Source organism: Haliotis rubra, unplaced genomic scaffold, assembly GCF_003918875.1.
Source record: "Haliotis rubra isolate DU_JTF1 unplaced genomic scaffold, ASM391887v1 Scf1202, whole genome shotgun sequence".
Classification (NCBI taxonomy): Eukaryota; Metazoa; Mollusca; class Gastropoda; order Lepetellida; family Haliotidae; genus Haliotis; species Haliotis rubra.
In genome coordinates this window covers 125618-260350 of record NW_025765118.1, presented here as the reverse complement: position 1 = coordinate 260350, position 134733 = coordinate 125618, and the positions used below count along the sequence as shown (strand labels likewise).

General features: G+C 39.7%; 4 protein-coding genes and 1 long non-coding RNA gene across 5 annotated transcripts; 2 read left to right on the top strand and 3 right to left on the bottom strand.

Annotated features, from left to right (window-relative positions):
- Positions 1–39126: 39126 nt before the first annotated feature.
- On the bottom strand, positions 39127–58155 carry LOC124264048. Its single transcript, XR_006895034.1, has 3 exons — positions 58144–58155; positions 46702–46707; positions 39127–39203 (listed from the first exon to the last, which is right to left on the bottom strand). It is a non-coding gene; the product is annotated as an uncharacterized LOC124264048 (long non-coding RNA).
- A 14364-nt stretch (positions 58156–72519) lies between these two features.
- On the top strand, positions 72520–90243 carry LOC124264074 (cysteine-rich venom protein Mr30-like). The gene is made up of 12 exons (XM_046698799.1): positions 72520–72561; positions 77084–77254; positions 77813–77897; positions 78939–79099; positions 80143–80237; positions 80828–80907; positions 81417–81515; positions 82185–82295; positions 85455–85616; positions 86730–86873; positions 88793–88894; positions 90125–90243. Exons 1-12 carry the CDS (start codon positions 72520–72522, stop codon positions 90241–90243), a joined length of 1371 nt encoding a protein of 456 aa, XP_046554755.1.
- A 20546-nt stretch (positions 90244–110789) lies between these two features.
- Positions 110790–111374, top strand: LOC124264065 (ras-like protein 1). The gene has a single exon (XM_046698788.1). It carries the CDS (start codon positions 110790–110792, stop codon positions 111372–111374), a length of 585 nt encoding a protein of 194 aa, XP_046554744.1.
- A 1380-nt stretch (positions 111375–112754) lies between these two features.
- On the bottom strand, positions 112755–120651 carry LOC124264016 (arylsulfatase B-like). Its single transcript, XM_046698740.1, has 14 exons — positions 120530–120651; positions 120270–120381; positions 119847–119898; positions 119289–119392; positions 118895–119001; positions 117071–117135; positions 116863–116964; positions 116536–116599; positions 116082–116179; positions 114737–114873; positions 114389–114447; positions 114111–114234; positions 113798–113940; positions 112755–112970 (listed from the first exon to the last, which is right to left on the bottom strand). The coding sequence occupies exons 1-14, from the start codon at positions 120624–120626 to the stop codon at positions 112798–112800; spliced, it is 1437 nt and encodes a 478-aa protein (XP_046554696.1). The 5' UTR covers positions 120627–120651; the 3' UTR covers positions 112755–112797.
- Positions 120652–126489: 5838 nt separating this feature from the next.
- LOC124264005 (arylsulfatase B-like) lies at positions 126490–133755 on the bottom strand. Its single transcript, XM_046698731.1, is given in 15 exon segments — positions 126490–126753; positions 127101–127243; positions 127551–127636; positions 127638–127675; positions 128488–128546; positions 129349–129485; positions 129874–129971; positions 130327–130390; positions 130780–130881; positions 131036–131100; positions 131209–131315; positions 132596–132699; positions 133039–133090; positions 133305–133416; positions 133569–133755. Coding segments are annotated over 15 exon segments (1437 nt in total). The 5' UTR covers positions 133666–133755; the 3' UTR covers positions 126490–126580.
- Positions 133756–134733: the final 978 nt, after the last annotated feature.

Genomic DNA, 134733 nt, shown 5'->3' with positions numbered 1-134733 from the left:
AAACAAATGGAGTCTTCGTATGTGCACACACACCATTTTAAATTAGGCGGCACATTTAAGCAAAACAAAACTCATGGTATGCATAAACATCAAGTCAGTACAAAGAGATTCTCGTTATCGTTGGATGAAGCTCAATGTTTACCTGTTTCAGACGATCTATCGTCGCAGTTCGTGACTCTGCTGTAGACCAGACCCGTTACGTAGCATGAGGACCACGGACATGTTGTTCAGTGCATACCTCACACACTCACGTGCTACACAACACGTCTTTCCGCCGTTAGCATCCTAGCGATGAGTGACGCTGAGTGTGGGCATGAGGTGAGACGTTGAAATTCACGTCCACAGGTGTTACATATCTAAATCGTGACGAGCATCACCATGTTTCTCGAGGTTCATATTGTTCGTTTATATCACAATGTCTCTGTAAAGTAACACGGTTTAATGCACAATCATACCGATGTTGACATATATGAGTATAGAGTCGCAATGACTATCGACGGTTGATGAGATCATGCAGAGTGCATTATGGGTTTCCCAATCAATTTATCTCATGTAAGTAATGGTGTTCATTTGTCTTGACTCAGACTTATCAACATATTGAGTTTTGTAGACCTCGCCCACTTCATCGAAGTGACCGTTATTGGCGACCTTTCGAGACCGTACCATCCAGCATCTTAATGAGGGATGACCCCACTAGTTACCCATGTTGCCTCAGTTTTTCTTATCCAAGACGAGCTGGCGGGCCCTTCGAGCTAACGCTGCTCGGGGTCCGGTAAGATCTTCATTGATAGAAGACTCTACGGGCTCCAGGGTTTTCACATATTTAAAAGTTTTGATCTCGACTTGAGGACAGGCACGTTTCGAGGCGTTGCTAACGGAATCGAACAATGATAGGTCGATTGTCCAGTGGGGTGGCTGGTCGTCTGGGAGGAACACGATGAATTAACATCGATGTCACCAGGGATTGAGATTACGCCAACTGAGCTTGGCCACGTCTAAAGAACCAACTTCAGAAGTCCGGTGTCCTCATTCTCGGACTCAGACAACCCTGAGATTCTAATGTTATTCCTTCTCGAGGTACTGTTCACTTCTGTCCTATGCTTTATTGGTGAGAGTCTCTATTGCCTGTTCTTGCTCGGTAAGTTTGGATGACATGAGTGACACTTTCTCCTCAAAATTTTGTTTTGAGGAGATGATCTGTTCCATTTCTGACGAAACATAGGCCTTATCGCCTCAGCGACTTTAGTGCTTATTGCTGTGAGAACTTCCAGTGTTTTTCAGAGCGTTTACCACTTCAGAGATAAAGAGAATCAGAGGTAGGGCTATTACCAGACACATCTAAACTTTCGGCACTCATCATGATAGGAATTGTTAGAAATATCCAGATTTGGACTATTAGGACACTGACGTTTCAAGTCAAAGTCAATCTCCGAATCGGGTGATATGAACACTTCGTCTCTGTTACGTTTTGTGGTGAGAGGCGTACTTGAGATAGATTTCTCCATGCGCCATGTGTCAACATGCACATCACAAGGCGCGAGAAGGCAAGGAGTTAGCAGCTCATACACGTGTTGATGGCTAGAGCCACGATTTCCACAGATCCTTTACATTCAGTCAATCCAACATTTATCGTCCAAACCACAAATCATCTTCTTCCAATTTTATCATATAATGTACTTGGAACCATATGGATATATATATATGAATTATGGAATGCAATCGATCTCTTTATGAAAACTAACCAGTTTCCATCCAAGGAGGCGTGGAACAAAACTATACGGGCCAAGATAACAGAGCATGAAACTGCTCATTGGCCTGCAAGATCGCCCTGAATTGGACAGATTTTATAGAATCCACAGTAAACTGGTTCCACATAGACTTTGGAATATGTGTATACTATACAATATCCCAACCAGACCTGTGTATGCACTTGTGAAACTAGGAATGCTACCAATAACACCTGGTCAGTGTCTAATGTGTAATGAAGAGTGCAATGATATAATAAAACACCAACTGGTATATTGTACAGCTTTAGCTGATGCAAGAAACATTCTTTATGAGCATCTGTTTGACACATTAAGCCTGGAACAGTACATGTGTATCGAAGACTGTGCAGATGACGAAGTCAGAATTGTAACATTCCTAGGGTGGAATAACCTCTATTATAGAGAATATGAGCCTTGACACCTGGGCTGAATTCATAGGTTCTGTATCACGTGACATAAGCTCCTGGAGCCTGCGATCACTGCTTTATCTATAGACAGCGATCTATAGACAATGACTTAATTCTCACCAGAATCATGTAAATATTTGGCTTTGTGAAACTTCATGTTTCTCTTTATCATATTTCTGTAAGTATGTTGTGTTTAAAGAACATCCAACGTTTGTCACTCTCCGAAGCTACTGGAGGAAATAAAGATCATTCATTCATTCATTCATTCATTCATTCATTCATTCATTCATTCATTCATTCATGCACACAAGGCGCGAGAAGGCAAGAAGTTAGCAACTCATACACGTGTTGATGGCTAGAGCCACGATTTCCACGGATCCTTTACATTCAGTCAATCCAACATTTATCGTCCAAACCACAAATCATCTTCTTCCAATTTTCACATATAATGTACTTGGAACCATTTGAATGTGTAGTTTGAAGATTTAGTCGTAAAGGTTCATTCCTACACCATAAAAGCGCAGTTGAGCAGTGAGCTGTCCGTACCACGTCCGACCACCATCGTGACGTCACTAAATATTGTATATCAGATATGTAACTGTAACTGAAAGTGAATATGTTGTGTTACACATTTTAAAGTTTTTAAATTTTATGTTATTATATTGCTGTGAATGTTTCCTTAGAGGGTTGATAAAACTAAGAAATACCCACGATTTTTCATTCATGGGAAATGTTAGGTTTTGTATGCTTTTCTCAGTTGAGTTGGTCATTTCAATTTGAAATGAATAAGATCACATATATAATCAGGTGTTACATTCAGTGTTTAAACATGATTCGTATCTACTTAAAATATGTATGTACCGTTTTACCTATGCTTAGATTTCAATTGGCGATTTGGTAGTAGATGTTACCTTGAATATGAGTACAGTAACAGTAATAAATATTACCACAATTTGCTTCAGAATACTGGGTTGGCTACTATTTTCTGGTACCAATCAAATCAATCAAATAATTAACATGTCCAATGGAAGATACAATATACATGTATACTACAGATCTTTCCTTTGTGATTGTGAAAAAATCTTTTGGTTACATCTACAAATTAGTCGTTCTAATTTTATAATTTCATTGTGATCAGACGTACCACTGTGCATGTTTTTGAATATGTATACATGTGTTACTTTGGCTGTTTTTGTAGTTTTACTAAGCATTGTATGTATTGTATTTGCAGGATGATGAAGAGTCTGTGTTGGCCGATGAGGATGGCAACGATGTTGTGCCAGACATCAACCAGGACTCTTCATATTCACCCACAGATCTTAAGTAGAGCATACACCATCTGTTTGCGGTTGTAGACTGGTTCAAGCCTTGTTGTAATCAACTTGGTTATATTTCCTCTTTCTCTGTGTGGCAAAACTAATGCCTGCTCAGTATGAGTGCAACAGAAGCTTCATGATTGTCAGCAAGTTGCCAAGTCTTTACTATGTGAGATTGTTAGTGTGTATATGTTAAGATACATTGAGGCAGCTTCAAATGTACACTTCATGTATATGGGCCCATGATCTTTCATACAATAAACATTTGAACTTGAATTCGAAATCTGTTTAATAAATACCACAGCAAGTATGTTATGCCTGCACTAGTAGACCTCATTTCATAATATGCATAAAATGTTGTAGGGTTTTGACATATTTGTATTTGCATATTCATACAGAAGTTGTGTTCTCCAATGCTGAAGATTCCCTCTTGATGTGGCTTCTCTACATACATACATACATACATACATACATACATACATACATACATACATACATACATACATACATACATACATACATACATACATACATACATACATACATACATACATACATACACATACACATACATACATACATACATACATACATACATACACATACATACATACATACATACATACATACATACATACATACATACATACATACATACATACATACATACATACATACATACATACATACATACATACATACATACATACATACATACATACATACATACATACATTACATACATACATTGTTGAGTTCTGTTGAAATGTGTAATAAATGGTACATTCACAAGTTCACAAGTCGTAAATCTAAATTTGTAAATGTGTACATGAAATAAAAACAAACTTATATACTGACCTGTCTTCGAAGGACAGAAAAAATAACTAGTCTATCACAAATGAACACTAAAAACTGGCATGTAACCATAAACACTTTAACGGTACAGTATAAAAATGATTGCCAACACCTTCGGGTTGATCAACATACTAGGGACTACGGGAACGTACAGTACTTTTGCTTCCTGCATGGACCCTAGCTGGATTCTGTATATAGAAATTATCTTACAAATGTAACAGTAAGTAAATATAGTCCCCCGAATTGAACAGCACAAAGCTAAGCCATTTCATCTGAGCTGAAACCAACAGAAACCTAGCGGAAACCTACATTACCCAGTATCCAATAGGTTTCCGCAACAGCGGAAACTAAGTCATTTTGCTATGAATGTTTCAGCGAACTGAAACTAAATGGAAACGCATAATGGTAGTTTCAGTTGTAGAAACTTGACGGAAACCTAGATTAGTTAGTTTCAGTTTTGTAAACTATGCGGAAACTCGCAATGAATACATGACGGTAAATGATAAAAATCTGTCAACGAAGGACAGTAAACCCAACTAGAATGTGTGTAGTAAAGTAAAACTAGCATCTCTTTGTAAAATTGGATTTCAAATTAGGACAAAACAGTATAAAATGGGCTATGGATGCCCACCAACTGAAGGTAGATCACCATACTAGGAACCATGGGGACTTACAGTGCCTTCACCCACCACAGATGGCACTAAGGTGATGTACAGAAGGTGATGCACTATGAAATAGTGATGTTGCCAGGTGTTCGCGGAAGGTGAGCGTATCCCTGCCCCACCGGTGGCACCCGTCATATTATTCTAAGTCTCTGGTCATTTGTTCACCTGAAATAATTCGGGAACGTGTGGTATAAGTCAAAATAGGGAATTGCATCGGACATCATTTTTTATGTCAAGCCTCGCTCTCCCGGACACTTGCCTCGTCTCAAATTTCTGTCCATTCAAATGACTATCCAGCTATTCTAATCTCGACAGTAACGTTTTTCAGATTTTTCGACAGATTTTTCAGAAGCCACATTATACCTTCTATGATATCAATGGATTATTCGAGTATTTGGCGAAGACAAAAATCAACATCGAGTGAGTGCGTAAATGCTGCTTTAAGCTGCATCAACAATACTTCACGTACTCGATGCAAGAAGATAAATAATTATTTAGGACCTAATATGTAATAAATGTGATGACGAAGATCATCACTTCAGTCCATTGTCACAGTAAACAGTACAAAAACGGACATTCAATTTCAAAGTCTACATCTTTTATGTTCTTATGCTATGATGAAATTAAATGATTAGAAACGATATTCAAAAGTTCAGCAAGTGTATGAATAGTATAATAATGAATAGAAATAAGCGAAAACTATCCACTCTTGACTTTCATAGAACCGCAACAAGAAATATGCCGTGGGGGTCCTCTCCCTTCAATAAACATGAGTGGGCAGTATCCTTCAGATCACCAATTCATCTCGTCAGTTAAGGTCAGTAAGGGCTGATGGTATGAAGCGTGTAAGATACTTGCTTGTTTAATCTTTGCTGCCACGTATTTGTGACGTTTTCCTAAAAGCAGTTCTTAGGTTCTTGCATGAAAATGTGCTGCTTGACATTGACTTCTCACGATTCAGCTGCAGAATCTGCCTTTGACTTTCCTCTAGCCAGCAACACAGGAGGTCGATGTCAGCCACAAACAAATTTAAATGCCATTTTAAACTTTTACAAAGAACGGATGATCGATTTTGCGGATTTAAATTGCCTGAAGGCAGAATATACTATATTGAAATATTATGAATCTGCTTTCCGTGAAACGTTTACTAAGTTGCAATGACAAAAGGATGGCCTTAGCTCCTACCATAAATATGAAACTTGCAACAGTGTTATAAGGTAAACATGCATCCCTGAAGTATTAAGAGAATTACATCCGATTCTGTATTCGGTTTGCAGTCTGACTCAGGACTGATAACCTTTGGCTCATGACTAATAACGGTTAAACACAGAATTGAGACAGAAAGTCGGGAAAAAGAGAAAGATAAACATTTAGATGTGAACTTGGCTAAAGCTTTCGCGAGGCAAGGACACGACAAGGTCGTCAGAGGAAAATTACGAATTACATGAGTTAAAGAGCGGATAAAAAAGTAACAAATCACGGAAAAGGGGAGTCACTGATCGGTGCTGTCTGAAACCCCTCCAATTAAAGTACACATGAGTGAAAGATCAGGTACAGTTATTAAGAAATCAAAACGATATGTTGAAATATGTGATCAAGATCAGGTCAGGCTCGTCTCATTTAAAAGACATGTTTGGGCGCTAAGAGCTCAGAGTACGGAGAGTACTAGCTCAACATTTCGGAAGCCAATCCACTTCACTCAGTTCCCCGTGTGTTCCCCTGCCCTGTCTTGTGTTGAAGTTACACTTAGAGAGAGATGGACTGAGACAGAGAAATCTATGTGAGTATAGAACTTGGTGTTGCGTTTATCCTTGAATATATGTGTGCCAGTACATGAATGTAATATATACGTAGTTAGTTAGGGGATAAGGTCGCCCGAAACCTCACTCTGGTGACTGTGGTAGGGTTTACAGAAGCCAAAACGCCAGTTACGACATCAGTTAATCACAATAATTACAGTACTCATTAATAATGGTTGCAGCTCCATTTTTCTATCCACCAGTGTATATATGTGTATAACCAGATTATGACTAGTAAAGCTTGTTAATATGACAAAAGTATTTGCCTTTTTCAATTTGGTTAACTTCAAGCAGTATTGACTACTACGCAGTTTAAAGGTTTACGCTATTGCAGACAGAATTAAATTTGCATTTGTACTTAATTGAATGCAGACTCCACGTTTAACAGTTAAGTTGGGCTGATTGTAATGCCAGGTCTAATAAGGGGGATTAAAAACGACGTCAAAGACAGGATTGGATATATTGGAATGACATTCAGTCATACTCCAGTTCCCGTTTTGTCCGTCTTTTCTCAAGACAAGGCAAATTAGAGACTTTGAAAGGTATTTCAAAGTGATACACATAAAGGCAAGAATTTAATGGATGTCAACTTCTTTATTGTGATGGACACGACGTTTCGGAGTATACTCACCTGGTGAAGGAGTAAGAATATACTCCGAAACGTCGTGTCCATCACAATAAACAAGGAAGTGGACATCCATAAAGTTCTTGACTTTAAGGCAAATTAGTTTCAACATGCAGACTTTAAACAGTGGAGTTTCTAAATGCACTCGGAAAATTTAAGATCCTGATAGTTAATGATGTCAAGCTCTTGCATACCTAATGTGAGTGTCTGTATCTGTGAACATAAAAAGTAGGACCCAACGGGTTTCCGATTAAGGGGAAACGCTGTTTGTCAAACTTCCTCATTCTGATCTTTCAACTGTGTTGTAGAGGTTCTGACTTTACCTCATGCTGCTCTTGGTACTCGTCGAAGCAGCTTGATCTGATATGCATCTACATTCTTGACCAATGCTACATGTGTCACTTTGAAATTAACTACTTTCCTCTAACATTTGTCGATGTGACAGCTTCAGTTTTAATTGATTCCCTTCCCGCAGACGTTAAATGGACTTTATGGCGTATATCCGTACATGACAGAATATCTGCATGACACAGATGTCTTCATGAAAAGCTCCATGCAAGTTTTGACATTGATAATTGAATAAGCAGAAACATCTCAGTTTATTAAAATTGTATTGTGAGGGAATATATTCCTATTTCCTACCGTAAATAATAATATAATTCATCTCTTCATCCAAATAGTGTATTAAACACACAAACATTACGATTATGCTATATTTTACTGTCATTTCTACACATACCAACACAAACTAGTTTTGTATGAAGGCAGGTATACAGACCTCTTTAACTATATTGCTTTTCTATATTTCCTGTATATCAAAATATTCCAATACACAATGTCCTCTGACATTGCGGCAGCTGCAAATTATCAAGTTCATCGCATGGTGTACAGGATGAAATTGCGTATCTGTGAGTGAGTGAGTTCATATTGATCGTCACATCGGCAATATTTCAATCATATGGTGACGAGAATAATCCATGTTCATACTAAAGATCAATAAAACTATCAATTTAAAAAGCTGTTGACGATGAATAGTTAAAATACTAGAGTATCACAGATAAGGTCAAACTAGCATGCAATCATAAACGATATTATTAAAGAGAACAATACAATATGAAAAACGGGGTATGGATCGCCAGTAACTGAAGGTAGATCACCATTTAGGAACCATGGGGACTTACAGTGTCTTTGCTACGTTCATGGACCCGAGCTGGAGATATATCGTCTCTTCAACCGCTGGCGATTGTAGGCAAATATAGCCTTAATTTTAAATGACAAAAATATGACGTTATACAAATCTGGTAAGTTTAAATTGACTTTGAATGTTACGGGACTTCAATATAGTAATGTCAAAACCAGATGCAATTGAAGCGGTATGTCAGTGCACAATTTGTTATTACATACATGTATATAATCCTTGGGTAAAGATACACGAAACATTCTATTGCCTGACTCAAACCTCGAGAAGATTGATGTTAAAATCGACGTTTGGTATTTTTATTAAACCTATAAATTCCAAAACATTCACGTACATGTGTAAATTCAAAAATAAATAAATAAATTTATTTGAACAAAGTGCATCTGCACATAAAATATTTTAAGATCAACATTTTTAGTTATTGGTTAGGTCAAAGGGAGACTACCCTGGTTTTCTCCAGCAGATGAATATATTTTCGCCAGTTTTGCGAACTTGATGTTGAAATATTGAAATTAATGTTTCTCATATATTTTCAAAATGTTGCCAACAGTTTTAAAGGACCTCATGCATTTCCACCCATATTGTGCATCTATGGGTAAAGCTCGGAAAGTTTGCATTACTTACTTTCTGATAGGAATTCTGATTATCAACCCGCAGATATATGACTAGGTTCCTTATTACTTAAAGGTAAGGGCTTAGGTCTGTTAAGCGAGTGAGTGAGTGAGTTTAATTTACGTCAGTAATTCGGCCATATTGTGACTTGATCATGTTACATAGTTTTAAACAATACATTTCAACCTAAAACCTGGCAAGAAAAGACAATAAAATGACAAGATGACCACAGATATAGGTCTAAAACTAGTAAGTAAGGAACATCTTTAGAATTCAGCACCATAACTTCTCCTGAGGACGGTCTCTGTCGTAGGCCACGTGTAACTAAAACAAGCAACCAGTTTTGTGAGACTCCGTCGGGCGGGAACTCGCCACCTTGAGTTACGTCCACAATGTTACATTAAGTGCAAATTTAGTCATTCCAGAGATGTTACGGAAATAAACGGAAAGCGTCGAATAGGTCACGGACAATTACGAAGATTACGGGTAGACTTGGTATCTCATGATTTCAATCTATGGACAATTGCCGAATGGCTCCGGCGCTGTTTGTCAGACTCGTCCCATTCAATAATATACAAGATACCACCGGGTGGCGCGAACTAAAGCCGGTTGTTGACGTAAGGCGTCAGACGTCGAATTCATGGTATGCATGAATGACGTGCTTTTAAAAATATCATCGGGTGATTTTCCGGCAGTTAAGGTGTTGTAGGAAAGGGTAGTCCCGTAAGTTCGACCTTTGGGTCGAGGTATAAATCCTTTCATGTTTGATGTTGTGACAACAGTGTTGTTTTAAGGGATTAAGACATTGGCATTCTACAAATTGTAAAATGTGTTCTCTCAGAAAACGAAATATGGCATGTGTACCAGAGAGTGAGGGAATCTCGCTCAATGACTTAGATTATGTTGCTTCCTGGTGAGTTAATCAATTTCTGATATAAACTTGCATGCTCTAAGAAAGTTGGAAATGACAGTTGTCATCACCATTTCCGCAACTTCAGTTATGGCAAATGCACAATTAGACTACAAGTTTTTTCCTACTTCCTTAACATAATGTGGATCGTAGTAAGGAATGAGAGAGACATGAGCTTGTCTGACCAGTGTCGGCACGAGGGCGAGGTAACGTTCGAATCATTACTGAACAAATGTAGTGTGTGGAACTGGCTTAGTGTAAGTTCCAGGCCAGTTTCCATTATCCCAAAGTTTCTTCATCAAACCATTTCATCGTGTTTTACGGCGTTTTCGTGTGAATAAAGTATCTATAATGCGAAAATAACCAATGGTACACATGCATTACACCGGACATCTACCTACTTTATTGGATTAGGACCCTAACCTTGACGTGTCCATGCAAACTTACCCCTTTAAAAATTAAAAAATAATATTAAACTCCATTCTGTGTAATGATACAAAATTACTCAATGATAATATTAATAGCTCCCATTTAGTCATAAATATTATGTTGAAACAAAATATACAACATATTTTAAAATATAAATGCTTTCATAAACTGGAACTTGCTATAAAGTGCGCTCACTCAATGACAATGTGCATAAAGACGACAGAACACCGAGCGGAGCTTAGGCACCCTCGATAACCCAGCAGCAGTGACTGACGTCACTGAGCATTGTTTACGTGAGTAGTTATTATATTTGATGGAGGCGATATTTGATTTTGATATTAAAATATTTTTCGAACCGAAGCGAGGGAAGTACGTTGACAAACTTTGCTCCCTATGCTCGCATATAGACAGACTGGTCCTATTTCCCGCCATATTTGCTACAGTTTGCCTGTGGTTTGAGGGAGTATCGGGGTGGGGGTGTGTTTGATTCTCAGAAGGGAGTCATTTCATCCTAGAAATATTTTCATTTCAGCATGTATCAGTTCAAGGATTAGGTCACTTTAGAAGTTATTGTCCCCCGCCGCAACGCAGAACGGGGTACTATGTATTCGGCAGTGTTCGTACGCACGACAGTATGTAAGTAAGTACGTCCCGGTTCTTGTTAGCGCGATATCACATGCACTGTTGTACCCAGTGTCTTCGAATTTGGTGGCATCCTACATTGGGGGATTACCTTATTTTCAAGGCCACCATCACACATTGACTACTTTTCAATCTTATGTACACGTGATATCTCATAAAAGCTGCACCCAGTTTTAACCTCCAAGCTGAAGAATATATTGCCATTTCTTACAAATTTGATGTCAGGAATTAACATAGCATGTATCAGGGTAGGGTAGGGTAATAGGGGGTTGAGTACCCGGGTAGAAAATATGTAGCCGTCCCAGCCCTAATACACACTGATACTGACTGTGGATACGTGCACATGCATCTATACGTTCAAATCTACTATATTCCTGAAAATATCTTCAGTTAGGAGAAGATGACTAAAAATACGTCACACAAAAGGTAATAATCTCCTATGTCATCAAAAAATAGAAACTAGTTTATATGTTATATTTTGTTTTCTTTTAGGGCGGGGGACATTGTCATGTTAGTGGCAAACACTTGTTCTATCCTCGGCGGGATCACTCATGATCAAGTTTAGTGGTAGCAAATTCATCATGTCAAGCTGGTCATGCTTGGAACTGTCAGGACCATACCCGTACTTGTCTCACGTTAGCCAATTTCGGGTTAAACTCTCTGAAATACCGTCAGCCCATTATTTAAATTTGTATTCTGTATAGGGCTTGTGCGTGCGTGTGGATATTATAAGTTGTTCACTGGTCACGAGGGTGACATGAGCTGATGTACCCTCGATGTTTGTTTATGTTCCATGAGCCCGAAGGGCGAGGATACATAAAGAAACATCGAGCGTACATAAACCTATGGGCCCCGAGGGACCAGTGAACAGCGTATTTATCTTACCGAAAACCTCAATTGTAATTCTGAACTGTTTGAAGCACGTGTATCATGGTATGGAGTACCAGACGACATACCAAGAAAAACAAGTTTAGAGTTATCTCCCTTCTATCGACCTTGCATTCGCAAAACATCGGATATTTTCGTACATCATTTATTATATATTTATTATTATTATAGGATATAAAGCGCACGTATCCACGCAACTAGTGCAAGCTCAAGGCGCTGTTATTTTCCCCTCGGTCATTGGATGTCAATCTCATCGGGACATCGTATTATCAATCTCAACTCCCTGGGGAGTATACAACTCTTGCTGCCACTAGGCGCACCGAGTTATTGTGGCTTTCTCATCCTAACGAGGTACCCATTCACAGCCGGGTGGACTGGGACACATAGTCACAGTACTTTGTCCATGTTCACTGCACGTTGCTGTACCCGCAACTAGGTGTTTGCACGTATTCATGTGGCCACCATCTGGTCATATACCAACGGATTCGTGGGTTCTTTTAAGTGCACAGGGTTGTGTACTGTACACTATGGGTTGTGACAACACTGAAAGAGTCTGCACACAAAGTTGACTCGAAGGGTTTTACACCCGGTCACAGGTGGGCTCGATCCCGGCGCCTCAACCTCGCTGGATCACTAGCCTGGCGCCTTAGCCAGCTCGCCCACCGCGCCCCATCATACGTCATTCAATGTTATTCGAGATGAAGAATTACTACTACGAAGTACTAAATGATTTCGGCATTCCGAGCGGGGTACACAGAAAATGTTACTCGCTGGTTAGCCGGATAAATTGAAAATAATAGAAGAGCGCTCAGCCAATCAGAAAACTACCAATTTATCTGTGAGGCAAGATAATATAAACTGTTAACTGGTCTCGAGAGGGACATGGGTTGATGTACCCTCTGTTTTTGTTGATAAACATAAACAAACATAGATGATACATCAACCCATGGGTCCAGTGGGACCAGTTAACAACGTATTTATCTTACCGAACACCTCAATGTTAATTTTGAACCATTTGAAACACGGATATTAGATCATAATAAGGAGTACCGGAGTTAGGAAACAGTTCAAACACTACTAACACGAAGTACTTAACGAATTCCCACAGATCGGCATTTCCAGTGGGTAACATAGAAAATGTTACTCGCTTGTAAGCGGGGTACATTGATTGTCTCTGCCGATCAGAAAACGACATTTATGTGTGAGTTAAGATAAATGTGTATGTTAGCGTACATGTTTTTATTATATTTGTATGAGTGGACGTCAGGTTGATCAAACATATTTTTTGCATCAAAAAACCAAGTACATTTTTGAATACCACAGAAATAGCCAATCAAATGACTTGACCTATCATACTTGTATTTTAGATACGAATGACAGGGCAGAATACACTTTCACAAACGCTGTTTACCATCATCATTTTATTCTCATTCATAGATACACATACATGATGTAATATGTACTCAAATAAATATGATGTAATATTTACTCAAATATATACCTAAGGAAGGAATCTATGGAGACTTCGTCAGCTTCAAATATTACAATAACATATTTTGTATAAGCAATGTCAATACCGTTCCCGTTCTGTCCATGAGTGACTATTTTTATTAAGAGTTCACGGTTCCAGGTTATCCTTTGCCATACAACGAAAAAACAAACAATAAGAACTCTCGAACCCTTGATATGCCACCAACGCTTCCTGGAATATCAGGGTTGTCAAATGATTGTCCAGGATTATTTGGACATACACACCCGACAACTCCAATATGGCCATTGCTTCCGCAAGTCGCACATTTCGTCGACTTAAAAGACTGGGCCAAGCTGCTTTAATCCACATATTACACAAGGAAGACGAGTTGCAAGTACAGGTTACTGATCATATGTAAAGTCCATTTACCAAAACATTGGTTGTAATCCTTCACATGAAGTCAGGCCAAGCCTCACGCGTGATTCGAGACTCCGAGAGACAAGGAAGATGTGATAAATATTTGTAAACATAATGGATAAATATAAATCTCTATTTAATTATTGTCTATACTATTCCTGGGAGCACTCCCATGCGCCGTTTGGTCTGCGTCCATAGGGAGCATGGATGGGTAACATGGGCTGATGAGTAAGTACATATGTCTTTTTGCAGCTTTTAACAACAGTCCAGCCATATCACGCAGTGGGACACCAGAGATGGGCTTCACTCATAGTACCCATGAGGGGAATCGAACCCGGGCCTTCGGCGTGACGACTGACCGTTTTAACCACTAGACAACCCATTCCTGATCCGTTGACAAGCCTTACAAACCTCCTGACTGTGCCAGGAGTACCCTACCTCGCTATGCTGGATTTCATCTTTATCTGTAAAATGTGTACACTGTCTTGTAGAACATTATGTATAACGATGTGGATAAGAGTGTGTGAAGGTGCTATGTATAATGATGCCCTGCATTGAGATGTCGTGTATAATAATGTTATGCTGAATAGTAATGTTTTGTGGTATCACGTGTATGAAAATGATATGTGGAATACTATTGTGTATAATAATAAGTTCTATAATGATGTATAACGATGTTATGTGTAATAAGGTGTATATAAAAATGATATGTGCAATAACACTGTGCATTATATACTGAACCTCAAAAGAAATGTCGCACCGATAGCGGTTTCTTAAAGCACACACTTTAATTCACTCTAAGTAACAATCATAACGGAGGATTGACCGTTATGGTGAACAAATAATCGGGAATCACATTTAGAGTTCACACAAGTAAAATCACCAGAAATGGTACCATTTGGATACCTCAAAGTCAGTATCGTGTGTGGCTTCCTTGGGCATCGATGGAAGCGTTGCATTGTCTGTACATGAAATGAATTAGCCGGTTGATGAAGGCCACGGCCTCTTGGGTCCATACTGTGCGAAATGCCTGATCGAGTCCAGCCGCAGTTGTCGGCCTTGGTTGCAGGTCATTCAGTTTTATTTGAGTCTCGTTCCTAAGGTGTTCTATTGAACGTAAATCCGAACTGGGTGCAGGATATTGTAGGGTTTGGATACCATGTTGTATTAGGAAGGCCAATGTTACCCTGGCAGTGTGGGCACATGCATTGTCTTGCTGGAAGATGTGATTTCTGTAATGTCCAAATCGTGGTACAACGTTGGGAGTTATGACTTGGTCGATATAGCGAGCAGCTGTCACGTCATTTCCTCATCCTGGACCAAGATTCTGGAAACCACGGTGTCAACTAACTGGTTCAGACTGATTGCACCCCACGCCATAATGCTTGGACCACCCCACGAGTCTTTTTCAACAATACACTCGTTGGAAAACAGTTCCCCATGCCTTCACCATACTTTCACTCTGCCATCGACTGTCGAAACACAATATCGGCTTTCGTGGGATAAAAGTACACTTCTCCAGTGTCGATTACGCCAGTCCGATGCTGAGTTGCCCATTGCAGTCGGTTTTGGCGGTGATGAGCCGTGAGGACAAGACTACGATATGGTCTGTGACAGTAGACGTTTCTTCCGCGCAAACGTCGACTCTCTGTATCGGCACTGATGGGTCTGTTGTCCCGATGGTCTGACGTGCTGTTTCCGTCGCTTTAGAGAAGCGATCCTGCAGATGGTTGCGCACAATCTGTCGGTCTTGACGTTGTGATGTTACTGAAGGTCGCCTACTGGGTGGATGGTCTTGGATGCTGTTAGTGACCTGATACCACTCCTTCAGTCGGTAGATTGTCCTTACACAAAGGTTAAAATAATTGGCTACCTTCCGTGCTGTTTGGACAACTTACAATCGTCCAAAGACTTGGTTCCTCTGATCTCTCGTACGTCGTGGCATGGTGGTTGTGTCAAAACAACAATGATTTCAGGCAAGTTTGGAACTCCCTTTCATTGGTAGGGTTGTCACGTCATGCACGTGCATTTTCATTTCATGAATATCATACGGAACCTTATACCATGTCTGACTTTTAGGTACGTTAGGTCGATATGCCTATTCATCAGAAAACACACTGATGTTGGTAATAGCTGTCAGTTTGGATTGAAAAACATGTTAACAAAACGGTACAGTCATAATAAAAACACCACCTTGTAAGAACAAAATGTTGCATTTGGTTTTGAAAGACGACGTTTCTTTTGTGGTTCAGTATATATCACGGAAGCTGACATTCAAGCATCTCTGTGTTTAATTACATTCCCAAGAACAATCCAATGAATGGTATAACCTTTCCTCTAACGGAAGCTATTCTTAAGTTAACATCTCCTCGATCGATGACGCTTAAAACCAGTCACTCTTTATTGATTGTATAATATTTGAGAGGTGGTAAAAGTCGGTTTGTAGTGAGTGAGTGTCTTTAGTTTTACGCCGCTTTTAGCAATATTCCAGCAGTGTCACGACGAGGGACACCAGAAATGTACCTATGTGGGGGATTGAACCCGGGTGTTCGGCGTGACGAGCGAACGCTTTAATCACTAGGCTACCCCACCGCCCTTAAGTCGGTTTGTTACACCAGAGAACAAATATATACAGTCGACGATTGATGCTTCAATATCTACAGCAAATTCACTAATGTCTTCATATGAGCTTTCACTCATTTCCGACTGACAAATTATTAAGTTATTGTTTCACTGAAATTGAAATGTTCCATACATGGAGGCAACTACTGACATGTATGTTAGCCCTGTTCATAATCTGAAACGGCTTCAATATGTATCCAATGATTTGGTCATCAATGTTACCCTTATAGACCAGGCTGATTCGGGACCTCAGCTTTAAGTTAATGTTGGTAAAGAACAGTGTGGTTTTCTTTATAATTGCTGACTGGGAATACGTGAAACGGAGAGATAATGGTAACATTTTCACGCAGCTGTTTAATATTTATCTATTCTAGACTCAATCAGTTTTCGAAGTGATGAATCGTTTGTTTTCTCAGCCAACATTTGTAATCTTTGGAAAAACAAATCCTTGGCATACTGGTAAAGCATAACGTCAAACCTGTTTAAATGAAGTATTTTGTCATGATTTATATTCGACAGATTTGACTTGCCACTCCTCGTTTCATTGGTTGGAACATCCTCAAATTTTGTTACGAAATTCAAGTTGAAGGTGTGCTCAAACAAAACCTGAGATAATACTTGATAAGCCGTCAAACCAAAAAAGGCCATGCTCCGTAAGTTGTCTTTGGCACTTGCCAGCATGCGATAGTGTCTTTCTTCGTACGTGAGACCGGAAGCGGAAGTATTGTAACAACCAACAAGGCTCAGGTCGGCTAACATCCGGGTTTGTCTGTTTATTCCCAGATTTGTGAAACAGCCGATGAAGTCTTCAAATGTTACGTTTTTCCAGTTTCCCTTAAAGCATCGAGGAAGCTCTGTACTTGTTGCAGCATGACCATTGCAAATATACTTAACTCTTAGCCATGTTGCTCCTCTTCTTACATGCTGCCACTCGCTGACGAACCTTCGAAGAGGGTCTCTCACCATTGTCATGTACAAATGCCTGAAACACGATCATTCAATGACAAGTAGGTAGCAACAGTACTGTACGTCCCCATGGTCCCTAGTATGGTGATCAACCTTCAGTTGCTGGTCATCTATAGCCTGTTTTTATGTTGTAATGTCCTAAATAGTATTTAATTTGCATGCTAGTTTTAAATCTCTAGCTGTGATATACTAGCTGTTTTACAGTCCTTTGGCGACAGATTTCGTATTATAGTATTATAAAGTAGTTATGTATGAACTACGTGCTATTTGCTAACATTTGTAATGAAGATGGCAGTCCACACAGCCTCAATCACATTTTTTCATATTTTTCTTCTATTATCGATTTCAATCTTGGAATCGATTTTCGTCTCATCGGTTTATGATGACATTCATGTTGGCCTCCACCTCACTTATCAGCCCTCTCCTGTCACAGTGGAAGACCCAATTTACATATTACTATGTAATCTTTATTACTTGAATGCGTTTCAGCACAAGTCAGTACCTCTGTATTCTCATTTTGTTCACACGGACATTACCATGTAAGATAATACAAGCACATTATAATGAGAGTGAAGTCCCAAAACTTTCAAAACTAAATTTAAACTTACTAGGTTTTTAAAACGTAGTATTTGTGTTCTTTTAAAGTTGGCTAAATATTTCCTACAATCGCCAGCGGCTGAAGGGATGGTGTAAATCCAAATAGGGTCCATGCAGGTAGTAAAGGTACTGTAAGTCCCCATGGTCCCTAGTATGGTGATCTACCTTCAGTTGTTGGCGATCTGTAGCCTTTTGTTATATTGTATCGTCCTCTATAGTTAAAGTATTTTAGATTTAATTACTAGTTTTAAATATACATCTGTGATAGTCTAGTTTGTTTTACTGTCCTTTGTCAACAGATATTTTAAATTGATTACATTGTTTTCAAATACACAATGCCATTTTAGAAAGTGGTCAAATGTAACATATGTTATATTTGGGATTACACATTCGCCTGTGTGCTGCCGATTAGGTGCCTGACTCTGAGGGTGTGGGTTCGAATCCCGGATGGGACCCAAAAAGTACTAGAATCCGTACTTTACTAAGAAAGTGTAATCCCAAATATAACATATGTTACCTTGTTTTCAGCACTATATGGCTGTAATATTGCCGATGCGATGTAACTTTTTAACTCACTCGCTAAAATGAGATTGTGAAACATGTGTTGTGTCTGAATCAATTTTATGCCAGCAACAACATGGCGACACATGGCACATACACTTGCTTTTAGTCAACAGGAGTCAACACTATCATCCCAAGTATCCAACCCAATAATCCCCCTTTAAATTAAACATGGAAGTTGTGATTTATGTCAATTTGTGACTGAAACTTCAGGCTCCATGAGTAGACAGGCTTTACGTTCACATGGTGTCTAAAAGAGGCATTTGTCTTAAAGTATGAACACATAACTACGGAAGGGACATTTTCGCATTGTGATCCTTACACAAACAAGAAATCAAACTGCTTCAACAGATGCATATTTTGAACAGATTCACTTGCCCAGAGAGAAACTACGTGTGTCGTTTGTGCTCAAGTATCAGACAAAGGGCATTAAAACAACACGAATATCGCAATTTAAAATATTAAAACAAGCATTTAGCTTAGAAAGAATTTGCCGATTTGGGACAATACAATATAAAACACAGGCTATAGATCGCCAATAACTAAAGGTAGATCATCATAACAGGGACCATGCGGACGTAATTTCAAGTAAAAGAACACATAAAACGTATGTGTTAGAACCACTCGAACAAAATTTTACTAAGCAGCATAACTATCTCTGCGCATGCGTACTTCAATTCACTAACTACACATGTGCACAATTCATTGAAAAGTGTGACAATGCAGCTACATATTCAATGTTTGTGTGTAGATTGACGAAATATTATTCAAAGTGCAACAAGGCGTCAAATGACCAATATGTCTTGTTAGGGCGGTAATGTCCCTACTGGAATTCAATACGTAACTGTGCAAAGTTCTTTTATTATTGAGAGAGAGAGAGAGAGAGAGAGAGAGAGAGAGAGAGAGAGAGAGAGAGAGAGAGAGAGAGAGAGAGAGTGTGTGTTTGTTTGTTTACATAAACATGTTGAGAACATAAAGACACACATAATCTCTCTCACGGCAAACAAACGTTACCTAATGTTCAAGCATAGCAACATAATTTCTATGTATTTGTAATAAAGCATACGTTTATTGTTTCACTGGCCAAGATTTGTTTTCAATACAATTAATATATCAGAAAATTTTCGTCATCAGAAAAAGAGATAACGACTTGTACCTTTGCTTGATTGTCCTGCCGTGACGCTTGTTTATTTCCTCCTCTGCACATTCATGAAGATAGGTCCAGTCTGCATGCACTTTGCAAGGCCACTCATTTGGGCTCCTTTCGAAGAGAACATTGAATTTCCATTTCCGAAAACAAACACACCTATTGGATACGAGGTTCTTACAATCACACCAAGGTGAGACATTGACGTCTTTGTCCATATGTCTCGCAAATGTAGTACTTCCAGTTTTCTGTATGCGCAAAAATAGAATAACATCACTTCCATTTCCACTGACACTGAAGTTTCGGATCAAATCCTCGTCAAGGAAGTAATGCCATGTACGCTTTCTTAACATGTACGCTTTATAATCATCCAAGGGCGAGATGTAGTGTCTGTAGACATGCGTCGGTACAGAAAACGAATACGTCACTGGAAAATGCACGTCCAAATATTTAAGCATCGAACATAGGACTATGATAGTCGTCGTCAAAGTTAACACAACAGCTAGAGACCTCGAACGTCGTAAGTTCATCTTCACCATAAGCATCCTGTTACATATACAGCGTGTGACTAAATGTTCTATCGCAAGATGATTTGGATATGAATTTGTCGTGAAACCTATCCAGGCACTGTCAGCTGGCGTGTGTTAGCATGAAAGGCATCATGACCGGCTGGTTTGTTATCAATTTGCGTCCAACAGGTGGGATCAAATTGAGCGGTGAGCCAAGGCTGACTAGCGTAATGCTACAAAACGTAATAAATTACCACTATGGCCACACTAAGAAAAGGACATTATATTTTGTGTCATGAGAATCTGGTAACTATTATGCTGATCATATTCATTACGGTTCAACTTCCTGAAAAGCAAACGTTACCCTATATTTTTGTGGAAAGATCATATCTCTAACATTTACAGAACACACTTACTTAAGTATAATAATTAACAAAAGGCTGAGATAAAAGTTCCAAATGTCAGTTCACATAGGGCTGTTAGTGAGTGAGTGAGTTTAGTTTTACACCGCACTCAGCAATAGTCCAGCTATATGGTGGCGGTCTGTAAATAATCGAGTCTGGACCAGATAACCCAGTGATCAACAGGATGAGCATCGATCTGCGCAATTGGAAACCGATGGCATGTGTCAACCAAGTCAGCGAGCCTGACCACCCGGTCCCGTTAGTCGCCTCTTACGACAAGCATTGGTTACTGAAGATCAATATTCTAACCCGGACCTTCACGGGTAATAGGGCTGTTAGAGTGGAGTACATATAGAGAAACTGAGAAAGTACATATACAAGTACTTTGAAGAAAAGTCATCACTCCAAGCTTCAGTATCCAGGTCTCAGAGGGGATGTTAATACATCTGACTGTTTACAACGGATACAGAGCCTGCACACATAAAATTCATGATTGAACGATTAATGTAAATAACTTGATAATATAATGATTGCCAAATGTGAGTATTGATTAAGTAAGCGAAATTCACCTCTGGTCGCAGAGAGACGCACCGAAAATACGCTCTTCAAAAAAGAAAGGCATAGGTAATTTTGATAATATTGGACTCATGTAGCTGCGGCAAAAGCAATACAGATATACTGTTTCTTTCTGATTGTAAACAGCTTTTGCGCCAAATTGGGGCGGTGGGATAGCCTAGCGGTTAACGCGTTCGCTCGCCACGCTGAAGACCCGGGTTCGATTCCCCACATGGGTAAAATGTGTGAAGCCCATTTCTGGTGTCCGGCGCCGTAATATTACTGGAATATTGCTAAAAACGGCTTATGACGATGGGTCTGCAGTTGCGAACTCTTTGTCTATAGACGTGTGAGTTGTCACCTTTGTACCATTGAAATTACATGACATAATTGTGTTCTTAAACTGAGGGACCGTTCATAAAGTGTGGCCATGGGAGATGATGAAAATGATTATGGAGAAGCATGTACAATGGAACCACCCCCACACACACACACACACTCCGGTACAATTTATGTACAAAGTAAGTGACCCCCTGCATGTCATGTACAAAATCAATTACCACCCCTAAACCCCATCAATTTGTAAACATAATGTATTATTTATATGAACAAAATTGCTTCTTCCTTCATGAACATGCATGTAACAAGACACACAAAAAGACAAATACGAGAGCTTGAGGTTACCTACAGGCAGTCTGTGACGATGAATGACAACTGGGGCCGTCGTTTGGTTTGCAACTGCAGAACGCCTCAGTTTTACGCACTGACATGATGGCAATACAATCTCACACCAGTGTGCCACCAGTGAGTCTTTCATCTGGTTGCTATTTTCTTGTGTTAAGTATCGACACATTGACGGATCCCCCTTTCTCCTGAAGGTTTATTAAATGACCATGGAAACTGAACTGAAAACGGGTGAAAATTAACTGTCCACCCCCATCCCCTTTCCGCCCCTGCGACAGTTTACATTCAGTATCCTGTCCGTGGTTAAGCGTTTCATAGTTCGTGTAACTATGGGGATTGTCCTTTTCCAAGCATCCGTGATCTACCTTCATTTGTTGGCGATCGTAACTTATATAATTTTCATTTGATGGTAACATGCCAGTTTTAATTTTTAATCTGTGATAGTCTAGTTATTTTACTGTCCTTTATCCGACAGATATGTATATGGTTTTTTGTGTGTTTTTTTTTACATATATATAACTCTCCGCGATATGGTTGAAATATTGCCTATGTGATTCACTTACTTATTCATCCATTCAAGCAGCGGGTGTAAGACGCGTGGAGTTATAATTATATGAACATCAGAATCAGAACAGTGAGAAGAGAAACAAGAATTGAGAGTATGTATCTTCGGAAATGGTAAGCTTTATCATCCTGCTTTCTTTCAAACCGAAGCTTAACAACAAACACCACCATATGTAATTGAAGATGATTTTCACTCTCCACTGATTTAAGGGCAAAATATCTACCGCCATAATTATTACCATGGATATCCTAATACGTGTGAGTTTAATTAGATTGATGAATACTAATAATGCAAGTAATATTATCAAACTTTGTATGTACTGTATGTACACCATGCTTTTGTACATATAAACATCAGCAAACATTATGATTGTATACCATTGTATGCCTGTGTACTATAGTCCTCTTCAGTATTGGAATATAAAAATATTTAATGAATTCGTAACTAGGATGTCCAAACTGAAAATCATACAATATCTTTGAGTGATAAATTTGTCTGACGCTAAGTGAAGACATCTATGCTTGTTTTCCAATTTTAGCCTTGCGTGGTAGGTATTCCCTTCATTGTTATATTTCTGGGTCTCTTGGCAGACAGGTACTTTGGGGTCATCAGGTACTTCGTGAATAAATGTAAATAACGTTTTCCACGCAAAGCCTATTTCTAAAGCATCTAATATGCCCGCGAATGTCAACATTAACGTGTATGATTGTTTTGAAAAGTTCATAGCGATTACATGTAACTTGATGACAGATAAGTATGCTATTTAGTTTCAATGCTACTGTAAGATTCATCTTATGCAGAGACCAGCTGTTATCGATGTCACAGATTGTGTTCATTTTCTATCATGAAATTTAAGCACTGGGGTTTATCTACAATGAAACACTTCTATTCCATCTGCATCACACTGACCCATGTTTGTCCATGTTTGTCGCAAGAGGGGACTGGAAGGATTGGGTAGTTAAACTCTCTGACGTGATTGATTCAATGGGCAATGCTCAAGGTGCCAATCAACGGATTGTCGTTTCCCGGCTGGATTATTTACAGACCGCCGTCATAGAATACAGCTGTAGATAGAACACGAAGGCTGAACCCACACATATGTCGTTATAAGATATGACAAGACATATGCTATAGTTGCAACACTACCAAACCAGGGCTTCCTTTCACAATGAACTCAGGTGATCGTAAGTCACTAAGGTGACCTTAGTGCAATGGTAAAGAATGGGAGTTAAGGTTAACCTTAGCAAAGGTTGCTTCGTGAAAGGAGCCCCTGGACGTGATCACACCGATCCCTCAAATTATCCACCCATTTCATTGATCAGCTGCGTTTGCGCATTGAACGCATGGTCAACAACAGACTGACATGATGGTATATAAAATCCAATGATTTAATTACAAATATCCAGCGTGGACATCGGTTCCCAATTACGCAGATCGATGCTCATGCTGTTAATCACTGGATTGTCTGGTCCAGACTCGATTATTTACAGACCGCCGCCATATAGCTGGAATATTGCTGAGTGCGTGTAAAACTCACTCACTCACTCACTCCAGTGTGGATTCCGGAATCATCTTACCTTTCTACCTCACATTAGATATATAAAGAACCATTGTTTGAAGGCCCTTGATTAATTAAAAGTTATCTCAAACTGAAAGTGGGGAGGGGATCAGAAAACCCTCCTGCAACTTTATAGACCACCGATCCGCTCCAAATGGATCATACCTAAGTTGTTTCTGGTTGAGCCTGTAAAAGTAATTTATAATTAATTACTGGACACAATCCATCATCACGGTCTGAGGCTTTGTCATGGGGCATGCAGAACGTCTCCCATTGATAGTGTGTCTGTGGAAGCTGATAAGCCCTCACTAAAACAAAGATACAATACATCATTATACTTTCTTTCTAATCCATCAAATCCAGCTTTCGGCTGAGTCTTTATCTCCCTCTATGAGGATCTCTAGTATAAGAACAAAATAACTTGTTCAACGTTTTTGACTGATAATAAAACCTGACATTTATGTTGCTAAAATTAACTTAAAGAACATTTGTCCTAAGCAATTACTGTTATCTTCTCATAGCAAATGGTAAAGGATTGAGTGGATCTCTTGGGAGGCAAAGTAAAGAAATCAGACACAAATGAACATAAGTGTCAGCAAGATCATTGCAATGCTTACAAATCATGACACAGATGGATCCAAAGATGGTGGCGCAGTCGCTAGTGCTACTGTCATTAGATCCAGAATCATATAATCCAGGTTATCAAATGACAGTTCATATTCACAGCGGAATTAGAGGATATATTAACAGCTCTTAAATACTTTAACGCTCAGTCTAAACATAAACAATTCAGTGTGTTTTCTGATGATTCCTTCTCTTGTCTTCAAGCCATTGGCATTTTGTTCCTGCAAACATCCACTTTTAATCGAAATACTTGAATTATATAATGATCTAGCTACTGATCAATACGACATCGTATTTTGTTGGTTATCTCGTTGAATTACTGATAACACAATCGCTGATGCTGCTGCGAAAGCAGCTATCAACAACTGTGACACATCACCTTATCCCATATAGTCATTATTAGCTTGTTGTGAGATGTCAGATCCGTGATCTGATGCAAAAACAGTGGGATACACAGGTGGGTGTACAAAGGTTACATGAAATGAAACAAGCTATCGGTTACACGTACTTGTGTTGTCAGTCTAGATTTGAAGAGGTCGTCATGCGCCGATGCCGTACTGGCCTCTCGAGATACACACACGAGTATTTACTGAAATGGGAGGATCCTCATTTTGTATCTTGAGTTACAATCAAGCACGTCACACGGAATAAATATTTCAAAGTGAAAACACTAAAGGATGTTTTAGAAATGTTGGTTATCCTGTGACATTATCCTTTTGTGTATAGCTTTTATACATTTGAGATTTCAGTGGTTGTGCCCTTGATGGTGGTTGAAGCACTGTAGAAGTAGTGTACCCCAATGGGAGGATATATAATACCATGTCTTATGTGTTAATATTTTACCTGAAGTGTAAATGTTGAATAATTATTTAGTTTTAATGTCAGTCTAAACCTTCGACAACCGCCAGTAACTAGCACAGCAAAAAAAACTTCGTTTCCGGACCCCGGAAACCTAACTGAAACAAAATTGAAAGTTAAGTTTCAATTAGGTTTCCGGACCGTTTCTGTACATTTCCTTAAAGTTTCCGGGAAATGGAAACTTACAAATTACCCACAATCCGGTAAGGCTCCAGTGCGTTTCCCTTACCCAGACTCCCGCTAGGCTCCAGTTCGTTTCCGTTACCCAGATTCCTGTAAGGCTCCAGTGCGTTTCCGTTACCCAGATTCCCGTAAGTTTCAAGTGAGTTTCAGTTACCCAGATTCCTAAGAGTTGTCATTGGGTTTCTGTTATCCTCTATTTTCAGTTCCTCTACTTTCAGTTGGTTTCAGTTATTTACTTAATTCAATTAGGTTTCCCTTTGATTTCCGTTTCTATCACATTAACCATATTCCATAATTATTAGTAAATCAGAATCTGTATGGCTCCATTTGGTTCCAGTTATTAGTAGATTACCAAATGTTCACATTAAATGATGATTGAATAAATTACATGACATAACATATTCAAATACATTTCCAACCTGTGGACAAAAGCCTCCTGGGACAAAAAATACAGGACAAAAAACCCTAGCCTTGGGACAAAAAAAAAACACCATGTAGGACAAAACCCCCATCACAATTTGGGCACTAACCATCAACACAACATGCTGTTATGTCCCACACCGATCAGAAAGTCTTCAATGGAGATCTTAGCATCTCTTCGATTGGATTACCTCCATGCTAGAATGCTACTGCCTGCTTAGTTTATGGAGCATATATTTATACCAGTTGTAATATGATAGTGAGTTGAAATACTTAATAATGTGTACATATCTAAATATTAAGATAATTAATGAAGCCTGTTAATCCCTATCAGGGATAATCTCTTTTACTGATTCAATCAAAACATGTCACTTAAGTCAATCACTCAGTAGTTAAAACAGTAGTAGAAGTAATGACAGTCCTGGACCAAGTCCAACAATAGCCTCTGCAAAGCTTTATTTCACAAATAAAGCTTTTGTCAGGCCCTTAGATCTCGCACCAGTATATCTAATACTTTTCAGCCCCCAGTTAATTTCCCGCCCACACGTGGCACTACTGTGCCGCACATGGCACTACTGTGCCGCTGTGCCACGTTGGCAGGAGGTAACATTGTGCCATACGGTACGATCAATAATTCCTCTCTAACGAAGCCTCTACCTGGGCCATTCCTCAAGTAGTACAAGTTCGGCTCGTCGGCTTTGATGTCCACTTTATCTATGTTGTAAGTTTTGACTGACCATATCGGATCGGTGGCTCGCTTTCGGCTATCACCCTCGTGTTCCCCCGGCTGGTATAGATACCTCACTAGGGCCCTATCTGGTATCTGTTTCTCCTTCCCACGCAATGGTGCAGCCGACTCTGCCACTATTGATTTTAGCTTTATAGCGTCGGACGGCTTCTTGCCGGTGAGCTGGGTGATTTCATGGTTGATGGCAGACACCACCAGAGGTAGCCGCGCTACCCATTCAGTCGATCGTTTGCCCGGTTGGCCATCTCTCTCGCACACTGGTGCCCGAATAAGCGCTCAGCCAAAGTCCTATTGAATCTCTCAACTATGGCTTGGCTGCGATGGACTCCGGCCGTGCCACGCCTGACCTTGGTATCGTGTTTGTCCAGCAGGTGTGACACGGCACCCATGAATTCCCGCCCGGGGTCAACGTGCAGTTCTGTGGGCCACGTCAGCGGACTGCGTTTGTATATACGTTCGGCTCGGCTAGGGTTTCGGCTTCCTTGTAGTGACTGGCCACGTCCAATACACGTTAAGGCATACTTGTGCCTCTTATCATGGGGTAGGAACAGGAGGTCGGCCTGGTGAACGCTATTGGGTATGTTAATACCGAACTTCCTTCTAGGCACGTAGCTGGTGCCGGTAAATAGATCTGCCACAGGGCTTGTTTTACAAGCCATGCTTTGGCCTCCTCCGGGATACTCGCGCCATTTTAGCAAGCTTATGTACAGCGCTAGCTCCTTTCCAGTACCCACGCGGGCTGTAGTAAATAGCCTCAAACTTTCTCTGGTTCCGTGACATCGGCGTCGCCCCGACAGGGTATCGTGTTTATGTACACCTATGTTCTTGGTTCAATTTTCTCATGTCCGTACGCGTACGTGTTGATCCCATCAACAGCTATCCAATGTTTAGTATCCATCGGCGACAGGGACGTCTTATTTATAGTCAGTCCATTTAGCCTATGCCCATCACTTCTAAGCATGTTTATTTTATGTCTGAAGGTTCGGGTCTTGAACAGGGCTTCCTTGAATCTGGCGTGTTTGATGTGTTGTTTCACCACGTACTTCTTAACACCCTTCACCTTCCGGATCTCACCATTGTCAGCCTTCAGGATGGAGTACATCTTAGGCCTCAAACCTATGTACTCGGCTATGGGCGTGCCAGCACACTCGTCCTTTATCTTACCTAGGACCTTTTTATTGCTGTGTATGGCATGGTCCTTGGGGTAGTCGCTGGTGTCATACAAATCAGGGCTTTTTTTCATGTCCTCGGTTCGAATCTCCATCAGCAGGGAATCAGTGTCACTGTACAGCACTTCACACCTGTCGTCGTACTGTTTCTTCAGCTCGTTGTAGTAAAAGTCGTACATGAGGTGTTTGGATAAATCGAGGATGCTCATCCCCACGTAAACAGGCCGGTTGAATTTGATGTGACTTTTCTTCATGTGTAGGGCAACCAGGTCGTCGGTGAATATTTTGCTACGGTTGAATGCCGGGCTGGCTATCAGTCTCCTGAGCTTGTCTTTTCATTCGACCGAACCAGCTTCACGGTCACGCGTTTCCTAAGGTTCTCCATAGTCTTACCAAACACCGAGTTGTTCATGAGTTTGAAGAGGTTTTTCTCAAAGTCACTGGTGGCCTGCTTTTGGAGGTCTGTGTTCATTCTGATGTATGGCTCCATCCAGGGGCGCTGGTTGAACACGAGCACCCTGTGTATTTTGGCTAGCCTCATACCCAACGACAAGTACAGCTGTAGGTTGCGATAGTGAACGATGTACTTGGTCTTATTCATTAAGTTGGGCACGAGTTTTTCAACGTCTGCCACCCGCCCACCTTACAAGTTATGTGGGTACTCAGACATCCAGTCTGGGTTAACCCTCATACGTTCGGGGGCCAGGGGGTAGCTGTTGTGTGATGTGTGTAATGCCTTGGGGTATTCCAGTCCACCTCGAGGATAAAACCTTTGTTCGAATCTGGTGCGATGCTCATAACATCAACCTCGTGCGATGCCCATTCGAACCCCCCCTGTGGGTAGATACTGGCTCATGGCCCAGCCGTACAGGTTGCAAGCAGTCAGGACCGAACTCAGCGGTGAAGGTGATATACCCCAATGTGTTAAAGAAATGTTGAACAGCGTCGAAAAACTGTTGAGCGCGTTCTGGAACAAGCCTTTGCCTGTTTCGAATTTCCCCTGAGGGAACTGTAGGTCTAGACGAAGCCTTGAAACATGTACGCGGAGAACTCGTGAACAACATGGGGAAACTGAACGAAGTCGACGAGCACATCGCTCACGAGAAAATAAAACTCACCAAAGCGGACGGTGATATGAAACGCCGCATCGAGGAGAGAATAAAAAACTTGGAAGACGAGAGAAGGACTCGGTTGGAATCCGCTTCCTCTAACCGGGAAGCCCTCCAGTCACAAATCAGTCGAGTACGGGAAACCATCGATCGAGTCCTAAATGAGGACACCACGCTAGCTGACAGGATCCGAATACTCTTTCGAGACCAAGGCATCACCATCGCCAGCATTCTGACTGCATTGGGCTTCATCATATCAACCTTGGTGGTGTCATTGACGCCTGCCGGCGGCAGTGGTACACCAATACTAACACCCACAGGTGGCATCAGAGACTGGATAAAAAAACTCAGGGAGGCCCTGGCTAAAGTGGCTGGGAAGGCCGCCGAAGCCCTGCCCGGCATCCTGGGTAGCATCGTCTCGTGGCTGCTGAGCGCTCTGGCTAAAACTGCCACGTGGCTTAGTCAAAACCTGTGGGCAGCCATCATCGCCGTGGCGGGTTAGGTGTACGTAGCGGCTAAGGAATTTTTAACCAAATAAGTCCCACCGCGATCCCGCCAACCACCAGGGCTGTTTTACGGTCGATGTGCTGCTGCAGGTGTGCAGGTGTGTGTGCCCACACAGGGTGTGTCTGTTGAACTCTAGGCTCGAGGGGTGGCGCCGCTATACCCGTTTCACCAGTCGTGGGTGGTGGGACGTGGGGGGTGTTAACATCGGGGTTGACGCCCAACTTTTGATCCGCCGTGGCTATGACTATTTCGTTGTTGTAGCCCACCACTTTTTTTACTCTCAATTGCATATCGCTCGGGGCCATGTACAGTCCCACGTCGAAGACGTAGTCGACTTTCGACCTGGTGTATTCCAACACGTCTTGGTAGCGTTTGATGGCACTCGGGAGATCAACTGGAGAATTGATAGCATCCTCAACGTTAACAACGAACTGTTTCATGAGCGTCGTAAGCAGTCCCCTTACCGAGGATATTGGAACGCGTTTGCGTCTGTGCACCCAACAGCGCCCACACGTACGTTCAAATCGAGTCGTTCAACCTGATTACACTGGCACGAGTGAATCCTTACGATGTGTCCAACATGAACTTTTTCCAGGTATCCGCTGCCCCCTGCTCGAACCTCCAGACTCGGTAATCCTTGCTGTTGTCAAAAGCCATGTAACGGTCATCCCACTCGTTCGTTGCGAGGTGATGATACGACTTGTACCCCCATTCTTTCATCTTCTCACTGGCATCCACGAGGGGCATGTTGTGAACGATGGGGATACCCAACCCGTGGTTCGGCCCCGGCAAACGCCAATCCGTCTTCGAGTTTAGTTCGAATTCGTTGTAAATACGTTCGTATGCCCGTCTATAGTACTGGTTGTTTACTGCATCCCACGCCTTGTCCTGTGGGAGCGGGGCGCTGATCTCATTGAGGATACGCCTGATCTGGTACTACACATGGAACGTGAACACAGACTGACTCAGCAGTCCATGCCGAGTGTCAGTTAATGCCACACCACACCCCATTGTAGCGCACCACACGGCGAAGTTGAGTTGATTCTGCCAGAACTGCATCGGGTTGTTGAACCAAGCGTGAACTACCTTACCGGTAGTCACCGAAAACCTATACCGGTCGAACACATCTATGAACTGGGCGTTGAAATACAACCCATCAGCGACCACGATCTTGTGTGGGAAATCTATGTTCAGTTTAGGGTAAAACACTCCCGGGGAGTACATTTTAAAACTATTATGTAATGAGCATATATACTCTAACATGTACATAACACTTCCAGGAATAACGAGCGGCAAGGCCATTCAGCTGATGCACGCGATCGAGTCAACTCGAAGTCGCACTCTGCGATATCACCTACCTACCGCGATGGACTAACATCAACGCCAGCAACAACAAGATGTTCGTCAGTGACGCCCGCAACCAGATAACTGACGGCTACTACAGCGTGTGCTCGCTAAGCGACGAGGTCTTCAAGCCCCTGGGAGGCACCCATGAAGGGCCACCTCCTCGTGGTGGGTGCTGGGTAACGCTAAGCGCCCTTCAAACCCACGTTGTTGACCCGGGGGGATATTAGGTCCACCAACCTGTTTGCCGTGGGTTGCGCCCCTGTGTCGGTGGAGGACGGGATTCTGGTGGTTGAGGGCAAGGGCTCCAGGAACAGTGTTCCTTTGCCCAATACACCACTTCGACCCTTACTTCACCTAGACGGGTGGTAGAACTGGCCTGGTTCTATCAATCAGCTGGTCACGCCAAGCCCTGTGCATTGTATTTTGTCTTGCACACCTTATATCTAATTATTCATTCATTACTTTGTGGACTTGGTAAAATTGTACTTGTACTATTCACTTGCTTAATTTAAACAAATACAAAATTACTTGCCTAGAGTCTAACATGCCAGAAGGCGGTGGCTCATGGGCCAATCTGGTAGAAAAATTGTTTTTTAATGTTTCTACTTGAGTATATCCCCCTGGTATCCCTGGTGCCGCCTGTTGGAGACCCACGGGCATGAGGCATCGTCCTTGTTGACACTCCATGGTGGGTGGGGAACCAGGAGGATGAACCACAATCACTACAACCATGGAACCCCCGATGAAAAAACGCTCGTATGAGTCAAATGATTTCTGTGATGCAGATAGGCCGAGAACGCCTTCTGTGACTTTTGAAAACTGGCCCAGATTCTTGGTTATCTCAACTCAGGATGGCACTCCACTCAAGTTGAATCCTTTTGCCATTGAGAAGGCTATTCAGGGCATTGCTGGCGATGTTGAAGATGCCAAATTATTACGCAGTGGTTGTCTACTTATTAAATGTAGACGACAGAAACAGGCTGTCAATCTTCTTTCCACCAAGACCCTCACAACTGTTCAAGTTGTGGTTTCCCCACACCGATCCTTGAACAGCTGTAAGGGGATAGTGCGAGATAGTGGTCGTTTACTTGCTGACATGACTGAGGATGACATTTTGGAAGAACTAAAGAGCCAACATGTTATCTCTGTAAAACGTTTCTCTTCCAAACGACATGGTGCGATCATTAAGACCAACACGTATCTGTTTACCTTTGGTCTTTCCAAAATACCTAACTCAATTAAAGCCGGATATTGTAATATCAAAGTGGATCTGTACATCCCTAATCCTCTAAGATGCTACAAATGCCAACATTATGGACATGGATCTAGAACGTGCAATAAAGACGCTGCTTGCAATCGTTGTGGCGGTAACTGTGATGACAGTACTGAATGTAACAAAGATCCTTCATGTGTCAACTGTGGCGGTAATCACGTTTCCTCTTCCAAAGATTGCCCCATATGGAAACGCGAATCCAAGATCATGAAAATCAAACATGAAAGGAATGTATCTTTTCAAGATGTGAAGAAGATTGTTCTGGGCGAAGAACAGTCCATACACAGTTCCTATTCTGCAGCCGTTACTCGACCAATTTCACAGTCTGTTCCGCAACATGTTCCATGGTTGTCGGACCGATTATACATGGACTGAAACCGAAGCTCCTAAGTTAATTTCAGTCTCTATCACTGCAGCAACAGTTCCTGTTGTGGAATCGGCCAGTTCACAAACACCTCCCCACGATCTACCATCATCTCAGTCGTCTAGGATCACACAGTTAGAAACAAATGTAAAACAAGTGGTAAAAAACATAAACAAACCAATCCCGGAATCAAAACAGCCCCAAAGTGGCAGGAGATCTAAAGGATCTGAAAACAAGATCCAGTTGTTCAACAAATACGGTTCACTTGAAGATATGGATGTGTCTGACATCAGTAGTCAGAGAACACATAGCCCGTCACCCTCCAGGAAAGGGCGGGGCAGATCGCCGATTAATCCTCCTAAAAGGTAATGTCTTCACATATTCTACAGCGGAACTGTAGAGGTCTCAGGAACAATTATAATGATTTACAGCTTTTAATCCATGATTTCAGACCATCAGCACAATGTTTACAAGAAACATACCTGAAATCTACAGATAAATTTGATTTAAGGAATTATGATTCCTACCATCGTTTTTCTCCAGCTGGTGATAAGGCCACTGGGGGATCTTCTATTCTGGTGAGTCGGGACACGATTCATAGCGCTATTCCACTTAATACCCCTCTTCAAGCCGTTGCTGTCCGCGTGACACTACATGTTGTACTTACTTTGTGTTCACTATATATACCACCATCATCCTCTATACAGCAATGTGATCTTCAGATGCTCTATGATCAGCTCCCAAAACCTTGCATTATAATGGGAGATTAAAAATGGTCATAACCCACTTTGGGGTAGTAACACGACCAATGCAAAAGGGAAGATACTCGAGGATTTCTTCTCAAATAATGATTTATGCATTTTCAATGATGGCTCTGACACATATCTTCATCCTGCAACTGTTTCGTACTCCTCTCTGGATCTATCCGTTGTGGACTCTAATTTATATAACGAATTTGACTGGTCGGTCCATGATGACCCTTGTGGAAGTGACCATTTTCCCACTATTCTTTCAGCCATAAACCCCAGTGATGCTGCACCATTGTCCAGGTGGAACTTTAACAAGGCAGATTGGTCTATGTTCGAGACCTTATGCCATACCAGATTAAAACCCGAATTCTTTCTAACTGTGTCTGATCCTATTCAGATGTTTTCTGAAATATGATTGCTAATGATTGTATTCCCAAGTCCTCTATGGTCCCACACATCCGTAAGCCATGGTTTACTATTGACTGCAAACAAGCTAGAAAGGCTAGGAAAAAAGGCAGAAAAATATTTCCATCGGCACCCAACAGTCCATAACTTAAACCAATTTAAAATTTAAAACGCCAAGGCTCGTCGTACATTTAAACAAAGTAAACGACAGTCATGGCGAAATTATGTTTCTAAAATTAACTCACGTACACTTATTTCTAAGGTATGGAATATGGTGAAGAAGATAAAAGGTAAAGGTTCCAAATGTAGTGTGCACCATTTTAAGGAGGTTGTCTCTTTTTTAACAGAAAAATCTGATATTGCTAACACATTAGGTGAAACTTTAGCCAAACATTCCTCCTCATCCAATCATTCACCAACTTTTCAGAAATTTAAAAACCAGCAAGAAAAAAAGAAAATTAATTTTAATTCAGATAATGGGGAGGATTATAATGAAATCTTTTCCATTCATGAGCTCCATACTGCCCTTGGGCAAGCTCATGACACTGCTTCAGGTCCCGATAATATTCATTATCAGCTTCTTAAACATCTCCCTGAATCATGTTTAGAAACATTATTAAATATCTTTGACAGTATATGGACTTCTGGTAATTTCCCACCATCATGGCGCAATGCCATAATCATTCCTATTCCTAAACCTGGCCGGGATCATACAGATCCGTCTAATTACAGACCAATTTCTTTAACTAGCTGTGTTTGCAAGACAATGGAACGTATGGTTAATAATCGTCTAGTTTGGTACCTGGAAACCAACAACCTCATCACTGACATTCAATGTGGTTTCCGGAAAAATCGTAGTACCATCGATCATTTGGTGCGATTGGAGTCTTTCATAAAAAATTCCATGCTAAATAAACAACATGCTGTGTCGATTTTTTTCGATCTTGAAAAGGCATATGATACGACATGGAAATATGGAATTTTGAAAGATCTCCATGATTTTGGTTTGAGGGGTCGTTTACCCCTTTTTATATCACAGTTTTTAGAAGACAGACAATTTCAAGTCCGAGTGGGGACTACCGTGTCTGATCATTACAGTCAGGATCAGGGTGTCCCTTAAGGCAGTATTTTGTCTGTCACTTTGTTTAGTGTTAAGATCAACAGTTTATTAAAGGTTTTAAACGATTCAATTGATGGATCTCTTTTTGTGGATGATTTTAATATTTCTTGTCGTGGGAAAAATATGCATACTATTGAAAGGCAAATGCAGCTGTGTTTAGATGAAATAAATAAATGGTGTCTTGACAACGGCTATAAATTTTCTAAATCAAAAACTAATTGTATACATTTTTGTAGAAAATATAAACCGCATAAAGACCCGGTACTGTTTCTCAATGGCACTCCCATCAAAGTTGTAAAGGAGGCCAAATTCTTGGGTTTAATATTTGATTCTCATTTAACGTTTCTGCCGCATATTAAATCACTTAAAACTAAATGCCTGAAGGCCCTTGAATTATTGAAAGTCGTTTCAAATTCTAAGTTGGGAGGGGATCAAGCCACTCTCCTACATCTATATCGATCATTGGTCCGCTAGAAACTTGATTATGGCTCCATCGTATATGGTGGAGCCTGCAAAAGCAACCTTCAACTTTTAGATTCTGTCCACCACCAAGGCCTGAGACTTTGTCTTGGGTCCTTTCGAACTTCTCCTACTGACAGTCTCTATGTCGAGGCCTATGAGCCTTCTCTTCAACAACGGCGTATCAAATTATCCTTACAGTACATAACCAAACTATATTCTAACGAGTCTAATCCTGCATTTAACAGTGTTTTCAATCCTCTTTATGAGGATTTGTACAACAAAAAGACTTCTCTTGTTCCGCCTCTTGGGCTCAGAATTAAACCATTCATTTCTGCTGCTGGCATTGATCTTGAAACTATATCTCCTGCCCATCTTCTTTCTTCTCCGCCTTGGCAATTGGTTAGGCCACAAGTTGACCTAACATTAACTACATTTAAAAAATCAGAAACAAATGAATTACAGTATTAACAAGAATTTAGTCAATTACGAAATAAATATAATACACATAAATCCTTCTTTACAGATGGGTCCAAGGATGGTGGCGCGGTTGCTTGTGCCACTGTCATTGGGTCCAAAACAATCTCTTCCAGATTACCCAATGACAGTTCAATTTTCGCAGCAGAAGCAAACGCAATACTAACAGCTCTTAAATATATTAATAAACACCGTAAATATAAACAATATATCATCTTTTCCGATTCTCTTTCGTGTCTTGAGGCTATTACAAATCTTTCTTGCAAACATCCACTTTTATTAGAAATTATTGAATTGTACAATGAACTTGCTACTGGCCAATGCGACATCGTCTTTTGTTGGTTACCTAGCCACGTTGGCATTTCTGGGAACACGGTGGCTGACCTTGCTGCCAAGGCAGCACTCAGCAAGTCTGTGACACCACTTCTTATCCCATACTCTGATTATAAAGCCAGCATTAGAACATACATCCGCGATCTAATGCAAAAGAAGTGGGACACCTAAGTAGGTATTAATAAATTACATGCAATAAAACCCTACATTGGTTACACCTACTTGGGTTGTCAGTCCAGATTTGAAGAGGTCATTATGCGCCGATGTCGCATTGGCCACACTAGATATACTCACGAATATTTACTGAAAGGCGAAGATCCTCCGTTTTGCATCCCTTGTGATGAAAGAATCACAGTCAAGCATGTCCTGCTTGACTGTGTTGAATATTCCATCACAAGAGATAAGTATTTTAATGTCAAAACATTGAAGGATCTTTTTTATAATGTTAATTATCATTTAATTATTGAATTTTTAAAAGAATTAGATTTGTTGACTGATCTGTAAATAGCTAAATATTTTATTGTTGGTAGTTTATATTAGTAACTGAGATTGTTTGTGGCTGTACCCTCAAAGGGCATTGACGTAGCGTAAAATTGTTGTCCTCCTGAGAGGGTACGTAAGTCCCAAAACTTTCAAAGTCATTTTAAACTTGCCAGGATTTTTAGACGTAGCATTCTTGTCTTTTTAATTGTAGCTAACATTTCTTACAATCGCCAGCAGCTGAAGGGATGATGTAAATCCAACTAGGGTCCATGCAGGTAGCCACGGTACTGTAAGTCCCCATGGTACCTAGTTTGGTGATCTACCTTCTGGTGTTGGCGATCAATAGCTTGTTTTTATATTGTATTGTCCAAATAGTGCTATCAGTTTTACCTCTCCATACTAGTTTTAGTTGTAATTGTGATATTCTAGTTGTTTTACTGTCCTTCGTCGGCAGGTTTTTATAATATACATATGTTTCATTTCAAAATCAAATATGTTCTCGTCACGATATGGCTGAAATATTGCTGATGTGACGTTAAATAATAACTCACTTACTCACTCACTCAAGCCCCTTGGAGCCGAACTCAAGATGAACGACTCAAACGGCACAGTGGTGTTAATCAACAACGGAAGAAACCCATTGAGGCTCGGCCGACCATTGGCGAGGACACTTGGTATGTCACTGGACGAGATAAAACCAACAACTACCGTCATAGGCACGAAGTTACCCGACCTAGTACCGTACCGAAAGCTGTGCATTCATCTCAGTCAGGTGAGCACAACGGACAACATTCAAGGGGGTCACCCTTCCACAATACTGAGAGCCGTACCGGTGAAAACGGAAAAATACAACAACGGCAGAACCGAGTCGTTTTCGCCGCGGCAGTATAAGAGGTTAACCCAGGGCAACATCCCTGAGCTGATAATATCGGTGTTAGACATAAATCATAATCCCGTGAATATAGGATACCTCAGCATAACGCTGCACATAAAATGACCATTGCACAAGGCGCCGGGATGAGGGTGAAAAAATGCGTCAATACGGGGATCTCCGACCTCGGGGACATACGCGGATTCGACGACCCCGGAGAAGATGGTAAATTGTACGCCTTGCAACTGAAAAACAAGATTTACAAACGCGTTGAAGTCCCCTCCAGTGGAACCCTAGGTGATATAGTAGATACCTCAAGAGCAGTCGTCAACACTCGGTACGCCCTAGTTAGCACCGGTGATGATAAATGGATAGTATACCCATCGTTCGGGGGCAAACTGTTTGACTTAGAAGATGTTGAGAGTACTACCGTCGCCCGAAACAAGACATATACGCTTGTCTTCACCGACGACGACAAGTGGGTGTTTTTGCCGCTAAAGTCGACTGGTTTCTTAATATTAGGCTCAGCTCCCCCTGCGTGTTCACGGAGAACAAAGACAACTACCTAAACAAAGTCGTGAATAACGGAACCCTGCTCGTGGCTTACGTCCCGGCTCAGAGCCGTAGCGTAGTCATCAGCCCAGCCGCCAGTATGGCAGCCCACATACTATCGAGTAAACCGGAGTGCAAAACGTGACATTGCAGTTGGTGTCTGAATTCGAAGGCGTAGTCAACATCCTGGAGAGTCTACTGGATAACGCCACCCTGATCATCAAAGTCTACATAGGGGAACCATCACAGGATGAAGTCGAAATCGTGAAGGGGGTCAAACTTGGGTGGGTGAAACGGCACCAGTATCAGGTTTGCACTGTTTACGTGCGGTTGAATGCCGACTCCCACACCAGTCTGCAGGGGGTCACCGTGACCGTGGAAGACACGATATCACTCACCAAGATCTTCCTACGCGACAACATACACTTCATGGGGTTGAAGTGCGCCCCCGAGAAATTATCAGAAAAACAATTGGAAACTATCTCGTAATAGTATTATAATAATGACTAGTCATCGCCCCAACATCATGCTTAACGATCTAGGGGACATAGAGGGGTTTCATCAGCCTGGTGAGGAAGGTGGCTCATACGTCCTACACTTGATATTAACATATTTTTCGAACCGAAGCGAGGGAAGTACGTTGACAAACTTTGCTCCCTATGCTCGCATATAGACAAACTGGTCCTAATTCTCTGCTACAGTTTGCCTGTGGTTTGAGAGTATCGGGGGTGGAGGGAGAGTTTTGATTCTCAGAAGGGAGTCATTTCATCCTAGAATATTGTCATTCCAGCGTATATCAGTTCAAAGATTAGGTCACTTTATTGTCCCCCGCCGCAACGTCGAACGGCGTACTATGTATTCGGCAGCGTTCGTATGCACGACAGTACGTAAGTAAGTACGTCCCTATTCTTGTTAGCGAGATATTTCATGCACTGTTGTACCCAGTGTCTTCAAATTTGGTGGCATCCTACGTTGGGGGATTACCTTATTTTCAAGGCCACCATTACACATTGACTACTTTTCAAACTTATGTACACTTGATATCTCATAAAAGGCTGTACCCAGTTTTAGCCTCCAAGCTGAAGAATATATTGCCATTTCTTACAAATTTGATGTCAGGAATTAACATAGCCTGTATCAGGGGAAGGGTAGGGTAGAGTAATAGGGGATTGAGTACCCGGGTAGAAAATATGTAGCTGTCCCACCCCTAATACACACTGATGCTGACAGTGGATACGTGCACCTGCATCTCTACATTCAAATCTACTATATTCCTGAAAATATCTTCAGTTAGGAGAAGATGACTAAAACTACATCACACAAAAGGTAATAATATCCTATGTCACCAAAAGATAGAAACTTTGTTATAAATCTGTTTGTAAATCTGTTATATTTTGTTTTCTTTCAGGGCGGGGGACATTGTCATGTTAGTGGCAAAAACTTGTTCTATCCTCGGACAGGATCACTCATGAATGAAGTTTAGTGGTAGCAATTTCATCATGTCAAGCTGGTCATTCTTGGAACTGTCAGGACCATACCCGTACTTGTCTCACGTTAGACAATTTCGGATTAAACTCTCTGAAATACCGTCAGTCCATTATTTAAATTTGTATTCTGTATAGGGCTTGTGCGTGCGTGTGGATATTATAAGTTGTTCACTGGTCTCGAGGGGGACATGGGCTGATGTACCCTCGATGTTTGTTTATGTTCCCTGAGCCCGAAGGGAGAGGATACATAAAGAAACATCGAGTGTACATCACCCCATGGGCCCCGAGGGACCAGTGAAAAACGTATTTATCTTACCGAAAACCTCAATTGTAATTCTGAACTGTTTGAAGCACGTGTATCATAGTATGGAGTACCAGACGACATAACAAGAAAAACAAGTTTAGAGTTATCTCTCTTCTATCGAATTTGCATTCGCAAAACATCGGTAATTTCCGTACATCATACGTGATTCAATTCGAGATAACGAATTACTACTACGAAGTACTAAATGATTTCGGCATTCCAAGCGGGGTACACAGAAATTGTTACTCGCTTGTTAGCATTGAAAATAACAGCGCTCAGGCAATCAGAAAACGAAATCTGTGAGGCAAGATAACATAAATTGTTAACTGGTCTCTAGGGGGACATGGGTTGATGTACCCTCTGTTTTTGTTCATAAAAATAAGCAAACATAGATGGTACATCAACCCATGAGTCCCGTGTGACCAGTTAACAACATATGTATCTTACCGAACACCTCAATGTTAATTTGGAACTGTTTGAAGCACGGATTTTGGATCGTAATAAGGACTACCGGAGTTAGGAAACAGTTCAAACACTACTAGCACGAAGTACTGAACGAATTCCCACAGGTCGGCATTTCCAGCGGGTAACATAGAAAATGTTACTCGCTTGTAAGCGGGGTACATTGATTGTCTCCGCCGATCAGAAAACGACATCTATGTGTGAGAAAATGTGTATGTGCGCGTACATGTTTTTATAATATTTGTATGAGTGGACGTCAGGTAGATCAAAGATATTTTTGGCATCATAAACCGAGTACATTTTTGAATACCACAGAAATAGCCAATCAAATGACTTGACCTATCATACTTGTTTTTCAGATATGAATGACAGGGCAGAATACACTTTCACACACGCTGTTTACCATCATCATTTTATTCTCATTCATAGATACACATATATGATGTAATATTTACTCAAATATATACCAAAGGAAGGAATCTGTGGAGACTATCTTCGTCAGCTATATACTGAACCGCAAAAGAAATGTCACACTGATAGCGGTTTCTTAAAGCACACGCTTTAATTCACTCTATGTAACAATCAAAACGGAGGATTGAAAGTTATGGTTAACAAATAATCGGGAATCACATTTAGAGTTCACACAAACAAAATCACCAGAAATGGTACCATGGAGTCAGTATCGTGTGTGGCTTCCATGGGCATCGATGGAAACGTTGCATTGTCTGTACATGAAATGAATTAGCCGGTTGATTAAGGCCACGGGCACTTGGGTTCATACTGTGCGAAATGCCTGATCGAGTCCGGCCGACAACTGGTTGGAGGTCATTCAGTTTTCTTTGAGTCTCCTTCCAAAGATGTTCTATTGAACGTAAATCCAAACTGGGTGCAGGATATTGTAGGGTTTGGATACCATGTTGTCTTAGGAAGGCCAATGTTACCCTGGCAGTGTGGGCACGAGCGTTGTCTTGCTGGAAGATGTGATTTCTGTAACGTCCAAATCGTGGTACAACGTTGGGAGTTATGACTTGGTCAATATAGCGAGCAGCTCTCACGTCATTTCCTTATCCTGGACCAAGATTCTGGAACACCACAGTATCAACTAACTGGTTCAGACTGATTACAACCCACACCATAATGCTTGGACCACCCCACGAGTCTTTTTCAACAATACACTCGTTGGAAAACAGTTCCCCATGCCTTCACCATACTTTCACTCTGCCATCGACTGTCGAAACACAATATCGGTCTGTTGTCCCAATGGTCTGACGTGCTGTTTCCGTCGCTCTATGGAAGCGATCCTGCAGATGGTTGCGCACAATCTGTCGGTCTTGACGTTGTGATGTTACTGAAGGTCGCCTACTGGGTGGATGGTCTTGGATGCTGTTAGTGACCTGAACCACTCCTGCAGTCTGTAGATTGTCCTTACATGAACGTTAAGATGATTGGCTACCCTCCGAGCTGTCTGGACAACTTGCAACCGTCCACAGACTTAGTTCCTCTGATCTCTCGTAAGTCGTGGCATGGTGATTGTGTCAAAACAACAATGATTTCAGGCAAGTGTGGAACTCCCTTTCATTGGTAGGGTTGTCACGACATGCACGTGCATTTTCATGAATATCATACGGAACCTTATACCATGTCTGCCTTTTAGGTACGTTTGGTCGATGTGCCTATTCATCAGAAAACACAGTGTTGTTTGTAATAGCTGTCAATTTGGATTGAAAAACCTGTTTACAAAACGGTACAATCATAATAAAAACACCACCTTTTAAGACCAAAATGTTGCATTTGGTTTTGAAAGACGACGTTTCTTTTGTGGTTCAGTATATATCACGACAGCTGACATTCAAGAATCTCTGTGTTTAATTACATTCCCAAAAACAATCCAATGAATGTCATAACCTTTCCTCTAACGGAAGCAATTCTTAAGTTAACAACTCCTGAATTCCCACAGCACAATACTGCTCAACCATCAATGACGCTTGAAACCAGCCACACTTTATTTGTAACACCAGAGAACAAATATATACAGTTGACGATATCTGGTGCAAATTCGGTATTGTCTTCATATGAGCTTTCACCCATTTCCGACTGACAAATAATTAAGTTATTGTTTCACTGAAATTGAAATGTTCCATACATGGAGGCAACTACTTACATGTATGTTAGCCCTGTTCATAATCTGAAACGGCTTCAATATGTATCCAATGATTTGGTCATCAATGTTACCCTTATAGACCAGGTTGATTCGGGACCTCAGCTTAAGTTAATGTTGGTAAAGAACAGTGTGGTTTTCTTTATAATTGCTGACTGGGAATACGTGAAACGGAGAGATAATGGTAACATTTTCACGCAGCTGTTTAATATTTATCTATTCTAGACTCAATCAGTTTTCGAAGTGATGAATCGTTTGTTTTCTCAGCCAACATTTGTAATCTTTGGAAAAACAAATCCTTGGCATACTGGTAAAGCATAACGTCAAACCTGTTTAAGTGAAGTATTCTGTCACGATTTATATTCGACAGATTTGACTTGCCACTCCGCGTTTCATTGGTTGGAACATTCTCAAATTTTGTTACGAAATTCAAGTTGAAGGTGTGCTCAAACAACACCTGAGATAATTCTTGATAAGCCGTCAAACCAAAAAAAGGCCATGCTCCGTAAGTTGTCTTTGGCACTTGCCAGCATGCGATAGTGTCTTTCTTCGTACGTGAGACCGGAAGCGGAAGTATTGTAACAACCAACCAGGCTCAGGTCGGTTAACATCCGGGTTTGTCTATTTATTCCCAGATTTGTGAAACAGCCGATGAAGTCTTCAAATGTTACGTTTTTCCAGTTTTCCTTAAAGCATCGAGGAAGCTCTGTACTTGTTGCAGCATGACCATTGCAAATATACCTATTACTTAGCCATGTTGCTCCTCTTCTTACATGCTGCCACTCGCTGACGAACCTTCGAAGAGGGTCTCTCACCATTGTCATGTACAAATGCCTGAAACACGATCATTCAATGACAAGCAGGTAGCAAAAGTACTGTACGTCCCCATGGTCCCTAGTATGGTGATCAACCTTCAGTTGCTGGTGATCTATAGCCTGTTTTTTATGTTGTAATGTCCGAAATACTATTTAATTTGCATGTTAGTTTTAAATCTCTAGCTGTGATATACTAGCTGTTTTACAGTTCTTTGGCGACAGATTTCGTATTATAATATTATAAAGTAGTTATGTGTGAACTGCGTGCTATTTGCTAACATTTGTAATGAAGATGTCAGTCCACACAGCCTCAATCACATTGCTTCATATGTTTCTTCTATTATCGATTTCAATCTTGGAATCGATTCTCGTCTTATCTGTTTATGATGACATTCATGTTGGCCTCCACCTCACTTATCAGCCCTCTCCTGTCACAGTGGCAGACCCAATTTACATATTACTATGTAATCTTTATTACTTGAATGCGTTTCAGCACAAGTCAGTACCTCTGTATTCTCATTTTGTTCACACGGACATTACCATGTAAGATAATACAAGCACATTGTAATGAGAGTGAAGTCCCAAAACTTTCAAAACTAAATTTAAACTTACTAGTTTTTTAAAACGTAGTATTTGTTCTCTTTTAAAGTTGGCTGAAACTTTCCTACAATCGCCAGCGGCTGAAGGGATGGTGTAAACCCAACTAGTGTCCATGCAGGTAGTAAAGGTACTGTCCCCATGGTCCCTAGTATGGTGATCTACCTTCAGTTGTTGGCGATCTGTAGCCTTTTGTTATATTGTATCGTCCTCTATAGTTAAAGTATTTTAGATTTCATTACTAGTTTTAAATATACATTTGTGATAGTCTAGTTTGTTTTACTGTCCTTTGTCGACAGATATTTTAAATTGATTACCTTGTTTTCAAATACACAATGCCATTTTAGAAAGTGGTCAAATGTAACATATGTTATATTTGGGATTACACATTCACCTGTGTGCTGGCGATTAGGTGCCTGACTCTGAGGGTGTGGGTTCGAATCCCGGATGGGACCCAAAAGGTACTAGAATCTGTACTTTACTAAGAAAGTGTAATCCCAAATATAACATGGTACCTTGTTTTCATCGCTATATGGCTGTAATATTGCCGATGCGATGTAAATTTTTAACTCACTCGCTAAAATGAGATTGTGAAACAGGTGCTGTGTCTGAACCAATTTTATGCCAGCAACAACATGGTGACACATGGCAACAACATGGCAATGTACCTAATGAGTAGTCTACACTTGCTTTTAGTCAACAGGAGTCAACAGTATCACCCCAAGTATCCAACCCAATAATTCCCCTTTAAATTAAACATGGAAGTTGTGATTTATGTCAATTTGTGACTGAAACTTCAGGCTCTATGAGAAGACAGGCTTTACGTTCACATGGTGTCTAAAAGAGGCATTGGTGTTAAAGTATGAACACATAACTACGGAAGGGACATTGTCGCATTGTGATCCTCACACAAACAAGAAATCAAACTGCCTCAACAGATGCAGATTTTGAGCAGATGCACTTGCCCAGAGAGAAACTACGTGTGTCGTTTGTGCTCAAGTATCGGACAAAGGACATTAAAACAACACGAATATCGCAATTGGAAATATTAAAACAAGCATTTAGCTTAGAAAGTATTTGCCTATTTGGGACAATACAATATATAACACAGGCTATAGATCGCCAATAACTAAAGGTTCATCATTATACTAGGGACCTTGCGGACGTAATTTCAAGTAAAAGAACACACAAAACGTATGTGTTAGAACCACTAGAACAAAATTTTAAAAAAGCAGCATAACTATTTCTGCGCATGCGTACTTCAATTCACTCACTACACATGCGCAGAATTCATTGAAAAGTGTGACAATGCAGCTACATATTCAATGTTTGTGTGTAGATTGACGAAATATTATTCAAAGTGCAACAAGGCGTCAAATGACCAATATGTCTTGTTAGGGCGGCAATGTCCCTACTGGGATTCAATACGTAACTGTGCAAAGTTCTTTGCGTGCTTACATAAACATGTTGGGAACATAGAGACACACATAATAATGTTCAACCATAGCAACATAATTGCTATGTATTTGTAATAAAGCATACGTTTATTGTTTCACTGCCCAAGATTTGTTTTCATTACAATTGATATATCAGAAAAGTTTCGTCGTCAGAAAAAGAGATAACGACTTGTACCTTTGCTTGATTGTCCTGCCGTGACGCTTGTTTATTTCCTCCTCTGCACATTCATGAAGATAGGTCCAGTCCGCATGCATTTTGCAAGGCCAGTCATTTAGGCGCCTTTGGAAGAGAACATTGAATTTCCATTTCAGAAAACAATCACACCTATTGGATACGAGGTTCTTACAATCACACCAAGGTGGGACATTGAAGTCTTTGTCCATATGTCTCGAAAATGTAGTACTTCCAGTTCTCTGTATGCGCAAAAATAGAATAACATCACTTCCATTTGCACTGACATTGAAGTTTCGGATCAAATCCTCGTCAAGGAAGTAATGCCATGTACGCTTTCCTAACATGTACGCTTTATAATCATCCAAGAGCGAGATGTAATGTGTGTAGACATGCGTCGGTACAGAAAACGTATACGTCACTGGAAAATGCAGGTCCAAATATTTAAGCATCGAACATAGGACTATGATAGTCGTCGTCAAAGTTAACACAACAGCTAGACACCTCGAACGCCGTAAGTTCATCTTCACCATAAGCATCCTGTTGCATATACAGCGTGTGGCAAAATGTTCTATCGCAAGATGATTTGGATATGAATTTGACGTGAAACCTATCCAGGCACTGTCAGCTGGCGTGTGTAAGCATGAAAGTCGTCATGACCGGCTGGTTTGTTATCAATTTGCGTCCAACAGGTGGGATCAAATTGAGCAGTGAGCCAAGGCTGACTAGCGTAATGCTACCAATCGTAACAAAAGGCTGAGTTCCAAATGTCAGTTCACATAGGGCTGTTAGTGAGTGAGTGAGTGAGTTTAGTTTTACGCCGCACTCAGCAATATTCCAGCTTTATGGCGACGGTCTGTAAATAATCGAGTCTGGACCAGTGATCAACCCAGTGATCAACAGGATGAGCATCGATCTGCGCAATTGGAAACCGATGACATGTGTCAACCAAGTCAGCGAGCCTGACCACCCGGTCCCGTTAGTCGCCTCTTTACGACAAGCATTGGTTACTGAAGATCAATATTCTAACCCGGACCTTCACGGGTAATAGGGCTGTTAGAGTGGAGTACATATAGAGAAAGTGAGAAAGTACATATACAAGTACTTTGAAGAAAAGTCATCCCTCTAAGCTTCAGTATCCAGGTCTCAGAGGGGATGTTAATACATCAGACTGTTTACAACGGATACAGAGTCTGCACACATAAAATTCATGATTGAACGATTGATGTAAATAACTTGATAATATAATGATTGCCGAATGTGAGTATTGATTAAGTAAACGAAATTCACCTCTGGTCGCAGAGAGAAGCACCGAAAATACACTCTTCAAAAAAGAAACGCATAGGTAATTTTGATAATATTGGACTAATGTAGCTGCGGCAAAAGCAATACAAATATACTGTTTCTTTCTGATTGTAAACAGCCTTTGTGCCAAATTGGGGCAGTGGGGTAGCCTAGCGGTTAAAGCGTTCGCTCGCCACGCTAAAGACCCGGGTTCGATTCCCCACATGGGTAAAATGCGTGAAGACCATTTCTCGTGTCCGGCGCCGTAATATTATTGGAATATTGCTAAAAGCGGCTTATGACGATGGGTCTGCAGTTGTGAACTCTTTGTCTTTAGACGTGTGAGTTTTCACCTTTGTACCATTGAAATTACATGACATAATTGTTCTTAAACTGAGGGACCGTTCATAATGTGTGGCCATGGGAGATGATGAAAATGATTATGCAGAAGCATGTACAATGACACCCCCATCCCCACCCCAAAACCTCCGGTACAATTTATGCACAAAGTAAGTGACCCCCCTGCATGTCATACACAAAATCAATTACCACCCCTAAACCCCATCAATTTTTAAACATAATGTATTATTTATATGTACAAAGTTGCTTCTTCCTTCATGAACATGCATGTAACAAGACACACAAAAAGACAAATACGAGAGCTTGACGTTACCTACAAGCAGTCTGTGACGATGAATGACAACTGGGGCCGTCGTTTGGTTTGCTACTGCAGAACGCCTCAGTTTTACGCACTGACATGATGGCAATACAAACTCACACCAGTGTGCCACCAGTGAGTCTTTCATCTGGCTGCTATATTCTTGTGTTAAGTATCGACACATTGGCGGATCCCCCTTTCTCCTGAAGATTTATTAAATGACCATGGAAACTGACATGAAAACGGGTGAAAATTAACTGTCCACCCCCATCCCGCCCCTGCCACAGTTTACATTCAGTATCCTGTCCGTGGTTAAGTGTTCCATAGTTCTTGTAACTATGGGGATTGTCCTTTTCCAAGCATCCGTGATCTACCTTCATTTGTTGGCGATCGTAACTTATATAATTATCATTTTATAGTAACATGCCATGTTTTAATTTTTAATCTGTGATAGTCTACTTATTTTACTGTCCTTTATCCGACAGAGAGTTATATGGCTTTTTTTTTTCTTAATATTTTTTTACATATAGATAACTCTCCTAATCGCGATATGGTTGAAATATTGCCGATGTGACTCACTTACTTATTCATCCATTCAAGCAGCGGGTGTAAGACGCGTGGAGTTATATACACTTCAGAATCAGAACAGTGAGAAGAGAAACAAGGATTGAGAGTATGTATCTTCGGAACTTGTAAGCTTTATCATCCTGCTTTCTTTCAAACCGAAGCTTAACAACAAACACCACCATATGTAATTGAAGATGATTTTCACTCTCCACGGATTTAAGGGCACAATATCTACCACCATATTGCCATGGATATCCTAATACGTGTGAGTTTAATTTGGTTGATGAATTCTAATAATACAAGTAATAATAGCAAACTTTGTATGTACTGTATATACATCATGCTTTATGATTGTATACCATTGTATGCCCTTGTACTATAGTCCTCTTCAGTATTGGAATAAAAAAAAGATTTAATGAATTCTTAACTAGGGTGTCTAAACTGAAAATCATACAATATCTTTGAGCGACAAATTTGTCTGACGCTAAGTGAAGACATCTATGCTTGTTTTCCAATTTTAACCTCGCGTGGTAGGTATTCCCTTCATTGTTATAGTTGTTATATTTCTGGGTCTCTTTGGCAGACAGGTACTTTGGGGCCATCGGGTCATCGTGCATAAACGTAAATAACGTTTTTCTCGCAAAGCCTATTTCTAAAGCATCTAATATGCCCGCGAATGTCTACATTAACGTGTATAATTGTTTTGAAAAGCTCACAGCGATTACTTGTAACTTGATGACAGATAAGCATGCTATTTAGTTTCAATGCTACTGTAAGATTCATCTTATGCAGAGACCAGCTGTTATCGTTATCACAGATTGTGTTCATTTTCTATTATGAAAATTTAGCACTGGGGTTTGTCTACAATGAAACACTTCTATGCCATATGCATCACACTGACCCATGTTTGTCGCAAGAGGGGACTGGAAAGATTGGGTAGTTAAACTCTCTGACGTGATTGATGCAATGGGCGATGCTCATGGTGTCAATCAACAGATTGTCGTTTCCGGGCTGGATTATTTACAGACCGCAGTAATACAGCTGTAGATAGAATACAGCTGTAGATAGAATACAGCTGTAGATAGAACACTGCGGCGTTAAACACCAAACAGACTGGCAAAGGCTGAACCCACACATATGTCGTTATGAGATATGACAAGACGTGCGCTATAGTTGCAACACTGTCAAACTAGGGCTTCCTTTCACAATGAACTCAGATGATCGTAAGTCACTAAGGTGACCTTAGTGCAATGGTAAAGAATGGGAGTTAAGGTTAACCTTAGTAAAGGTTGCTTCGTGAAAGGAGCCCCTGGACTGATCACACCGATCCCTCTACTATCCACCCATTGCATTGACCAGCTGCGTTTGCGCATGGAACGCATGGTCAGCAACAGACTGACATGATGGTATATAAAATCCAATGATTTAATTACAAATATCCAGTGTGGACATCGGTTCCCAATTGCGTATATCCATGCTCATGCTGTTGAGCACTGGATTGTCTGGATCCGATTATTACAGACCGCCGGCATATAGCCGGAATATTGCTGAGTGCGGCGTAAAAATAAACTCACTCACTCACTCCAGTGTGAGTGTGATATTAATAGTTAACGTCACATCGGCAATATTTCAGCCATATCATGATGAGTGCATATTTGACATTGAAATGTTATATGTTAAACAAGTAGAATATCACAGGTACAACTAAAACTAGTGTGGAAATTTAAAACCAATAGCACTATTTGGACAATACAATATAGAAACTGGTTATAGATCGCCAACCACTGAAGGTAGATCACCAAACTAGGAACCATGGGGACTTACAGTACTTTTGCTACCTGCATGGACCCTATCTGAAATTTATATCATCCCTTCAGCAGCTGGCGATTGAAGTCAATTTTAGCCTAAATTAAAATGACATAAATACTACTGTAGCTGTATCATGAGCTTGCCCAAGAGCAGTATGGAGCTTATGTAGCGAAAATAATTCGTTAAAATCTTCGCCATTATCCGATTTAAAATTAATTCTTTTCTTCTCCTCTTGTTTCTGATATTTTTTAAACTCGGGAACATAATTTGATGAAAAAGAATGCTTGCCGAGGGTTTCACCAAGTTTATTCGCAATGTCAGCTTTATCAGCTGATAAATTTTCACCGTCTTTAAGACTTTTTCGAGCCTTTGCCTTTATCCCTTGGACCATGTTCCACACCTTTGAAATCGGTGTACGGGAATGTATTTTGGAAACAGTTCCCGCAAGACTGACGCTTATTCTGTTTAAATGCGCATTGAGCCTTGGCATTTAAAATTTTAACTTTATCGAAATTATGGACAGTAGGATGCCGGCGAAAATATTTTTCAGCTTTCTTCCTACCCTTTCTGGCCTGTTTACATTCATTATTAAACCATGGTTTACGAATATGGGGAATTGCAGAGGATTTGGGTATCGCTTGGTCAGCAATGTCATTGAGTATATCGGAAAACAATTGTATAGGATCTTCGCTGTTCACAAATACGTCATGTTTTAAGTGATCAACACACAAAGCCTCATATAATGACCAATCAGCCCAGGCGAAGTTTCTTCTTGATGAAGGTGGATCATCACCAGGGCTAATTGTTTTGAGAATGGTTGGGAAGTGATCACTCCCACAAAGGTCATCATGAACCATCCATTCAAATTCATTATATAAGTTGGAATCGGCAAGTGACAGATCCAGGGAAGAATATGTTCCCATAACTGGATGTAAAGAAGTGGCTGAATCGTCATTTAAAAAACATAAATTATTATCAGAAATGAATTCCTCAAGGATTTTACCTTTCTTATTAGTAAGGGCACTTCCCCAAAGCGGGTTGTGTCCGTTAAGATCGCCCATGATGAGACATGGCTTCGGAAGTTGATCATACCGATTTTGAAGATCTGATTGTTGAATATTTGAACAGGGAGGTATATACTAGCTGCACAAAGTCAGAGCAATGTGCAGAGTTAGACGAACTGCAACAGTTTGAAGATCCGTATTTAAAGTCACAGGGCTGTCAATGACACTATGGTGCACCAACATAGAGGCGCCTCCAGTAGCTTTATCGCCTGGAGGGGAGAAGGAATGATAATCACTAAACCGTCTTAAGTTAAAGGTATCAGTATTTTTAAGGTATGTCTCTTGAAGACATAATAATGACGGTTGAAGATCTTGAATGAGTAATTGTATTTCATTGAAGTTGTTCTTCAGTCCTCTGCAATTCCGATAAATTATATTAGACAACTAAGTCATGATGGTGCCTCAACTGGTGATCGCCCCCGTGAATGTGAGGAGGAGCTATTCCTCCGCCTGTCCTGTGAAGATAGGGTAACCTCCACGTCTAGAGGTCCAAATGGGTATCTAGAGGAAGCACTAAAGGTGAAGGGATGGTTGGTGTCTGTTTCTTATTCATTTTTTTCCCTTTCGTTTTCGACAGGTTAAGTGTGTCGGGCTGTTTGTCAGACGGTTTGGATTGTGTCTCAGTCTGAGATCCAGATGAAGCTGTAGTGACTGTGGAAGTCGATGCTGTCACTGTGGAAGTTGATGGTTTGATTGAAGCTGAATTCACGGGTTTTTCTGATTTGACCCACGTCAGGTCAGTCTGGCATGTCACGGAGGCTGTTGCGACAGAGCGAAATACTGCAGCAGAGTAGGTGATGTTTGATCGAGTTGGGACCTCAGTTGATAGTAACCATTTGGCGTCAAGGTAGGAGATATTTTTTTCACACTTTAGTTTCATTATTTGTCACTCCTTGTGCCACACTGGGCAGGATTTAGAGGAAGCACTGTGTGGGCCATAACAATTTAATTCTTTATCACAGTCTGTGGTTTCGTGACTATCACCACAGCGATAACAGATCACAGATCCGCGACAAGAATTCGAGCCATGCCCAAATTTCTGGCATTTGTAGCATCGGAGTGGGCTTGGCACATATGTTTCCACTCCGATATTGGAATACCCTGCTTTAATTGATTGCGGAAGTGATGTTCGCGCAAAAGTCAAGAGATACGTGTGAGTGTTTGTGAAGCCTCCTTCTTTTTTTAATTTTGAAACCTTTAACAGCTGTAATACTCTGATCCTGTAGCTCTGCTGCAATTTCCTCCTCTGACATGTCGGACAGGCAACGAGTCCTGTCACGTATGATGCCTCGACACGTGTTTAATGTTCTGTGCACGGACACAGTAACGTCAATATTTGCAAATGTTCGGATTGACAAAAGATTCAGCGGCTGCTGCCTCGGTGCACACTCCTCTAGAAGCGAGCCACTACGCAGACGGGTACAAATCCCAGAAACAGCTTTTCGAAATAGCGAAAGGATTGAGTTTGATGGGGAGATAATCCAATGCTTCTATCACCAGGAAACGAGCCCAGGAATCATCATTTGTAGATATATTTCTTTGATCGACAGTTTCAATTCTTTGTTTCTTTTCATTTCAATTTGAACCAGGCATTTGTTGTGTCATGATGAAAGGAAAAAAGCTTCCGCAACCCTGCTCCCCACCCACCACGGAGTGTCAACAAGGACAATGTCATGTTACACCGGATCTCCGAGATGCTGACACCAGGGATACAGGGGTGTAATACTCCAGAGAATATGACACAAAAAGCAATATTTGTATACCTGATAAAATGTCAGGGTGGTTCTGCCCGTGGCAAGAAAAAGGATACATACTGAAGTTGGAGGTCAACATCACTAAACTGGCCCATGAGCCACTGCCTTCTGGCATAGGTTTCTTTGTTACAAACAGAAATTACCAAGACCCAGTAATAGGTTAAATGTGCAGGAATAGTCACCATCCACAGGGCCTAGCGTGACCAGCCGAAGAGCGCTAAGCATTACCCAGCACCCATCACGAGGAGGTGGCTCTTCACGGGTGCCCACTCCAGTGTGGATTCCAGAATCATCGAAGTACCGTTGATCATTTTGTTCGCTTAGAGACATTTGTTAAAAATGCAATTATCAATAACCAACTTGCAGTGTCTATCTTTCTCAATTGGGAAAAAGTATATGACACTTCATGGAAACATGGTATTTGGAAAGATTTACATGATTTTGGATTATGAGGCCATTTGCCTCAATATATATCCAAGTTTTTAACTGACAAGTCCGCATGGGTTCTAACTTGTCTAATCAATATACCGGGTAATCAGGATCAGTGTCCCACAAGGCAGCATTTTGTCTGTCACATTATTTAGCATAAACATGAAACAGCATAGCAAAAGTTTTGAACGATTGCATTTTGTGGATGACTCTTAATATTTGTTGTCGTGGCAAATATATGAATAGTATTGAAAGGCAGCTTCAGCTTTGCCTAAATATAATCCAAAAATGGTCTGTAGAAAATGGATTCATATTATCAAAATTATATTTTTCTGGAAAATATAAACATCACAGAGACCCCGAATTAAGTTTGGATGGTGCTCCTATTATTATTTTGTTATCAGCATCTTACCTTTCTACCTCACATTACATATATAAAAAAAAACATTGTATGAAGGCCCTTGATTTATTAAAAGTTATCTCAAATTGAAAGTGGGGAGGGGATCAGAAAACCCTCCTGCAACTTTATAGACCACCGATCCGCTCCAAATGGATTATACTTAAGTCGTTTATGGTTGAGCCTGTAACAGTAATTTATTACTTGACACAATTCATCATCACGGTCTGAGGCTTTGTCTTTTATTGATAGTGTGTCTCTGGAAGCTGATAAGCCCTCACTAAAACAACGATACAATACATCATTAAACTTTCTTTCTAATCCATCAAATCCAGCTTTCGGCTGTGTCTTTAACTCTCTCTTTGAGGATCACCTGTTCCACCTTTTGGACTGATAATAAAACCTCACATTTATGTTGCTAAAATTAACTTAAAGAACATTTGTCCTAAGCAATTACTGTTATCTTCTCATAGCAAATGGTAAAAGATTGAGTGGATCTCTTGGGAGCCAAACTAAAGAAATCAGACACTAATGAACATAAGTATCAGCAAGATCATTGCAATGCTTACAGATCATATGACAAATGGATCCAAAGATGGTGACGCAGTCGCTAGTGCTACTGTCATTAGATCCAGAGCCATATAATCCAGGTTATCAAAGTACAGTTCATTTTCACAGCGGAATTAGAAGCTATATTAACAGCTCTTAAATATTTTAATGCTCAGTCTAAACATAAACAATTCATTGCGTTTGCTGGTGATTCCTTCTCTGACATTTTTTTCCTGCAAACATCCACTTTTAATCGAAATACTTGAATTATATAATGATCTAGCTACTGACCAATACGACATCGTATTTTGTTGGTTATCTCATTGGAATTACTGGTAACACAATGGCTGATGCTGCTGAGAAAGCAGCTATCAACAACTCTGTGACACATCACCTTATCCCATATAGTTATTATTAGCTTGTTGTGAGATGTCACATCCGTGATCTGATGCAAAAACAGTGGGATACACAGGTGGGTATACAAAGGTTACATGAAATTAAACCAGCTATCGGCTACAGGTATCTGTGTTGTCAGTTTAGATTTGAAGAGGTCGTCATGCGCCGATTCCATTCTGGCCTCTCGAGATACACCCACGAGTATTTACTGAAATGGGAGGATCCTCATTTTGTATCTTGAAATACAATCAAGCACGTCACACGGGATAAATATTTCAAAGTGAAAACACTAAAGGATGTTTTAGAAATGTTGGTTATCCTGTGACATTATCCTTTTGTGTATAGCTTTTATATATTTGAGATTTGTACGTGGTTGTGCCCTTGATGGTGGTTGAAGCACTGTAAACGAAGTCTACCCCAATGGGAGGATATATAATACAATGTCTTATGTGTTATTATATCTACCTGAAGTGTAAATGTTGAATAATTATTTAGTTTTAATGTCAGTCTAAACCTTCGACAACTATCACAGCAGAAATAACTTCGTTTCCGGACACTGGAAAACTAACTGAAACAAAATTGAAACTTAAGTTTCAGTTAGGTTTCCGGACTGTTTCTGTACATTTCCTTAAAGTTTCCATAATTTTTAGTAAATAAGAATCTGTATGGCTCCATTTGGTTTCAATTATTAGTATTCAGTGATTACCAAATGTCCACATTAAATGATGATTGAATAAATTACATGACATAACACATTCAAATACATTTCCACTACAGTTATCTCAACACCACCTGAACATAAACAAACATCAGTCAGTCAGTCGATTTATCTTTATTCATCATAAACATTTTTTATCAAATATCAATAAAATATGCTCAATAGCACTAACATGTAGGAATACACGGGGGCGTCGTTGTCGTCGTCATCGCAAGGTCTTCATTTTTGCCATGGCTCTGGAGCATGCTGAAGCCATTCGTTCATTGTCCAGTAGGTGTGCGGACAACAAAACCTGTGGACAAAAGCCTCCTAGGACAAAACAAAACAGGACAAAAAATCCTAGCCTTGGGACCAAAAAACCCACCATGTAGGACAAAACCCCCATCACAATTTGGGCACTAACCATCAACACAACATGCTGTTATGTCCCACACCGATCAGAAAGTCTTCAATGGAGATCTTAGCATCTCTTCGATTGGATTACCTCCATGCTGGAATGCTACTGCCTGCTTAGTTTATGGAGCATATATTTATACCAGTTGTAATATGATAGTGAGTTGAAATACTTAATAATGTGTACATATCTAAATATTAAGATAATTAATGAAGCCTGTTAATCCTTATCAGGGATAATCTCTTTTACTGATTCAATCAAAACATGTCACTTAAGTCAATCACTCAGTAGTTAAAACATATTTGAGGATTTGTACAGAGGTCCTCATCTGGAGGTTTTGTCCTTATGGGGTTTTGTCCTAAGGGGTTTTTGTCTTAGGAGGCTTTTGTCCACAGGTTTTTTTGTCCTACAATCATCCAGTAAAGTCTTATAGTATAGCAGCTTCTCGCTTTCCCATGTAAATCCAACAGAGTGGACAAGATAACAGTCCTCTTCGTCGGACACCACAGGCGATGTCAATTCTGGGGTTAGGACTGCAGCCACCATCTGTTTTCTTTTCTCAGTCCAGTTAATACTACTAGGGGCGGTGGGGTAGCCTAGTGGTTAAAGCGTTGGCTCGTCACGCCGAAGACCCGGGTTCAATTCCCCACATGGGCATAATGTGTGAAGCCAATTTCTGGTGTCCCCCGCCCAGATATTGCTGGAATATTGCTAAAAGCGGCGTAAAACTAAACTCAGTCAGTCAGTTAATATTACTAGATTCATCCGGCACTGTTGGAGTTTCTGGCGGATAAATACAATTCATGCATTCTGAAAGTTATGTCCAACATGTATTCTTGAGAGAGGCACTTGGTCTAATTAGATAATTTTATTACAGTTATGTTGTGGTGTGATAATATGTAGCGCATCATGTCAGTTAAATGAAAAGGGTGTTTCAAACTCTGGTGTCAGGAAGTGTATAAACCGGTACAAATGGTATTATATAGTTCAGTTTCAGGAACTTACAGATCGGATTCTTTTGTTTCTTTTAGCATCTCCCGTGTGTGTGATTTTGATTCTTTCCTGTAATCTGCCATGTCGGTGGTCCCTCTTGCTCTTCCAGGTTCCCCAAAAGGCTTCTATTAAGAAAAGCAAATGCGTTCAGTTTGATTTTTCCAATAATATATTATTACAATCTGACAACACTTATTTGGATTATTATTATATTCACCATGTATCAAGTGAGTGAGTGAGTTAAAATTTAAAGTCACTTTGGCAATATTTCAGCCATATCGTGACTAAAACAATATATATATTAACAATAATTAAAGATAGAGTATAAAATCCTTTCAACGAAGGACAGTAAAAAAAAACCTAGATTATCACAGATATAAATGTAAAACTGATATTAATTGTAAAACATTTTAACTATAAAGGACAACACAATGCACCATGTATCAAACCAAGTAATAAGTAATTGTGGTATTTGCATTACTGAGGGGGCATCAGAAGTTTTTTATTAAGATGGTCAACATGATTAAGTAGAAATTATGCACTACACAAAGCTTTGGTATGCTATGACAATTCTACTAGATATTGCTAATTGACAGAATGAAATAATTAGATGCTAGATTAACCCAACTGTGAACAGAAAACGAGTTGATTTGGTTTGCATTTATGTGTAAAATGGCGGAGGCAATGACATTCGTAATCTTATAAAATTTAAAACCCAACATATATATTATTATCATGTCGAGCAATAATAAAACTTGGAGAAAGTTATTTTACCTTAAATAAGTCCGTTTTAGTGGATTTTCAAGGGACTCCACGAACTTTTCCATGATTCTTCTCACAACAGTCTAAAACATAAAGAGACACACATTTGGATTATGAACATATGTCGATTGGTAATATTTTCCACCTAATTATCATGAACTGCTTATTTCATCAATATTTGTTTCTTTGCTGCATATTACCATTTCCGACTCAACAAACAGGTATATTTTAAAGGGGAAACACTGAAAGCGTACTTGTCTTATGGTTATATCTTAACGGAATGTTCAGCTGTTATCAACAATAATGTTGTGTTTTACAGATTTCACACCAAAATGCAATGTCCAAATTAATAACCGTGAGGGAAATCGAAATGCGAGCGAACCGTTACTGTAAAATAACGTTGCTACCGAAAACGTTTAATTCGATGAAAACTGACTGCTATGATAAGATGAAAATAATGAATTTCAATTTCATCACAAAACCAACCTGACAAGGACGGGTTGCAGCTAATTTCTCTGCCCTGGGTCTCCGTTGAGATCGCTCAAGTTTCCGGATCCTGCATTTCTTATGCAACAATGAAGTTCCGTTTACATCCTCAAACAGCGTCGACCCCTAAGTGTTTTAGGCAATTAAAATTGTATGCAATACTGCGATCACTACTCCATTGCTGTAACCCGTGATTGGTGATATAAACCTACACCTGTTTATTTGTCATCGTTCAATTCATGGTCAAATTATTGAATTTATAACAGGTATAATTAGTGGTAACACCACGCAGATTACCCGACAAAGATTCCCATTTAGCATTTCTCAAGTCTGCACTAAAAATTCGAATTAAGGTCTGATGTATTTCATGTTATGTAATGCATGCATGGAGGTGCGGCTAAAGGAATTATCAACTGAGTTAAAACAACAACACAGATGAAAGGATTAAACGATAGCTCGCTAATTGATTTATTGCGTTTATCTTGCCCAACGGATATGTCAAAAGGTAGGGTTTATGTTTGTAGAGTTACTAACCTTTACTGAATACACCCACATTCTGTCGTGTAAACACAACGACCTTCCTTCAAGGATTAATCGACAATATGTTGATCGCTCATTGTTTTTTTTTAAAGACATTACGTAAATATTTGTCAGGTGTGTTATCTTAGGTGTCCAATGAGAACATACACCAATGCGAAAAACACCTGAAACAAAGTCACGTGAGATGGAACAGTTTTTTGTCAGATGCAGATGAATGGCATATCGTTCCTTTCTGTGGATATTGATGGATACATTCCTCGAACAAAGTAAGGGAACAGGCCAAAAGGGCCAAAGGCCCAAAAGGCCAAAATTGAAAAAGTCAAAAGGGCCAAAGAAAAGTCAAAAGGGCCATAGACTTAAATCAAAAGGGGCCAAGCTATTAGGAAATAGTAAGATTAACAGAAATTAACTACATGTTGTTGCAGTAGTTCTAACCCTAAACATTCTAAACATATCAGAGTGTCGTAGTGTTGTTTATTTAAAACATCTCAGAGTGGTTAATTGTTTAATTTATACCATACAACTGTTTGTGTAATGATTACAGGTAGTCAGTAATCAAAATAAGATTAACAGTAGTTGTTTTAAAAGTGTTTATGTTATGAGTATAGTCAACCATTCAACTGTTTGTGTAATGATTACATAAATATTTAATCAATTATCAACTATGGAGTGTATGATGGTCACACTATAAATTATTACTTTTGTGACTATTTACATATTGATACAAATAATAATAATAAATATTAATATAATAAAACATATACAATATGTATTAGTTTGCATGTTGTCTTTTTACCTATGGCCGTTTTGACTGAGAGGTCACATGCAACGTAAAACACAACTTTGCAGATTCTGATACCTTTCGGTATGGACTTACCGAAACAAATCGTCAAAAATGCAAATTCAACTTATAAAGTTGAGAAATAGCACGATGAAAAAAACCGCGCGAAATCGGAGTTCCAACGGGGGAAAACTGGTTTCAACAGCTGGGCTGCGCTCATAGCACGTGCGCAGTGAAATAAGTTCGTGCAGATTGGAAGCTGGTTGTCCGGTGAATACTTGGTGAAGGCTTGGTGTGAGCTATTTTTCTAATGTTTTGTTGATATCTCACAGGCGCGAGCTTTTTATATGTTATGACAGTAAATTGACTGTTTATATAATTTCATTTGTCTATTTCACCACACGTTCTTCTTACCGATACACTTTCTCAGTTCGATACTTAAAAGCAATGTCATTATTTAGCGTTGACAGAATTTCTAACTGTAATATAGATATGTCGTTGTCACAGACAAAACTCAATGTCTTGTTTTATTGACACCTGTGTGTTTGCCTGCCTGTCTGCTAATGACAATATTCAATATACAACTGCAATTTGAACTTAACACCAGTCAGGCTATACACCATAAACAAAATGCATTGATTTATGGCCGAGTTCGGTCTCTGTCACTTGATGTAATTACACCGACATGCAGGTGTGATACTTGAACACATGACATGTTATGATGTCTGTTGATTGTAAAATGTTATACACAAAAATGAGCATGTATTTACAAAACCCAACATCTCTATATGTACACACACAATGAGCCGTGAGGGCATACGCAAATGAACCAGCCGTTACACTTGAGTGCACACCCACCCGCTCTGACTGGGTTCGGTATCCCGGCTGCTTCGTTTCTTGGGAAGTAAACCCAAGTACACAATATTGCACTTTTGATTTGCGATTGTACGCTTATAATTTTGTTTATATGTTTTTTCATAACCAGCAATGTATTTTATATGTCATGAATAAGTGATAATTGTGTTTTAATTATGTTTGATTTTTTGGTTGCATGTGACCTTTAAGTCTATGGCCCTTTTGACTTTCCTCTGGCCCTTTTGACTTTTTCAATTTTGGCCTTTTTGGCCAATGGCCCTTTTGACTACAACCAACAAGGTAATTGCCTAATAGTTTTGCTACACGTTAGTTTGTTATCTGTATATTCTTCTTATGTTTGTTGTAGCATTCAACAAAATCATTCCCCTTCAAATCTTTCGCTGTGAAGTTCTTCTAGGCGAGACAGACAAATGTGTGTGAAATACGATTCACTTATATTTTAGGTGCTCTATAACATATCTAGAAATTAAAGTCACATTATAACTTCACTAAAACTGATCGTGCAATTCATTATGACGTTTCAAAGCGCATAGAAATATAATAATAATTAATTATGCTAGGATTATGAGGTAAAAATATAAATACTATGTGAAACTAGATTTTTGACAGAACCCTATCTCAAAATACTTGGCTAATGCTTATCATAGATATTCTAGATAACTGTGGATAAACACCGCTGTCTTCAATGACTGTATGTAATCTCATTCGCAACTACCAAATTTGCAGACATATGACTTGCTGTGAAATAGCTATGGTAACAGATCTTTGCGAAAACGTAATCAAAGTCTGTCTCACCACAGGTATCTGTGACAAACTAATCAAACGAACAAAATCGATACCTTATGGTTCACGCAAAAACCAAAAGGGAAACCATGGTACACTGAAAATAGGCCAAATCATCCCTACCTTTGTGGTCGTTGCAAACTATATTTGATTTACACTGCTTAAATAGCTTTTAAATGTACCATCAAATCTCTTATAAATTTAAGTTTTCCTTAAGTTTACCAAACAAAACGTAAAGGATCTTCAGGTTCCATATTCTTTGAATTAGGTTTCCGTATTCCTGAAATTAATTTTATTTTATGTGACAATATCTTTTATTTGAATTCTGATGTACAGAAACACTGACATCACGAAACTAAAACCTATATAATACATAGGCAGTTTAACGTAGGTTAATGTAGGTTTCTGGATATATGCATATGGAGTCAAATTTATTTTTCTACGATCGTTTCATTCAAGTTCTCACTAATAGAAACCATCAATCATGGTTTCCAGTTGCTTTATGCAATGGAAACTAACAATGATACTTTACTGTCAGTTTTCATTTCTGGAAACTAACCTTGTTTGTTTCCGACAGTTTTCAGTCGCTTAAACTAACCGTGTTAGTTTCAGCAACAGGAAACTGCCGGAAACAAACAAAGTTAGTTTCCGTGAGCGGAATCCTACATGATTCTGGCATTACCCAGTTTCATGTAGGTTTCCGGAAATCTGGAAACCTTGTTATTTTTGCTGTGTAGTGAAAGGTGTAAATGCGTCTGGAGAACCATGTAGGTAGCAGAGGTACTGTAAGTCCCCATGGTCTCTACTATGGTATCCTTAACAGTGTTGCTCGCGTCCTCTAGCTCGATTTGTATGTGAAAGTGTAAAACACTCAGTCTTAATGTTCCATTACTAGTTTTAAAAAACCAAACATGTGATATATTGCAAGTTGTTTTTCTATCCATCGATCACAGTTTTTAATTGTTTTATCAAGTCACAATATGGCTGAAATATTGCCTACGCGACTTACATTAAACTCACTCACTCACGTAACGTTTCCCTTATAAAGCAGTTCGACAAAATGTGTATAACGCATTATGCACAGCGAAGATTAGGATAGGAGTCTAAAGTCCTGATTAACGTTTGTTGATGGGATTGAAGATATGTTTCTTTCATCTATACACATGGAAATTAATTAAGCGACACCCGATACATTTTGTAATAATTTTGTACCTTAGAAAAACTGTGATGCTTTGATGGTGTACAGATTTTGAGTGGCGTTTCCTTTAACGAATGTTCAGTTTGGGAATTACACCCATCTCGCGAACACAACATGACAAACATGGAATCCAAGGTACCCACGTGCCCCGCAAAAATCACTTTCAATCGGATGTGCCAAAAGGTATAAAATGAGAACAAAATCGTGATAATTTACTCAGAACTTATCAGTATGGCACGGCGGCGATATTCACAAGCAAGGACATGGGATTGTACTGGCATTCATAAAAAAAGGAATTCCGCCAGACCGATTGGTCATCAGCTGAACATTCATCACTCTATCATTAGCAGACTTGTGAGAAAATTCATCGCCATCGACCATGTGAGGAATCGTCCAAGGCCAAGCCGACCCGGGAAGACTACCAGAGTGGAAGATAATGCCCTCGCACGCCTTGTGCTTTGCAAACCCTTCACCACAAGTGGCGTATTGAAAACCCTTTGTCTCCAAACAAAGCTGCGAGGAACAGAACAGTGAGAAACCGCTTGAAGTCGATCGGCATGAGGGCACAACGGGAAATTAAACGTCCTGCACTGACTATTCTCCATAGAAAAGAGCCCGTTTGGATTGGTGTTTTGCCCAACGTCAGTGGAATTTGACGCCGTGGAGGAAGGTCCATTGGTCGGACGAGAGACGCTTTCTTGTACACGTCACAGATGACAGTCAATGTGTTTCGAGGACCAAAAACACTGCGTATGTGCCACAAAACATGCAGGCTTCAGTTCCGATTGGTGGGGGGTCAGTTATGGTCTGGAGATGCCTTTCCCATGACTGTAAGCTGGATCTTGTCACGATTCGAGGGAATCTCAATGGCGATCGCTACATCCGGGACATCCTTGACCCCGTCCTTGTACCTCATGTTGACAACCATGCTTTAAGTCTTTTATTCATGGATGACAACGCTTGGTCTCACCGTTCTCGTGCTGTGAAGGAGTATCTTCAGGAAAACGCCATGACCCAACTCCCTGGCCTGCTATGAGTCCAGACATTATTTGACGTCGAATCCAAAAACTGGAACCTCGTCCACAGAATCTTGCCGGTTTAGAGGCTGCATTGCATCATGAGTGGCAGCAGCTGCCTTTGGAACGAATTCGACGACTCACTTGAGGCACGAGGAGAAGGGTCGATGCCGTCATCCGGGCTCGTGGCGGGTACATCGCTACTGACGTTTTGTTGGTGATTTGTCTTCTTGATACCTCACAGACCACTTTCTGCCAGAATGAACTATTCTGTGCCTGTGTCGATCTCCACAGCATCGAAGTTGTATCGTAGAACGATGTTGCTGAAATTCCCACTTCAGAATCACATGTCTATAAAAGATTAAAACACGTTTTACCGTTGAGCGTTATTCATTACTCAATAAGTTCAATTTTCATGAAAGAGTAGTGTTGGAACCATTCCTGACACGATATGATGGCAGTTTTACATCACACTTATCCAAAGTTGGCAAACTTGGGTGTCGCTTAATTAATTTCCATGTGTATATATGTGTATCAGGTGAGGTGAGGTAGGGTTTAACGTTGTACTTCAGAATGTTTCGCGCACATGACGACTTGAATGCTTGTGTATGTGTGGCTGCTTGTACTAGCTCAGATTTAAGCTGGTTTTATAGTGCCAGCTCACTAAGATACCATGCCGCAGTTATGCATCAATACCCCACTCAGACACATTATACTGACTCCGAGCCAACCAGTCCTTGTTGTACCCATTAATGCCGAGCGCCAGACAGGGACCAACAAGGCCCATATATTCTAGCTTACGTCTTTTGGTATGACGCGGCTTGGAATCGAACCCGCGACGTTACGCTCTCAAGGCGGACACTCCAGCCACTTCACCACGGAGGCAGTCGTATCCATGTCTGACAAAATAAAGAACATTTACATATTATTGTGAATATTACCGGTATAAATTGTTCTGAGCATTCAGCAACCAGCATTGAAGCAATGTACCTGTGTTAAACTATGTTAAAAATGAGAGAAAACGTTCCTTGTTAGATATAGCATGGAATGTTAAGATGGATGCACGTTTACCCAGGGACGGTTCCGAAATCTGACCCGTACTTTTGTCTTCAAGTGATATCAATCACTTGGCAGGAGTTACATATTTTTGTCTTTGCTTTCATGTTTTCCACAAAATACGAACACTAATATTACCAGGAGATGTGGGGTCAAGCATGTAATTCCCGCAATGTACGAACCACATTCGTTCAGCACCGAGGGGCCCTTAGACCTGCCACTAGCTTGGACTATAGTCCTCATAATTTTCCTTTCAACCCAACCCGTCCATTTGTTCTGAGTCCCCAAGCTCACTGGGGCTCACTTTCAGTTCAAGTTGGAGTTATCAGCTTGTGTAACGTGCCAAGATCTTGTTATTATGGGTCGAAACATGTTCCATGTGTCCGTGTGTGCGTGCGTGCGTGCGTGCGTGATAAATATTATTGTTCAACATCGCATCAGCAGCCGTGTAGCTATTCGGGACTATGGTTCTCCCAGATATAATGGTTACATATGTTTCTGGGTATTAGAAGATGGGTGTCCTGTTGTCTTGCAAATTATTCTCTTTATTGGTGAAATGTCACTCACCTAAATCATTCATCATTATTTTTTATTTTTTATAATATTTGTACTGTAAGCTGATCAACGTGTACAAGATATTAAGCAACTGTGGAAAGACTCGTATCATCACTATAACATTCTATGTACGATGTGCTTGTGTGAGCTCTTATTCCGCATTTTATTATCCGATTATCAGTTAGGTGAGGTGAGGTAAAATGGGGTTTAACGTCGCGCTTGAAAATATTTCGCTCATATGACGACGTGAATGCGTGTGTATGTGTTTGTGCGGCTGCTTGTACTAGCCCAGACTTAAGCTGGTTTTATAGTGCTAGCCCACTGAGATACCATGCCACAGTGAAGCATGAATACCCCACTCAGACACATTATACTGACTCCGAGCCGACCAGTCCTTATTGTACCCATTAATGCCGAGCGCCCGGCAGGGACCAACAAGTACCATATTTTAACGTCTTTTGGTATGACGCGGTCGGGGATCGAACCCGCGACCTTCCACTCTCCGGACGGACGCTCTAACCACTACACCACGGAGGCGGTCATCAGTTAGGCATTTGAAACAAGGAAATGAGTGGAGGTTTATGATACATGCAAACTGAAATGTCGTCTGAAAGAGAGAAGGTAACTCCAACTCAAAAACATTATCCTTTGAAGATGTGAGTACTGCAATCATAGTTCATGCTTCTTAATGTTAATAACCGTATATCTGTATACAGGAATCAATTTTACAGAGACATCAATATACTCGGGTATATACTAAACACAGTGAAACGCCTTCAGACCGACGCTCGGCCCAACCTCTAACCCCAAACCCCAAACACACCACTAGCCAATTGCTTAACCTTGTAAACAATGTGTTTTTGTAAACATGTTGATCTGTTAATCTACCGTTGTTCCGCAACGTACATGTATAACGCATGCACTCAAGTCTGTATGGACTAAGTGACCTGATATATATATAGGATTGACTTGATTAATTCCCAAATGAAAAAACAAAAACGACAGAAAAACAGTACGGTTCAATATTTCTTTTAACATGCTAACTATATGTTTTCTTTCAATTAGAGTCGGTGACATGACTCACACGCTGTATATATTATGTGTTTATCAAGAAACCCGGCTAATACAAACCAAATGGGAGTGGTAATCCGAATATTTCCGGAAACACACGAATGTCGGTCTCCTTGTGTTTCCGGGTCAGCTGATGTAATGTAAATTGCAAAGATGTTTCTCATCTATATGGCTAATGATGGAGTGTTACTGGTCAGGCGAGGGTTATAAAAGTGTAGCCATACGAAATAGAGAGCAACCAGACACTTGTCATTTTCCCCGACGGACCGGAGCAACAAGATGACCAGGGTATTGCTCCCTCTCTACCTGGCCTATAGCATTGTATTGTGCGTTTACGGCGAACCACGCAGAACTACCAAAGGTTAGTTACCTGTCTCACGTGTATTCTATGTTTATTTACAAAGCTGATTTCAAAGTTAACATGATCGTTTATCCATTTTAATTAATTCATCGTATATATGTTATCAAATATGTAAGCATATCAGTCAATGTGTCTATATTTATTAACGCGTTTTGGTATTTAGTTTATTAAATAACACAAATAATTTGATGAGTAATGTACTCTGCAAATTACATTACGCCATGGTATATATTATAACACAAGAGACGATGTATGAAAACAATAAATGATTAATGAGAAAACAATGCGATTGTTTGACAATATTGTCCGGCAGAAATAGATTATACCCTATTGATATCTTTTCATACATAATCAATTTAATCTTATTCCCATTGAGGCCATATTCTCCTTTGGGTGATTAATGATACATATACCACAGTGGCAACTTCGGTTCCTGTCACTATCAGTATCCATGAGCTGCCTTGTTGAGATGATAAACAGCGGTCGGGTAGCCTAGTGGTTATTGCGTACCTTGCCAGGCCGAAGGGCCCTGTTCGATGCTCGACATTGGAACTCAACCCTGATATGGACTATTGCCTAGTGCGGCCCAAAACCACACTCACTCTCTCAATTATTTTATTACGAATTAATTCAAATGAACATACAACAAAGATCCAATAAAAACATGAACATGAAGAATAGATGAATATATGTACAATTCAATAGAGGCTGCTATATTGAATGTACTGTCACAGTGTTAGAACCTTAATATAGCAGAGGCTCGATTGATATATTTTATTCGTTTTTGCATCAACACAGCAGAAAATGCCGAAACTGCTGACAAATGCAACCGACTTGTTTAAAGTTGTGTCTGGAGTGATTAAGTCACACTGATGGAAAGTGTTCCAGTGTGCCCGCGGCTTCCGGAGAGAAGAAACACTCAATTTTAGCCAACTTTAGTTTAAGCTTGTTTCCTCGAGCACACAAACAGGAATATTTACCTGTTTCGCGTGACTCAGCTATATATAACCAAATGGGATGAAAGATTTTGTACCGAGGGTGAGCACTTAGAAATTCCGGAAAACTCAGCTCACAAAGCAGGTCCCTCGAGCTACTCCGTCCATTGCCCCATAACGAGTAGCACATGCCGGGCTCGCCAACCTGTGTCAAATGTTGTTGACTCATTAAAGGAACACTGACGGCTTATTTGGCTGGAGATCAATTTGCAGTGCATTTCCGCAGCATGCCCATAACATTTTATTAAAGATACCGTTTTCGAAAACCCTAAAACCATGGGAACTTACTCAGCATGTGGGTAATGAGCATTTTCTTCGGAGTGAACATATACAGTCACAGAAAGATTGATTGTGTAATTTGACTGCGACGTGGTTGTAACAGAGACGTCAGAACTGTTCTTACACATGTGAAGGTGTGAAATGTATTTGAGTTGACTGGTATCAAACATATGCATGATATAGAATTCCACGTTCGTGATTGGCTACTCCATGTTGGTGACCTGAGGTCAAATTATGACGGACTATTTTAATGTTGTAATTCATTGATCAGCCGAATACCTACATGTCGAAATGTCATGGTTTGGTAGTGGGAATTAATGTTAGCTTAAGCTAAAGCTTTTAAGAGGAAGGTCAGAACAGATGCGGATAGCAATAGGTAATCTAGTCGACGAAACTGGGAAAATTGAATGTATGAAGAACCAATAGATGAAGAGTTCACATCACTCGTACCTTTTTTTTTAAATGAGGCGACTAACGAGATCAGGTGGTCAAGCTCGCTGACTTGGATGACACGTGTAATCGTATCCCAGTTGCGTAGATCTGATGTTGATCACTGGACTGTCTGGTCCAGACTCGATTATTTGCAGACCGCCGTCATATAGCTAGAATATTGCTGAGTGCGGCGTTAAAACACAATCAGTCAACTTTAATACTTTTATAGTTCCCTCCTTGTCCATGAATGTGTCTATCTCGTTCGCTCGTTATTTACAACTCGTTGTTAGAAACATTGTAGCTAACAGACACTTGGGGGACTGATCTTAACAACGCTAAACAAAAAACTGAAACAAAAAAAATAATATTACCTGAAACAATCAAATTTGTTAAATTATACTCTGATACCATTCCTCATCAAAGTCTATGCGAATACTCCGAAGACCATTAGACTTCAGCACCAAAATATCTTGTGATGACGATCTCCACCCTGTGCTGCTTACCTCTACCACTTCAACCAAGTCGCACTGGAACCTACTGAAGATTTGCGGACAGCTGACTGACCGAGCTCTGTCCTTACTAAACGAAGCACGCAACCGTGAAGATCCGGGTTAAAACCGATCTTCAGTAACCTATGCTTGTCGTAAGAGGCGAATAACGGGATCGGGTGGTCAGGCTCGCTGACCTGGTTGACACATGTCATCGCATCCCACATTGCGAAGATCAATGCTAATTCTGTTGATCACTGGATTGTCTGATCCAGACTCGAAAACTTACAGACCGCCGCCATATAGCTGGAATATTGCTGAGTGTGGCGTAAAACTAACTCACTCACTCACTAAGCGCGCATTTACCACGTTTTGCCGAAGCGGCTGCCGAAACAAACTAAAAGGTGCGAAAAGCTACCGTGCACTTAAGAATGTTACGGTTGCCATCGGAACCGTAGAAAATGTTATAACATCTACGACGCCAGTAGCACATGCCTGATAGACCCAACAAAACCCTTTCCACAGCTACTCCGGATCCTGTAGGGATTTCCGGAGATATGACCAACGTACTCAATCAAACTGAGATAGCATTTACAGTTGATTGGGTTTTTATACTAACATAACAAATACATGCATAATAAATATAATTATAAAATATAATTAATTAAAATATATTTATACTTAGTTATTTCATAATGCCAAGAAGGTTTGAGCCGATAAAGATAACATTACTGTTATCCATAGCTAAACATGTGACATACCTTCAGATTATAGCAATATTGCAACCACGAAATTAAAACAGTTAATATTTGTGATTTTTCACACTTGGACCTTTCCGTAATCAGGTACCCTGTTAAAATGAGACGATGAAACGAAAACTGGAACTGGCTTCAGGCAGGGTTCTGAATGACACCATGGTATTGAATGGCATCGCATCTTGAAAACTCTCGTATATCGCATTAATGGTTGCATAACGAAAGCGTGATAGAGGGATATTTTGGAATGTAACAACGTACCAAGAAGGCTTTGGCAGTGATCCCGTAACTGCAAGGGTCTTTATACGGCCCTTGAATCATTACTGAACATACTCAGCAAGAGAAGGTGGCATGTGAGACATGTGTAGCGCCCCTCCTGCAGGCAAAATAAGCAATGCCAATGCTCGCTTTATTTTCTTATTTGGGTGGAGAATAATTGCAAAATTCAATTTGAATCCGTACCAGACAATAAATAATTAGAAATGTTATTATTTTATGTGAACGCTTCCACGCCGCATGAGAGTAGGATACATCTACCTCAGATCGTCTGCCCAACTCTTACACATCGCTGTAATTACAATAGCGGAATGTTAGCAGTAACCGTAGCTATGTGTTTTAGGGAGCAGCACAGAGAGACACAAGCAGCGCAACTGCTACAAATCGTACACCTTTAAAAACATGTCCCAGGGTCGAGAGTGTCCCCACAGGAGACGTTTTGTGGGCAGTACTTGATAAACAATACTGAATGTATGTATGTATGTATGTATGTATGTATGTATGTATGTATGTATGTATGTATGTATGTATGTATGTATGTATGTATGTATGTATGTATGTATGTATGTATGTATGTATGTATGTATGTATGTATGTATGTATGTATGTGTGTATGTATGTGTGTATGTATGTATGTGTGTGTGTGTGTGTGTGTATGTATGTATGTATGTATGTATGTATGTATGTATGTATGTATGTATGTATGTATGTATATATGTGTGTGTATATGTATGTATGTATGTATGTATGTATGTATGTATGTATGTATGTATGTATGTATGTATGTATGTATGTATGTATGTATGTATGTGTGTGTGTATGTATGTATGTATGTATGTATGTATGTATGTATGTGTGTATGTGTGTATGTATGTATGTATGTATGTATGTATGTATGTATGTATGTATGTATGTATGTATGTATGTATGTATGTATGTATGTATGTGTGTCTTTGTTCTAACGTGTGTAATGTAATGAGGTGACAGTCCACTCAGCCTCAATCATTTATTCATGAAAACTATTTTCTTCACACGCTCATTGTAATGAGAGTGTGAAACAAGTGGTGTTATGTCTAAATCAGTTTCACGCCAGCAACAACATGGCGACACATGGCAACAATCGGTTTCACGCAATGAGGAGTTTACAACATCAGGAGCCAGCACTATCTCATGTATACATGTACATGTATCCACTGTTTTTTATAGAATAATTATGATATTGAATTCTCTGTACATGTACATTTTACATTATACTTATACGAGGTTTCTTCATTATAAAGTCAATCCTGACATAATTCTCTTTTCGTTTAGCCACCTTTATCTTGTTCGTTGTCGGCCCGATGTTGACAGGCACAGTCACCAATGACCCGATAAGATACAAAAACGAGTCGAGGCCTGATTCATCCCGATATATCCCAATATTTTTGTAATTGTAGAAACATGAACACTTGTAGGATACAATGTCTCATTTGGCATATACTGATGTGATTTTCAGTGATCCATTTCATATAAGCTCCACTGCTGTTTTGAATTGTACAGATGCCATACCTGCTACGTATGTAGATCTGCCGGTTTACACTTGTACACACATACATGCTGAGGTATTATCGAATCTTGAGAAGTAAACAGGGATTATAGGTTAATCTGATTGATGGTGTATCCCTTGGTTGAAATTTGCAATCTAGATACTATATTTCCAGGAGATGAGTTTGAGAGTATGAAAGAAAGTCTGATAGGTGTTAATTGGCGCGGCTGCCACGGCCGAAAGCTATGAAATACACAGTGCCATTTTAGAAAGTGGTCAAATGTAACATATGCTATATTTGGGATAACACTTTCTTAGTAAAGTACATTTTCTAGTACATTTGGGGGTTGAGTCCTATCCGGGACTCGAACCCACCCCCTCCGAGTCAGGCACCTATTCGCCCACACACAAAGTCAGACGCCAAGACCGCTCAGCCACATTACATAATGTTAGTCTGAATCTAAATCGCTCATTGTCATTGATTTATACGTTGCAACGTCAAGCTGCCTGTGATGTGAATGTTTTTTGTCATGCCTACTATCACTTACACGGTTGCTTTCTTTCATACTCTCAAACTCATCTCCTGGAAATATAGTATCTAGATTGCAAATTTCAACCAAGGGATACACCATCAATCAGATTAACCTATAATCCCTGTTTACTTCTCAAGATTCGATAATACCTTTCCTTTCTCCTTACTGTGTTTACTTATTAATCAATTTGTAGTTTGTTGGGAAGACCTCTTCGTTGATCTGGTCACGTAGAATACCTTCTTGTCTTAATGTTTAATTTGTTGGGATATTTTCCCTTATTGCTCCAGGAATCGTCGTTCTAAACCAGTGTCTGTTTGATATTAAGAATAGCAACTTAATAATAGAACCTGACCCCCCATCCAAATTAGCCGCCTCTTGAAACAAGCCATATTGGAGTCAAAAGTATTTGAAAGAAACAAAATAGATTGTCAACATTTAACTTACACAAAGCACCCCCTGACACATCTCACGATTGGGCCCGTGAATCTAAATCGCTTAAAAAGGTTCACTTTTTAATATTTGCTACTACCACCAAGATCTGCACCCGAGGCGGCTCCACTCAGGCTCGTGCCCCAAGCTTCGACGCTCACCTCGGCGACCCTTCATTCGGGTTAGAATGAATCTTCGGTAACCCATGCTTGTCTCCCCGTGAAGGTCCGGATTAGAATGAATGTTCAGTAACCCATGCTTGTCTCCCCGTGAAGGTCCGGGTTAGAAGGAATCTTCAGTAACCTATGCTTGTCGAAAGAGGCGACTAACGGGATCGGGTGGTCAGACTCGCTGGCTTGGTTGACACGTGTCATCGGTTCCCAGTTGCGCAGATCGATGCTCATCTTGTTGATCACTGGATTGTCTGGTCCAGACTCGATTATTTACAGACCGCCGCTATACCGCTGGAATATTGCTGAGTGTGGCGTAAAACTAAACTCACTCACTCACTCACATCTCACGATTGGATGAGCCACGTCTTAACCCTTTGGACCATATCTGGGACATGTTTGGTCGTCTGGGAATGTTTGATCCTCCTGTACAGAACCTGCTCCAATTGGAAGCTGCTTTACACGAGGAATGGCACAAACTACCTCTTCAGAGGATCAGGAGGCTGACAGGGTATGAGGAGCAGTGTGCTGGCTGCCATGCAGTCACATGGAGGTTACACTAGGTATTGACCTTGAATCGTGTAAGACACACAAAATGACATTTTAAATGTTCACATTCACCAATAAATTCAACATTAAAAATTCCAGACATACTTGTACAGACATGGTTTTGTATGAAAATCAGTGTGATTTTTTAAAATGAGCAATTATAATCATAAAATCAACATGGATGCCAATCGTTTTGTCGTTTGTATGAGTGAAAGGATCATACAGTTCAGAAAAACTGTGGTTACCACGAGAAGTTGTATGTGCGTGTTGAAAACTGATCATTGCAAAAATACAGGGGTGCTTAATAAAATTCTTTGTGTATATTATTCGGGAAACAGGGGGTGTTCCAATCGTGTAAAGGTTTGCTATAGTCAGTACAGAATAATATTCCTAGCGCACAAACATAAGACTGTGTGTTCGAATCCAGGTTCGCACGACTATATTTTTCTAAGTTTGTCAACACCATGCCCGAGGAGCTCGTGGATTTCAGCAAAGAGATAAATATCTAAGACCTGCATTACTGTCTTCATCCCTCGTTAACCTGACACGACGTGATATATATGGAACAATGCTCAAAGTGACGTTGAACCAAGTTCGCACATTGCACGGGAAAACATATTTCTCTCCGGACAAACACACGGCAGTTCATGTTATACCGACACTGTCTGAAGGCTATTTCAATAAGCCGTTTAACATACGTCAATGTTACATTTATACCTTGTTGTTTCTCTCTGACGTGCCCGCGCCGTGAACCTTTATACATGTACACGTAACGTACGATACAGGTTGACTTATATGTGTAACCCTCCACAAAGGTTGTTTGAAGTTTATTTCAGACACCTGGACATTCCTGGACGAGATGGCACGTAATTAATTTGATTTTCTTCTCTAGTTGGTCCACAAAAAGTCTTATTTGAGTAATGGAGGATTACACCGCCACTGACAGATTCAGGGCACTTGTAAATTAGGTCAGCCCGAAGCTCGGTTTGCTGACGCATATACATGATTATTCCAGCACGTTTTCCATGTGGGTTATGTAATATTTCCCGTAGTTTCACGTCCGATTGGGTGTCTTCTATTTCGAGACTTTACATCTGTAAATCACAGACACACCAAACACAGTCGGTAGTCGGACTTCAGGAGAGCGGAAAGGTTCATTGAAGAAGGAGGTCAACTGACATTAAAAATATGTTGCCAGTCTAGCTTGGCTTAGCATTGTTATTGGTTCCGTATGGACTTGTTTCAGATATAGTGACATAATAACTTTATTGATGGGGCTCATTCATAATAAAGGAAGATGGAGGTGATAGTGTTAACGATAGGAGACATTTATGTCTTAGTATCTTGAGTGAGTGAGTGAGTTATTATTTAACGTCACATCGGCAATATTGCAGCCATATCGGGACGAGAACATATTTGATTTTGAAGCGGAATATATGTATATCATAAAAACCTGTCGACGAAGGACAGTAAAACAACTAGAATATCACAATTAGAATTAAAACTAGCGTGGAAAGCTTAAAACTAATAGCACTATTGGGACAATACAATATAAAAACAGGCTATAGATCGCCAACAACAGAAGGTAGATCACCATACAAGGGACCATGGGGACTTACAGTACCTTTGCTATCTGCATGGACCCTAGTTGGATTTACACCATCCCTTCAGCCGGTGGCGATTATAAGAAATGTTAGCCAAAATTAAAATACTTAACATCTTGAGTGAAGACGAAGTTTGATAACTGCATTGTTAAATCTATAATGCGAATGAGGTGGTGTTCCTATTGAGGCAATTGTATCTGCGACTCCTGTGTTAAAGTTTAATATAAGCATTCTTATATGTTAGCAAATCATTCCCTGATGTTGTCGTCAATGGTGAATTCTGTAAACAACTACAGTGTTTTACCAGTTGTTTCAAACACTTGTTGAAATTGATAATAACGATACGCCGGTGCAACGATATGATACAGGATTGGTATTTGTCTCTATATCGATACAAGACGATACACAACCAAGGACCCTTCTATTCATGAAATGACACTCACTAGCCCATAAGTTGTAATCGCAAATTGAATTGAAATCAGGATTTTAGTTAACTTCTACACCTGCGACCTGCGTCTTATGTCAAGTATGTCAAGAAGTATCGCACAAAACCCGTAGAGGGTCCAGGTGCTATTGGCGTTCAGGAAAGAGAGTCTGATGACTCAGTAATAAGTGCAATGCAACTCCATGGTCGACGGCCATTTCATTTCTTGTGTGTCTCTTGCAAATCGTCATACTACCAACTTACGTCGATGGTTTACACACTGCCAAAACTTAGTCTAGTGGTTAAAACGTTTTCTCGTCACGTCGAAGACTCGTTCGATTCCCCACATGGGTACAATTCCAGCCCATTTCTCGTGTCCTCCGCCGTGATATTGCTGGAATATTGCTAAAAGCGGCGTAAAACTAACCTCACTCACTCACTCGAAACTGGGGTAATGATCGATGGTCAAGATTCATTCTTAACATCCTTGCTAGGCGTGATCGTGTCTTGTTACATGGGATATGGACATCAAAGTGTCATCACGTTACCTCCTGAGAGAAGGGACGGTGGATTAGTTGTGGTGAGAGGGCGGCGGGGTGGCCTAGTGGTTAAAGCGTTGGCTCGTCACGCCGAAGACCCGGGTTCGAATCCCCGCATGGGTACATTGTGTGAAGCCCATTTCTGGTGTCTCCCGCCGTGATGTTGCTGGAATATTGCTAAAAGCGGCGTAAAACCAAAACTCAGTCAGTCAGTCAGTTATGGTGAGGGGTGGCAAATCATACTATATACCATCTACATTTGGATATTTTAAGTTCTCTCAGAGAATCCTAAAGCCTGATACCTCTTATTAGTATGAATCAGTTTTGTTTTCGTATGTGTCGTACATATCTAGTGAATTTCGGTTTCAACTGTATCGACAGAATCGATATCTTTGATATCAACATATTCTCAGTGAAATGTTAATCCAAGTCAAAATCAATCTTTCACTTCTCCTGTTTGTAAATGGTACTCTTTAGGCCTACTGCTTACAAGCTGTTCTTCTATAATGGTTAGAGATATCTGGTGGAAGCGAGTTTTGTAACATATATCATAAGAGCCATAGATGTCACGCAAGCCTTTGGAGTGCGGATTTCATATTTCTTTGATATTTTTAACACCTGTATATTGTGTATTTTATAATGTAACACACGCAGATGCTAATCCATAAACAATACCGCACTGGGCATCATTGTCCTAGACAGTATAGAAACATTAATTATGGCAGTAGTATTTCAAGCTCTTTGGCATCACGTCGCTCTGGTTCCTGAACTTATATTCAAACGTCTGTCTTGTACATTGATGCCACATCTTACGTATTGGGCTTGCTTGGCCGTAAATATTGCTCATCAACATTATAATTGAATTCCAGAGGATGGTCACGACAACCTAGTGTCCGGCATTGTCTTCTCGGGGAACAGAGGCAACAGTGGGGTACTGAATGACTCCCCCCATGACGTCGTCCTTCCAAAGAAAAACCTTGGTCGTCCAAAACGTACACAGGTAACGTCGTTAAACTTAACGATAATACTAAATCAACATTTACTACTACCACTACTACTACTACTACTACTACTACTACTACTACTACTACTACTACTACTACTACTACTACTACTCTGCTGCTACTGCTGCTGGTACTGTATTTATTTCTACTAATGAAAATGATATTACTGGAAATAATGGAGATATAGCTCTAATTGCACCACCCGTGAACTTCCAGGTTAGAACTGATCTACAGTAACCCATGCTTGTCGTAAGAGGCGACTAACAGGATCGGGTGGTCAGGCTCGCTGACTTGGTTGACACATGTCATCGTATCCCAATAGCGTAGATCGATGCTCATGTTGATCACTGGATTGCCTGGTCCAGACTCGATTACTTACAGACTGCTGCCATATAGCTGTAATATTGCTGAGTGCCGCGTAAAACTAAACTCAATCAATGAATCTAATTGAACCATGCAACTTGCACCACATCATTTATTTTCACATTATAGCAGCATTAATTGTAATCATATACTATATTTAGATTTATGGTCGCGTTGCAGAAAGTACTCCTCTATCTATTTGACAGTGGTAAGTGTGGTACGCTTTGATTGGGCTGATGTTGCAATAAGGTTTTCAAAAATGTGTATTTATAAAGATAAAGTTTAACAATTTCGAAATATGAGGACCGAGTTCTATCTAGGTCTGTAAGAATACTTGGAGTCTATTCTATTCCTCCTATCGCTTGGTCAGCTCTTGTGCGTGACCTGTGTGATTCTCTGAAATATGAAATATATTTCTATCAAACGAGGACAGTTGAAACCAGCCATATGTGTTTCTTTGAGTAAAGGACATTCCTAACAGTCTCGAATAGTCACTATCATGGGTTATGGAATGGGAACTATAAAGCTGCTCTTGTATATTTGATCCCAGCACACATGTACTTCGGAGTATTCCACCATAAGAGGGCACACCATGTGTCTACAAGACAACTCGGAAGTGACGTCATTCGGTGTTGCTGCGCAAGACCAGATTGATATTGTAACGCTCCACAATGAACTACGGGGAAGGGTAGAACCACCCGCTACGGATCTTGGGAAACTTGTAAGTCTAATGTGTTCGTCAGTTAGGTATTGAATAGTGACGTAATATGTATTTATCGTCTATATTCTAAGTGAATAAGAATAATTCCTGGGGATGGTTATAGCGCCACGCCAAACGCATCCTACAAACTCAAGAATGACTTTTCATTGCATAATTATGTGAAAGGGATCATGTAGTTAACACAACGGTTATATTTTATGTAATTATATTTAAAAAACATTTGTTCTATTCTAATATCCACCGTCATAATGCTGCAGCCAGGCCCCACACATGTCGTCCTTCAGAACCCACCTTTATCATTGAGATGTAATCAGTTTTCAGTAGAGGTTCTTCAAATATTTTGTGAAGATTTTGTCATGTGAGATGTTTTTAAGTTAACTTTAAATACATGTATAGAGAATGTCAGCGTTGGAGATTATCGATTATCTGCCTAGACCAGTTCTAATCTGCAGGTATTTATGCATTTTGCATGTTATGATACATGAATGTGTATATGTGTCTAGAATATGTATATGTGTACAGAGTATGTATGACACAGTAACGTGTACTCTGCCACAGGTGTGGGACCCAAAGCTAGCAGCTGTATCAGAGAAGTGGGCGCGTCAGTGCAAGATGGAACACGACAATGTCAAAACCATACCCGGTATGTTCCTCCTTACATACATAAACCTCACAAGCAACCAATAGATATATCATGAATTAATGTCCCCTCAGCTCATTGTCATGTTACGTGTTTAGATCAAGATCATCCCGGTCGACGTTGTATTCTTCATCTAAAATCATGCTGCCATCTTGTTCAGTCAAACCATAATATCCAACAATGCGATCTTAGTCTGAGGGTGATGGTAACTCCCATAACTTCAGCTTTGCTTCCGACAGTCGTAGCGTTACATCGCTTTGTGGAACGGGACCCAGTGTCTGGAGAATAATACGTACAAACTCCAATCACCAAATGAGTTGTAATGTCATGTGAAGGTGACGTCATTATATTGATACAACCCTGAATGGAGTTTTGAGACGGAGGAGACAATAGCACCAGTGTTAATATAGTTTGCTGTAAATAGTTTGGTGTTTGAATGGACTGTTTGTCATAATTTGGGGCGGTGGGGTAGCCTAGTGGTTCAAGCGTTGGCTCGTCACGCCGAAGACCCGGGTTCGATTCCCCACATGGGTACAATGTGTGAAGCCCATTTCTGGTGTCCCCCGCCGTGATATTGCTGGAATATTGCTAAAAGCGGCGTAAAACTAAACTCAGTCAGTCAGTCAGTTGTCATAATTCATGATTATGTTGTCAAACGGGGGTTAAAAAAACTGTCAGCGTTTCGCGCATCGTGGAATTTTGTCACTCGGATCACAGTCTTCATCAGCTGATCCTTAAAATACGCTTCGTTGTGGTGATGTTATGTTAACATCAGCTATAAAAATGTGGTATGATCATACCGTCCCAAAGGGACATTAGTTTTAGAACTTGAGTACCTCCCCAAATATAGCTCTGTCACTCTCCGCTGTTCGCACGATACGTTCGCCTCTTAGTATACTTGCCATCAATAAATGTGTTCCAATATTTTCGACTGTACACGTTTCACCGTAGATGTCGGATTTATTGTGAGGATATGGATTTTGGCCACTATAGGTCAGCGTAATGGAAGGCATATAACCTTATCTGATGTGGGTTATTTTTCAGACTATGGATTTGAAATAGGACAAAACATTGCTGGGGGATATCTGAACTGGCAGAGCGCCATAATGGCATGGTATAACGAAGTTAGTATGTATCGATTTGGCCAGAACCCGAATGGCTATTTGGGAAGAGATGGATGGAAAAAGATCGGACACTATACACAGGTACAATTTTATATGTATTTACTGTCGGGGACACCCGAATGCTCTTGCATAGCACATTGAGTCCGTATTATATCTCTAACCTCTCCAAGCAAGAAGACAAATGTCTGCCCATTACGATCCTTGTTTGAACACCAGCAGAACATGTCATATACGTCTGGAAAAGAATGCTCACTTTATGTTTTCAAATAAAGTAGATGTATTTTCATTTCGGACTTGTGGCATTTCCCTACAAGTTTTTATCTGTTTGTGAGTGAGTTTAGTTTTATGCAGCACTCAGCAATATTCCAGCTATATAGCCTCGGTCGGAAATAAACGAGTCGGGTCCAGACCAACCATTGATGAACGGCATGAGCATCGATCTACGCCATTGGTATACAATGACGTGTGTCAACCAAGTCAGCGAGCCTGACCACCCGATCCCGTTTGTCTCTTACGACAAGCATGGGTTACTGAAGATCAATTCTAAACCGGACTTTCACGGGTCTTATCTGTTTGTGTTCTCAAAGTCAGATGGACATATTCAAAGAAAGAAAACGTCTCTTCAACTGGATCATCCCAATTTATGGCACCACATGACGTCACTTAGAGTTTAATACCTTCAGGGGGAACACACATTGGGATGATATTAACTGTTGATCAGGGGTCAGGCATCGGGATGATGCTTAACTTCAAGCTGTAAAAAACAATTTTTGACATTGAAAGAATGGTACGTGTCATATTCTTACTCATGAAGTAGGTTCGTAACAACATCAGGGGCGGTGGGGTAGCCTAATGGTAAAGCGTTCGCTTGTCACTTCCAAGACCCGGGTTCGATTCCCCACATTGGTACTATATGTGAAGCGCACTTCTGGTGTCCCCCGCCGTGACGTTGGATTATTGCTAAAAGCGGCGTAAAACTAAGGTCCCTTCCTCACTCACATAAACAACATCCACCTTTATCTTGATGATTTCCGTAAATCACAGGTATTCATTATTTGTAATGGTACCAGGTGTGTATTCTTTGGATGCTGTATAATGCCATGTACCACATATTGTCTCTGTAGATCGTCCAGAACGTCACGTTCTTGATTGGATGCGGGTATGCCCATTGCCCCAACACCAGATTTGGAAGATACTACGTGTGCAATTACGGATCAGGGTGAGCTTTCTCTTGTACGGAAATATCGTATTGATTCTTAAGATTGATGAGAGAGAGAAGATGAGATGAGGGCGTGACAGAGCCAAAGTGAATTCAGAGAATAATCAATCTTGAACGTCAGCGATACAGAAAGGGTTCGAAACTCCATAGTCTATCACAGACTTATGAATGCCGTAGCGCTACGAATACTTTGTGGATCGGGAACCAGATGCTTAAGGGCATGCTAAGAACAATGGTCAAAGTCATATGAAAGTGTTACTGAAAATAATTGATGACAAATTTGAGCGAAAATGGTTAGCATGCCCTACTTAAGCAAATAGTGTTCAGTAACCCAAGTGAATTGAAGGGCATTATATGATGCTGCACTGAGAACCGTGAGTGATCAGGGCAGATTCCCACACACGGTCAACGGATCAGGAATACATTCTTCAAGGTCATATTCGTAAATATCGGCAACATTTAGTTATATTGAGAATTCCTTGTCTGTTTTTCGGTAAGCTTCTCTGTAATTTTTTAATTTACTTTCCGTGAATGATAATGGACAATACAGCAATCGTGTTTAAACAGTCACGAACACATTTCTTTGTCAGACAAAACCGGATTTCTCAGCCCTACACGAAAGGACCCAGATGCAGTTCCTGTCCCAATACATGTAAGGATGGACTCTGCGGTAAGTCTACGTGCTAAATCTGACGATCGGAAATCATAAGTTTGCAACCATTGTTGTTTTTTTCGGTTTCAGTTTCAATAGGTTGTGTGCAACCAGTAGTTAACGTTATTCATTTGAGCACATTCTAAAATACAGGATGTAAACGAATAATGCTACCATGACTTCAGTAAATACTGGATTGTAATTGGTTAATTAAAGTCATTCAGAGGTATATAATCACGTTATATATGTCAGATTTTCCAACACAGTATGTATTTCTTTTAAAATCTACACCAGCGTGTTAACGTCATTTTGGAGGAAGGTCTGAAGTGAGGCACGTCTCAGACGTTTACCACTGTGGTGAAACACAAGAGCTGGTTCGAGACAGGATTCAAATCGGTTCCTTGCGTGCAAATGGGACACAACTCTGTACAGCGCATGAAAAAACTGGGCCACCCACATCCCCGAGTGCACTCAACGCGTAAGGAAAATCCATCACTGATTTATAAAATGGATGCATACTGTTTCAGACTGTGGAGGGAAGGCTTGTTTCAATGGAGGCAATCTTGACACAAACACGTGTACTTGCACATGCCAGAAGCCGTACTCGGGCCCGACGTGTCAGCAGTGTAGGTACAGTATGTCATGTGTCATGTCCAGTCATCTGTCCTATCACAGAGGACTAATCATACAGAACTGATCTTCAGTAACCCATGCTTTTCGTAAGAGGCGACTAACGGGATCGGGTGGTCAGGCTCGCTAACTTTGTGGACACATGTCATCGTATCCTAATTGCGTAGATAGATGCTCATGATGTTGATCACTCGATTGTCTGGCCCAGACACGATTATTCACAGACTACCACCATATAGCTGGGATATTGTTGAGTACAACCAACCAACTAACCATACAATGTAAACCATTTACACAACACGTGTCATTGACACGGAACAGAACATACTATGGTTTCCTGGTCCTGTTTTACTGAGGGTCTATCAAATATACGCGATAAAACTCTGTCAATCTCCACAGGCAACTGCACGATATAGACCACCATGAGCAAGTGTTTATGAATCACTATCAAATAATAACGATAGCAGGTGTTCGCCAACAGGTGAGCATATCCTGCCCCACCGGCCATAAACCCATACGAGGATTAGTCAGTGGTAATTGCTTGTCAACACATTTTGTTTGTTGAAGGTCTTTCAACAATACCCTCCTTCATTCAGACTGTACAAGAACACCATACGGAACCTGTATCATTTCTCGACTCTGTACGGCTTTAATTTTACTTCCAGTGAACTGTCCAGCGAAGGATTCCTTCTACTGTGGACGTAGCCTGACCCCCAAGGATTGCAGGACGTATTACAATGTTCCCCAGCTGTGTCCCTACATGTGTGGAATATGTGGTGAGTTGTGTCCCCTCAGTTTGTGTTGGAATATTGACTGAGGTTTACCTTGTTTACACTAAAATGTCCAAGCGACAATTGTTGTATAACTCTCTCGCGATTGTGAGATTGGTGGGGAGGTTAAGTATATATTGTCGACATAATTCCGATCCCTCTATAGCCTCCCATAGCCACGCTTATACGTGTGGTGGTAGTTGTTCAGTTTTCCTGCTGCAATGTGTTCAATGATGTCTGCACATGTCATCGGTTCCCAATTGCGCAGATCGATGCTCATGCTGCTGATCACTGGATTGTCTGGTCCAGACTCGATTATTTACAGACCGCCGCCATATAGCTGGACTATTGCTGAGTGCGGCGTAAAACTAAACTCACTCACTCACTCAATAATGCCTGAAGCACTAACGTCTAATTTATATTTAGGACACTGGATAAATGCAATTTGAGTTATAGTCAAATCACATGTTTTATTAATGTAGCCCATTTCCATCAACATTATGTACATCAATGGCCCTTCCCACGTCCAGATCTACTCTGTATATTGTCGAAGTTGATTCATTTTCAAATTCTACTAACTTACTTACAAAACCACTTTCAAAATGACTGATGGTAGAGATGGCGACCATTAATATATTTGATCTGTGACAAAACTGATCTTCGATGTTGACCTGTGTCACATGTTGCCGCATTGTTCTGGTTAAACATTCACTTGCCAATACACGTGAGAGCTGGCCTCGCTAGGGTGTTCCTTTAAAAGGAAGTTATCGGTTAATGAGCATCGGTAGATATCCATTCCCTTGTTGATGAACCGTGAATTCAATAATTACTTGAAGAGAAGACAGGGATCACGCCAGAATCCATATTCACTCGTGTTCTAATTGCTAGCTCAGCAAAATGGAGAAACATTCGCTAGAATTATCAGCTGATCATTTCAGCTGCAAGATGACAATGCCAAAATTCATCATGTCCAGGTTCTCATCAATTATCTTGTGGGAGTAGGTAAGCCAGAAACATTCAAGGTAAATTAAGCTTACCAATAATTTCAAAACGTTGTATCTTTGTGATTTTAAGTTATGGCTAAATTTACCTGCAATCACCAACGGCTGAAGGGATGGTTTAAATCCGGCTAGGGTCCATGCTGGTAGCAAATATTCATTAAGTCCCCATGGTCTCTAGTAATTTGACTTTCTGGTGATCTATAGCCCGTTCCTTATTTTGTATTGTCTTGCATAATAGTATTCGTTTTAAGTTACATTTTAGTGCTATACCTCTCTCTGTGTTACACCAGTAGTTTTACTGTTCATTGTCAACAGTTGTTTTAATTTTCTTATGTTATTGGTCTTTAATGTGATAATCAATTGTTATCGTCACGATATGGCTGAAATATTGCCCATGTAACGATAAATATTAATTCACTCACTCACTTACTCATCAATCATCTATGACGAAAAGCTCTGGACTGACCCGCCCTTGGCATGTCCCCTGTGAAGACTCGTGAGACTGACTGTACGTCAGTGACCCAGCATGCCAACAGCTTGGGGTGTTTCGTCAGATTGCATGAAGGACAATACCGAATTTGCAACCATCTGCACGTTTATCAACTATATGCTGTCAAGGTGTCATCAGGCATCGCGTAACATAATAGGCACACCTGGTATTGAACTACACGCCTGTAATTAATTTCACAGCCTTTTATCTTCCTTACCCCTTATCTATCATTCAATTCCCAAATACTTATGTAATATATACTGAGAAAAACAAACAAAGGGTCACAGGAAAATTCAGAAATATAGAAATACGATGTTATTAAAGTTTAAAATTAAAATTAACTTGTAAATGCCATTATCATATGAAACAAGGAATTGGAATTCAGTGTAAATAGTTGTTTGTGGTGTCTCTTTTCACTTTCACACGAGAAATTTCGGATCGGGTGAAAAGTAGGTCATTGTCTGAATAGGTTAATGAGACTCATGTTTCGGTTTGTTACATAAATGTAACCATGCAATCAGCGTATGCATAAACATATTAAAATCTGCTTCCTAAGTTATCATATAATAACATTCGCAATGTTCAAACATGTGCAATGTTACTTCCATTTGTTCAAGCTCACCTCATAATTCAGAATAAAAAGAAAAAGAGAGAAGTGCTTCTTACATTCAACAGTGCGGAACTTGTAAATACTGAAACAGTTGTGGCAAATTGGCTCATTTAAAGTGATCTAGTATAACGACCGGTCTCTACAACAATAGGGAAAGAACCATTTGAACATGGCGCATGTGTCAAAACCTGACATTTGGAACCTATGGTTCTCCACCTAACGATGGCTTCAAACTTGTTGCCGCAGATGTTTTGAAAATTTAATATTCATTCGAATGTCGGTTTCCCAGTTGTTGTCATGCTGATAGGTATTTGTTTCTCTGATTCAATCTGAACATCTTATTGTTTTATGTAATTGTTCATTCGCTTTATGTAACGGACTCAACTAAAGACCTGTTAGTAATTTCACCCATTACACACCTGTCGCTCAGCCGTTGCCCATCGATATTGATTTGGCGCTTATCAAGTGAAGGGAGTAGAGTGGCTGTGGTAATTCATCTGAGGGTTACATAAATACGCTCTTGACGCGCAATTTTATCGATACGTTGTCAACTTCGAAACGTGCGACGTACAGCTGCTGATATTGCAAATATTGACATTCTGACATATTGACAAGCACTTCATACACACATGTGCACATCTTGGGTACACAAGGGTGGTTGGGTGAGTGAGTGATTAAAAAATGTTTTCAATAGAAATTTTGTACTTATTCGCAACGTGAAATGTGTTTAGTTTTAAGGTATGTTCAACAATGAAAGTGATGCTGAAGATCACTGAAATCTGAGTCAAATGTGATATGTAAGGGTAAAAAGCGACTTTGGATACAATTATTCACTTTAGCATAGTGTTTCGGTTCAATATGCTGAAATCAAGAAAACTCATTCAATATGGTAAGACACTAAATAAATGATTTTTTGCCGATTTATTATATCATATATACATACTTACTTCATTTCGGACATATAGTTTTAGACAATGTGATATTGAACTAGTGAGGCACTTCGTATCTCTCGAACATCTCAATATCTTGAACAAAATAACAAGCCGTATTTTATTTTGTATCAGCAACAACAAATACCACGGCTGCTTCCCGGACAGAAGCCCAGCGTATCACTCAGCCAGACCAAGCCTCACCAGTCGAACCAACAGCTGGTGTACAGTCTACAACGTGGGGGGATTTCACGTCGGAGTTTGGCTGCGTCTATGCAGGAAAAAGAGCTTCAAAAGGTACAAGGCAAATCACTATATCAGTTATTTGTCACCTTTTTATTTAGTTTTTATTTATGTATATTTATATAGCGCCAATATCCAGATCACCTGCTCAAAGGCGTTTTGTTTTCCCTCGATCATTGGATGTCAGTCTCAAACGGCACAATGTATTATCAATCTCAACTCCCTGGGGATCATACAACTCTAGGCGCACCGAGTTAATGTGGCTTTCCCATCCTTACGAGGTACCCATTCACAGGTGGGTGGACTGGGACACGTAGTCACAGTATTTTGTCCAAGTTTACTGCACGTTGCTGTACCCGCAACTAGGTGTTTGCACGTATTCATGTGGCCACCATCTGGTTATATACCAACGGATTCGTGGGTTCTTTTAAGTGCACAGGGTTTATGAGTTAAATTATACTTAGATAAACATAACATCTTTCTACATCGTTGAGGTTTCGCTCATTATTCATCCAGAAGGAAGAAAAACAAACTTTCGTTTCCCGGTGATACATCTTGTCAAAAGTCAACAGTGGAAGGTTCCACACATGAATTGAATAGTTACTTGTCTTTTAATGCTGCAATAGGTAATATTCTTTGTAAAGGCGTTCTCTAATGGTAGAGTGAGTGAGTGACTAAGTGAGTTTAGTTTTACGCCGCACTCAGCAATATTCCAGCTATATGACGTCGGTCTGTAAATAATCGAGTCTGGACCAGTCAATCCAGTGATCAACATAATCAGCATCGATCAACGTAGGCACTGGAAAACGATGACATGTGTCAACTAAGTCAGCGAGCCTGACCACCCGGTCCTGTTAGTCGCCTCAAGCATGGGTTACCGAAGATCAATTCTAACCCTGATCTTCAGGGGTTCTAATGGTAGAAGTGTGGATGAAGCGTTTGAGTGAAGGGACTAGTCCCCAGTAGCGATGTGTGCAGACATAAGAGTTTATATTTATCACGTTCAAAAATCTACTTAGAGTGACCATATCGCTAGCTTTCTTATCAAATGTCAATGTTACTGTTTTACTACTCTATGGGACATGACAGCATTCTTGTCCTAAACATACGTTTATCTCCTAGTTCTAACTACGTTGAATAAATCGTTCCAACCACATCTTTTTCCAGCGGAGTGTCGGAGTTATGGTGACCATGGTAACGACAAGTCACTGTGTGGAAGTATGGGTGGGAGTCAGATCACCTGCGACCACTGCGAGCAGTTCTACAATATCAAGACAGACTACTGCCCCGTCATGTGTGGACTCTGCGACGGTCAGTGCCTATACCAATCCAGTTTGCCATAAAGGATATTTTTAATGACGTTCATTCTCATTTAATCTTGGATTTTTTATAGGAAGCAACCTTGGTATGATACAATTTTAAACAGAGATTGAATGTGGCTATACTCTCGACCGGGGTTAAAGATCCGTAAAACTATTGTTACTTTAATGATCGGCTAAATTTCCAAAATATCGCCAACACCAGAAGAGATATTGTAAGTCAAGTCCATGCAGGAAGCAAAAGTATATATTGTCCCCATGGTCCCTGGTATGGTGATCTGCATTAAGTTGTTGGCGATCAGTATCCTGGTTTTGTTTTGGATTGTTTTCTGTTAGATTTTATTACAACATCTGTAGATAATAGATTTTATTACAACATCTATAGATAATAGATTTTATTACAACATCTATAGATAATAGATTGTATTACAAAATCTATAGATAATAGATTTTATTACAACGTCTATAGATAATAGATTTTATTACAACGTCTATAGATGACAGATTTATTACATCTATAGATAATAGATTTTATTACATCTATAAATAATAGATTTTATTACAACGTCTATAGATAATAGATTTTATTACAACGTCTATAGATAATAGATTTTATGAAAACATGCTGGTTTTAAACAGGATCTGTGATATTCTTGTGTTTCTACTGTCTTTCGTCCTTTCTATTGCATAGATTTATTTTGGATAAATGTTTTGATTGTTCTCGTCACGATATGGCTGAAATACTGCCGATGTGAAGTTAAATATTAAGGCACTCACTCACTCATCCAGTTTGCCATATGGCGTCAAGACCTTGATTCATTTCCTTGATCATTGTGCAGGGAAATGTGCTCCGTGATCGTCATTTGATCAGGACATTCGATTCGAGCAACAGCTTGGTTGTGTTTCTTCGACCATTTTAACACGCTCTATAGTTCAAAGCCAAACTTCCATCGCAAGATTACTAATAAGAATATTCCATTTCCTAATAAGTTTTCTTCTGTGTATGTATGAACACACACGTTCTAGTACCATGCATCTGGTATCATGGTAGCTGGTGTGATTCACTGCCTCCTTAATGGCCATGGGCAATAAATCCTTGTGTTGAAGGACAGAGTGATACAGGAGTCTTCCTTCGCCTCTGATATCTGGATACTGGACACCCTAGTTGTTTGCTGTATGTCAGTAAATGATGCGTCCATGGTGGCTGATATGTTATTAAGGAACATGATACAACTATGGACTATGGTGTCTAGCGATGGAAACATAACGTTTATGTTTCGCTGGAGCGATATAACAATTTGTCCAGAACTATTTCCGTCAAAAAATGCTTTAAAACAATTATAGCATTCGGTTTTTTTCTGGTCCAGTAATTTTGTGACAGGTTTTCGTAATTAATTTTATTTCTTCAATGTACCACTGTTCATTTTAATGAAACCTTTAAGAGAAAATTTAAGATTGATAATTTACTTCACTCTTTTCCGTTTGACACAGGACAAAGCGTGTATATTGAAGTACTATAATTGGTGTTAAATACTGTATTTATATGAAAGCATTCAATCGATATTCCATGCTGGTGTAATGAAGATCACTCCATGTACGATTCTTACCCTATCATAATAACGGGTGGATGTATCCCGATACATACATGTTGATAACAGATGTTCGCGACAAAGTAAGGGATATGTGAAGAAAGCAGTATCCTGTGTCAAGAATTCGACACAAAACTTTCGCGTATAAACTATTTTCAATCTGTCTTTCTTAAGTTTACTAGATCCGTTCAAGAATACACAATGAATCCAATTATTTGTCAACTGAACTCATCAATTTGCGTGAAGGTGTTGGACGATATTAATCGGGATAAGTTTATTCATGCTAGAAGTTCATAATATATGTTACGAATCCTCCTTTCAGCGCCATGTGTCGGGAAGCGATGCCTGAATGGTGGACGGTTGGATACAGACACCTGTAAATGCACTTGTAAACCACCATATGTAGGAACGACGTGCCATACACGTAAGACATTTTAAAATGAATCCACTGTTATATATCGTAATTCGGGCTAAATTTGTAAGTTCGAAGCAATGTTGAAAATATTGAATTTAATAATACAGACCAATTCAAGAACTTTTTTAAAGCATATATCACAGAGAGAGAGAGAGAGAGAGAGAGAGAGAGAGAGAGAGAGAGAGAGAGAGAGAGAGAGAGAGAGGAGAGAGAGATAGAGAGAGGGAGAGAGAGAGAGAGAGAGAGTTCTTATATGCGCGTGTATGTATTGTTTAACGCCGTAAACAGCAATACTGTAGCTTACCTTCTAAGTAGACGACCATTGACATGAATGTCAGGTAACTGATATTATGAGCCCCAATCAATACCGTCCGTGTACGTTGACAAGTCAACCAATTTGAAACCAGGTTTCAAGGTCATCTTAAATATGTTTCATTCAATTCGAGTTTCGTCAGTAGAATAGCATAGAATCATCGTCCTATTTCACGTTTCAAGTTGAGCGATCTTATGTGAAATTGCACTCACGGCCAAACACTGTTATAGATGTGCATAAATTAAAGGGGAACTATAGTGCGTTTGGCTCAAAAGCGGACCGATGAATTGCAATCTGACACGAAAACTAATAAACATAAAATACTTAATGAAACACTGATCATAATCAAAACGTCAGACCAACTCTGTGGGTTTTTTGCAGAATTTATGCCCTAAAAATAAAAAAATTGTTTAACAAACTATCATTAAAATATTCGCACAGTTCACTATTTTGCACGAGGGAGGGGTGCAAAGAGTGGAACAGCCAGGTATGCGAGAAAGGATGGAGACGGCGCAGCACAGGTTAATGAATCAATAACTTCGTCGGCACTTGTGCACGTGCTTCTCTAACACCTGGCTGTCCCTTTCTCTGCACTCCTCCCTCGTAACAAATAGTGAACTGTGCGAATATTTTAATGATAGTTTGTTAAACATCTTTTTTAATTTTAGGACATAAATTCTGCAAACAAATCACAGAGTTGGTCTGATGTTTTGATTATCATGAGCGTTTCATTGAGTATTATATTTTTATTAGTTTTCAAGTTAAATTGCAATTCATCTGTCCTCTTTTGAGCCAAACGCACTATAGGCGTAACCGTAGATTTTAATGTTTGTCAATATAGATTCAAGCGTGGCGCACAGTAAATGGGATAACGGGATAAACATTTGTATTGATGAACTGTATAATTCGTTTACTTTGTATTGCAGCCCAATGTCCAGCAAAGGACCCGCATCACTGCACCCTCTACCGACTGTCCTACTGCAAACTGTACATCAATGTACCGTCAGAATGTCCTTATCTGTGTGGTATTTGCGGAGACGTGTAGTATGGGCTATCGTCAGATTTTGCCACAACATAGCTAGGTATAAAACGTTGTCTTCAGCTGCACATATACCTTAATGGTTGGTCAAAGCGCATGAGGTATTGCAAATTATACCCGAGGTATTCTTTGTTGTAACAGATCTTCTAAAAACTCATTGCCAGAGATGGATGGTTTGATTTTGATAGGTTTTAGTGTATCTCTTGTGTAAAAAATATATCGATTCATATGTAGCATGTGGTTCATTGTAAGCTTCCCCTGCGAGATACGTTCGTCGTCTTGGGTATTTGACAGCTATCAATGTTTGCTTGTTCGTTTATGTGTTGTGCCGTGTGTACCATGTGCGGTCTATCAATCAGCAGCAGCTGAATTCAAGTTGGAGTTGAACATCAACATTCAGGGGGGGATACAGCTGTAGAGCTTTTTGAGAAAGGGGGGATGCACAGTTCATTTCCAACCGTTGTAACGAGAGTTTCACTGGTCTTCCAATAAACTTTCAGGACAAAAAGAGGGGGGGGGAGGGGTGCGTACCCCTGCACACCACCTCTGGATCCGCCTATGACACTGGTACAGGCGACGACCTCTTACTTGTGTAGCGGTGATACAGAGGCCTCAGTCTGACGTAGTAATGGCGGACAATCTACTCGATGGTCAGCGGGACTTTATGGCAGTGAACGTAATACCCAGTGTAGTGGAACATGTTCTGGCACCGGAATCAATGGCCAGTGACTACCAATCCTGAAGTAGCGGGATCCTACACTGGTAAAACACACATGACCTGTCAGTGTCTAGCACACATTGTAATGTTTGATGCTTCGTTGTAATCTACGGAAGCGTCCTAGTGCCACAGTCAGAATTTTTTTATCTCCTAGTTAGGACTTAGCTATCTCCTAATTAGGTGATACTATCTCCTAATTAGGACTTAGCTATCTCCTAATTAGGACTTAATATCTCCTAATTAGGACTTAGCTATCTCCTAATTAGGACTTAATATCTCCTAATTAGGACTTAGCTATCTCCTAATTAGGACTTAAGGATCTTATAAATATGTATGAAAAAGTCAACCAGTAGTCAATCACTTCTTCTGTTTGGGTTTAGCATCTTGGATGAAGTCATGGATGAAAGCATATGCATTTGTTTCATGTTGGGCATGCAGTATTCAGAACTTATGTTTTGTTTGGCCCATGTAAATGGCATCATTATCAGCATGGAGACTTTGAAAAGGAAATCAAAACGACTGAAACTGTGTAGGCGAAGACATACTAGTGATATTGCAGAAGTTGTTATGTTCGTTGTGGAAGAGGTAGAAGAATCAGTGATTACACAGTATCATGTAGAAAGTGGTCAGCTGTAACCTATGTTATATTTGGGATTACACTTTCTTATTAAAGTACAAATTCTAGTACTTTTGTTGGGTTGAGTCACATCCGGGATTCGAACCCACACCCTCAGACTCAGGCATCTAATCGCCAGCGGTGGCTGGAAGTCGCGGTGGCTGAGCCGGTTAGGCGGCTGACTTTGTGTGCTGGCGATTGTGTGCCTGAATCTGGGTTCGAATCCCTGATGGGTAAAAATCATCAGCCTACCAGCAGAATGTTTAGATATTATGGAACATTAATTCCTCAGACAGCAGCTAAAAAGCGGCAGTATCCACATTTGATTTGAGTGGCGGGTTGGAAGTGTTGGCAGTTCGCACTGACAGCTATGATAAATAAACATTCATCGCTTTTCTAGGAGTGACGTTTGTGAAGTGTTGACAGTGCAAGCTGTGAGCGACTTAAATTTACAGACAATATTTCAGCAATATCGTGACTATGAAAGCTATAAATTAATATCAAAACAATCTTTAAAAAAATGGATATTTGTCAACAAGAACTAGAATAGCAAAATATCGTAGATTTAGATAAAAAACAAACAAGTAACCCCAACGCGATATTTCTATGAACGACACAAAATGAAAACGCCTATAGATCGCTAACAACTGAAGGTAGATCGTCATGCTAGAGACAATCGGGACTTAAGGTACATTTTCCACCTGCATGTGCTCTAGCTGGATTTACAACATCACTTCAGTAATTATGGACAAATCTAGCCACGAATTAAGAGAGCATATATTCTATGATTAAAAACATGGTAGTCTTGAAATTCATCTGAACACGTGGTTTATATACCCTCTCAGGAGCACAATAATTTTACTTACTATAATTATATAATTAAACCCCCTTTGAGGATACAGCCACTGACAATCTCAATTGGTACTTCGATCTACCAATTGTATCATGACATATATCTTCAGTACGTATCAATCAATTCTATCTTTGTTAATGAAATGATTACAGACTTTATGACAACAATTTTTCGTGGAAGAAGCTATGAAATAGTTATCCCTTGTGATGGAAATATCAATACAGTTAAGCAGGACATGTTTGACGGTGATTCCTGATTCAAAATGGAGGATCATCACCTTTCAGAAAATATTCAAGACAACATCGTATAATAAGCTTCTCAAATATGGACTGATGCACGAATTTGGTGAGTGCTGCTTTGTTTGCAGCATCAGCTTTCATGTTACTAGTGAATGGCAATGAATGACGTTATCTCAGTAGAGGGGCCACAGGCCCATTATACAGTTAGTTTTAGATTTTGAAACTTTGAATCCATTTTCTAAACTGTATTATTAATTTAATGTAAACACAATTGCGGTTTCCTTTAAACAATATAGACACTGCGTGTTATTTGTTGATAATTTTATTTTTCACAAATGATTCAAAATGCTCTAAATGATCAATGGTGCTTCCGTTTTTAAGGAATGCACAATGCATGTCAGTAAGTTGATTGCTGGTTTCCAAGTACCAAACCAACTATTATTGATCATGAGTTTCCTAGTTTTGCAAACGCAGCTGGTTAATGAAACTGATCGATAAATTGAACAGTGTGTACCCAGATTCAGGTATTGGGAAAATATTAGCTTCAGTGATTTATTTAGTAGGTTTGAGTCTCAAATCAACAGCTGAATATGTTCCTGTGCCAAGATGTTTTTGAATCATCATTATAAATGCATAAATCATTATCAAAAATGAAATCTTCTAGATTTGTACCTAGCGTCCGTACTTGTACCACCCAAGAGTGGGTTGTTGCCGTTTAAGTCAACCATGATTACACATCGTTTGATGGCGAGTGATGCCTTCATAGCTCTGTGCTTTGGGCTCTGGCGTGTTGACAGTTTAATCTACCATACGAGTGAGCGATCTTTATCGTCCACAGTATACTGTGCTGTGGGCTCTGGCGTGTTGACAGTTTAATCTACCATACGAGTGAGCGATCTTCATCGTCCACAGTGCTCTACTGTGCTGTGGGCGACGGTACTGAAGTGTTCTGTTCTAGGGACAGCTTCGAAGGTCTGACGATTCTCTACCATAACTCGGACCTGGTAATGGACACACAATTGCAGACAGTGTAAATGACGAATAACTAGGGGAAAACGGTAATGAGTCAGCCCTGAAGTGGTCGTTTTTATTTTCACAGATATTACATTATCGGTAGTAGAGATGTCTCCCGAAAACTCTGCCCATGTATTGCTCATATGCCAGTCAAAACTCACAAAGGACGCGACAGGGAGACGTCCAATGGTTATGACGATTATATTGGCTTGGTATCCGTTTTTCAGTCTGTTGATCCCATCAATGCATTTTGTCATTTTGAGGGCAGGTAAAATGGTAGAATGAAGGAACTTAAAACCCTTTCTTAAACTAATGTCATATAGTGGTATGCATTCATTACAATCTTTGGTTATCTTCCGGGTTAGAAATGATCTTCAGTAAAACAGTCATGCTTGTCTTAAGAAGCGACTAATGGGATCGGGTGGTCAGGCTCGCTGACTTGGTTGACACATGTAATCTATCTCAATTCGATCGATGCTAATGTTGTTGATCACTGGATTGTCTGGTCCAGACTTGATTATTTAGAGACCGACGCCAAAAAGCTGAAATATTGCTGAGTGCGGCATACAACTAAACTCACTCACTGCATGAATTCGTAGTGTTTTTGAGTACTGCTATTACTCTGTGGTTCAGCCAGTGGGATAAACATCACCACCATTAAAACTCGATCGTACTTTGGAAATAACTGGCTTTTGTGATAGATATGAAACGGGTATTTCAGTCGTCTTTATGCGCATGTGCCACCCACACGTTTTAATTGTTCTCTGTAATCCGTTTGTGCATCAATTTATGTATCGGATTGTTTGATTAAAATGCTTCAAGATCATTCTGTTTTTCGCTGATTTTCCACGAAAACCGAATATTGCGTTTTATAATAACAATATAATCACTACATTGACTTACACAATCTTAAAGTAGGTAAAACGATGATGTTGCAGCTTTACGGCAAAGAAAACAAATATTTTCTTATCATAATGGGAACGGATATGCACTAAGAGTAATGACGAAGATCACCAACACTTCAGTCCATTATCACAGTAAACAGTGAAATCGACATAGTCAGAAGAATTCGTCTCAAGGATATGAATGATAATCACTTATTGTCAATCTGAAGAATGCATGGTGCTTCAATTGAGTAAATGTCATAAATTCCCATTCTGGAAACGTTTCATGGACATCGCTATGTTATGTGAATATTTTATGTACACTTCAGTGTACTGTCTCCCCACGTCAGAAACAGCCACTTATCAACATAATTTGTTCTCCGAGCCGAGGGATACACATGTTACAACCATACTCTGTGTCCTGGAGTATATGCAAAATGATTAAACCAAAAGTGGACGCTGTATTGGCTCACACACATGCAAATAATTATGACGACAGGTAATACATATTGGCGTACAATGCAGTTCATTCATGTTGCCTATTTCTGGGTAGGGACAGAATTCATGCAAGGATAAGGTGACTTACGCGAACTGACCATCACGGTAACACATGTGGGCAGCTACTTTGATGCCAGGATATACGCACCATTACACAGCACAATACATACCCATATTTTGTTGCTTACACGGTAAAGTGAGTGAGTGAGTATGGTTTACGCCGCTTTTAGCAATATTCCAGCAATATCATCACTAGAGACACCAGAAATAGGCTTCACAGATAGTGCCCATATGGGGAATCGAACCCAGGAGTTCAGCGTGACAAGCGGACCCTTTAACAATTAGTTGAGTTGAGTTGAGTTAAGTTGGGCTTTACGTCAAATCGGCATTATTCCAGCCATATAGTGACAAGAACAAGTCTGCATTAATAAACATAAGTACAGAGTCAAAATGTGTTATATTTTTAAAACATATATTTTTAAAACATATATCGTGAGCTTGATCAAGAGCTTTTAGAAGCCCATGAATAGAAAATAATTCAATAAAATCTTCTCCGTTATGTGAATTGAAATTAATAGTTTTCTTTTCTTCGTGCTTTTGATATTGTATAAGCTCCACTGATGTTAACAGGAGTGGCAATCTTAATTGTATTATATTTCTTTTGTTTTGGGGACTTCATTTTAAGATTTCGAAGTAGATGTGTTTATCAGTTGCCGGTTCCGTTGGTGTCACAATCATTATTTGAAGAATGACACATTGCTGACTATCTGAACAATATGTCTGGCTGTCAGATGCTATATTAACAGTCACAGGATATTTCGAATTTGTCCATGTCTGTCTGGCATTCTATCGATCTGCTGGAAGAAGGTTGAGAGACAGTTGCAACGTATGTTGATGTTGATGGAAGTAATCTGACAGCAGCAAGCCTTTTCGAATCTTGAAAACAAATGTTGTTTTGACATTTTTCTGTCAGAATTTCTTTTCCCTGTTGCCAAATTGGATTTAGAGGACGTGATGTGTTTGTACTTACAATTAACGCAGCTTAAGTCTGTTGTACACTCAGAGCCTTTATGTTTGTCACACAATGCAAGATTTGTAACCATGTCCAATGTTCTGGCACTTACAACACCGGCGTGAATTAGGGACATATACATCCACCCCGATGTTGAAATATCCTGCTTTTATTGCTTTAAGTATGGTTGCAAGAAAAAAGGTTTGAATTTGAATTTTGCGGAATAGAACATCTCATCAGACGAATATCTCTAAGCTTCCAACCGTCTTTACTTTTCAGTTCGGTCTAAACCAGAATGATTATGAGCAATGGTAATATCAGTGTGACTTGACAACCTGCTCCTCACCCACCAGGGAGTGTGTATAGCGATAGTGTTTTAATGCACCGTATTCCCAAGGAGCCAACACTAGGAATTCAGGATTGTTATACTCCAGCAAGTATGGCACAAATATCAATATTTGTACACCAATTTCAATGTAAAGCTGGTTTTGCCCCATTACAAGAAAGTAGATACATACTGAAATTGGAGATCAACGTCGCCAGATTGGCCTATGAGCCATCGCCATCTGGGAAAGGTCTCCAGGCAAATGTTTATTGCAAACGTTTCATGAATGCTACTAATCTTTCTTCATTCAACGAATGTGTAGCATGCAGTGGGCATGTCATGTCCAGCCGATAGAACCAGGTCCATTCTACCACCCGTCTAGGTGAAGTAAGTTTCAAAGTATTGTGTTCGGCAAAGGACCGCTGTTCATGGAACCAGTGCCCTCAACCACCAAGACAGAGGCCAAACCCACGACTAACAGGCTGCCCAACTCGGTCGCCTTTGACGACCAGAAAATGGGTGCTGTGGACACATTTTACCCCGGGTCCACAGCATTATCCAACACTCACTTAGATACCCTTTGTCAATTTCAAACAGAGATGATTATCTCTTCCTACCTTTAGACTGAATCTGAAACAAGTAACAATCAATCCATATATGAAACCATTAGCCTTAATCCGAAACAAGTAACAATCAAGCCATATGCGGAACCTTTAGACTTAATCCGAAACAAGTAACAATCAATCCATACCTGAAACCATTAGACTTAATCTGAAACAAGTAACAATCAATCCATACATGAAACCTTTACACTTAATCTGAAACAAGTAACAATCAATCCATATACGGAACCTTTAGACTGTATCTTAAACAAGTAGCAATCAATCCATATATGGAAATAAGTAACAATCAATCCACACATGGAATCTTTAGACTTAATCTGCAACAAGTAACAATCAATCCATATATGGAATATTTAGACTTAATCTGAAACAAGTAACAATCAATCCATATACGGAACATTTAGACTTAATCTGAAACAAGTAACAATCAAGCCATATACGGAACATTTAGACTTAATCTGAAACAAGTAACAATAAAGCCATATACGGAACTTTTAGACATAATCTGAAACAAATAACAATCAATCCATATACGGAACCTTTAGACTTAATCTGATTCAAGTAACAATCAATCCATATACGGAACCTTTACACTTAATCTGAAACAAATAACAATCAATCCATATACGGAACATTTAGACTTAATCTGAAACAAGTAACAATCAATCCATACATGAAACCTTTAGACTTAATCTTAAACAAGTAGCAATCAATCCATATACGGAACCTTAAGACTTAATCTTAAACAAGTAACAATCAATCCTCATACGGAACCTTTAGACTGTATCCATAAACAAGTAGCAATCAATCCATATATGGAACCTTCAGACTTAATCTGAAACAAGTAACAATCAATCCATATATGGAAATAAGTAACAATCAATCCACACATGGAACCTTTAGACTTAATCTGAAACAAGTAACAATCAATCCATATACGGAATCTTTAGACTTAATCTGAAACAAGTAGCAATCAATCCATATACGGAACCTTTTGACTTAATCTGAAACAAGTAACAATCAATCCATATACAGAACATTTAGACTTAATCTGAAACAAGTAACAATCAAGCCATATACGGAACATTTAGACTTAATCTGAACAAAGTAACAATCAATCCATATATGCAACATTTCACTTTTGCCTCGGAATATATATCAGCAAGAAACAATACTTGCGTCTTCTCGACGTTCTTCGTCTTATTTGAATAATTAGCAAAACCTCAAAGTTGTTCACTCAGGTGAATTCGTTTGTTTTGTTCTAAATGTCATCCGTCCAGTTTGTGTTCAGAACTAGTGTTTTAACTTTTGTTATCGTAATTTGACAACTGACAGCACACTCACTAATCAAGTGAAATAAACCGATAAAGGAAGCACACTGATGATATTGTGATTGCCGTTTACCTGTCTACATGCACATTCTGTTTCCTGAATAGGATTTTAAGAGAACTACATGATTGTGGATTGCTTCAAACCATTCATATTCAAATTATCAAATGACAGGTAATTTCAAGTCCGCGTCCTTTCGACTTTTTTCAGATTTTGCTGATCAGAGTGGGTAATAAAATGGTATAGAAATGACTGTTGCCCGTCCCTTTGTGACATTTTTATCCTTGAGATCAACGGAGACTTTAAAACTGTGACAGTGTTTTTCACACTGATAAGCCAATGACGTGAGACTCAATAACCCACTCCTTCTCAGTTACGCACAAAAACAATCAACAAAGGAACATTGTAGTGCTATTTAACGAAAAAAATAAAAGAAGAAAAGTAGGTAAACATTAGCACAATGTCAAATTGTGTTGGCATTTTAGTGAGTAGACCTTGTTTTGCTGGCGGGGAATCTATGGGTGACGTAGTGTAACCTCAAAAATATAACCAGTCAAAATAAAAACAACAGCTGTACTGTCGGAACAATAAGATTTTTTTACATTGATTCCGCTGGGATGAATGGCTGTTCGGAAACATGTTTATCTTAGCTAACCTGTTCTATTTCAAATCAAGACGTTATTTTACTGTAGTAAGCTCCGTTTGAAAATCCAAACGAACCTGCTGAAGAGCACACAGGAAGACAGGAATTCCATGAAATTTAATGCTATGAACATTGTGGATGGACAGACCTGCGCTAAGGTAGGTTATCGTAATATCTTAGTAATCTGGGCTTGTTCCGACACAACAGAACTACATGTCTGGCGCAGTCTTAAATATAACATATGAGATACATTTTCCACCTCTCAGTCTATCAAGCTCTAAATAATTTTTGTGAGCGAGTTTTAAAGTCAGATCGGCAGTATTTCCAATCGTGACTATGAAATCTATATTCTCATAAAAAATAAACTTAACGATACACATATCAGTCAACAAAGGACATGTACAGTAAGCAGGATATGACAGATATCCTGTTAAGACTAGCATGCAACTTTAACATGATATCACTTTTGAAGACAATACAATATACAAACGGGCTAGAGATCGACTAAAACTGAAGGTAGATCACCCCATTAGGTGCCATGGGGACTTAAAGAGCTTTTGCTACCTGCATGGACCCTAGTTGGATTCACGTCACCTCTTCAGCCGCGATTCTCTTCACTTTGGGATTGTACACAGATTTAGCCATCACTTAAAATAACAAATACATTTCGATTGAAAACACTGACAGATATAAACATACCTTGTACGACATGGGCTTTTATATCTTCTCACGGGATTCCGTCAAGGTCACCATCACAAACAACCTTAGTTTATAATCATATCCTATCGCTTCATATAATGCTAAACTATATGCATCAACATGTATCGATTAATTCAGTTTCCTTTCAAAGCCCAATAATTTAACGAGAACCATTGCTATTAAACATACACTTTATAGATGATGATTTGAAATACTGATCCCCTGTGGTGATAAAATCAATGCAGTCAAGCATGATATGATTGAAGAGGAACAAGTGTTATAGATTGAAAACCTTTCATGCAATAGATGCTAACACCGTTATATCGCCGTGCTTTCACATTTATAATCTTGATGTTTTTCAAATTGTGGAGCATAGGATGGCGGCGAAAATAATTTTCAACTTTTTTCTGTGCCTTCATAACTTGTTCCCAGTCATCGTTAAACTATGGTTTTCGTGTGTGAGCACTCGTCAGCGATGGAATGTATAACATCAGGAACATCCAGAAATAAGTCTGGTTTGAATTTGTCAGCACATACACTTTCATATAAATGCCAGTTAGCATTTTAACAACTCACTCTTGATGATGGAGGAACATCAGATGGACTTCAGTATTGTTTGGCAATGTTCACTTCCACAGAGCTGTTAATATAGCTTTTTGACTATTTTGTGAAGACTTGTAATTTTGATGACATGGCTCTGGGTCCAATGAAAGTAGCCCTAGCAACAGAGGTACTATCCTTGGATCCATCAGTAAATCTGTTTGTTTCGTTATTGATTATAATCTTGCTGAAAAATTAGTTGATTTGTGTCTGATTTCTGTGGTGTTGTTAATGAAGGGTACGCTTGTTGCCTGATGCAGCTGCCACGGAGGAGGTGGCACAATTGTTAGTTATGAATTGTTCGCGATCGGACATGAGACATGAGTCTCTATTTGTATTTGGAGCCTATATTTGAGGACACTGGTGGGCATTGATCTCAGTAGCCATGTTTCCAAACACAGATTTATTTAGATAAAAGGGGGCGGTGGGGTAGCCTAGTGGTTAAAGCGTTCGCTCGTCACGCCGAAGACCCGGGTTCGATTCCCCACATGGGTACAATGTGTGAAGCCCATTTCTGGTGTCCCCCCGCCGTGATGTTGCTGGAATATTGCTAAAAGCGGCGTAAAACCAAAACTAAGTCAGTCAGTTATTTAGATAAAGAGAATGGACATGAATGAATTGACTTTAAGTTTAATGTATAATGAAGCTGACATTCGCTTTTTGGCGTATATCAGAAGTCCCTTATGCTAAACGTCACAAAAAGACGGGCCGGCCAAGTGTTACGGTTTAGAAATTACTGAGAAAAAAGGCTTGTGAGTTCCCTTTAAACTTGCAAAAAGAGAACACAGACAAGTCAATAATATTCAGTAACATATATTGAATAAACAATTACAATGAATAACAGTACAGATTTCCAGAACAATACAATTGAGACACAAATCTAATATATTGGGTCACAAATCTTAATTATAGCTAAAATACATCTCCTATTATCAGACATTTGCGGGCCGCTGCAAATGATGTTGGACCGCTCAACCTTAACGACGGGCCACTATAAGTTCTGTTGTCAAGTGACGTCATAGTGGGTGCCGAACGCTGACAATACAAGATGGCGTCTGATTGTGTTGGTACGGCAGCGTCGGTTCGGGAGATTGAACGAGCGCTTCGTGAACCAACCGATTCTCTTTGGGTCGAAAAATCGGATATCAATGAAACTGACAGCGATTTAGATGAAGACGAACTTGATAAACTCCCAATGGAAGGGAAATCAACAAATACTCAAAAACAAACTTGCTGGGGGACCAAGGCATTCACTGGTGAGCTTTGACGCTAGGCGTAATTATGTAGCAATTTCGATATAGTAAATAATGAGCCAGAATTATGAGTCACGATTTTATCTTACAAATGTTTTGTTTTTTTGTTTTTTAGACTGGGGATCTCGACGTAATATTAACATTGATCTAAAATCAGTCGAAACGGAAGTACCGCACTAAGAAAGCTGAGCTTCCCACCCCTAGCACATTGAGATCACTGAGTGCTGCAGTTCATCATACTCTAAAAGATCCACCCTTCTCGCGTAACATAAACATAATTGCTGATAAAGAGTTTACAAATGCAAACTGCATGTTCGAATCTCGTTGTAAAGCCTACTTTGTAGAGGGAGGAAAATCCCTACAACACAAACCTTGCATTGAGCGAGGAGATATGGACAAACTGTCAGGATATTTTGGGGATTTAGAGAGTACTGACCCAACCAGGCTTCAAGAAATGGTTTGGTTCAATCTGTGTTTCTTTCTGGGAAGACGGGGACGTGAGGGTTGGAGAAGTTTCACCAAATCGACACTTCAGCTGATGCGTGACGATAATGACAAACACATTCTTACCTTCACTTCGGTTGAGCAAACAAAGAACTGGCAAGGCAGTAATCCCTCTAATCAGGACTGTTCAGGTGTCAGAATATACGAGAATGAGTCATCCAAGGATCCAGTCAGTATTTATCTCTTCTATCTGTCAAAACTCCACCCTGACTGCGATGCTCTTTTCCAGGGTCCTCGGAAGGATTTCGAGAAATAATAATAATAATAATAATAATAGTGAATTTATATAGCGCATTAATCCATGCACAATGCATGCTCTAAGCGCACATATATGTGGGTATTAAGAGTCATTCTAGAAAGGCACTATTAAATAAGTAGGTCTTTAGCTCGGATTGGAAGGAGGCAAGAGATGAAGACTGTCTGAGATTGACTGGGAGATCGTTCCATTCCTTTGCTGCACTGAAAGCAAAGGAACGTTGTCCATAGTTCACAGATTTGACAGATAAAACTTGCAACAGGAGCTTGTTTTCTGACCGCAGTGATCGAGCTGGTTTGTACTCTGTGATCAAATCACACAGATATTGTGGAGCATCTTCAGACAGGCATCGATACACATGACACAAGATCTTATAGCTGATTCTCTGTCGGATGGGCAGCCAGTGTAAGTCATGTAAGATGGGGGTGATATGGTCGTACTTCCTGCAGCTGGAGACTATCCGAGCAGCTGTATTCTGGATGTGCTGTAGTTTGTTGGTAATCAGGAGTTTGGTACAATAATGCTTCTTTGGGAAAGAACATATTGGGCACCATTATGCAGAAGATTTCCAAACAGGCTGGTTTATCACAGGTATACACTTGTCATTCAGTCAGAGCTTCCACCATCACATACCTGTTTCAGGCAGGTGTAGACGTAAAACAAATCTGCAACATCACGAAGCACAAGTCCGAGGAATCACTCAAACATTACATTTCAGGATGCAGTAGCGCGCAAAAGAGAGCATCTAGTGAAATCCTCCAGCATGTGCTGTCACCCTAGATGCCAGCAAACGCTTAAGAATATCCAAATAGGCCAATCTGCTCCCGTGAACGCCATTTTCTGTTCAAGAAAATGTTAAAATGACTTACGGTTCATTCGACATTGGCTTTGGACTGGCAGATATTCTGGGGCAAACAAGTCAAAGCAACCCGAATTCCCGCTTCAGTGGTAATGTTGGCCACATAGTCACAGTGCTTTGTCCAAGTTTTACTGCACATTGCTGTACCCGCAACTACATTGCTGTACCCGCAACTAGTAGTTTGCACGTATGCATGACATTGTGGCCACCATCTGGTCATGTACCAACGGATTCGTGGGTTGTGTACTGTACATTAGGGGTTGTGACAACGCTGAAAGAGTCTGCACACAAAGTTGAGTACACGGTTTTTACACCCGGTCACAGGTGGGCTCGATCCCGACTCTTCAACCTCGCTGGATCACTGGCCTGGCGCCTTAGCCAGCTCGCCCACCGCCCCCTATTACACCTCAGCACCCATCCCTTATATACCTATTATACAGTTCTGGACTTTTCTAGTTTAATCTAGCCAGAATCCCATCACAGCATCGTACCGAAAACCGGAAGCATAACAAAGGGTGGGTAACTCCCGAACCGACTCTCAACAGGTGAAATAATACAGCCTAACTTCAAGATGCGAGTTCAAATCAACACTCGGCGCTTAAGATTATTGTGACCCATAATAACTAAAAGTTGATTAATGTGACATAATTAAACATATCCTCATAAGCCGTGACCCTTAGTTCTCTAATAAGACTTTTATTGTGTGATGTCAGTGCGCCATAAGATAAGGACTTAATTTAATTATCGAACTTTTGACTTTATATGTCTTTATGCTTATTTGTTATGTAAATCTGTATCCACATTTTGTAATCTGTAGTTTGATGAGGTATGGTGAGGAGAGTTTTATGCGCCTTCAAATTTTAACCAGCACAAGTTTTTGTGGGCTCTCTATTTTCTACAGAAGTGAACCCAATTAGTTTTAGATTTTAGAAATGCAATAATATTTAATGTTTCCTCTCTAAAACTTTACGGTTTATTTTAAAAATCGTTCACAAAAAGCGACCCATTCTTAATACATTTAAAACATTTGATAAACTGTTACTCTGGGCAAAGTACTGTCTTGTGGGTCACCCTGTTCCTGATAATAATGATCTGACACTGTTAAGCCCACACAATTTTGAAACAACTTAAGCTTGGCAGTTGAAAACTGGAATTATTGCAGGAAACGACCTCTCAACCCAAAATCATGTAAATACTCTACATTACAATGTTTTCACGTAGTGTCATCTGCTTTTTCGAAATGATGGACACTGCATGTTGGTTGTAAATAATTGCATTGTTAACAAAAGATTAAATTGTAAACACGACATTGGTGTTTCCGAAATCCACACTAAATATTTGTAATAAAATAATTGGATTCGGTTCTGTAGTTTTCCAAAAAATGCTTAGCAATGAAATATGTCAATAATTGCACTAAACTGTTGAGAATTCCCAAAGGACATATTTCTCGTGATACTTCAATCGGCTTTGGCTTTGTTGAATGCTTAAAAACCACGTGTGTAGAAATAGGACGGTCCTCCTGTCAAGCTACTGGAGGCAGCCGGTCGGAATTCACTTGTATACTATCAGTGACACAAGCAGCTCATCTCCATGTTCGAGGGCCACATGTTGTCCCGCCCCAATACATCATTACACTGCCACTCTACGTCAACGGTGTACAAAACGTCGAACACAGTCGTTAGGTCACATAATTCCCAATAGTTACCGACCCACTTTGCATTTTCTTAAATGTCATGGTCGTGTCTTACGACGTGGAATGTGACGTCAAGCCAACGTCAGCTGCCCTAGGTACAGCGTGGGATGTAGATGGACAGGCTTTACGCCGGCGGTCTGTATCACAAGCTGAGTGACCTACGTGCTGAAGTTATTTTGATAATTTAAGCAAACAAACAAGATTGTGGTGCTCAAAAAATGTCGCTCACAAGCGAAGTTATCTGCGTTGGAACGAGAAGAAACAGAACTTGATCATACCGTTAGACATTTTATACAAAGCCATTCCTGTGAAAATTGTACTTCTGCTAAAAATATCACTGAAGAAGAGAGTGAGGGAGTATGGTTTTACGCCGCTTTTGGCAATATTCCAGCAACATCACGGCGGGGAACACCAGAAATGGGCTTCACACATTGTACCCATGTGGGGAATCGAACCCGGGTCTTTGGCGTGACGAGCGAACGCTTTAACCACTAGGCTACCCAGCAGCCCCACTGAGGAAGAAATATAAGAAGAAAATAAAAATCGTAAAAAAGGAAAGTCCCCCGGAGAAGACGGCATACCTGCAGAATTGCACAAAATTTCATCAGATACCCATGTTCCATATTTAATCCTACCTTTTAATGAAATATTTAATTCTGGTGTAGTCCCTGAAGCATGGAATCAGGCTATTATTCTTCCCTTATATAAGACCGTATCAAGAAGCAACCCGACAAACTACAGAAGCATTTCACTACTGGACAGTATTGGGAAAACTGTTTACATCTATACTAGAGCGGCATTTAAGGATATGGATAGATATAAATTATGTACTATCGGATGCACCAGCTGGATTCCGACCGAATTATGCGACAGTTTATGTTTATTTTACAGGCTTTATGTACTAAATATTTGTCTAAACCGAAAGGTCCTTTTTACTGTGCTTTTTTAGATTTCAAGAAAGCATTTGATTATGTAGACAGGGAACACTTATTGTATTTGTTGTTAAGAAAAAATGCCATGGCAAAATGTTCCGGATTTTGGAAAATATGAATACTTCTGTCAAAGGTTCTGTTCAGATTGGAAAATCGTCAAACACAGTCATTTTCTACCTCCAGTGGTGTTCGTCAAGGCTGGATTCTCAGCCGCATGTTTTCATTTTCCTTGTAAAAGAAATAGAACATGAATTGTATGAAAAATGTTATCAAGGTATAATAATGTTTTTATCTCAGGATATAATTAAAAGTTGTATCGTATTATAAATGTTTGGGCACCATGTTCTCATTCAGGCTGATTTGGTCAACAGCGTGTAGTACTCTTGCATTGCAGGCTTCAAAAGCCGTTTTCCTTGTATACAGACTGTTTTATAACAACATGTTCTTGTATTTTTCGACAGTATGTAATATCTTCGATGGTAAAAATGCACCTATTCTGTTGTATACATCGAAAATATGTGGCCTTAAATATCATGACTGTAGTGAAATGGTTCAAACGTCCTATTTCAAACGTTTCCTGTGTGTTGGGAAAATTGCATCGTATAAGGCAATATTAGGCGATATTACGGTTTACCTGTGGGTATTCACATGTATAGTTAAACCAAAATGTTTGGAGATGAAACATTGTTCTTGTCCGTGTTTAAGCAAAGATTAGGGGATATTTATGCCCAAAATTGGCAAGGCAATGTACAGGCTTCACATTTTGGTAGTAATTACAGTCTTGTAAAATTAGAATTTTACCCTGAAGCGTATATTACATACCTGTTTCATGATAAGACGTTTCTGAAGGTATTTTGTAAAGTCTGAATTTGTCAACATTATTTGAATGTGAATGCAACCAGACGAAACAAGGATGCTGAAAGACAGCACATTTTATGTAACCATTGTAACAGCGGACAAGTGCAGGATGAATTTCAGATTTTACTACAATGTCCAGAATATGATGATTTGAGTATAAGATATTTAAGATTTTTCGATGGCAAATATCTAAGTAAATCCCAAATGATAAATTTGTTGAATTCACAAACAGAAGTACCGTTAAGGCAACAGGCAAATTTCTGAAGTGTGTATTCTCGAAGAATGTTTGAAACAGTGTTTAAATATAGTTTTTCTATTTTCTTACCACGTGACAACAAAGATGTTGTAACAACAATGGTTGTGCGTGCTTATACAACAATCATCATTCAAGGGCAATTACTGTAACAAACTTACAACTATGGTCGTAGTATGACCAGAAATTATTGAGAATTTTAGGAATATCTTTTATTGGATTTCTAGTATAAACAACCTCGACCAGCTATCAAGTGCTTGGTTTCATTCAAGAGAGACAACTCCGTTAATCCTTTTTCATTAGTTTGTGAAGAGTTATCCCCCTTTGTTTACTTGCTAGCAGACGACATTTTCAGTGATCCTCAGTATGGATGATTTAGAGAAGAGGAAGTTGATTTTAGAGTATTCTAACAAGGACATCAGATCAGCTAAAGTGATTTCAGGTAGAACAGTCATCCCTTTGTCGACTGTTTATCGTGTTTAGAAAAATATTGCAAATGGATATGGCATTGAGCACCAGGGAGGCGCAGGTAGGCCCAGAAAATTGACTGTCGGTGACAGGAGGCGGCTTGTTATTCTTGTTTCTAAAAACAAACGAAGGAGTTTAGAAAACCTAAGGCTGAATATGACTGATAGAGGAACTGTGGCTGTCTGTAAGGAGACAATTAGAACTGAGCTGCATGCAATGGGTTGGCAGAAAAGTCGAGGAATTCCATCACCGATCATGAGACCTGAACAAAAGGAGCGAAGGTTGAACTGGTGCTTACAGCATAGAAATTTTCACTGGGACAATGTGATTTTCTCAGATGAAAGTTCTGTGTGGCTGTTTCCTAATACACTGAAATTCTGGACCAAACAAACTAAAAACCTTTGTATCAGCGCCCAAAGTACAGTCCGAAATTTAACGTGTGGGGTGGCATATCTGTGTTAGGGGCAACGCCCCTCTGTGTATTTGAAGTGAATATGAACAGTGAGCGGTACACATATATTCTCGAGGGACATTTACTTCCATCTGCTCACGTGTTCTATGGAAATTCCTGGATTTTCCAGCAGGACAACGACCCAAAACATCGTTCAAAGCATTCACAGGCCTGGTTTCGGACCCAAAATATGACATTATTAGATTGGCCAAGCTATAGCCCTGACCTAAATCCACTAGAAAATGTTTGGGGACTTATGAAGGAGAGTGTCAATAAGAAAAATCTGACAAATTCTCAATAATTTCTGTTGTACTGTATAAGGAAGAGCAAGTGGTGATGCACTCGCAAAGGATTAATTATTATCATTGATTGACTCGGATATATCTCCTAATCTTTTCAATCGTAACTTCAAAATGAAGTTCCTCTAGTTTTTCTAAGATCATGTAATGACCAGTTAGTCTTTGTAAAGTTCCTTCCTTAAACGTGGATCATCACCAAGGTTAATAGTTTTGTGACTCCCGCATAAGTCACCAATATACATTTTGTCTAGAACCCAATGCCAATAGAACATCCGACCGACTACACGTGGATGAGGACTTCTGTTTTCGTCTTGCTATTAGGCGAGGCCTCCACAACGGACCTCCTGTTCACAAACCATGGCTTCATCACAAACACTCATTCAATCCAGAGCATCTTCTCAGAAGGACTCGCCTGGTTCTCAGAAACAATCATCTAAATCAGAGCTAAATGCGAAACTAACTGTGAACATCCAAACCAAACTTTTAAGAATACCCAAATGGTACAAAGTGACTAATAACTAGATCGAAATCTTTAAAAAGTTTGGATCCCTTGAGGACATGGATTTGTTCGACAATAGCCTTCGTGGTAGGACTCATAACTTGTCTCGGTCAAAGAAGTTGATCTCCACCATCCTCCGAAGACATGATGTCTGTACGTGTGATAAATAGAATTGTAGAGGAATGAGGAGTGACTTTTTATGACTAGCAGCTCTTAGTCCAAGATTTTCCAACAGTCAGCTGTCGCCTTACAAAAAACCTATCTAATGCAGGCGGATAATCTTGACCTAAGTCAATGCCTATCCCTGTTTTTCTCTTCTTGGTGAAACGTCTACCCAAGGATAGTCAATCCTGCTAAGGCATAATACTATCCAAGGCCCAGTTACACAAAAACAGATCTCCCAGCCGTTGCGGTATGACTTCATTTTTGCGTTTCATTTGCTCTGGGATCATTGCGCATTCCGCCTTCATCAATTGTTCAGCTATCTGATCTGCAAGATCATTATGATCAACTCCCTAAACACTGTAATGTCCGTAGATCGATGTTCATGCTGTTGATCACTGTATTGCCGAGTGCGGCGTAAAACTAAACTCACTCACTCACTGTAATGTCCACATCTCAAACAACTACGATCCCTAAGGTGAATGAGTGGTGAGTAAAAAGTTTACGTCACAAGGGCAATATTTCAGCCATATCGTGTCGACAAATGGAATATACATATTAAACATCGTATGAATAAGATGTCCTGTCATCAATGGACAGTATAATAACTAGAATATTACAGATACATTTTAAAACTATGGTTTAACTGCTCGTAGTTTATTGACACCTACTTGGGTGTCCCACTTCTCTTGTATTAGATCACGAGTGTAACTTCTAATAACAGGTTTTTAGTCACTGTAAGGTTTCAGCAGTGGTGTCACAGATTTGTTGAGTGCTGCCATTGTGTTCCTAGTAAAATTCTATCATGACTGGGTAACGAACAGAAGACGATCATTATATAATGCAAGTATTTTGATTGAAAGTGGATGTTTACAAAATATTGTTCATTATTTATATTGTGGGGTCTTCATAAATGTATGTAAGATGTGTGTTTTATGGCAGTTACTTCTGTTGTGAAAATACAGGTGTCATTCGGTAATCGAGAAAATACTGTTCTGGATGAAATTTACAATGGTACAAACAACTGCGCCACCATCCTTGGATCCAGCCGTCTATAAGTGTATATCTGTAATATATCTTCTTTTTAAGTGATTAAATTCTTGTTTGTATTGTGATTCAGATTCTAAGCGTACTAAATGATCAATAGAACTACGATCTTTCCGGAAACCATATTGTATATTAGTACTTGAATTATTGGTTTCCAGATACCAAATTAATCCGTTATTTACCATTCGTTCCATGGTTTTGCAGATATAACTTGTTAAAGATATGGGTCTGTAATTAGAAAGATCAGTATGATCCCGACGAGGCTTCGGTATGGAGACTACAATAGCATTATACCATGAAGTTGGTGAAATGTAGTGAAAATAGTTCGTAGTAATCTTCACCCTTGTCTGATTTAGAATTAATTACTTTCTTCTCGAGATGTTTCTGATATTTCTGAAACTCAGGGACATAACTGGATGAAGACGAATGCTCGGAGAGAGTTTCACCAATTTGCTATGTTAGTTTTATCAGTTAATACATTGTCACCATCCTTCAGATTGTGAGCAGTATATTTTCGTAATTTCAGATATGACAGTGGCCAAGTATGTGACATAAGATGGTTTTCCTGTTCAACACTTTCCTTACATATTAGAAAATGTTAGGCAGTCCAACCGTTGTTGTAAGTCTAAAACATGAGTGTTGTCAAGTCATTAAACGAAGATATGCGACTACTTCAAAATCGTTTGGAAATATTTTGTATATTTTCAAAATGACAATTGTGGCTATTTTCCTATTTCCTCCTATTTCGTCCTTAACAGACACATTTTCTATCACTGAATTCCAAATAACTTCCTTTGGGTTGGGAGACCTGTCAGTTTCAATAAACGTTTCATGACGTTGGAAAACATGTCTTGAATCATAGTAACATTAACACCAAATGTGTGACAAATATGAACGTTCTAGTATAAAAGGATCATGACTTTCAGGTATGAATATCAATCACCTGTACAGTCACTGTAAGGAGGATGTTTCACAGCAATTCATCACGAAAGGAGAGTCGGTACCTGAGAGTAGCAGTCATGGGAGGCCCAAGATGTGGCAAGACATCAATTCTGAACCAGTACATTCATCACATCTTTGCTGACCGGCACCAGATTACTAAAGGGGAGGTCCATTCAAAGAAGTTACAAGTAAGAGGGGAACACATCCAGCTGCAAATCTGGGACGCTCCAGATGATTTTAATGCATCAAACCAACATGCGATCCTCAACTCTGATGCATTCCTCTTGGTGTATGCCATGGATGACGCTCTTTCCTTTGAAAGAGTCATGGCTCTGCAAGACAACATTATCTCCACAAGAGGACCTGTTACGATTGTGCTAGCCGGAACAAAAGCTGATCTCACATCAGATCAGTGGTTCGAAAACCAGAAATATTTATGGGACTTTGTGAGTGTAGATTTTGGTTACTCTCATCATGAAATCTCCTCCAAAACCGGGAGAGGGATCTCCGAAGTGTTTGCAGATATCGTTAAGCAATGGCGAAAAGCAGAAAAGAGGCCAAAGAAGATGAAACTTCCAAAATGTCTGCGCAAATTCAGTCGATTATAAGATGTATTATGTGTTATATAAATTGTTTATCTCATACATGTAGTCCGTTATCTTTTTCTTGAAATTCTTTGCGTTGAAAGGCTTGGCATTTGTTTGCCACTTTTATTCACTCCCCACGTCATGCGAAATCCATTCCTGTGCCTCCCATGTCGTTATTACTGAAGCAATGTCAAATGTTTCTGCACAATTCAACACTTTTAGAGCGATATGTCCCAGAATAAGGAGACGGAATCTGCTCTTCTCGAGGCGTTATCTTTTCACTGAATTAATTTGTAGATTTTGGTCCTAACAGTTAATTATTCCGAAGCATACAAGAACGCACAGATAAAGCACGTGCTTCAGACACAGACACATGTTCACATGCTGCGGAGGCGCCAAAAGACGACAGTACTGAAAGTAACTGCTGGTGACATTCAGAAACAACACGATGCCAAGTTATTGGCCTGTATGATGCAAGGATGTCCTGTCGCAACATCGGTGATGACGCGAATACATGTATTAACCATACGGTCATCAGTCACCTTGTGAGGAGGCACGTGGTCCACGGCGAAGTACAGAATCCTCCTGAAAGACCGGGATAGACCAATGTCCGTGAAAAGTCCTAATTCGTCCAGTTAGACACGGACCCACGCTCCATACCGTATACATGTACAGAGGGAGTCTGACTCTCCACTAGTACTATCAGATGGAGGCCGCGGGCTCGTCAGGCGTATGTAAGTCAACAAGGTCTGTTGTTTCAATGATTGCCATAACTAGGGTTCGAACAACAATTTCCAAGTCATTTCAAAGGATATCGCAAAGTGGCATAGATACAATATTGACTAACTTTTGAAACATTTTCGGGGGGACATTTATTTGAATATCTTGTTACGTGTCGACTTTCCAGTAATATCTTCTTTGAGAGGCATTTTAAAAGTTGTAAAGATGAAGGAAAAACAAGTTCTCTGGATAGGTCACGAGCAGAGCGGCTGCAACATAGCTTGAGACCTAAAGGGAAAATCGTTTACTAGAAAGTGGAGGTCATTCCCTTGTCAGTTGTTTGAGAGTTTGACGATAACGAGGTTTCATACTTATATCGCTCAGGTGGGAAATTGATATTTGACAATTAATAAAAGATATCAGCTATATACATCAAACATACGTAACGCTTCTTGAAGGGGGCCACATTTGGGGCCCTCGTGGATGCCTACATCTTACCTAAAAGTCACATTAATGTTATAGATGAGGACATCCAGGATTTTAGTTTTTATTTTATTTTGGATTATTGAGAGGATACACCCTTAATTAATGGCCATGATGTGATGAAACACGCTTTCAGGAAGTAGTGATGCTGGTTAGTAAGAAAGTCTCATTTACGATGGACGTACAGAATATACATTATACCGATAGAATTTGGTCCATTTATTCACAGCAATACACCCAATTAGCACCACCCTGAACTCCAAGCGTTCCCAAACTTTCTTGGATCAGATGCAGGATCTTGTTTGGGGAAATTAGCCGGCACCATCGTCTTCTTGTAGTCCTCAAACCGGGCACGCAACTTGGCAACCATGTCTGGCATCTGTTGTGCAAGGTCGTTGTGCTCAGTCGGATCCTCTGAATGCGAATCACAATATTTGTTAGCATGTGACAGGGTTTTTCATATAATTTGAAGTGTGGGTCTGGATGTAAATCATTTATAATAAGCAGAGTGTTGAGTGAATGAGGGGGTTTTAGCGGTATTACATCAATATCACGACGAGGAAAATGGAACAGTGAGTATTGCCCAGCACTTACATTCAAATATATGTAATGTTTATGGAAATGGAGAAATCACTTGTTTATATATATATGTTTATGTATAGGAGAAAACACTTCCCCTCGGTTTTGGTTGAGAATACAAAACCGAGGGAGGAGGGAGATCTCCAGGGGCTTTAGCTTTAGCCCCGAGGGATTTCCATCCTCCCAAGCTTTTACATTCTCTACCAGAACCTAGGGGAAGTGTTTTCCCTAACATATAAACCGTCAATGATGGATAATTATAATGCAGATGATCATTTAATGAAGCTACATAATAATAACTAAAGCGCAAGTAAAATCAATTTAATGACAGAAACTATAAATAGATAATTCAACCCCAACATCTTCGTCGGCCGTGAGGTAGAGCGTCCGCTTATTTCAAACACTCATATATCATTTGAATGTTGATGTTCATATATAGTTCGGAAAAATTAAAACCTGGGAAGAGGTCTTACTTACAAAAAAGTAGAGCCTGGGAAGAGGTCTTACTTACAAAAAGTAAAACCTGAGAGCAAACAAAAACCTCAAATGTGGTTATTCCGGGAAAAGAAGAAATACTTAATATATAGTGAGAAGCACACTTCACGTGTATATGAAATGGGTGGTCAGGTCTGAGGAGATCAAATTATACTCAAACTGCCTACCTCGAATGTTGAAGAGCTGTACTGGTTGATCTCCCTTGAGGTAAACTCTCTGTACATATATGTCATCCTGGGTCCTGTTCATGGGTCTGTGCCAACCATCAGGGCCTCCAGGGTATCCCATGATCAGTTTGTAGTCTCCTACTCTGATACACAAGGAGAGAGACACAGATTGGTACAAGTTTATGTTAATGACTGTCCTCAATGTCACATGGAGTTTCATCTGAATTATGTCACTGAATAACAGATCATACAGGTAATTCTGATAGTCTGTTTCGTTTTATGTATTTTGATGGAAAATATGCTTGTAAAATACCTTATACCAGCATGCCCTTCGACTGGAACCTCCATGTCGTCGATGTTATAGATGAACTCTGTCCTTGACGACGGAAGACCACTTCGAATAGAATCCCAGTGACTCATTCCGTCAATGGTAGTTTCTGTACCCCAGACACAAGGTAAGGCAGTGAACACCATTTGTCGTACCTTGACGATGTTTCTATTGATATTATCAACCTGACAATGTATAATAAATATCCTACAGGCTCTTTAGAGTCTTTCATAACTGCAATAGACGGGGGGATACGTTCCTACCTGGAGTTCCTCCAGCAGCGGTCACTAAAGTCGGTTTCCAGTCAACGGCATGGATCATCCTGTATAATGTACATTTAGAAGCGATTCAACTGAAAAAGTCCACATGCCTAAAATATCTCAGTTAGTGTTGGAATCTGTGCTAGATAATCAATAAGCGGTGTGAACATTCCCCCGTAAGAGAGGCATTTTAAATAGTCTGTCTTGTAAAATATACTACAGTAAGATTACAGATGTACATGAATATGGTGCCCACTGGGGGATTATTTATTTGGTCTGGAACATCATCGTTGACACTCCTTTCTGGAAAAGGATCATATATTTTGGTCTGATTGTATTGTATTGTATTACCCATCGTATGTCGTCCTTGTCTTCTGAAGCCCAGCACCATACATGAAGGATGTCCCCCTCGTACCCCCCTCCCAGATGGTGTGCTTTCCTCCTCTCAGAGGCCAGTTGTTAGCGTGACCATCAATAGGACCTCCGTTCTGAATGACATGTCCATGCAGACAAACACATAGCTGATGTAAATTAAATATATTGGCCTGTTGGTTGTTTGAAACAAAAGAGAATTAATGGGAAAGTGCCGTAGTTTTGATGTATAACATAGAAGTGACCAGGATCTGGAGTGTAGTTCAGTTATCGTTTCATTCCCTTTATGTATAACTAGAAACAAAGAACTTAAAGGTCATGAACAGAATAATAAGAGTAATTAGTGTTGAAAAAAAGCTAAATTAATTATTTATCACAATCAAATACGAGGGGCGTTCAAAAAGTAGTCAGGCACACCTAGAAAATGATACAGATGCAGCTGTTTTTATGTTTATATTTTTTCTACATAATATCTGTCAATCTCAAACAAATTGGTTTTGTTATGGTCTTTCACCATTATGTTTGACTTTTTATCTTGGTGCCCCCAAAACCCGCAAATTCTGCAATAAATGCATCACAAACTTCAAGAAACAAAATATGCAAGAAACATGTTGTGCGCTTGAGATAGGCAGAAGTCCGCTAGAATCAAACTTGGACATTAAAGTGCATAAAAAAGCAACTTGAAACGACAATCGCTTGTTAAAGTGACTGCCCCCTTCAACTTTACTGAAACAGCTTGTTTTGGAGACATTACCCACCCCCTTTTCAGGACATAACTTTTTCTAATGTGTTCACCTATTCATACATGAAGCCAAGGGTTCACATTAAATACTGAAAGGTCACAGAAGTGTCAACTTTCAATATATAGTAAACAGTGCCAGCTTGAATATCTGGACACAATGTTTTTGAAAGATTATAATGGTGGTGTCCTTAAAGGAACAATCCCCATCTAAATATATATGAAGTAATCCAAATCGTTGAATGTTGATTATGACGGGAAGCCATCCAATACTATACTGAACATATTTTATATAATAATATTATCTGAGGACATACCATTATCCAAACCATTATCATTTTCCGCGATACTTTAAGAAATATTATACCCAAATGTTTTGTAATTACTAATATCTCGTAAACTACATTACCCACATATGTGAAATTTTGGGTATGGCTTTGCAAATGATTGTTCAAAATATAAAGGAAGCTTAGACTGACTACCTTTTGAACGCCCCTCGTATGTCGAGATGTATTCAAGAGTATCGTTGTACACGAAACTGACTCAAAGTTGTCATCTCCAGTTTTTGATACTGGAGCTACTTACATCTGTGGTAAATAGAATCAGTGTATTTTCAAACAAGCCCCGATCCTTCAGGGCTTTGGTGACATTTCCCACTGCCTCATCCAGGGCAGACACCATTCCTACAGGAAACAATGGTAGTGGATCAATGCTTTAAACAATATTATGAATATATCAGTGCACTTTGTACAGGTCAAGAAGTAACCAGAGAACACATAGGTAATCATTTCCGATCCGTGAGGCGAGCATGCGCTCGAATGGTCCTTCGTCGCAAAGGGGTCACGCATCTAATACTATTCAAAACTCAACAAAAGCATAAATCAATTATCTGAGCCATGATAAACATGCTTTTTAAGAAACAGAATATGAGCATTTCAGAAACATTTGTCCAAAGAGAATATAATATATATCCATGGTGGGTTTGTAGCTATACAAGACACCATAGAATAGGTAAGAAACGCAGACATAAAATGCATACCACATAGCACTCTTCGCCCTTCGTTGATCACATTAGGATACATATCTTCATACTTCTTTGGCACCTGTGAAATCAAATGTTGTGGTACATTCTTTTAAAATAGAACTCATTCAGATGCAGTGTAAGCAGGTTAAGACCAATCATTACCCAATGTGACACAGCCTCGAACCATCCCCACAAAACAACAACTGAACTGTTACAGTTAAAGGACACGACTAAACTAATTATATTTACCATTGTTTATTGAGACGTAGTGGCGTTGTATATACTCTTGACAAAATATATGTCCAGGCTACAGGAATGTCTGATGTACATTTTCTCAATTACCTCGAGAGGAGCATGAATATTCTGATAAGGAAGGTACATAAACAGCGGCTGTGACACGTTATGTTGATGGATGATATCAACGGCTCTCTGGACGAACGTGAACTGAAAGGATAATGCAGATATACATAATGGTCACACCAATACACCTCCTCGAGACAATATTTTGATATATATAATCATGTGTCAAAAGCAGTCCTTGCATACGTACAGCAGAATACTCCCCAGAATAGTTTCGTGCGGGAAGCTCATTGTCCCTGTAGTCCAGATATCCATCTACAGAAATAAAATCTTAGGTTAGTATGCATCTCTTAACAATGTTTAGAGAAGTGTAAATCCGCGAATCGATGTTTAAAACAAAATTCTTCTAAACTGAGTGAGTGAGTGAGCTGATATGTCTCATCGGCAATATCTTAGCCATATCGTGAATAAAACAAGTCATTTATTGATAATAAATAAAAGTTATATTATAAAATGAGTGGACAGGACGGTAAAATAACTAGATTATCACAGATAGAAAAAATAAAACTAACAAGGAAACTAAGCCACTATTACGGACAGTGCAATATAACAACGTACTGGACATCACTAACAACTGAAGGTAGATCACCATGCTAGGGACCATGGGAACTTACAGCATTTATGATCATGGACCCTAGCTGGATTTACACCATTCTTTTGGTTGTTGATTTTAACCGTAATTATAATTAGACTTATTCATTCATTCAGTTCAAATTTGTACGTATTATTTACAATATACACTAGGGTAAAAAAATATCAGTTAATTATGTACCTTATAAAATCCTAAATAACTCAATGCCAAATGATATTAAAAAGATCCTTTATTAAAAGTGAATGTTCAGCAGATATGTTTTTAATAGCCTGGAGGCACGAATATGAGTCCGAAAAAAGTGTATATTGTTTATATTTGGGCTGTATATACATGAATATATTCCAGATCTGTTAATATGGCTGTGAAAATAGAGGTGTCATTTGGTAATGGAGACAATTTTCTTGATCAGAATTACAGTGGTACAAACAACTGCGCCACCATCATTGGACAATCTGTAAATATAGATTTGAATTATATATATTTCTGAATTGATTGAATCCTTTTTTATGCTGTAACTGATTGGTTTCTGATTTCTTAAATATGGTTTCACCAATTGCCAGCTAGGAGAAAGCGCAGGCGGAAAGGATATCATATATTCTTTAGCTCAATATTGGCAGAAGGAATGGAAGGTTAAATTCGTATTCCAAGAAGTGGAACAAGTGAAGACATTTTTTTTTATCATACACATCCACATAGAGTGGGTTTAACACACATTTGGGTGCGGCGTTGGGCTCACTGGAAAACTGTTTTGTTACATACTGAAAAGAGAGCTTAATGCGGCGGTGGCTAAGAAAAGGCAATCAACAGAAGTTGATGCAAAGGCCCAGACCTTGGTGGTGGATAGAATCAGAGGTTGTTTTTTCACGCTCCACCCACAGGCCCTCGTGTCTTTTCGAGGATTAAAGATTTTAAGAAAAATATTAAAAACTCGAGATGACCCCGGACTGGAAATGCTTCACAGTAGAATACATTATGAAAATATATAAAAATTGAGATGACCCCCGACTCGAAATGCTTCACAGTAGAATACATTTTGTATTCTAATAATGTATTCTACTGTGAAGCATTTCCAGTCGGGGCTCATCTCATATTTTTTATATTTTTCTTAATATTTTTAATCCTCGCAAAGACACGAGGGCATGTGGCTCCACCATATAAGATTATAGAGTCGTAATCGAGTTTTCTAAGCGGATGAGTGACCTATATGAGTGTCGTAGGGTAGTCAATCCCCACTTTGAATTCAAATCGACTTTTAACATGTCAAGTGCCTTTATGCAATTATCTTTTAGGCATTAAATAAGTGGTATGAAAGTAAAATGAGACTAAAAAATAAGTCCCAATAACTTGGCATCTTCAAACCTTGATGGTTGTGCCATTTATATCAGTTCAAATGCTTTAAAAGGTCAGACTAATAATACGTACCCACATTGTGATTGAAATAGTCTTCAGCTGCATTATAATAACCAAAGAAAGAGTCAAAACCCCGATAGGTCGGTGTGCACTCCCTCTTGCAGAAACCCAGATGCCATCTGAAATAGGAGTGTATATATGATGCTTGTATGTTAACCGTGGTGATCCAAAGAATACACACCAATTCCCCCGTTACAGAAACCCAGGTAACAGAGAAAATATAGAGCTTGTGGTGGCGTGTGGTCCACTGCATAGCGCTCAGGTCACAATCAGGTGAAGTTAAGTAACGTTGGGCGCGGAGAGTCCATGGATGGGTGACCGTGTTTGGCAGCTTAACTCCTGAGAGTTTCTAGTACAAAATGCATTGCAGGTGAATGTGATAGTTTGAGTGTAACAGTATACCCACTTTCCGATCATGTGTGTAGCATAGCCGAGTTTCTTTAGTTCCTGGGGCAGGAATGTATAGTTGAGGGGCACACACACTGCTTGGCCAGGGAGCAGGACCTTATGCTGAATACGAATGTTACAGTAAGAAATGCGTAGGCGCTGCATGTCGGCTTATATTTAGCCATGTCGGGACGAGATTATGTTTATATATGATGATGGTAATTATTGATGAAGACCAGAAGGCAATACAGGCCAGCAACTTTTAAGCCAGTGAGATACATACAGAATTTGCAAGATCTTTATGGATGACTCAAACTCTATTTTTTGGTGAGTAAAGAAGCTGTCAATGACATGATTTTAGTGCTACCTACCGATGTTCTAAAATGCCATTCAAACAGTATGTTCTACACAAGGGCCAACCGAACAATGAGTGAAGGGGTCAACGTTAAGGAGTAGAAGACTGTTCCAAGATACAACCATGTATTCAGGGACTTTCCCTTGCATCATGATCTACAATGCAACCACGATGTTCGATGCGTTAACGTCTTGATACTGATAAACCAAACAGCATAATTACCTGCATGCCAACATGGAAGGGAAACATTCCACTCATGAAAGTGGTTCGTGATCTGAAACAATAAGTGTTCTGATACTCGTGTGATATTGCCAAACAATGATATAAAAATACTGATGAAAAAACAATCTTGTGTGGAGTGAGTGAGTGAATGAGTACAGTTTTAAGCCGCTTTGTGTAGAGTGAGTTAGTATGTTTTACGCTGCTCTTAGCAATATTCCAGCAATATCACGACCGGGGGACACCAGGAATGGGTGTAGAATCCGCTCCTATTTGTGTTCATAAGATTTCATGTATTTTATAAATATATATCTTATCTGAGTGAGTTTGAAAACTATCTGCTGTTTCTGACCTCTTTTTCCTAAAATTGCAACTGTCGTTTTTCTTCTGTCTTATACAACTTATACAATATAAAATACAACTTACGGACTGCACAGAGGCTGGACATATGCATTCTCGAAGATGATTCCTTCTGTGGCTAGTTTGTCGAGGTTTGGGGTCTTCATATCAGGATTCCGGTAACCAATATCATTCCAGCCTATATACGTAAACATTGTCTCCAAAATATTCAGCTAAAACCTTTAAAATCTCGTATTCGAAATAAGATGACATTAAGAGTGGCAAATTCTATAGGAGGAATTTCCCATGAAATTACTGTGTAGTTATGACCCTGTGTCTACACTCACCTAAGTCATCTGCCACAATAAACACGATGTTAGGACGCTGCGCTGATGACAGAGGAACGAAACACAGAAACAAAGCAGCCCACTGTCGAACATCCATTGTATTTGCTCGTACAGCCGAAATAAAAAAATTTTCATTCTCAGTCTATACATTTATTCCGGCCTCATACACAAGACTGATAAAGCATATCTATATCTCAGACTTAACCTACATAGACTGGTATTTCGCGTATGTCGAAACATCTACAATGATAAGAACCTTACATGGAATGTTGTTATTTTATTATTATTGGGTTTGCCCTGAGTAGTAGTATTATGATTATTATGATTATGATTATTATTATTATTATTATAGGATATTTATATAGCGCACATATCCATGTACTAGAGCATGCTCAAGGCGCTGGTATTTTGGATGTCAATCTCAACGGCACATCTTATTATCAATCTCAGCTCCCTGGGGATCATACAACTCTTGCAGCCACAAGGCGCACCGAGTTATTGCGGCTTTCCCATCCTTACGAGGTACCCAATTACAGCTGGGTGGACTGGGACACATAGTTGACTCCAAGGTTTTTACACCTGGCCACTGGTGGGCTCGATCCCGGCACCTCATGCAGTGCCTTTGTTGTGTAGATTTTGATGCTTTTACATCTGAGTGAATGAGTGAGTGAGTTTGGTTTGTCCAAGTTTCACTGCACGTTGCTGTACCCGCAACTAGGTGTTTGCACGTATTCATGCGGCCACCATCTGATCATATGACAACGGATTCGTGTGTTCTTTTAAGTGCACAGGGTTGTGTATTGTACACTAGGGGTGTGACTGAAAGAGTCTGCACACAATGTTGACTTGTAATGTTATTTACACACACACGCACGCACACACACACACACCAGGCCGAAATGCTCAGATAATACTGCGTGCGGCGTTAAACAACAGTGAAAGGTAAACACATGGTATGGAAACACCAACAACTAAAGGCAGATCCCTTCACTAGGAACCAAGGGATCAGTGCTATTGCTATCCCGGCAGAATATACATCAAGCCTTCGTGTCTTGGTGTTTATTGACAAAGTTAGCCAAATTAAACTAACAGTGCCGCAGAATCCAGGTACTCCAGGTAGTTTTCATTCATGTCTTGTTTTTGTGTTCAGTACCTGTTGGACAATGGCATTATTGACTGGAGTGCACCTTGCATTCTCTGTCGAAGCCTGACAGTAGTTACAGAACCATTGCAATGACGTGAAACTGTCGTTGTCATGCCTGATACGAAATACCAAGAACTGATTGCTGCATCAAGAAGTCCATTACGTGTGCAAAGTAAGTGTATATGAGTACAACTTTGTGCCAAACACAAGTGTACACATATCACAATCCAGTTTTCTTTTCTTGCCATAATCCGAAAGACCAAACGCCTAATGGGCTCGGACTTGGTTTAGCTGGAATTATTCCTGGCAAGGTAGGCATTGTTGCCGATTCATGGTTACGAGTTGGCTGAAAGTAATCGGTTTTGACTGCAAACAGGATTCGCAGGTGTGTAAAACAACTGGTAGTTTCCACTAAAAAATGGTCTCTTGCGATGAGGTTTTCACCATCAAGCATATTCTGCTTGACTGGGTGGACTTATCGCCTGCAAGGCACTCACACTATGATGCAACAAATTTGAAAGATCTGTTCTCCCGCGTGAACGCTCATCTGGTAGTGAACTACCTGAGGGAAGTTGATCTGTATCATAAATTATAACTGTGTAATGTGACTACCAAATTGCCTGCCTTTATATTTAGTGTTATGCCTTTTTCTGTCTTTAAATGACAATGTAATGAATATATGTTTTTGAAATAAAACTCATTTTGACTCTGTACTTACAATGTTTATTAATGCAGACATGTTCTCGTCACTATATGGCTGAAATAATGTCGATGTGACGTAAAGCCCAACTCAACTCAACTCCACTGATAGTCCATTGGCCAGAACCCTGGAATGGGGGTGATCGGTACCACTCGGAGGGACTAACTGAAATGGTGTTTTCATTGTAGAATGAGCTTTGTTTGCATTGTGATAGGTTTCTATGAATTATAGCGTTTTCTTGAAATCGGCTGTGAAATATGGGTATCCCTTTTCGCAAAACAATTTGATGAAAACTTAAAGGGATTTGTTTCATACTCATCAAAGAAACTCAAAGCAATCATGTTAGATACGCCACTAAAGACAACGCTTTTTTTAAAAAAAGAGAGAGAAAATCGTCAAATAAGATGAGAAGAGACCCGCGTTAGTTCATTTATCATATTATCTGTGGATAATATTAATCAATGTTTTTTTAACTGTTACTTTATGTTTTTATGTTAACCTCTTGTGTTTTATGTTAAGAGCATATAGTTAAACACAAAATATCTTTAAATTAAACATTAAAATGAACCAGCGTCATTGTTGTATATCATACCCCGTCTATCCATTCGTCCTTCCGTCCCTCTGTCAGTAATTCCTCGTTGTCGGAATGTATAGAAATCCAAAACTAAAAAGAACTCGATTTTGACACTTTATAGGTACAGAAATCAAATTTTGAATTGGTGTCTTTGCTTTTGAGGAATATCTCAAGTATTGATATTGATGTCCATGGCAACATGTGTATATATTAGACAGATCACTCTTGCTGGCTAGACACATAGACACCCTACAATACATTTCATCACAGTTAGAACTGATTTTTTTATCAGCGTCTTTTACAGCATATGTTTTCCATTTTCTATAGTGGACAAATGACTGTAGTACTTTCTATATGAACGACGATAGTTTTCACTGAAGTTTCACAGAGGTCCTTTCAAATACTCTGACCGTCGTGGTTAGCCTCCGCCCGGAGAGCGGAAGGTCGCGGGTTCGATCCCCGACCGCGTCATACCAAAAGACATTAAAATATGGTACTTGTTGGTCCCTGCCTGGCACTCGGCATTAATGGGTACAACAAGGACTGGTCGGCTCGGGGTCAGTATAATGTGTCTGAGTGGGGTATTCATGCTTCATTGCGGCATGGCATCTCAGTGGGCTAGCACTATAAAACCAGCTTAAGTCTGGGCTAGTACAAGCAGCCCCACATACACATACACACGCATGCACGTCGTCATATGAGCGAAATATTCTCAAGCAGGACGTCAAACCCAATTTCGACTCACCTCACCTCACCTTTGACCGTCAAAAGAAACTTTACATCAGATTGTAAGACTGTAATAATAAAATTAAAAACAATAGTAGTTTCAAATAAAGTGTCCTTCTCAAAGAGGTCACAGGCCTATAGTATATATATATATATATATATATATATATATATATGATTGGGATATACATAAATAAATGTATTTACACTACAGTGATAAAACATTTGTTCTATACAACATTGCATTGTGAGTTGATATGCCAAGATTTTGTGATATATTTTGATTTTTTACTGCTTATAAGAGCAGAGGGTTTTATAATACTTGAATGGACATAGTAGTATCTTTGAATATATTTACAACGTATTGCAATATACGATGGGCAGATGAACATATAATAATCATTATTACCAATTAAGGATCAAGGATCTGACACACCACTTGGCCGTGCATATCGAAGACGAAAAGATGAATCCTATAACCTTGGAACATTCAGAGGATTCATCATAGTGAATTCTACTTTGTGTAGATGAGCAAATGACTGAGTATCTTTGCTTTAAATCGATTTTATCGATTAAATTGGTTGGAATCTTCTCCAAAAGTGATATTCTCCAATTTAGATGATCATAGACTTCAGTGTGATTGTTACGCAGAATCCGCATGCTCTTACAGGTACCAGACAAACACCATGAAACCATTTTGTATAAATCAAACGTTCAACTGACAACCTATTAATGCACAGAACAAAACATACGGTCGTCTGCTTTTCAAATATAGATGAGTCACTCATTAAAACAGAAAGACCAAAATTCACATAATGCCATCATACGGCCATATTGGCTTGTAATTGCTTCCCTCAAAGATTAAAATGTCGTTTTGTCTTACCAAAATGGTTTCTTTGATGGGCATTTTAGAAGTTGAGTTGATGAAGAATAATGACAATATGGATATACAACTTCTTTTATTCTGTGGAGGCGACGTTTCGACACAGGTTCTAATGTCGTTGTCAAGCAAATTGAGAGAATATATACAGGAGTTGTTGTTACAGTAGATAGGGAATGAGTTGTTTATACAAAAGATGAGGTTGACATACAACGTTTGTATGATAGATTGAGTAAATTGATAGGAAGCCAGTAGGGTGATATACAAGGACTGAATTAGAGCTTATACAACTGATAGGAAGCAAGGTGGATGGTTATACAATGGATGGGGTTGATGTACATAGTTGGAATGAAACAGGTAATGTACACAAGAAATATTATTGATTAATTTATCAAGTGATGGTAGGCATTGGGAATGTAGTATCCTTTATCTCTGTTGAGGGCGGGATCAAGGAACACCAGGCTTCAGATAGGAAAAATTATTCTAAATCAGCCATTGCCGACCACATCAAAGCCCATCCTAATCACACCATCAAATGGGACAAGACCAAAACCATAGTAAAGAACCAGTCAGACTACAAAATTCGTAAACTTTTGGAAGCAGTACACATCAAGAAGATAGGACCCGCCCTCAACAGAGATGAAGGATACTACATTCCCAATGCCTACCATCAGAATAAAAGAAGTTGTATATCCATAATAATTGTCATTATTCTTCTTTACCAAAATGGTGTTTAAACAACAGGCATACAGCCTGTTGTTTAAACACCATTTGGGTAAAACAGACGATACCAATAATGTTTCGACTTGGTTCATGTTTCCATTCACCTTTGATCAACACATTATAGTTGAATTGATTTAAATTGATTAAATTAAAAATGTGTTCTTGGGTGCAAGTGCACTAAGATGTTTAAAAGTCTATCTATTTCTATAAGGATAGGCTACATGACAAATATAATGACAGTTAGTCCCACGAGGTGGTACCGACCACCTTACCTGACCCGTGGACTAAGAGTAATATGTCGTTAAACAGTGTTGTAATTGCATTTCAATATTTCTGTTCAGACTAAGCAGGAGTTCATCATATTGCGTTTGGTTGAACTTAGTTGTCAGGAATGTCTTACTATCTAATGGTGTTTACGTTGCACCTACAGTCATGACCATGAACTCAGCGTATGGCTTTTCTCGCCTCTGATAACAACAAGTCTATTTTCAGGTTGACCGCTGTTATTTGTGAATAATATTGTTTCTCTGATTTTAATTTTACTACCACTGTTATTGTATTTTATACAGTTCATTTGTACTGCATTTGCACTTACAACGTGTACTCGACCCTTGAAGGACCGGGTTAGAATAAACCATCAGTAACACATGCTTGTCGTCAGAGGCGACTAACGGGATCGGGTGGTTAGGCTCGCCGACTGGGTTGACACATGTCATCGGTTCCCAATTGCGCAGATCGATGCTCATGTTGTTGATCACTTTAATCACTGGATTGTCTGGTCCAGACTCGATTATTGACAGACCGCCGCCATATAGCTGGAATATTGCTGAGTGCGGCGTAAAGTTAAACTCACTCATTACAACGTGTATTCAATCATTACCTGCCTAAGAAACACTCTTTTGCCTGTTAGTTTCACACTGAATTCGTTTGCTTGTATATTTCTGGCTTTAGTTATTGTATTAATATTGTGGTTGGTACGGTACTGAATATATATGAGACGCAGGCCATTGTCCCAATGTCAGCACGTATTGAATGTTTACCCATTGGTATTTTCATGTGACGTGAAATACAAGAAGTGACGGTAAAAATATACTCAGAATATTACTTAATGTTAGAGGACAGTCATTGAACCTTAAGCAGTCATTGTTTAATTACACATTTGCCGTAACTTTTCTTTCAAAAATACTTCGTCTAAGAATAACAGTGATAATCATTATCGACAAATGTTCATGTATTAAGCACAAAAGACATAAACAGTTTGTTTCAGTTAAGGATGATCTACACATTGACATAAGTACATCTGATTAGCACCACCCTGGGGTCCAAATGTTCCCGTATTTTCTGGGGTCCGCTGCAGGATCCTGTTTGGGGGAATTGGCTGGCACCATCGTCTTCTTGTAGTCCTCAAACCGCGCACGCAGCTTCGCCACCATGTCCGGCATCTGTTGCGCAAGGTCGTTGTGCTCAGTTGGATCCTCTGGGTACGAATCAGAATAGTGGTTAAAAAAGATGAAAGAGAGCATTATGAACAATACGCATTCATTATGTTATAAAATGTATATAATTTGCCAGTACCCTTCAGCCAGTCCACTCCAGCCTGCATCCAACGTTAACAGTATGCAGTATGGGTGATGGTGGTGTGGCAGTCGTGTAACTACGGTCAGGAAATTTAATGAGCATGGAAGGTCTCGAAAACTCCACGGTATGCATTGGGTCTGTATTTACCACTATGGATCAGCCATAATCATAATTGTAACATAATGTTCAAAACAAGGGACATTTTGGTAATATATTACCATTACTATTACGTTGAGCATTGCCTACCTCTTATGTTGAAGAGATGGACAGGCGCATCACCTTTGATGTAAATCATAGTTTCATATTGTTCATCCTTTGTTTTGTTCATGGGTTTGTGCCAACCGTCAGGACCACCTGGATACCCTAGGATCAGCTTGTAGTCCCCTACTCTGATACACAAAGAGGCAAATTAAACCGTATGAATGAATTTATGATACATTATTTGAAATAGGTCTTTAATTGGGTAAGTAGGTATGGAAATCGCCTTACCAAATGGTACAGGTAATTGTTCCGCATTAAGCATTTGATCTAATTCGATGGTTGTTTGGTTGGTTGGTTGGGTTGCTGTTTAACGCCGCACTCAATAATATTCCAGCCGTATGGCGATCTGTAAATAACTGAGTCTGGACAATCCAGTGATCAACACTAAGAGGATTGATCTACATAATCCAATTCGATGGTAAAACATCATAATACCTTATTCCAGCATGACCTTCGTCTGGAACTTCAAAGTCGTCAATGTTGTAGATGAACTCTGTCCTTGATGAGGGGGAGGCCGTATCGAATAGAATCCCAGTGACTCATTCCATCAATGGTTGTCTCTGTACTCAAAGTACAACGAAAGGTATACAGCCACCATGCCGATGATTAGCAGCATCGTTTCATCAAACTAAGGGAACATCAAAACTCATGTCACCGATTCTTTGAAGGTACAAAATATACCTTCAATATGTCACTATTAGCTTCAATTCCCTTTTATGTCGAGCAAAATATTCCAACTTTTGAGGTACAATAGAGTGTACTGTTTTATTAGGAATTCAATGAGCGCCATACCACTCTTGTTTGATCAAAGCTACAAAATTCAAGGCCTCAGTAAAACTTTCAAGAAGTTTTATGGTAGTCATGTGGAGGAAATTTCAAAATTTGATGCATCAGTGACAAAAATGATGTCAGATGCCATTTCCTAGTTTGACTTATTCAATACGTTCCCGAATTATTTCAGATACACAAATGACTAGACTTAGCAGATGTTTATGACGGGTGATACCAGTGGGGCAGGATACGCTCACTTTTCGCGAACACCTGGTGTCATCACTATTTCATTGTGATTCACAAACACATGTTCTGTCATCTTATCGCATGGTGACAACACAGGATTGCCTGGTCCATACTCAATTTGTTAACGAACAACATCGAGCAGCTGTAACACCGCAGATAATTCTTATAGGTGTGGAACACAGGCCCTGTCTTGGCGAAGATTAACGATTAATAAACATATTTTTTTTAGATGACCCCCTACTCGATATGCTACATCTCAATCCCAAATGTTTTATGTGTTTTTAACATCTTTAATCCTCGCAAAGACACGAGGGCCTGTGGTGTGGAAAGGAAGTTGTGCTTTTAATCTCTCTACCTGGAATTCCCCCAGCAGCAGACACTAAGGTGGGTTTCCAGTCGACGGCATGGATCACCCTGTAAGGTAGAAGCGATTCCTATTTAGAAACACCCACATTCTTGAATCCGCCAAAGAATGACTACAGATAAAGTTAATGTACAAAAGATTCGATAAGGCGTATATCTAATATAAGGGGTGCAATAAGAATTACATTGAAGTTTTATAGTGCAGTAACAGGTGTGTATCAGTAGAAGAGGAAGGGTATTGTATTTGGGCCTCTGGCCCACGTGCAGAATAAAGAAAATACAGAGCAACTAACACAATCGATCGGATGTTGCATGCTGTGTGTAGCAATATAGACATACTTATTGAAACATGACACTGATATTTCTCATATGCTTTCTTGTCCTACGTTCCATTTCCGATCAGCAGTTTGGTTATTTTTACTGATTACAGTACACATCGAAACGGAAAGGTATCATACTATTCCTAGAAACCACAGGGCTTGTAAACTCAGTAATAGCTGTAATATCGAAAATTAATAGCATTTTCTGCTTGTATGTAACGCTTACAGTAATTTTAGAAAACATTTTATACCACTTAAGTATTTTGTAAAACCTGCAAGTTTAACCTCTTATGTTCAAATACTAATGTTGAAAGTATTAAACGTGTTGCAATGTTTTAATATATGCGAGTAATATCGCAACTCTGTGGACCATTGATATGTATGTATCATGGGCCGATATATATACTACTCACTTACGGTATGCATGTCAAACAAGATTTAGGGTCATATGTTATGCTTTGGGTCATCATTAATTAAACACGTATCAAATCCAGGATTCCTGAGTCAGGTGTAATGGTCGTATTTGGTGTTACCCATCATATGTAGTTTGTATCCTCTGGAGGCCTACACCGTACATGAAGGATGCCCCCCTCGTGCCACCCTCCCAGATCGTGCGCTTCGCTCCTCTCAGGGGCCAGTTGTTGGCATACACGTTGAGAGGGCCTCCATTCTGCATGTTTAGTATTGTAGTTCGTAGTAGAATGACTTAATAAGCAATTTTATGAAAAACAACCAACCAAGACACAAGTTAGCAACGTGAAAAACCGGAACTTATTCCTTCCTTAACTTCATCAAACAGAGCAGTTCAGTGAATACCATAGCAGTTTTATGAACAATGTGTTTTTTTATGTTCCTATTGTTCAACATATATAATTGTTTGAAAATAATGAACATGGAATAAATGATCTATATATCTAAGCTGCTGACTATAATGACGTTAAGTCACATTGTCATAATCTGAACCAAATCTCATGAGTAAAACTACCGGGTTCAAGATGCGCACATCTTAAAATAAGAATGTGTTTCTCCCTGTTAATCCCGAGCTGTAATGTACTCACGTCAGTTGTAAACAGAATTAGGGTATTTTCAAACAAGCCCCGATCTTTCAAGGCTTGCGTAACATTTCCAACCGCTTCATCCAGGGCAGACACCATTCCTGTAGGCATTGAAAGTAACCGGAAAGTCATTTGAACAGTATCTAGTGTGATTCGTTGTTGTTCGCCACGCAGATACATTGATACATAGAGGAGATTTCATATTCTGGTGAAACCCACTTACCTAACTGGGTAATACTCTTTAAAGTGACGAAATAATTGTGACAGTAAGAGAATATTAATAAACTCAATAACCGATCTATGATAACTTGCTGTCTCAGATACAAAATAGAAAATTGGGATTGAGACTAAGAATGATTCAAAGTATAACTGTTTTTGTTGTTGTTTTTGTTTTAGGTTGTTTTGGGGTTTTTTTTGTTTATGGGGGGGAGGGGGTAGGATCATGAATGTACATACCACTGTACTTTCTTCGGCCTTCGTTAATGACGTTCGGATACATATCCTCGTACTTCTTAGGCACCTGTAATGTCACATTGAGAAACGGAATATATTCATTACACTGTAAACAAATATCGAAGTATTTAAGAGTATTTAAGTGGTTTGAGTCAAACGCCACGGTGAACTGTGTTCCTGGTTATCGCTCTTACGAAACTTACAAGAACGAGTCAGGAGCCGAGAAACCAAGAAAAATAATCTGGGCGAACTAGCATTCAAACCATAGGCATCATAGGCATCCGACGTTCCCAGAGACGACAGAGGCACCCGTGCCCCTGAAGCGATTCATGCAATTGTGACTATAGATATGACTATATTAACGTCTTTCGACGGTAATCAAACTGTCCCGCTGCTCACACAACCAACAAGGAAGGCCTGTGAAATTAAACCTATCGATTCTGTGATTTCCCTTACCTCAATAGGCTCATGCACATTCTGATATGGAAGGTACATAAACAGTGGCTCTGATACGTTATGTTGATGAATGATGTCAACGGCTCTCTGGGTAAACGTGTACTGAAATGAAAATACGTATTTATGTAATAGCCAAACTAATACCCGGCTGGTGATTCAGATCTGTTACAAGAAGTATAATGCATTTCAAGAAACGTGTTCTTGATTGGTATAATTACTATGAACAGTTACCGACTCATTTCCCTTACTTACGTACAGCAGAATATTCCCCAGAATAGTTTCTTGCCGGAAGCTCATTGTCCCTGTAGTCAAGATACCCGCCTAACAAAGAGGGAAAATACCTTTGATCAAATTCATTTACCAACAATGTATACCAAAAAACGCCCACGAGGAGTTTTCATAAAATCCTACAAGCAGAATGATACGTACCGACAGAGTGATTGAAATAGCCTTCATGTCCATTATAGTAACCAAAGAAAGTATCGAAGCCTCGGTAGGTCGGGGTGCACTCCCACTTGCAGAAACCCAGGTGCCATCTGGAATGACATTGCAGATGGCGATGCTTCAGAAGGTCATTAAGTAACTGCCATGCAGTTTGTCATTATCACATGTGCCAACACGTTGTCATGACTAGCCATGATGACCCTGAAATTGCATGTGAATCCTGGAACTTTGCATACGCAGAATTCCTTGTGTATATTTTGACACACATTCAAAGTGCACGATGAGCTCTAAATCGCTGAAGACGTTTTATTTACAAAAGTCACATTTGTTGACGTCAAAACCTTGTTAATGTCATACCACACCGATGTGACAAAAAGGGGTAGCGTGCAACTGGAATACTAGAGTGAGTGAGTGAGTGAGTGAGTTGATACTCAAAGTCACACTGTCAGCCATTTCGTGAAATACATTTGCCCTGGACATACAATGTAGTTACTGGGCAACGTTCTGCATTCGTTGACGGGGGCAACATGCTGTGGAAAGGCATTACTCCACATCTCAGGTTACTGGTGATCGTCCTTCATACACATGGAAGACACATGACTTTAACGCAGGACGCAATCAACTTCGACTTTACATTTATCGCCCATCTATCACGTGTGCGCTGAGACGAATTCACACCTACTTCCAAACTTACCGGTTACGATGATCTAACTGGGACAGACATTGCTGCTGGCGTGCAATGACTTCACAAACTTCACAAATCTCGTGTCGTCAAAAGGTGCATCGTCGGTATTTTATCACTGCTGATGGTGGTCAGCAAATAAACAAATGAACCCAAGCCACTTTCAACCTTGAATGACGTTTACAGGACGTGTACTTTAATGTCACACAACAGTACATCTACTGGAAGGACTTGACATGCTCACCTAGTGTCATCACTGAAATTCAGTGATCAATTAACATAACGTCACTACTAATTCACAATTTATTATTATCGAGTCTTGCTAAAAGGTTTGGGATCATACATATACATGTATTTGTGAAAGATTGGTTTACAGAGACGACTAAGTTTGTCCATATGTGTAAGGTATGTAAAATATTTCATGATATATGTTACAAATATTGCAGTGAATGTTACATTTATAATGGGCTATGCCAGGTTACATATTTTTCGTTGCAAAAGCGTTTGATTTTTTGTTTTCACTTTTATATCATTTGAGATACTGCTCAGTGAAACACAGGAGCGTTATTCCCACGACTATAAGCATGTACGAAATGGTTTGATTATTGAAGCTTTGTCCAAAGATATGTTTTCATTAGCTCCAGTGAGTGTCAATGGTCGTTTCTACCTTCTGTGTAACGCAGTACTTACTTTCCGATCATGTGTGTAGCATATCCGAGTTTCTTTAGTTCCTGGGGCAGGAATGTATAGTTGAGGGGCACACACACTGCTTGGCCACGGCGAATTGTCGCATGCTAAATAACATATATATTTTTAAGAAATTGCGATATATTCGCAGGTGACAACATGAAAATTAGTTCAATCAGCAACGTGAATTACTAACACCGAAAACCAGAAGTAGCTATACACAACGATACAGTCTTTAACAAACTACATTAACAAACATTGTGGTGAAAATCAAGACAATGCATCTTGTGATATAGTTTGTTTCAAAGGAGAGTCAATTGAAAGTGCGTAAACAGCAAAGAGTAACGGTTTTAGCATTCACGGAGCAGGAGAATATTCTTCAAGACAGCTTGCAATCGCTCAATGACTTTCGGCCTGTATAATGTTATGTTAAACGGCATAATTACCTGCGTGCCTGCGTGGAATGGATACATTCCACTCATGAAGGCAGTGCGGGATCTGAAACAATGAGTGTGTAGGCACGTGTGTTATGCTGTAATATAATCACGTAGACAGATAAACACAGGTCCACCTCATTTGGCAGCTGCTTTTGGTATTATTTGATTACTTCAGTTGGCAATTAGAAATTGCAATATAAAAGTTCATATAGATTCATGTGGAGTCTCTTAGTATCTCGTGACGATGAAGACTGAACAATATCACAGTGATTTACGGGGTGCACAGAGGCTGGACATATGCATTCTCGAAGATGATTCCTTCTGTGGCCAGTTTGTCGATGTTTGGCGTCTTCATGTCAGGATTTCGGTAACCAACATCATTCCAGCCTGTATAAACACAGAGTGTTAATCATCGGATATGTAGATTATTCACCGCACGGTTAATGTGTATACTTGACATGGGACATTTCAGTATCATTTCGTTTCAGTAGGTATTTTACCTGAATTGTATTCTAGAGGGCTTCACTATGTCCACTCACCTAAGTCATCTGCCACAATAAACACAATGTTAGGACGCTGCGCTGCTGACAATGGTAGGACACACAGGAACAGCGCAAGGAGCTGTCGAACCTCCATCACGTTTGGGTGTTATTTACAATTAAGACAGTTGGTTTTATCCTCTCTGTACATAGGCATTTCAACGTCTCGGACGCGACTGATAAATGTTATCTTAACCTTGACATACTTCCTCTGGTAATTGACATAATCCAGCTTAATTAATCAAGGAGGAACATGTGAGTAAATTTATTGAAATTTCAGTATTTTCGCGATTGCATAATTTTGTGCAAGATTCTATCTTAAGAGTTTAAAGATCGGTTTTGAAAACCATGAAGTATGGAATGTTTACGACGGTTGATCTATACATTCCTGTCAGATAACGAAAATATGCTGATTAGTTTATTGTAGACATGTGCAGTCTTTCACAGGCGTGGAACATAACTGCCTACTTGTAGGTCATAACATACACTTTATATCTCAGGCTGACATGTTGCCTATGTTTTCCTGTGAACTTAAACTACGTGGATTAGGGCCTTGTTTATCGATGCACCTACCAACAGTCTTGATCCATATCTAACCGACGTGTAAATTGTCATGAACAATGAACTATACGGGTAAAACATGTACCAAAGTCACATCTTACACAAACGTATGATGTAGATAGAAGAGGGCGTGTTACGACGTAAATTGTAATAAAAACACAAATTGTAATACTGGCAGCAAATTGTAATAAACTTGACGTAAATTGTAATAAAAACGTAAATTGTAATAAAAATTGACGTAAATTGTAATACGCAAATTGTAATAAAAATTGACGTAAATTGTAATAATTTTTGTTGCGGTAAAATGTAATAAATATTTACGTAAATTGTAATAACAGTTTTAATCACTCGTAAATACGCGGGTGTTTTTCGTTGCATTTTATACATGAAATAAGCTTGTTAGGGCGATAACTCAAGAAAGAAATGATGGATTTTGTTCAAATTTGGTACCAAGGTATATTGGCGAGATTCAACGACACAAGTGAAATGGAGTGACCTTGAGATAATTTTCAAGGTCACAGCAAAAATCTGAGGGTTTTGCCAATATAAAGATTGTTAGCGCGATAACCCAAGAATGAATTGACAAATCTTAGCTAAATGACGA

Excerpts from the sequence above, each read along its gene's own strand:
- LOC124264074 (XM_046698799.1), top strand. The coding sequence starts at position 72,520 with ATGGCACAAACTACCTCTTCAGAGGATCAGGAGGCTGACAGG. Across the intron at positions 72,562-77,083 it reads AGGATCAGGAGGCTGACAGG|CACACATGTACTTCGGAGTA; the intron begins GTATGAGGAGCA and ends ATTTGATCCCAG. Across the intron at positions 80,238-80,827 it reads GTGTGCAATTACGGATCAGG|ACAAAACCGGATTTCTCAGC; the intron begins GTGAGCTTTCTC and ends TTTCTTTGTCAG.
- LOC124264065 (XM_046698788.1), top strand. The coding sequence starts at position 110,790 with ATGTTTCACAGCAATTCATCACGAAAGGAGAGTCGGTACCTGAGAGTA.
- LOC124264016 (XM_046698740.1), bottom strand. The coding sequence starts at position 120,626 with ATGGATGTTCGACAGTGGGCTGCTTTGTTTCTGTGTTTCGTTCCTCTG. Across the intron at positions 116,180-116,535 it reads AGGGCGAAGAGTGCTATGTG|GAATGGTGTCTGCCCTGGAT; the intron begins GTATGCATTTTA and ends TGTTTCCTGTAG. Across the intron at positions 114,874-116,081 it reads TGATTCTATTTACCACAGAT|AACGGAGGTCCTATTGATGG; the intron begins GTAAGTAGCTCC and ends CATGTCATTCAG.